At 42.6% G+C, this 144179-nt stretch overlaps 3 protein-coding genes across 8 annotated transcripts; 1 reads left to right on the forward strand and 2 right to left on the reverse strand.

The window, feature by feature from the left end:
• The first annotated feature begins 24530 nt into the window (after positions 1-24530).
• Positions 24531-64817, forward strand: LOC110498672 (FH2 domain-containing protein 1-like). The gene is made up of 11 exons (XM_021575316.2): positions 24531-25031; positions 35176-35237; positions 41279-41381; positions 42311-42396; positions 43068-43168; positions 46010-46080; positions 46382-46489; positions 57424-57494; positions 60723-60840; positions 61172-61336; positions 61627-64817. The coding sequence occupies exons 1-11, from the start codon at positions 24531-24533 to the stop codon at positions 63916-63918; spliced, it is 3678 nt and encodes a 1225-aa protein (XP_021430991.2). The 3' UTR covers positions 63919-64817.
• An 11602-nt stretch (positions 64818-76419) lies between these two features.
• Positions 76420-84814, reverse strand: LOC100305151 (serine/threonine/tyrosine interacting protein). 5 transcript variants are annotated; one of them, XM_021573129.2, is made up of 12 exons: positions 84599-84814; positions 84186-84218; positions 83988-84041; positions 83011-83108; positions 82841-82901; positions 81281-81313; positions 79836-79872; positions 78786-78825; positions 78586-78636; positions 78398-78470; positions 78121-78214; positions 76420-76967 (listed from the first exon to the last, which is right to left on the reverse strand). In XM_021573129.2, exons 1-12 carry the CDS (start codon positions 84656-84658, stop codon positions 76894-76896), a joined length of 708 nt encoding a protein of 235 aa, XP_021428804.1. In that variant the 5' UTR covers positions 84659-84814; the 3' UTR covers positions 76420-76893.
• A 20975-nt stretch (positions 84815-105789) lies between these two features.
• Positions 105790-115048, reverse strand: LOC110497480 (fos-related antigen 2). 2 transcript variants are annotated; one of them, XM_021573603.2, is made up of 5 exons: positions 114692-115047; positions 114384-114503; positions 111401-111655; positions 111042-111149; positions 105790-108383 (listed from the first exon to the last, which is right to left on the reverse strand). In XM_021573603.2, exons 3-5 carry the CDS (start codon positions 111638-111640, stop codon positions 107850-107852), a joined length of 882 nt encoding a protein of 293 aa, XP_021429278.1. In that variant the 5' UTR covers positions 111641-111655; positions 114384-114503; positions 114692-115047; the 3' UTR covers positions 105790-107849. The 2 variants fall into 2 exon arrangements, with proteins under 2 accessions (XP_021429278.1, XP_021429277.1); XM_021573602.2 differs by having other exon boundaries at positions 114384-115048.
• Between the last annotated feature and the right edge of the window lie 29131 nt (positions 115049-144179).

Raw genomic sequence — 144179 nt, forward strand, 5'->3', positions numbered from 1 at the left:
CTTCCTGGCGGGCTGCCCCCTGGTGGTAAGGGTAGGTAACAACACATTTGCTGATCGTCAACACAGGGGCCCCTCAGGGGTGCGTTCTCAGTCCCCTCCTGTACTCCCTGTTCACTCATGACTGCACGGCCAGGCATGACTCCAACACCATAATTAAGTTTGCCGATTACACAACAGTGGTAGGCCTGATCACCGACAACGACGGGACTGCCTATAGGGAGGAGGTCAGCGACCTGGCCGTGTGGTGCCAGGTCATCAACCTCTCGCTCAACGTGATCAAGACAAAGGAGATGATTGTGAACTACAGGATAAAGAGGACCGAGCCCACCCCTACTTCTCATCTACCCCCAAGCCATAAGACTCCTGAACACCTAATCAAATGGCTACCCAGACTATTTGCATTGCCCCCCCACCCCCCCCCCCCCACTATTTTTTAACTGCATTGTTGATTAGGGGCTCATATTCTGCGCATTTGACTAATACAATTTGATTTGAATTGAATTTGGGGCAGTGCGGGAAAGGTTTGTTTAATAAGTTACCATTTCCCGAACTAACTCCAAAATATAGACATCATACCAGTCATCAATTAATAATTTCCTCATATCAGTCTCATTCTGAACATCGTAGACTCCGTAAATCTGCACAAACCCAGGTCTCACTAATAATTCCGTACCACACAAATTGATTTGATTATTTATTTACTAACAAGCTAAATGACAATAGAATACACACACCCACGGTATATGTTATTAATTAGAACTTAATATAATGACAACAGGTCCCTAGCGGACCAACACAATATGTAACGTGTTACACAAAATTGAGATTTAGAGAGAGCAAGAGCAAGAGATGTCACAATTCCCTTTCTCTTAGTTGTATGTTTCCTTGTATTCGTTCTGGAAGCGTGGTCTTCTCTTCTGGCCGTGTAGATCAGGTATTCCCAAACTGGGGTATGCGCATTGCCGTCGGGAGTAAGCCAAATAAAAATGTGATTCACATTTGTTCATTTTTTTTCTTCACATTTTCCAACAGTCCATTTATATTTTCCAACAGGGCTATACATTTATTTGGGTGAGGTTTTTTCTCTCACCTGAGTAGCCTCGTTTCACTGCCAAAAATAAAATAAACCATCTAGTCTTCGGTGAAATAACAACACAATGTCAAATACAGGTAGCCTGGTCAAATAATTAACATCCAATCACATTAACTGTAACTCTCTCATGGGAATACCACTAATGTAGCCAAACTTAGCTGCTGCTCATGTTGTTATTCTGTACTGATGGCGCAAAAGCAATGACAGGGAGATGTAGTGGAGTGGTAACGCGCGTGCAAGCAGTTGCTCCCGACATCACATGGGTACGCTGCAGCATCCACGAGAGGCTCTTGCTGCCAAGGGAATGCATGACAGCTTGAAAGACGTTTTGTATACAGCAGTGAAAATGGTTAACTTTGTTAAACCTTTTACGGCTAGGGGTTCCGCTAGCGGAATGTTTCGACAACATCCATTGAAATGGCAGAGCGCGGAATTCAAAGAAAATTATTAGAAATATTTAACTTTCATACATTCACAAGGGCAATATACCAAATTAAAGCTTAGGCGTGACACAAAACTCAGAAATAACGATATAATTCATGCCTTACCTTTGAAGATCTTCTTCTGTTGGCACTCCAATATGTCCCATAAACATCATAAATGTTCCTTTTGTTCGATAAATTCCGTCATTATATCTCCAAAATGTCAATTTATTTGGCACGTTTGATTCAGAAAAACACTGGTTCCTTCTTGACTACAAAAGTTACCTGGCAACTTGACTACAAAAGTTACCTGTAATCTTGATCCAAACATTTCAAACAACTTTCCTAATACATCTTCAGGTATTCTTTTTTACATAAATAATCAATCAAATTTAAGACGGGATAAACTTTGTTCAATACCAGATGAAAACAAAGTGGAGCGAGCTTTCAGGTCGTGCGCCCCAACCACAACAGTACACTAGACTCGACCCTCGTTCTGAACAGCCATACTTCTTCATTACTCAAAAGAAAAACATCAACCAATTTCTGAAGACTGTTGACATTTAGTGGAAGCGATAGGAACTGCAAGCAAGTGCCCTAGAAATCTAGATCCACATAGAAAACTGATTGAAAACACTGTCACTGATCCTGGATGGTTTGTCCTCTGGGTTTTCGCCTGCCAAATAAATTCTGTTATACTCACAGACATAATTTTAACAGTTTTAGAAACGTTAGAGTGTTTTCTATCCAATTGATATGCATATCCTAGCTTCTGGGCCTGAGTAGCAGGCAGTTTACTTTGGGTATGCTTTTCATCCAAAATCCCAAATGCTGCCCACTATCCTAAAAAAGGATAGGGGCAGTGCATTTTCTGCACTATGCAATGATATGGGCAGCGACCATGTAATGCTTTTTCAACATACAGAAGTGCTCTGGTTATCAAGGGGCATAGTATTGACACGTTTTTTTAAATTGAGAGACAAGTTTAAAGTTTTCTCACTCGACTGGCCTATCTGGGTAATGTTTTTTCTTGCCTGAATGATCTGAATCTAGGATTACAGGGACTCTCCGCAACTATATTCAATGTGCTGGACAAAATTGAGGCTATGATTAAGAAGTTGGAGCTCTTCTCTGTCTGCATTAACAAGGACAACACACAGGTCTTTCCATCATTGTATGATTTTTTGTGTGCAAATGAACTCAAGCTTACGGACAATGTCAAATGTGATATAGCTAAGCACCTGAGTGAGTTGGGTGCGCAATTACGCAGGTACTTTCCCGAAACAGATGACACAAACAACTGGATTCGTTATCCCTTTCATGCCCTGCCTCCAGTCCACTTACCGATATCTGAACAAGAGAGTCTCTTCGAAATAGCAACTAGCGGTTCTGTGAAAATATAATTTAATCAGAAGCCACTGCCAGATTTCTGGATTGGGCTGCGCTCAGAGTACCCTGCCTTGGCAAATCGCGCTGTTAAGACACTGATGCCCTTTGCAACCACGTACCTATGTAAAAGTGGATTCTTGGCCCTCACTAGCATGAAAACTAAATACAGGCACAGACTCTGTGTGGAAAATAATTTAAGACTGAGACGCCAATACAACCCAACATTGCAGAGTTATGTCACAATTTTCGATGAACAAATTAGGTTTTATATGTAAGATGGTTAAATAAAGAGCAAAATTATTGATTATTATTATATTATTATTTTGTCCTATAAGAGCTCTTTGCCACTTCCCACATGCCGGGTTGTGACAAAAACTCACACTCATTCTTATGTTTAAGCTTACACTGATGCCAAAAAACAACATTTGAGAGTGCGCTAACCCTGGTGCTAGAGGGGGTACGCAGCTGGAGGTTGAATGTTTGAAGGGGTACGGGACTATAAAAAGTTTGGGAACCATTGGTGTAGATCACATATGTCAGAGTCAAGGCCCGCGGGCCACATCCGGCCCGCAAGAAGGTTTTTTACGGCCCCTGGGATGATCTTGATTTATTATTAGAACCGGCCCGCAGCAAGCCGGCAGCCCGCAGATCTTTTACACGCACCAATACTACATTTCCCACAATGCAAAGGTGACGCACCGAGCAGTAGGCTGCTTCATTTCAATATTTATTGGCACAGCAGTCGTCAGCATCACAGTAAAATTAACTTTCAGATACCCATCAAAAATGGCAAAACGGAAGGTGGAAACTGAGAACCGGGGGTTTCAAACAAGGTGGGAGTCGGAGTATATGTTCACGAAGGTAGCTGGAAAACCTGTGTGTCTTCTGTGTGGAGAAAGTGTGGCGGTACTGAAAGAGTATAATCTGAGACGACATTATGAAACGAAACACGCGGACAAAAACAAGAATATGGACATGGAACAAAGGCTACAAAAGGCCAGTTTTATTTTGGCAGAAGAGATCGCTAAATCAGCCCGGCCATTTACGGAGGGGGATTTCATCAAAAACTGCATGATTAAAGTTTGTGACGAAGTTTGCCCAGAAAAAAGGCAACTCTTTTTAAATGTGAGTCTGAGCAGAAACACCATTGCCGAGAGAGTAGACCAGTTGTCCATCAATCTAAAAGAGCAGCTTGTGAAAAAGGGAAAAGATTTTATTGCATATTCCTTGGCTGTGGATGAGAGCACCGACATTTCTGACATTGCCCAGTTGTCAATTTTCATCCGCGGAGTGGACTCCAACCTAAGCGTGACAGAGGAGTTTTTGGCTTTACGTCCTATGCATGGCACAACTACGGGGCATGATTTGTATGAAGAGGTGTCAAGATGTGTAAATGAGATGGAGCTGCCTTGGGAAAAACTCGTGGGTTTGACAACCGACGGAGCACCTGCGATGTGTGGACACAGGAGCGGACTGGTGGCGAAGATACGGGAAAAGATGCAAGAGGAAAACGCGACAGGTGAGCTGACAGCTTATCATTGTATCATACACCAGGAAGCGTTGTGCGGTAAAGCCTTGAAAATGGAGCATGTAATGAGCATCATCACGCGCACAGTTAACTTTATCAGAGCCAAAGGTTTGAATCACCGCCAGTTCAAGGCATTTCTGACGGAGTTAGAAACGGAGCATGGTGATTTGCCTTATCACACAGAGGTGCGATGGCTAAGCCAGGGAAAGGTGCTTCAAAGATGTTTCGAGCTTCGTGAGGAGATTTGTCTGTTCTTGGACAGCAAAGGGAAAGACACAACACAACTCCGAGACGAAATGTTTCTGTGTGAAATGGCTTTTCTGTGTGACATTACGAGTCATCTGAATGCAATAAACTTGCAGCTGCAGGGTCGGGATCGTGTCATCTCTGATATGTACAGTACAGTGAAGGCATTTAAAACCAAACTGACTCTGTGGGAGACGCAGATGCGGAAAGAAAATTTGAGCCACTTTCCCAGCTGCCAGACCATGAAAGAGAAGCTCTCTACCAGTGCGTTCCCGAGCACACAGTTGGCTGATAAAATAGGTATGCTTGCCGCTGACTTTCGACGCCGATTTGCTGACTTTGAAGCACAAAAAAGCAGGTTGGAACTGCTCGGTAACCCATTTGCTGTTGACGTGGAAAGCTCACCACCAAACCTCCAAATGGAGTTGATTGACCTCCAATGCAATGATGCACTGAGGGCAAAATATGCGGCAGTGGGTGCTGCGGAGTTCGCCCGTTTCCTCCCCGGCACAATGCCCCAGCTGCGCATCCAGGCTGCTCAAACGTTGTCTATGTTTGGCAGCACATACCTGTGTGAACAACTGTTTTCTTTGATGAACCTGAACAAAACATCACACAGAAGTCGACTTACTGCTGAACACCTCCACTCAATTCTGAGGATTTCTTCAGCTCAGAGCCTTACCCCGAACATTGATGAACTTGTGGAAAAGATGGGACACCACCAAGTATCACCCTCAACCTCAAACAAGTGAACATTACTGTGCAATCACATATTTAGAGTTTTTACTCAGTTCAAGTTTAAAAGTTAAAATTTAATATTTGTTTTCACTGCATGTTACTTCTCCTTAAACAAAGTGTTGTTTTTGATTAATAGATTTTTGCACTTTATTTTTTTGTATTTCAATCCAATTATATTTTAAAAATATTTCAGTTGAGTGGATGATAGAAAATTGCTATTATTGTTTTTTCTTTGAAGTAAATTTAGCCCACTTTTGCTAAAATAGAAAATATAGTCTACTGATGGTGCCTTGAATACCGGTTTCTTTCATTTAATGTTCATGTTATGGGGATATTTATATAAAGGAAATTTGTCTTTTGTGTCTGTTGAAAATTAAAGATTACTGACAGAGCCATAAGAAAATATTGCTTTATTTATCTGATCATATTGTAATATATTTGTTAGGTTTTCAGTAGGTTCAATTAGGTTCACTAGACTATATGCGTCATTAAAAAATTTTTCAATGAACATTCGAACAGTCCGGCCCTCGTCTTGTAGCTGATTTTTTTATTTGGCCCTCCGTCCATTTGACTTTGACACCCCTGGTGTAGATGATCTCAGCGTGGGGATGAAAGCAGTGTAGACAAACGATGACTTGAAGAGAATAACCGGATGGTCCTGCTTAAATTCACCTTCTTAGATACAGTACTACAGCACAGCTACTCAACCGTAGCCTTGATTGTTAAGATATTCCTTTGTCTTCAACCTCATGTTGCATTGAAGACAAACTAGACCCCAAAGGACTCGTCTGCTGCCTAATGGTTTACAATTGACGTGAGGTGTCATAAAACCCCCACATCCATTCCTCTCCCCTTCTGCAGGGAGAGAGAGAGAGCTCTGTAAGAGCTGATCCACTGTAACCTGATCTCTTGTGTATTCAATGCTTAAGTACTCTAAAAACAGATTTGCCCCAACAAAAAAATGCATCAACCCCTACAAATATATACATTTATTATTAACCCAGCTTTATAATTGTATAAAAGTCCCTTAGATATTCATTTAGAATCCTCTAAATTTAATTAGATCTACATGGACATTTTATTGATCTGCCAGTATTTTTATTTAGCGATTCCGGTAAACTGATGTTTCCTTTTATGTGTCTTACCAATTATTATTGGATTATTCACCATGGCAACAAACAACATCTATTTCTTAGTTAGGTTGGCTTTTGTGGAGATCAGACTGTTTTCATTTTCAGGAATGTTTGTGCGTTTTTGACCAAATGTAAGTCAGAACCTTGCCCTGACCATGAGCCTGCCTGCTGTCCTGTACCTTGCCCCACCACACTGGATTATTGATCCCTGCCTGCCCTGACCCTGAGCCTACCTGTAGTTCTGTACCTTTTGGACTCTGATCTGGATTACTGACCTCTGCCTGCCCTTGACCTGTTGTTTTGCCTGCCCCCTGTTCTAGTAATACACTTGTGTTACTTCGACACTGTCTGCATCTATGTCTTCCATGAAACGTGATACATCCACCCATGATGGGCTATTAGCAGGACAATAGGAAAGGAGGGTAGGATGAGCATTGTATTTAAATACATATGTATTTTCAAGTAGTAAAAAAAAACAATTCTAGTAAAAAAAATTGTATTTCTACCACGGTAGATGCTGTGTTTTTGGTTGATGGACAATATTAAAAACAGTCAAATGCATTCCTGAAGTCAATTGCTTTAGCTGACATGTTGTGGTTTATTCATTGTTTAATTAAGGGTCCTTTCTCTTCTCTGTGCTGGAGTTTTTTTAAGAATACAAAAGAAGCCTTCCTCCCTTGATGGGCTATCAGCAGGATAATAGACTCTTGCCGAGTTTTGCCCCAACAAAAAAATGCATCAACCCCTACAAATATATACATTTATTATTAACCCAGCATTATAATTGTATAAAAGTCTTTAAATGTATTCATGGGTGTTTGCGAGGCATGTCACTTCTCTCTTTTGCATAGCCCACCACATCTGGATGGATGATAACGAATTACTATGGAAATAAATATCACCAATAACAGAAATTTTGGAATAAAGTAGGCTAATGAAGGCAACAGATTGTTGCTTACTGAAACTCCCAAAGTCATCCATTTGTTATAATAGGATTTGAGGCATTAACCTACCTGTGTGTGGTCAACTATTTCAGCACCGTTTTGTGCTGCTCTGAGACAAGCATGGGGACTGGTCTTGATAAATCAATGATATTTTTATTTTCACTGAATCTCCGTTTTGGTATTGGTTAGCCTACAATTAGGGTGTGGAAATGTAAGGATTAATTTTCTCTTCACTCGCAGTCACTTAGTAGCTTAGGTCTACTCCTGACCGGTCACGTTGTACAGCATCATATTTTCCTAATATTAAAAACAGTCAAATGCATTCCTGAATTCAATCGCTTTAGCCAACACGTTGAGGTTTATTCATTGTTTAAATATTCAAGGCTCCCTTTGTTATTTCATTTTATAAAAAATGCTTGAATGTATTTAAAACATGGATGACTTCTGTGCTGTGTGATGACATGCACAAATGAATGAATGATTGATTGATATACTGTATCAAGGCCTGTATGCCAATAAGTAAGTTACGCTAACATAGCTACAGTAAACAGGACTCTAAGGTCACAGTTCCATGTCATTTTTTGGTCATTTAACTTCTCAAAGATACCCTCTGGTGGCTAACTAGCATTAATGGCAACAATGGCTGACACTTAAATAACATGAATTCTGTGGCACCCCGCAAGCTGTGCTGCAGTGTGACACAACTTTTAAAGGAAGAACCACTGTAGTGCACTATATAGGGAATAGGGTCTGCACTCAAAACATTTCAAACCTCGACTCGTCAGGGACAGTGACACATTTTGCTCTGAATAACACATATTGCATGACAGGTGGATTCAGTGAGGTATGAAAGTGGATAGACCAGAGTAGACAAGTCTACGAGCAGAGTAGACTAACAGCAGTATCGGGATCACCCTAGACAGGAGATGCATGCAATCTGTCATCTCCTGCCATGTGTAAATTATGTACTTGGTGTCTCTCCTGCTGTTGTACAGCGTGTACTGGAAGCATCTGTCCCTGTTTGCCACACACACCCATAAGGCGTAATTTCATATCATTTTCATTAAAAGAGATTATTTGGCTGAGAGTCTCTTTTGTCTGGGTTTCTGGGTAACTGTGTGTGTTTGTGTGCGTCTGTGTACGTAAATGCCTGCGTGTTTTTAATCTCACACAGTTGACATATCCACCTGCTCGTCCCATCGTTTACTCTGCAGAGATCTCTCCTCTCGCTCACACTCCCCCCCCCCCTTACTGTTGCTATGTGCGTGTGTGTATGCGTGCATGTGTGTCACTCACATCCCCATCTGATGTGTAAACAGACTGAGTCAGGGAAGGGGTACGCCAGGAAGCCGGTATGCTGTACTAAGCTGAATAAACCCTGAACTGCCTTATTTTTCTAGCAAGTTTGGTTTGAAAGATAATATAAATAAACAGTGTAGAGATGACTAGACAACCCAGGTAGAGGACTGTTTCTATGATATAATGTGCTGATTTTACTATGGTATCTTGAAAAAGAGACTTAACAGAAAACACCGATCCTTGTATGACGCATTCATACCATTCATTTTCATACAGTATATTCATTTTCAAAAAAAATTCCAAGATGGCGTAGCAGTCAGATGTCCTTCGTCCTCGTCTTGTCCCGTGTATATATATTTTATATGTTTTTATATTTTTCTTCGCATATCTTTTTATATCTTTTTTTCTAAAAACTCAACTTCAAAACACTCTCCTAAACCCGCCACACCAAATGTGGTGCGGATCTGTTTTTTTTTCAAAAGTATCATTCACCTCGTATCCGAAATCCACAACAGAAGTTAGCCAGCTCACTAGCTAACGTTAGTATTCAGCTAACCACGGCTAGCGGTCATCAGCTATCCTTTAGCTCGGAAAGCTATCGCCAGTTTTGTACAACGCGACTCAGACCAGAGGATACCTGACCTATTTTCTCTCTATATCCCCGGATTTCTACCTCAAGCTCTGGACATTCACACTTGGATCTTGCAGCTAACTGGCTGCTATCCGAGTGACTATTGGCTAACGTCGATTCCGGACCAAACACCAATTATCCCGGAGCTAGCCAGCTGAAGAGTTCCATCAGCCCCTCCTGGGCTACAATCACCTATCCGGACCCGTTTTACTGCCGATGCGGAGCCCCACCGTGCCTTCACGACTGGAATACCGACGTTATCGTTATCTGCCCGAAGGAGTTATTCAACTGGCCCCTCCATCGAGAAGTAACCTGAACGCCCATCTGCTAACTGCTTCCCGCTAATCGTTAGCTGTCTTGAGCATATCGGCTGCTATCTGAACAGGTCTATCGAACAATCTTCTTGGACCACTATAACTATAACTATTTTGACAATTGGATTGGTCCCCTCTACCACATCTACCGACGGAAACGCACAGGGTGGCTAAAAACAGACCTCCATCTTCTGCTAGCTTGCTACTCATGGCTCGGCTAGCTGTCTGAATCGCCGTGACCCCAACCAACCTCACTACTCACTGGACCCTTATGATCAGTCGACTATGCATGCCTCTCCTTAATGTCAATATGCCTTGTCCATTGCTGTTCTGGTTAGTGTTTATTGGCTTATTTCACTGTAGAGCCTCTAGCCCTGCTCATTATACCTTATCCAACATTTCAGTTCCACCACCCACACATATGATGACATCACCTGGTTTCAATTATGTTTCTAGAGACAATATCTCTTTCATCATCACTCAATGCCTAGGTTTACCTCCACTGTATTCACATCCTACCATACCTTTGTATGTACAGTACATTATACCTTGAAGCTATTTTATCGCCCCCAGAAACCTGCTCCTTTTACTCTCTGTTCAGGACGTCTTAGACGTCCAATTCTCAAAGCTTTTAGCTGTACCCTTATCCTACTCTTCCTCTGTTCCTCTGGAGATGTAGAGGTGAATCCAGGCCCTGCAGTGCCTAGCTCCACTCCTATTCCCTAGGCGCTCTCTTTTGATGACTTCTGTAACCGTAAAAGCCTTGGTTTCATGCATGTTAACATTAGAAGCTTCCTCCCTAAGTTTGTTTTATTCACTGCTTCTGCCAACCCAGATGTCTTAGCCGTGTCTGAATCCTGGCTTAGGAGACCACCAATAACTCTGAAATCTCCATCCCTAACTACAACATTTTCAGACAAGATAGACCGGCCAAAGGGGGCGGTGTTGCAATCTACTGCAGAGATAGCCTGCAGAGTTCTGTCCTACTAACCAGGTCTCTACCCAAACAATTTGAACTTCTACTTTTAAAAATCCACCTCTCTAATAACAAGTATCTCACAGTTTCCGCCTGCTATAGACCACCCTCTGCCCCCAGCTGTGCTCTGGATACCAATTGTGAACTGATTGCCCCCCACCTATCTTCAGAGCTCGTGCTGCTAGGTGACCTAAACTGTGACATGCTTAGCACCCTGGTCATCCTACAATGTAAGCTTGAAGCCCTCAAATTATCAATGAACCAACCAGGTACAATCCCAAAGCCGTAAACACGGGCACCCTCATAGATATCATCCTAACCAACTTCCCCTCTAAATTCAACTCTGCTATTTTCAACCAAGATCTCAGCGATCACTGCCTCATTGCCTGCAATCGTAATGGGTCAGCGGTCAAACGACCCCCACTCATCACTGTCAAACGCTCCCTGAAACACTTCAGCGAGTAGGCCTTTCTAATCGACCTGGCCCAGGTATCCTGGAAGGATATTGACCTCATCCCATCAGTAGAAGATGCCTGGTTATTCTTTAAAAATGTCTTCCTCACCATCTTAAATAAGCATGTCCCATTCAAGAAATGTAGAACCAGGAACAGATACAGCCCTTGGTTCTCTCCAGACCTGACTGCCCTTAACCAACACAAAAACATCCTGTGGTGTTCTGCATTAGGATCGAACAGCCCCCGTGAAATGCAACTTTTCAGGGAAGTTAGAAACCAATATACACAGGCAGTTAGAAAAGCCAAGGATAGCTTTTTTCAAGCAGAAATTTGCTTCCTGCAACACAGGTTCTGGGACATTGTGAAGTCCATGGAGAATAAGAACACCTCCTCCCAGGAAACTCTGTCACCACCGATAAACCCACTATAATTGAGAATTTCAATAAGCATTTTTCTACGGCTGGCCATGCTTTCCACCTGGCTACCCCTACCCCGATACCCCCATCGATAAGAAACAATACTGTGTAGCCGTATTCATTGACTTGGCCAAAGCTTTCGACTCTGTCAAACACCACATCCTCATCGTCAGATTCAACAGCCTTGGTTTCTCAAATGATTGCCTCGCCTGGTTCACCAACTACTTCTCCGACAGAGTTCAATGTGTCAAATCTGAGGGCCTGTTGTCTTGGCCTCTGGCAGTCTCTATGAGGCTCCACAGGGTTCAATTCTTGGGCCGACTCTCTTCTCTGTATACATCAATGATGTCGCTCTTGCTGCTGCTGAGTCTCTGATCCACCTCTACGCAGACGACACCATTCTGTATACTTCTGGCCCTTCTTTGGACACAACCCTCCAGATGAGCTTCAATGCCACACAACTCTCCTTCCGTGGCCTCCAACTGCTCTTAAATACAAGTAAAACTAAATACATGCTCTTCAACCAATCACTGCCTGCACCTGCCCGCCCGTCCAGCATCACTACTCTGGACGGTTCTGACTTAGAATATGTGGACAACTACAAATACCTAGGTGTCTGGTTAGACTGTAAACTCTCCTCCCAGACTCACATAAAACATCTCCAATCGAAAGTTAAATCTAGAATTGGCTTCCTATTTCGCAACAAAGCATCCTTCACCCATGCTGCCAAACATACCATCTTAAAACGGACCATCTTACCGATCCTCGACTTCGGCGATGTCATTTACAAAATAGCCTCCAACACCCTACTCAACAAATTGGATGCAGTCTATCACAGTGCCATTCATGTTGTCACCAAAGCCCCATATACTACCCACCACTGCGTCCTGTAGGCTCTCGTTGGCTGGCCCTCGCTTCATACTCGTCGCCAAACCTACTGGCTCCAGGTCATCTACAAGACCCTGCTAGGTAAAGTCCCGCCTTATCTCTGCTCGCTGGTCACCATAGCAGCACCCACCCGTAGCACGCGTTCCAGCAGGTATATCTCACTTGTCACCCCCAAAGCCAATTCCTCCTTTGGCCGCCTCTCCTTCCAGTTCTCTGCTGCCATTGACTGGAACGAACTACAAAAATCTCTGAAACTCGAAACACTTATCTTCCTCACTAGCTTTAAGCACCAGCTCACAGATCACTGCACCTGTACATAGCCCATATATAAATAGCCCAAACAACTACCTCTTCCTCTACTGTATTTATTATTTATTTATTTATTTATTTTGCTTCTTTGCACCCCAGTATTTCTACTTTAAAAACTCATCTACTGTCAAATCTACCATTCCAGTGTTTTAATTGCTATATTGTATTTACTTCGCCACCATGGCCTATTTATTGCGTTTTACCTCCCTTATCTTACCTCATTTGCTCACATTTTATATTGACTTATTTTTGTACTGTATTATTGTCTGTATGTTTATTTTACTCCATGTGTAACTCTGTGTTGTTATATATGTCGAACTGCTTTGCTTTATCTTGGCCAGGTCACAGTTGTAAATGAGAACTTGTTCTCATCTTGCCTACCCGGTTAAGTTAAGGTGAAAAAAAATAAATTAAATGCCATGATGATGGACAGTGAAAAGAGCCAGATTTGGACAAGATTCACTGTCACATGGTCAACAGGCAGTCTTACTGAGGTTAACACTAGTAAAATAAGGCTTAGAGATATGAAGAAGACACAAAAGAAGGCCATGGGCAATATGACTACCTTACACTTGTAGACAAGTCAAGATCGAGACCCTTTTGAGGGATCTAAAACATATAAGTTCAAAAGCAAGGGATCCATTCCCCCACTGAGCTCTCCGCAAAGCTGTTCTCCTCTAATAAGCGTCTCCGCTTCGATGATGGCGGATGCAGGATTGGCTTAATCCCTCTCTGCTCCCACTGTGCGAGTGAAAATCCCCAGCACTGCGGGGGTTAACTAGCACTCAGACTGTGTGTGTGTCTGTGTGTGTGACTGCGTGTGTACTGGGGTTAACAAGCACTCAAACAGCCATAGGAAGTAACCTCTCTTGGGGACGCCGGATTACAACTCGCCCTTCGATCTGGAGGAGAAATTTTCTCCTCAGCCCTCAATATTGGAGTAGTGAATGAGAAGATGGTGGTGGGCTAGGTGGAAAGTAATATGCCACATGGTCTAGGTAAAGAATGTCACCCTACAGTTGGGGGACGACACACACATACACATACACATATCCAATATCATATCTCTGCCACCCCCTTTCCCCCTATTGTGTAGAATCTGGCCACAGTATCCTTAGGGCTAAAAATCTAGCTTCAACAATCCACACTACCCGTCCTTTAAAGATAAACTTTAGAGAGCTTTTTTGCGTCCACCTTAAAACCCTTTCTCTCTGTGCCGGGGCACATAATCCCCAGTGGTTAATAAGGCTGGGTGGGGCAGCCCTGTCACTGATAAAGACTGATGGGAGTGGGAACACTGTAGGGCTAAACAGTCTGTCTGGGCTCGCTCACTCTTAGTACAGCAGGTGGGATGTATTGTAGCTAGACACTCTTTCCAACTATGTCTGTCGCCTCGGTCAGTGGTGGAAAAAGTACTCAATTGTCATACTTGAGTAAAAGTACAAAGTAAAAGTAAATGCTATACATCAAATTCCTTATTAAGCAAACCAGACGGCATGATTTTTGAATAATTTTTAATTACAGGGGCACACTCCAACACTCAGACCTCATTTACAAACACAGTATTTGTGTTTAGTGAGTCTACCAGATCAGAGGCAGTGTTACGACTCCGACCGAAGGTGGCTCCCCTTCCCGTTCGGGTGGCACTCGGCGGTCGTCGTCGCCGGCCTACTAGCTGCCACTGATTCTTTTCTCCCCCTCCTTATGTGTTTATTGATTACACCTGTTTTGAGTTTGTTGTAATTAGTTGGGCTTTATTAGTCAGCCGGCCCACCCGTTTCTTAATTATTGTAACCTTTGTGTTTGGTGTAGACGAACGTGTTGGTTTATGTTCGTGGAGTTTGCTGGACTGTTTTCGTCCCCCGTGTCTTGAGCACCCAGTGTTTCGTGGGGTGGCCGTTGTTCACCGTGTGTGCATTAAAAGAGCAGTATATTGAACTCTCTGTTTTCCTGCGCCTGACTTCACACTCCCGACACCCAGAACGTTACAGGCAGTAAGGATGACAAAGCGTTAAATTGATAGGTGCCATAGTTCTGTCCTTCTAAATGTAACAAGTACTTTGGGTGTTAGGGAAAATGTAATGGTTAAAAAGTAAATATTTTTCTTTAGGAATGTAGTGGAGTAAAAGTAAATGTAGTCAAAAATATAAATAGTAAAGTAAAGGAGAAATACCCCCAAAAACGACTTTAAAGTATTTTTACTTAAGTACTTTATACCACTGCCCTCAGGGCATTTTACAGAGTTACACATAGTTTAATGTCTCTTTCGAAGGGAGCAGACAATCTTGTTGTTGTCTTTTTGGGGTCCTGTCTTCTCTTTTGTCTCTCGATGCCCCAAACTAGCACTGCTGTTTTAAACTGTTGTTGACAGTTAACGTTATTTGAACATCTGTGGGAATGCTCTGACTTTAAAATTGTCTGAGATATCTGCCATATACAGTAAGAACACCTTCCTAATATTGAATTCATGTCCTTAGCTGGATGCTTAGAGTTATGCATTAACATGGACTGTTTGGTTTTGTCAATTGGCTTCCATTATACAGTACATGTCCGGTTGGAAGGTGAACTGTCGAGGCACAGATCTGGGGAAGGGTACCAAAAAATGTCTGCATCATTGAAGGTCCCCAAGAACACAGTAGCCTCCATCATTCTTAAATGGAAGAAGTTTGGAACCACCAAGACGGTTCCTAGAGCTGGCCTCCCGGCCAAACTGAGCAATCGGGGGAGTAGGCCTTGGTCAGGGAGGTGACCAAAAACCACAGAGTTCCCCTGTGGAGATGGGATAACCTTCCAGAAGAACAACCATCTCTGCAGCACTCTACCAATCAGGCCTTGTCCAGACGGAAGCCACTCCTCAGTATACATTTATATGCAGATGATACAGTCTTGTACTCAGCTGGCCCCTTCACGGATTTTGTGTTAAATGCTCTACAACAAAGCTTTCTTAGTGTCCAACAAGCTTTCTCTGACCTTAATCGTGTTCTGAACACTTCCAACACAAAGGTCATGTGGTTTGGTAAGAAGAATGCCCCTCTCCCCACAGGTGTGATTACTACCTCTGAGGGTTTAGAGTTTGAGGTAGTAACCTCATACAATTACTTGGGAGTATGGCTAGCCTGTACACTGTCATTCTCTCAGCACATATCAAAACTGCAGGCTAAAGTTACATCTGGACCTGGTTTCCTCTATCGTAATTGCCCCTCTTTCACCACAGCTGCCAAACTAACCCTGATTCAGAGAACCATCCTATAAATGACGGAGAATTTATAGATCGACAGGTAAGCGTGCTCACGAGCGGCTAGATGTACTTTACCCAGTGGTGTAAAGTACTTAAGTAAAGATACTTTTGAGTACTACTATACTGTTTATATTTTTGACCATTTTTACTTTTACTCCACTACATTACTAAATGAATGCTCAAGCAGGACAGAAGAATAGCACCTATCAATATAACGCTTTGTCATCCCTACTGCTTCTGATCTGGCGGACTCAGGAAACACAAATACTGTGTTTGTAAATTATGTCTGAGTGTTGGAGTGTGCCCCTGTAATTAAAAATAATTCTAAAATCGTTAATCCTTAATATAAGGAATTTGATGTATAGCATTTACTTTGTACTTTTGCTGTGTATGACAATTGAGTACTTTTCTACCACTGTACTTCAGTTCAATTAAAACCAGATACTTTCAGACTTTTACTCAAGTGGTAACGTTCACTTTTACTTTAGTCATTTTCTGTTAAGGTGTCTTTACTTTTACTCAAGTATGACAATTGAGTCCTTTATCCACCACTGTCTTTACGATTCAGCCATCAGATTTTCCACCAATGCTCCTTATAGGACACATCACTGCACTCTATACTCCTCAGTAAACTGGTAATCTCTGTATACCTGTCGCAAGACCCACTGGTTGATGCTTATTTATAAAACCCTCTTAGGCCTCACTCCCCACTATCTGAGATATCTACTGCAGCCCTCATCTTCCACATATAACATCCGTTCTGCCAGACACATTCTGTTAAAGGTCCCCAAAGCACACACATCCCTGGATCGCTCCTCTTTTCAGTTCGCTGCAGCTAGTGACTGGAACGAGCTGCAACAAACACTCAAACTGGATAGTTTTATCTCGATCTCTTCATTCAAAGACTCAAACATGGACACTCTTACTGAAAGTTGTGGCTGCTTTGCGTGATGTATTGTTGTCTCTACCTTCTTGCCCTTTGTGCTGTTGTCTGTGCCCAATAATGTTTGTACCATGTTTTGTGCTGCTACCATGTTGTGCTGCTGCTATGTTATGTTGCTACCATGCTGTGTTGTCAGGTGTTGCTGTCTTGCTATGTTGTTGTCTTAGGTCTCTCTTTATGTAGTGTTGTCTGTCTTGTCGTGATGTGTGTTTTGTCCTATATATATTTTTATTTTATTTAATCCCAGCCCCCGTCCCAGCAGCAGGCCTTTTGCCTTTTGGGAGGCCATCATTGTAAATAATAATTTGTTCTTAGCTGACTTGCCTAGTTAAATAAAGGTTAAATAAATAAATAAAAACATTTAAAAGGCACATGACAGCCTTCTTGTAGTTTGCCAAAAGGCATCTAAAGGACTCTCAGACCATGAGAAACAAGATGATCTTCTCTAATGAAACCAAGATTGAACTCTTTGGCCTAAATGCCAAGTCAGGATCGAGGGAAAGATGAATGGAACAAAGTATAGAGAGATCCTGCTCCAGAGTGCTCAGGACCCTAAGCACACAGCCAAGACAATGCAGGAGTGGATTCTGGACAAGTCTCATTGACAGCCCTCCCTTTGTTTTTACACTGATGCTACTCGCTGTTTTATTGTCTATGCATAGTCACTTTAACCCTACCTACTTGTACAAATTACTTTGACTAACCTGTACACATTGACTCGGTAGTGGTACCCCCCTCGTTATCTTTTTTATTTTTTTTCTTTACTTTAATTTCTTTAATAAATATTTTCTTAACTCTATTTCATGAACTGCTTTGTTGATTAAGGGCTTATAAGTAAGCATTTCACGTAAAGGTTGTATTCGGCACATGTGGCAAATAACATTTGTTTTGATTTTGATTTGATTTTCAATAGCCGCGCAGCGACACACCCCTCCAAACTGACACAGCTTAAGAGGATCTGCAGAGAACAATGGGAGAAACTCCCCAAATACATGTGTGCCAAGCTTGTAGCGTCATACCCAAGAGGACTCGAGGCTGTAATCGCTGCCAAAGGTGTTTCAGTCTGAATACTTATGTAAAAGTATTTATTTTTGTATAAATGTGCAAATAAATCTAAAAAACTGTTTTTGCTTTGTTATTATGGTGTCTTGTGTGTAGATTGATGAGGGGGAAAACGATTTCATCCATTTTAGAATAAGGCTGTAACGTAACAAAATGTGGAAAAGTCAAGGTTCTGAATACTTTCCAAATGCACTGTATGAATATGCAGCATATTCAGATGTGTGTTAATAATATAGTAGCCAAGGTCCTCCCTGAAGCCTTGGGCCTCCATTGAGCTCAGAATCTGTAGTGTGTTTGTGTGTGTGTGTGTGTCAAATCAAATCATCAAATCACATTTTATTTGTCATATGCTTTTTAAACAACAGGTGTAGACTAACGGTGAAATGCTTACTTACGGGCCCTTCCCAACAATGCAGAAAGGAAAAAATATATAAATAATATAAAAATAATAACAAGAGAAATAAATACACAATGAATAACTTGGTTATATACACGGGGTACCAGTACCGAGTCGATGTGCGGGGGTATGAGATAATTGAAGTAGATACACTATATATAGGAAAGTATGTGGACATCAAATTAGTGGATTCGGCTATTGTTGACAGGTGTATACAATCGAGCACACAGCCATGCAATCTCCATAGACAAACATTGGCAGTAGAATGGCTTTACTGAAGAGTTCAGTAACTTCACCGTCATAGGATGCCACCTTTCCAACATGTCAGTTTGTCAAATTTGTGCCCTGCTAAAATTGCCCCGGTCAACTGTAAGTGCTGTTATTGTGAAGTGGAAATGTCGAGGAGAAACAACGGCCCAGCCGCGAAGTGGTAGGCCATACAAGCTCACAGAACGGGACAGTCGAGTGCTGAAGCGCGTAGCACATAAAAATTGTCTGGACTGGTGTAAAGCTCGCCGCTATTGGACTCTGGAGCAGTGGAAACGCATTCTCTGGAGTGATTAATCATGCTTCACCATTTGGCAGTCCGACAGACAAATCTGCCCGAATGCATAGTACCAGCTGCAAAGTTTGGTGGAGGAGTAATATTGATCTGGGGCTGTTTTTCATGGTTCAGGTTAGACCCCTTAGTTCCAGTGAAGGGAAATCTTAAAGCTACAACATTCAATGACAGTTTAGACGATTCTATGCTTCCAACTTTGTGGCAATAGTTTGGGGAAGGCCCTTTCCTGTTTCAATAAATAAAATCTGCTAAACACGTGTATGTGACCAATAAAATGTGATTTGATTTGGTCATTTAGTGTATGTACATATGGGTATGGATAAAGTGACTAGGCAACAGGATAGATAATACACAGTAACAGCAGCATCTGTGATGAGTCAAAAGAGAGTGCAAAAAGGATCAATGCAGATAGTTCAGGTAGCTATTTAGCAGTGTTATGGCTTGGGGGTAGAAGCTGTTCAGTGTCCTCTTGGTTCCAGATTTGGTCCATCGGTACCACTTGGATTGCTGGTGTCTGACCATTTTCCTCTGACACCGCCTTGTATAGAGGTCCTGGGTGGCAGGGAGCTCAGCCCCAGTGAAACAAAGTCCAGGGAGATGTGAGACCAGGGACGGTGAGAGACAGGCAGAGGTTGGAGGAGACCAGCCAGAGCTCGCCAAGGAGTTGTTCTGTGCACAGACTGTGTAAGCGTTGACGAATGCGGAGATGTCAGGAACCATGATAGGCCACCAAAAGCGTTGTTGCACAAAGGCCAGGGTCCGACGGGAGCCTGTGTGGCAGGCAAGCCTGGAGGAGTGGGTCAACTCCAGGACCGAGGAGCATGCCACATCAGGAACCAACATCTGTTTATCTGCCCCCCCCCCCTGCACCTCACAAACCTGCTTCCCTATTCCCCAGATGAGTGCTGTCGCCAGGCACGAGGTAGGAAGGATCGTTTCAGGTTCCGGGATAGTAGCCGTGTCCCAGGAAACATTGGAGCTGTACCCTGGACGTAGGCTGGGGCCATTATCAGGTTTCAGGTGTTACCCAGTTGCAGACAGTGTCAAAGTAACAAAAGTTTATTTCTAGTACAGGGGCAGGCTAACGACAGGTCAAGGGCAGGCAGAGGTCAGTAATCCAGAAAGGGTGCAACACGTTCAGAACGGCAGGCAGTCTCAGGGGCAGGGCAGGCAGGGGTCAATAATTCAGAGAGGTGTGGCAAGGTACAGAACGGCAGGCAGGCTCAGGGTCAGGGCAGGCAGAAAGGTCAAAACCAGGAAAGACTAGAAAACAAGAACAAGAACAGACAGGAGCAAGGGGATGGACGCTGATAGGTTTCATTAAACAAAACGAACTAGCAACAGAGAACACAGGTATAAATGCCCTGGGGATTATGGGGAAAATGGGCAACACCTGGATGGGGGTGGAGACAAGCACAAAGACAGGTAAAATAGATCAGGGTGTGGCACTTGGTGGACACCAAGGAACATGAAGCTCTCAACCTGCTCCACTACAACCCCGTCGACGTGGATGGGGGCATGCTCGGACCTCCGTTTCCTGTAGTCCACGATCAGCTACTTTGTCTTGCTGATGTTGCTGGAGAGGTTGTTGTCCTGGCACCACACTATCAGGTCTCTGACCTCCTCCCTTTATTACAGACTGGGAGAAGTTGAAAATGTCAGTGAAGACACTTGCCAGCTGGTCAGTGCTTGCTCTGAGTATGCGTCCTAGTAATCCTTCTGGCCCTGCGGCCTTGTGAATGTTAACCTGTTTAAAGACCTTTGCACATAGGCTACGGAGAGCGTGATCACACATTTGTCCAAAACTATAGTGTTCATCCCGTTTATTCTCCAGTGATTGCCTGTTTGCCATTAGAACAAAGGGTATAGGCGATTTGTCCACCTTCCTTCGTAGTCTACAGAGCCGTCCCCTCCTTCTTCCAGTATTGGAGATTTGGGCCTGGTCTGACATAATCAATATACACTACCATTCAAAAGTTTGGGGTCACTTAGAAATTTCCTTGTTTTTTAAAGAAAAGCAAATTTTTTGGCTATTAATATAACATCAAATTGATCAGAAATACAGTGTAGAAATGGTTAAATGGGTAAATGACTATTGTAGCCGGAAATGGGCGAATTTTATGGAATATCTGTCATTTCTCAGAACAAGAATAGACTGATGAGTGTCAGAAAAAAAGTCCTTTGTTTCTGGCAATTTTGAGCCTGTAATCCAACCCACAAATGCTGATGCTCCAGATAATCAACTTGCCAAGAAGGCCAGTTTTAGTGCTTATTTAATCAGAACAACAGTTTTCAGCTGTGCTAACATAATTGCAAAAGGGTTTTCTAATGATCAATTAGCCTTTTAAAATGATCAACTTGGATTAGCTACCACAACGTGCCATTGGAACACAGGACTGATGGTTGCTGATAATGGGCCTCTTTACGCCTATGTAGATATTCCCTAAAAAATCTGCCGTTTCCAGCTACAATAGTCATTTACAACATTAACAATGTTTACACTGTATTTCTGATCAATTTGATGTTATTTAAATGGACCAAAAAAATGCATTTCTTTCAAAAACAAGGACATTTCTAAGTGACCCCAAACATTTGAACGCTAGTGTATATTTCACTTCCGACTCGTTGAAGTACAAGTCCTCATCCAAATCGAGGTTAGTGATAGCTGTTCTGATGTCCAGAAGCTATTGTCTGTCATAGGAAACGATAGTGGAAACATTATGTACAAAAACAGATCATCGCAAAAAAATACACAAAATAGCACAATTGGTCAGGAACCGGTCAAACCGCCACTATTCCCGCCAGTGTGTGTGTGTGTGTGCGTGCATGTGTCTGCGTGTGTGACTTTGCAGCAAATACAGTATGACAACCACCGGATAGGCGAGTTTTCCAGAGAAGGCGGCTGTAGCAGCTTTAACATCCTGTTTTCCCAATAGCATCTCCTAGCATAACCTAGCCTACCTAATCACCACATATCCTTTTAGAAGATGACTCACCATGGGGTCAAGTGCTCCTCACAGACCTCATGAATAAGACATGAGTGACGCGGCGGCCCAGCCAGGGACCGAGGACAGGACAGTTGACGTTGCACTGTGAGCAGGCAACACGAGGCCGGCCGTGACGTCAGCCGTATGAATTAGTAAAGGACCCGTGGGATCCGGTGGACAGGGCGCTAACGGATGCAGCGCCGTTGCCATGACATGGCAAGATCCAGGAAACAGCAGGCCTTTGGTTAAAATAGACTTTAGGGTTTGTCACGTTCTGACTTTAGTTCCTTTGTTTTGTTTTTGATTTAGTATGGTCAGGGCGTGAGTTGGGTGGGCAGTCTATGTTTGTTTTTCTATGTTGGTTTTTGTGTTCGGCCTAGTATGGTTCTCAATCAGAGGCAGGTGTCGTTAGTTGTCTCTGATTGAGAATCATACTTAGGTAGCCTGGGTTTCACTTTTGGTTTGTGGGTGTTTGTTTCCGTGTGAGTGTTTGGGCCACACGGTACTGTTTCGGTTTTTGTTTTGCTCACATTGTTTATTGTTTTGTATTTCAGTGTTCAGTTCGTTTCAATTAAAAATCATCATGAACACTTACCACGCTGCGCTGTGGTCCGATCCTTCTTCCACCTCTGAATGTCGTTACAGGGTTAGCGTAAACGCCTTAAATCCCTGACCCAGGGTCAGTTTGAGTTTGTTTCAGCTCAAATGGTTAATGTTAGGGTTGGAGTAGGACAATCTGTTCTTAAATCAGTGCTTAAGGGCAGACTGGAGCACCTCTTCCCTTTTACCGATGTTTCCACTGTACCATTATTATGCCTCATATCCAGTTCCTTGTTTTGTCAGGTCAGCTATCCATTTACTTGTTTGGACATGAGTGGCTATCACATGACCAAGGCCATGTCAGCTTAGGTTTTGAGTGATGTGTTCTGAAAGAGAGTTAGTTACCATCACAGAACTATGGGCATTGATTTGAAAGGGGAGGAAGACCCTATTTGCCTTCCTTATGGTCGTGGTCTTTTATCAAACAGACAAAGGGATTAGGATGAGAGAAATTGATTGAGTCTTATGTCCTACTATCCGCATTCCCGGAGGCTACTCCTTTCATTCTTATTATCAGACAAAACCTGAAAGTACTGTACAACAGAAGGAATTGTTAAAGCGGAACTTAAAGAGATGGCTCACCCAAATTACAAAATGATATATTGATTTCCTTACCCTGCAAGCAGAAAAGAGAGCAATCAATGCTTTGGTTTAGTTAACCTTGCCACTTTCTCCAAACTATTTAGCATGTTTCTCCAAGAACCAATGCATCCTGAATTGAAATTGACTGTGTAGCTCAATAAAGTAACTTTAAGATGATTTAGGTATGAAACACAAAACAACATTTTAGCAATCAAACATTGCATTGAATATGATCATGGTGCCAGGACTGGTTCAATTACTTCCTTTCAGGAATAATGCATCATATTCAGGTTTGGTAGAAACTAAGGCCCTATAAGGGGATTTGTTCAGGTTTGAGGTAACTTTCTCTCAAAGTTGCCCTTTATGTTTTATGCTGCTCTTCTGGCAACAGCTGTCTTTGTGATATCAGGTGCTTTGTATTTAGAAATGTGGGTTATTATGCGAGCGGCAATGGAATATTACTCATTTCATACAAAGGTGTAAGATGATGTCACTCATGAAGTAGATTCGTAGTCCACTCCCACTCATAAAGGTAGGTAAGTAGAACTACCTATCATCCAATCTATGATATTTAATTCCTACATGAGAAAACTTCCACAGAGAAATGGACTGGAAACTTTTGTACAAATGAAAAGAAATCTAATTCAATGGTTTTATACTATACTATAACTATATTCAAATCCACAAAGGGAAAATGTAAAGAAATGGCATATTCGCTAAACTGTGGAAAACGAAATACACTCCTGGCAAATCCATGTTGTCTGCACTTGTGCTTTGGAAAATCTTCCAGTAACCACTGGCGTAAGCATGTGTAGACTAGTGTCACCGGACATTTTGACTTCAAGGACTTCAAAAGAACAATGGAGTCTGTCATATCCCTATTGTGGTTTCCCCTCGACCGGGGGCTTCCCCCTTCTCTCTTTTGATGTGTCGCACCCCTCAATTTCCCCAAATTTAGATTGTCCTGGGGACAACACGCATGACTGCCCCCAAATAATCCTCTCTTGTGTTGTTTTTGTACCTCCCTATAGCTCCATGGCGGTTCCCCCAACTACGACCTCCACAGAATGCTCCAGAACCCTATCAAGGCCCAGTTTGGAGTGATGGTATGCGGGCAGCAAGATGGAGACAGACGGAATCAGAGAGCATGCTAACATCGCCGTGACTAGACTAGCCGTGACTTAGTAGTTTATCAGTGTATCATTTCTTCGACATACCTGAATAACTTGAGTAACTTGAGTTGAAGTTGCATGAAAGGTTGTTAGTTGATTGGGCTACTTCAAACTCTTGAGAGCGAAATTGAGGGCATAGAGAATTTGACGCAGTGGCCTTTCAGGACTAGGCCCCACCCCAGCCCCACGCTAGTGTGATGCATGTTATGAGCAGCTCGTCGCTGACCAATGAGACAGAGAACTGCAGCAGCGAGTGCAGCAGCAGCGCCACCAGCACCACCTCCCCAATGTTGGGCCACATCCCCTCCGCTTCTACTCTCCCCTCTCCCTTCCCCAATGAACACCCCCTGCACCCTACCACACTACCCCACCACTACACCCCACCGCCACCACCACCCCTGCCCCCGAACACACCTCCTCCTCCTCCCCCACCACCAACCTCCCTCTCCAGCCACGGTGTGTGGAAGAAGCGGCAGGTGCGGAGCTTTTTCTGGAAGCCCATCCCAGAGGAGAAGGTGCGGGGGCAGCCCAACATCTGGACCATGGCGGTGCGCTGCCAGCAGCAGTACCAGATCGATGTGCGCTCCGTGGAGGAGCTGTTCGGCCAGCCGGAGGAAGTGCAGGGCCGAGGGTGTGTGCCCGCCACCAGTGGATCCTCCTCAGCCCGCATCACCCGGTCCAGGTCCTTCAAGGAGAACAAGGACAAGGTGAGTCTGACTGGGTGGATTGTGAATGGTGGATTAGAATACACCCTGACCTGTTTTTGTTTTACTGGTGGAATTACAGGACAGAAGAGTGCTGGTAGGTCCCCTTCACTAGAAAAAGATGTTAGCAGTATACTGTGCTTAACAAAGAGTTTTTGGTTTGCGCTAACATGACTAAGATTGACTGGTTGGTATGGCAGTTTACTCTGTATTAAAAACAATAAAACGAAACAGAAATTGACAACAACAAGAACAGTGTAGACAGACAGTATATACTGTACCTGAACCTGAACTCAAAGGTTATTCTTGGAAGTCACTGTAATCACAGAACACAAGCTAACACAACCACTTCTCAGCACAGCACAATCAGCCTCGTCTCGAGGGATGGAAATAACACTACCAATACAAAAGCCAATTGTAATGGCATGCGTATCTGGAAACAGGAAACACGTCGATGGTGAGCGTAGGGTAAATCATTGTATACCCCTGAAAAAGGCTCTGGACAAACTGTAAATCTATGCCCACATGAGGCTTAGTGAAGCTTATGTCACAGTTTGACAGTCTTTTTTTTTTACCTTTATTTAACTAGGCAAGTCAGTTCTTAAAATTCTTATTTTCAATGACGGCCTAGGAACTGCCTGTTCCAGGGCAGAACGACAGATTGTCAGCTTTGTCAGCTCGGGGGTTTGAACTTACTAGTCCAACACTCTAACCACTAGGCTACCCTGCCGCCCCTGAGCAACCTGGAGGGAATACTGGCTGTTATTTCACAACCCCTATTCCTCAAGGGACTCCAAATATAACAACATGCTACGCACTTCTCCTGAGAGCCCTGTGATTGTACGTAGGATATACAGTGCCTTCAGAAAGTAATCACACCCCTTGACTTTTTCCACATTTTGTTGTTACAGCCTGAATGTATTAAATTGAGGTTGTCACTGACCTACACACAATACCCCATAATGTCCAATTGGATTTACATTTTTAGAAATGTTTAAACATTTATAAAAAATGACAAGCTGAAATATCTTGAGTCAATAAGTATTCAACCCCTTTGTTATGGCAAGCCTAAATAAATTCAGGAGTAGAAATGTGCTTAACAAGTCACATAATAAGTTGCATGGACTCACTCTGTGTGCAATATTAGTGTTTAACATGATTTTTGAATGACTACCTCATCTCTGTACCCCAAACATGTAATTAATTATCTGTAAGGTCCCTTAGTCAAGTATTGAATTTCAAACGCAGATTCAACCACAGAGATCATGGAGGGTTTCCAAATGCCTTGCAAAAAAATACACCTATTGGTAGATGGATAAAAATGGTGTATCAATACACCCAGTCACTACAAAGATACAGACGTCCTTCCTGACTCAGTTGCCAGAGAGGAAGCAAACCGCTCTGGGATTTCACCACGGTGACTTTAAAACAGTTAAAGAGTTTAATGGCTGAGATAGAAGAAAACTGAGGATGGATCATCAACATTGTAGTTACTCCACAATTGTCAGCGATTGGGTGCAGAGATGTAGCGGAGTCAGGTGCAGAACACCATCCGAACAAGGAGAATGGGTGACTTCGGCGGAGGTCGTGACAACAATACTACATCAAATCATGCTTTATTTATACAGCACATTTCAGACGTGGAATGCAACATAATGTGCTTTACAGGGAAAAAACAAATAACAAACAATGAAATTAAATGCTGAAATATTTACTACACAATATCATAAAAAACTAAAGAATTTGTAACGGTTTTCTTTATGAGAAGGAGAGTCGGACCAAAATGCAGCGTGTAGATTGCAATCCATGTTTTAATGAACAAACGTAAAACACGAATCAATGCAAACACTACAAAATAAAGAACGTGATGAACGTAACGAAAACCTAAAACAGCCTATCTGGTGAAAAACACATAGACAGGAACAATCACCCACAAACACACAGTGAAACCCAGGCTACCTAAATATGGTTCCCAATCAGAGACAATGACGAACACCTGCCTCTGACTGAGAACCATATCAGGCTGAACATAGAAATAGACAAACAAGACATGAAACATAGAATGCCCACTCAGATCACACCCTGACCAATCAAAACATAGAAAATACAAAGTAAACTATGGTCAGGGCGTGACAGTACCCCCCCCCCCAAGGTGCGGACTCCGGCCGCAAAACCTGAACCTATAGGGGAGGGTCTGGGTGGGCATCTGTCCGCGGTGGCGGCTCTGGCGCTGGACGTGGACCCCACTCCATGACAGTTTTAATCCCCCTCCTAAACGTCCCTAAATAGGTTACCCACCACAATGATAACATGGGACAGAGGGACAGCTCGGGACAGAGGTAACTCGGGACAGATGGGTAGCTCAGCACTGAGAGGAAGCTCAGCACTGAGAAGAAGCTCAGCACTGAGAAGAAGCCCAGGCAGGTAGTAGAAACTACCAGAACCTGGCTGGCTGGCGGTTTCAGCAGATCCTGGTCGACTAGCAGATCTGGGAGAATCTGGTCGACTGGCGGATCTGGGAGAATCTGGTCGACTGGCGGATCTGGGAGAATCTGGTCGACTGGCGGATCTGGGAGAATCTGGTCGACTGGCGGATCTGGGAGAATCTGGACGACTGGCAGATCTGGGAGAGTCTGGACGACTGGCAGATCTGGAAGAGTCTGGACGACTGGCAGATCTGGAAGAGTCTGGTCGACTGGCAGATCTGGAAGAGTCTGGTCGACTGGCAGCTCTGGCTGCTCCATGCTGACTGGCTGCTCCATGATGACTGGCAGCTCTGGCTGCTCCATGCTAACTGGCTGCTCCATGCTGACTGGCAGCTCTGGCTGCTCCATGCTGACTGGCTGCTCCATGCTGACTGGCAGCTCTGGCTGCTCCATGCTGACTGGCTGCTCCATGCTGACTGGCAGCTCTGGCTGCTCCATGCTGACTGGCTGCTCTGGCTGCTCCATGCTGACTGGCTGCTCCATGCTGACTGGCTGCTCCATGCTGACTGGCGGCCCTGGCTGCTCCATGCTGACTGGCGGCCCTGGCTGCTCCATGCTGACTGGCGGCCCTGGCTGCTCCATACTGACTGGCGGCCCTGGCTGCTCCATGCTAACTGGCAGCTCTGGCGGCTCCTTGCAGACTGGCAGCTCTGGCGGCTCCTTGCAGACTGGCAGCTCTGGCGGCTCCTTGCAGACTGGCAGCTTTGGCGGCATCCTGCAGACAGGCAGCTCTGGCAGCTCCTTGCAGACTGGCAGCTCCTTGCAGACTGGCAGCTCCTTGCAGACTGGCAGCTCTATGCTAACTGGCAGCTCTATGCAAACTGGCAGCTCTATGCAAACTGGCAGCTCTATGCAAACTGGCAGCTCTATGCAAACTGGCAGCTCTTTGCAAACTGGCAGCTCTTTGCAAACTGGCAGTTCTGAACAGGCGGGAGACTCCGGCAGCGCCGTAGAGAAGGAAGGCTCTAACAGCGCTAAACAGGCGGGAGACTCCGACAGCGCTGGAGAGGAGGAGGGCTCCGACAGCGCTGGACAGGCGAGGCGCACTGTAGGCCTGATGCGTGGTGCTGGCACTGGTGGTACTGGGCCGAGGACACGCACAGGAAGCCTGGTGCGGGGAGCTGCTACCGGAGGGCTGGGGTGTGGAGGTGGTACTGGAAAAACCGGACCGTGCAGGCGCACTGGAGCTCTTGAGCACCGAGCCTGCCCAACCTTACCTGGTTGAATGCTCACGGTCGCCCTGCCAGTGCGGCGAGGTGGAATAGCCCGCACTGGACTATGCAGGCGAACCGGAGACACCGAGCGCAAGGCTGGTGCCATGTAAACCGGCCCAAGGAGACGCACTGGGGACCAGCTGCGTAGAGCCGGCTTCATGGCATTAGGCTCGACGCTCAATCTAGCCCGGCAGACACGCGGAGCTGGAATATACCGCACCCGGCTATGCACCCGCACTGGAGACACCGTGCGCACCACTGCATAACACGGTGCCTGTCCGGTCTCTCTAGCCCCCCGGTAAGCACAGGGAGTCTGCCCAGGTCTCCTACCTGGCATAGCCATACTCCCTGTTAGCCCCCCCCCCAAGAAATTTTTGGGGCTGCCTCTCAGGCTTCCATCCGCGTCGCCGTGCTGCCTTCTCATACCAGCGCCTCTCTGCTTTCACCGCCTCCATTCTACGATAACCTTCCTCGCACTGCTCCAGCGAATCCCAGGCGGGCTCCGGCACTCTCCCTGGGTCGGCCGCCCACCTGTCGATCTCCTCCCAAGAAGTATACTCCATACTGTACTCCTCCTTGGGCTGTTCCTGTTGTTTCTTCTCCCGCTGCACCTTAGTGCGGCTACACTCCCCTGGTTTAGCCCAGGGTCCTCTCCCGTCGAGGATTTCCTCCCATGTCCAGAAATCCTTATTGCGCATCTCCTCGCGCTGCTCCTGCCTGTTGACACGCTGCTTGGTCCTTTTGTGGTGGGTGATTCTGTAACGGTTTTCTTTATGAGAAGGAGAGTCGGACCAAAATGCAGCGTGTAGATTGCGATCCATGTTTTAATGAACAAACGTAAAACACGAATCAATGCAAACACTACAAAATAAAGAACGTGATGAACGTAACGAAAACCTAAAACAGCCTATCTGGTGAAAAACACATAGACAGGAACAATCACCCACAAACACACAGTGAAACCCAGGCTACCTAAATATGGTTCCCAATCAGAGACAATGACGAACACCTGCCTCTGACTGAGAACCATATCAGGCTGAACATAGAAATAGACAAACAAGACATGAAACATAGAATGCCCACTCAGATCACACCCTGACCAATCAAAACATAGAAAATACAAAGTAAACTATGGTCAGGGCGTGACAGAATTACAGAAGCCGAACAACTAAAAAGCACCCTAAGGAAAAGCAAAGCTAAAAAGGTGTGTTTTAAGATCTGTGTTTTAAATATGTGTACAGTTTCGGCCCCCTTAAGGTTCTCTGGCAGGCTATTCCAGAGGATGGGGGCATAATAACTAAAGGCTGCCTCTACATACTTCTTGGTCCTAGGCTTCGGATAGCTATAATACCAAAGTACATGAGGAACCTAATTGACAGAGTGAAAGGAAGGAAACCTGTACGTAATAACAAATATTCAAATATTCTAAAACATGTAATGCATGTAAGGCACTAAAGTAATGCTGCAAAAAATCTGGAAAAGCAATTAACTTTCTGATTTCCATCAGACACTGGGAGACGAGATTCCCCTTTCAGCAGGACAATAACCTAAAATACAAGACCAAATCTACACTGGAGTTGCTTACCAAGAAGACAGTGCATGTTCCTGAGTTTTGATTAAAATCTACTTGAAAATCTATGGCAAGACCTGAAAAAGGTTGTCTAGCAATGATCAACAACCAATTTGACAGAGCTTGAAGAATTTTGAAAAGAATAATGGAGAAATTTTGCAAAATCCAGGTGTGGAAAGCTCTTAGAGACCAACCTAGAAAGATTCACTACAAAGATTCACAGCTGTAATCGCTGCCAAAGGTGCTTCTACAAAGTATTGATGCAGAGGTGTGAATAAATTTGATATTTATGTATTTAATTTCCAATCCATTTGCAAAAATATTTTAAAACATGTTTTCACTTTTTTTATGGGGTGTTGTGTGTAGATGGCTGAGAGATTATTATAATTGTTTTTATTTTTATAAATGTTGAATTCAGGCTGTAACGCAAAAAAATGTGGAATAAGTCAAGGGGTATGAATGCGTTCTGAAGGCACTGTGGATACAGAAACAATAGCATCACAAATGCCAGCATTTGTGGTGCTGTACCTTAAAGGGATACTTTGCGATTGAAGCCCATTATATACATGCAATGAAGTCCATTACATACATGCACTTTCTCAGAACTCGTGGATACCATTTTTATGTCTCAGTGTCCAGTATGAAGGAAGTTAAAGGTAGTTTCGCAAGCCAATGCAAACTAGCATTAACGCAATAACTGGAAGTCATAGGCATTATGAAGGTATTTCTATGACATATTTTATTGTTTTATGCAGTTCCTTTGTCAGGGACCATGTGCAAATAAAACATACATCTCTGAGACTGCAATCTAATGCATTGTACTAGCTCATTGTGGCAGCATTGTACAGCAAATGTTCATCACCAGACCCTGGGCAGGTGTACAATAAAAAACATTCATCGGAATTCTTCTGGCTGGCATCTGTCACCATCTGTGGCACCAGTTACTAACCAAACCTCAATGTTGCACAACTGTCCGTGATTGGGAGTCCCATAGGACGGTGCACAATTGGCCCAGCGCCATCTGGGTTTGGCCGGTGTAGGCCGTCATTGTAAATAAGAATTTATTCTTAACTGACTTGCCTAGTTAAATAACAAAAATGTTAATACAAAATCAATTCCTAAAAGGAAGTATGCCCTATTTTGCTTTTAACACAATCGCTCTGCCGTATGCTAGTGTAAATAGTGATGATGGCTTGATAAAAAACATATTTTGATTTGTTTTTCACCCTTTTTTCAACTTTTCTTCCCAATGCACTTTTTCGGCATCATGATGTCCCAATAAATCATCTCTATTTTTGCATTTAAACCTCAGTTTTGGATTTGTCCACTTTTTCGAAAGTGTGCGGGTCTCCATCTCTCCTATTCTTATTTTGAAATCTTTTCAAATACTTGAGGCAGTCGAATGTAGCTCTTATAGAGTTTCAACTAAAAGGCAACTATTTTCTTTGATATTCAAATACAGGCCTCAGAAAAACAAATAATATTTGAAAAATATATATTTATTTGAAGGCTGTCAAATATTTGATGAAGAACCGAAAACGCTCACCCCATTGCTATGCAATTAAAATGCAATGACCGAAGTATTAAGTCACATGCTAATAAAATGTTTCTCCAAAAGTAACTACAGTTTTATTACACAGGTACAGTTTAATGTTAAGTGTTACTGAGAATGCTAACAGTAACGAAATATGGCTATTAAGTGTCGAAAGGAAACTAAATATCCAAAAAGCTGCCGTCTTGAATCAACTATAGCCAAGGTAAGTCTAAAATCATGTTATATTCAGGGGACCCCTGCACTATATTTGATTATATTTGATTTTTTTTTTTCGTTTTTGGACATAAAAGGCTGTAAAATCACCCGGAAATCAGCTCAAAGTGATTTTAATGTAGGAAATCGGTTCCCAAGTATTCCCACGAATAAATTATAAATTTAGAGGCATACGTGATCGTATCTCAATGTAATCAAGGTTTGGAATGATTCTATTTTTGTCAAATACTACAGTTGAAGTCGGATGTTTACATACACTAAGGTTGGAGTCATGAAAACTAGTTTTTCAACCACTCCAACAATTTTTGTTAACAAACTATAGTTTTGGCAAGTCGGTTCGAACATCTACTTTGTGCATGACGCAAGTAATTTTTCCAACAATTGTTTACAGACAGATTAGTTCACTTGTAATTCACTGGATCACAAATCCAGTGGGTCAGAAGTTTACATACACTAAGTTGACTGTGCCTTTAAGCAGCTTGGAAAGTTCCAGAAAATGAGGTCATGGCTTTAGAAGCTTCTGATAGGCTAATTGACTATTTGAATCAATTGGAGGTGTACCTGTGGATGTATTTCAAGGTCTACCTTCAAACTCAGTGCCTCTTTGCTTGACATCATGGGAAAATCAAAAGAAATCAGCCCAAATATTGTAGACCTCCACAAGTCTGGTTCATCCTTGGGAGCAATTGCCTGAAGGTACCACATTCATCTGTATAAACAATAGTACGCAAGTATAAACACCATGGGACCACGCAGCCATCATACCGCTCAGGAAGGAGACACGTTCTGTCTCCTAGAGATGAACGTACTTTGGTGCGAAAAGTGCAAATCAATCCCAGAACAACAGCAAAGGACCTTGTGAAGATGCTGGAGGATAACAGGTACAAAAGTATCTATATCCACAGTAAAACGAGTCCTATATCGACATAACCTGAAAGGCCACTCAGCAAGGAAGAAACCACTGCTCCAAAACCACCATTAAAAGCCAGACTACAGTTTAAACATGGGGACAAAGATTACGCACCAGGAGGGACTGGTGCACTTCACAAAATAGATGGCATCATGAGAAGGGAAAATGATGTGGCTATATTGAAGCAACATCTCATGACATCAGTCAAGTTAATGCTTGGATGCAAATGGGTCTTCCAAATGGACAATGACCCCAAGCATACTTCCAAATTTGTGGCAAAATAGCTCAAGGACAATAAGGTCAAGGTTTTGGAGTGGCGATCACATAGCCCTGACCTCAACCCTATAGAAAATTTGTTGGCAGAACTGAAAAAGCATGTGCGAGCTAAGGAGGCTTACAAACCTGACTTCGTTACACCAGCTCTTTCCGGAGGAATGGGCCAAAATTCACCCAACTTATTGTGGGAATCTTGTGGAAGTCAACCCGAAACGTTTGACCCAAGTTAAACAATTTATAGGCAACGCTATCAAATACTAATTGCGTATATGTAAACTTCTGACCCACTAGAAATGTGATGAAAGAAATAAAATCAGAAAAAATCATTCTCTCTACTATTATTCTGACATTTCACATTCTTAAAATAAAATGGTGACCCTAAATGACCTAAGACGGTGAATTGTTACTAGGATTTTTACTAGGATTAAATGGCAGGAATTGTGAAAAACTGAGTTTACATACACCTTAGCCAAATAAATTTAATCTTCCTACTTCAGCTTTATATCAGTTTGGGATTCGTGCAGTCAAAATGTGCAGTGTACAAATTATTTATAAATATGTTCCGGTCTCACGACCATCTGCTCAAGGAAATATTGTCTCACGGCTGAATGTAATTGGGGAACCCTGGAATAGTATGTTTGAAACAAGAATACTTCCCCTCCGATGGAAAAATAGTTTTGAAGTTGCTTTTGCCTATCATCCAAATTGCTGTTTGCAATGATTGCAATGGCTTTTAATTTTTCTGTTGTATTTTCAGGTATCATACAATTTATTGCAGCTTTCAACTGTTTCAGTGGCACCTATTGTTCACCTAATACCTTTTTTGCACTATTGGTTAGAGCCTGTAAGTAAGCATTTCACTCTAAGGTCTATTACACCTGTTGTATTCGGCACACGTGACAAATAAACTTTGATTTGATGTTGAAAGAGTCATACTTATCTGTACAAAATATAATTTATTTTTGTTTGACTTGATTATGTACACCTGAGGCAATGGACATTCAGGAGAACGGACATTTACAGAATGCTCAGATATACATCTATTGTGTGGATCAAATATGACTGTCAGATAAATTGGAAGAGAATAGGAAATTGTGTTCTATTCATTCTATTTTTTATCTTCAAAATGTAGTTCCAGATACAACCCAGATACAAGGCGAGCCAATCTAATAGTTTCGGAAAAGTAGTCACTTCCTGAGATCTATATAAAAAAACGTACCGGTAGTTGCTTAAAAAATAGTACTTTTTTATCATCTTCACCCCCTATTGTTTTAACTATAGTTATCCCAGGTCTGGAAGAGTTGCAGAGTTAATTGAAAATAATACCATTGTTGGTTAGTTGTTATTTTTTTCATTAACTAGGCAATTTGCTCTTGATCCATATGCTCTATCCACTTGAAACTTGTGGACAATATGGACACAGATATAAACCATTATTATACATAAATACAGTTTTTAAAAGTTATTCAAGTGCAAAATTACTACCGTACACCGTTCAAAGGTGCTTATGTTTTGTGTCTTGCCCATTCACCCTCTGAATGGCACACATACCCAATCCATCAATAACTTTTCTCCTTTTCTTCATCTACACTGATTTAACAAGTGACATCAATAAGGGATCATATTGTTCACCTGGAATCACCTGGTCAGTCTATGTAATGGAAAGAGCATGTGTTTTGTGTACTCATTGTAGATAGTCACCTGTTACGTACCAACATTATTGATCCCGGTAACATTGGTAAATTACCTTTGCAACCCTAATCTCGCATCACAATCATTCCCACATGATCCAAAATCATTCCCACATGATCCCACATGATCATGATTCCCACATGATCCAATCATTCCCACATGATCCATCACAATCATTCCCACATGATCCACATGTACCGAATCGTGTTCTTCTCTTTCTACTGTTCTCAGATCAGCATTCTGGACTCCAAGCGGGGCATGAACGTGGGCATTTTCCTCAGGCAGTTCAAGAAGTAAGTCTTCCTCCGGTTTTGTTAGATTAGCTTACATAAAGCGGGGATAAAATTCCACCGATCGGCCTGAGGGAGAGAAACGAGACGCCTTGTGTGAAACACGACACCGTTGTGTAACTTGTTTTAAGTGGTAGCCTCCTTAGTCCGGCACGCTAGAGGATAAGGTCACGTGTGTGTGCATGTCGTAATTATGGTGTTTGCTGTATTTACATTTTAGTCATTAAGTGGGTTAATTTGGGTTAAGTGCCTTGCTCAAGGCACATCAGCAGATTTTTCACCTAGTCAGCTTGGGGATTCAAACCAGCAACGTTTTGATTCCTGGCCTATCTCTCTAACCGCTAGGCTACCTGCCGCCCCTTTAGAGTTGTCAATCTGTTAGGGTAGTGGTTCTTAACCCTGGTCCTGAGGATCCAAAGGCGTGCACTTTTTTTTTTGCCACAGCACTACACACCTGATTCAAATCATCAAAGCTTGATGATGAGTTGATTTTGCTTAGGCAAAAAACTAAATTTGCACCCCTTTGGGTCCCCAGGACCAGGATTGACAACCACTGGTTTAGGGTATTTCAATAGAGGGGCGAGGCAAATTACAGTACAACTAGTTTGTACTGTCTGTGCCTGTTGCGTTTGTTGTTCACAGCATGACATACAGTGCCTTGCAAAAGTATTCATCCCCCTTGGCATTTTTCCTATTTTGTTGCATTACAACCTGTAATTTAAATGGATTTTTATTTGGATTTCATGTAATGGACATACATAAAATAGTCCAAATTGGTGAAGTGAAATGTAAAAAAGGGGCACCACCAAGCAGGCGACACCATGAAGACCAAGGAGCTCTCCAAACAGGTCAGGGACAAAGTTGTGGAGAAGTACAGATCAGGGTTGGGTTATAAAAAAATATCTGAAACTTTGAACATCCAACGTCGCACCATTAAATCCATTATTAAAACATTTAAAGAATATGGCACCACAACAAACCTGCGAAGAGAGGGCCGCCCACCAAAACTCACAGACCAGGCAAGGAGGGCATTAATCAGAGAGGCAACAAAGAGACCAAAGATAACCCTGAAGGAGCTGCAAGCTCCACAGCGGAGATTGGAGTATCTGTCCATAGGACCACTTTAAGCCGTACACTCCACAGAGCTGGCCTTTACGGAAGAGTGGCCAGAAAAAAAGCCATTGCTTAAAGTAAACAATAAGCAATCATGTTTGGTGTTCGCCAAAAGGCATGTGAGAGACTCCCCAAACATATGGAAGAAGGTACTATGGTCAGACTAAAATAAATAAAAAATGGCCATCAAGGAAAACGCATCACCCCGAGAATACCATCTCAACAGTGAAGCTTGGTGGTGGCACCATCATGCTGTGGGGATGTTTTTCCATGCTTTTTCCATGCTTTATGCAGTAGCAGTTTTAATGAAAAACCCCTAGAATTGGTTTTCTAATCAAAGTATTTCTCTATCCAGCCCGACTGGGCATTTACTGTATTATTCAGTGTGTGTGTGACTGGCAGTGCTCTCCTCAGCTCAGACACACAGTTAATAAGTATGGCGTGGAAACATGACGGCCTGCAGAAGAAGTACAGTCTGGTCTTACCGCATCGCTGTCTGTGCATGTCCTTCCAAGGCTCCTGCAAAGTTGTTTTATGTAAAAAAATATATAATTTCTTTGGACAAATTCCTACATATTAGGAATATTAGTATTGGCACTGAAGATATCTGCGCAGAAAGAGCAATGCACGGCATACAATACACACTCACATATACACACGGACACATACATACATGCAGGCGCGCGCACACACACACACACACACACAAAGTACAGAGAGGGTTTTAGGAACATCACAAAACTGACCCTCAGATTATCTGGGTTGATAGTCTAGGAGAAAACGTCCACATTGTTCAAATCAAATCACCAATCAAATTTTATTGGTCACATACACATGGTTAGCAGATGTTATTGTGAGTGTAGTGAAATGCTTGTGCTTCTAGATCCGACAGTGCAGCAGTATCTAACAGGTAATATCTAACAATTCCACAACAAAACCTAATACACACAATCTAGTAAAGAAATGGGATGAGAATATATACAGTAAGTATAGAATATATGGATGAGCAGTGACAGAGCGGCTAAGATGCAATAGACAGTAGAGAATAGATAGTGAAGGACACAGTATACAGTATACAGTGGGGCAAAAAAGTATTTAATCAGCCACCAATTGTGCAAGTTCTCCCACTTAAAAAGATGAGAGAGGCCTGTAATTTTCATCATAATTTTCATCATACTTCAACTATGACAGACAAAATGAGAAAAAAAAATCTGAAAATCACATTGTAGGATTTTTTATGAATTTATTTGCAAATTATGGTGGAAAATAAGTATTTGGTCATCTACAAACAAGCAAGATTTCTGGCTCTCACAGACCTGTAACTTCTTCTTTAAGAGGCTCCTCTGTCCTCCACTGGTTACCTGTATTAATGGCACCTGTTTGAACTTGTTATCAGTATAAAATACACCTGTCCACAACCTCAAACAGTCACACTCCAAACTCCACGATGGCCAAGACCAAAGACCTGTCAAAGGACACCAGAAACAAAATTGTAGACCTGCACCAGGCTGGGAAGACTGAATCTGCAATAGGTAAGCAGCTTGTTTTGAAGAAATCAACTGTGGGAGCAATTATTAGGAAATGGAAGACATACAAGACCACTGATAATCTCCACGCAAGATCTCACCCCGTGGGGTGAAGATGATCACAAGAACGCCTAGCACCTAGTGAATGACCTGCAGAGAGCTGGGACCAAAGTAACAAAGCCTACCATCAGTAACACACTATGCCGCCAGGGACTCAAATCCTGCAGTGCCAGACGTGTCCCCCTCCTTAAACCAGTACATGTCCAGGCCCGTCTGAAGTTTGCTAGAGAGCATTTGGATGATCCAGAAGAAGATTGGGAGAATGTCATATGGTCAGATGAAACCAAAATATAACTTTTTGGTAAAAACTCAACTCGTCGTGTTTGGAGGACAAAGAATGCTGAGTTGCATCCAAAGAACACCATACCTACTGTGAAGCATGGGGGTGGAAACATCATGCTTTGGGGCTGTTTTTCTGCAAAGGGACCAGGACGACTGATCCGTGTAAAGGAAGAATGAATTTGGCCATGTATCGTGAGATTGAGTGAAAACCTTCCATCAGCAAGGGCATTGAAGATGAAACGTGGCTGGGTCTTTCAGCATGACAATGATCCCAAACACACCACCCGGGTAATGAAGGAGTGTTTTCGTAAGAAGCATTTCAAGGTCCTGGAGTGGCCTAGCCAGTCTCCAGATCTCAACCCCATAGAAAATCTTTGGAGGGAGTTGAAAGTCCGTGTTGCCCAGCAACAGCCCCAAAACATCATTGCTCTAGAGGAGATCTGCATGGAGGAATGGGCCAAAATACCAGCAACAGTGTGTGAAAACCTTGTGAAGACTTACAGAAATCGTTTGACCTCTGTCATTGCCAACAAAGGGTATATAACAAAGTATTGAGAAACTTTTGTTATTGACCAAATACTAATTTTCCACCACAATTTGCAAAAAAATTCATAAAAAATCCTACAATATGATTTTCTGGATTTTTTTTCTTCACATTTTGTCTGTCATAGATGAAGTGTACCTATGATGAAAATTACTGGCCTCTCTCATATTTTTAAGTGGGAGAACTTGCACAATTGGTGGCTGACTAAATACTTTTTTGCCCCACTGTACATATGAGATAAGTAATGCAAGATATGTAAACATTCTTCAAGTGGCATTATTAAAGTGACTAGTTTTCCATTTATTAAAGTAGCCAATGATATCAAGTCTGTAGGCAGGCAGCCGCCTCTCTGTGCTAGTGGTGGCTGTTTAACAATCTGATGGCCTTGAGATAGAAGCTGTTCTTCAATCTCTCTGTCCCAGCTTTGATGCACCTGTACTGACCTCACCTTCTGGATCGAAGCGGGGTGAACAGGCAGTGGCTCGGGTGGTTATTGTCCTTGATGATCTTTTTTTCCTGTGACATCGGGTGTTGTAGGTGTCCTGGAGGGTAGGTAGTTACCCTATGAAGAGCCCTATGGTTGTGAGCGTTGCATTTAAAATATATATATATATATATATATATATATTTCACCTTTATTTAACCAGGTAGGCCAGTTGAGAACAAGTTCTCATTAACAACTGCGACCTGGCCAAGATAAAGCAAAGCAGTGCGACACAAACAACAACACAGAGTTTTACACATGGAATAAACAAACGTACAGTCAATAACAATAGAAAAAAAGTCCATATACAGTGTGTGCAAATGGCGTGAGGAGGTAAGGCAATAAATAAGCCATAGTAGCGAAGTAATTACAATTTAGCAAATTAACACTGGAGTGATAGATGTGCAGATGATGATGTGCAAGTAGAAATACTGGTGTGCAAAAGAGCAAAAAAGTAAATTAAAACAATATGGGGATGAGGTAGGTAGATTGGATGGGCTGTGTACAGCTACAGCGATCGGTTAGCTTCTCAGATAGCTGATGTTTAAAGTTAGTGATGGAGATATAAGTCTCCAACTTCAGCGATTTTTGTAATTCATTCCAGTCAGCAGAGAACTGGAAGGAAAGGAGACCAAAGCAGATGTTGGCTTTGGGGATGACCAGTGAGATATACCTGCGTGCTACCGAACCAGGCGGTTGCCGTACCAGGCGGTGATACAGCCCGACAGGATGGCGATAGCTTTGGCTAGCAATATGTCCTACTGTATCTATTACATAAGCAGTCTGGAGTGGCTAATGCTAACTCACTGTGAGTGGTAGACTGGGAGAGAGTTGTAGCTCGGGATTTGCATGCCAGCACAGAGCATGTGCTGTATACACTCAGCTTGTACAACACATTTGACACAATGGGTGTGATTGAACTGATATTTTTGTGATACTACTGGAGAGTTTGTCTGCACAGTTGTGCAGAGAAACTCTCCCTTATATCACAACGGTTTTACATCAGTTTACATCAGAGTGTGTACGGGGCCAGAGGGCTGATCTCATAGGACATTTTGCATGGCTCCCCCTGTAATTTTCATAGCATTTGACTCTTATCACAAGAGCACCTATCAACACTACCTTGTCCACATTGGATTTGGACACTTTCGCTTATGTAACACAGTCGCTAGTGCAGTACAGTATATCGCCATTTTCTTTGCAAGTGGCTAGCATTGCCTCCAGCCATTCTCAGCTAGCATGTTGCTAACAGTAACTCTAACTACTTACAGTATATTATTTGTTATTCATGTCGATGGGAACCTTGAATGCAGAAAATAGGCAGATTGATAATGCTAACTAAGCTAACTAGACATTTGAAACATACATTCTCCCTCTTTCAGTTAATCTCCAATGAGAATATCATATTATCAGTGATTCTCCCGAATTTGAAATGACACAAATTTCCACAGAATTCATTTTTACTGAATTAGCGGCATGTTGTTGCAGTTGCACTGGCTCCCACCGCATCTCCCTGAACCCCTTTCAATTAATGGATTCTCCAGTCCCATGGCTCATAAATCCATATCAGGCCTGGGCATTAGGCTCACTCATCGGAGTGCCTGTGTGAGGAATGACTGGATTTAATGCTATGTGCAAACAGAGAGTGAGAGCCTGTGTGGTTTACCAATGAACTGAACTGACTGTTTCGGTACCACTTAAGCCATTGGGTATAAGGCTTTATAACTTGTTTTGTATGAGCCTTTAGGATGTTCTATTATAAGGTGTATAATATGTTATGTTTCTTTGACCAACGGGTATAATGCTTATAACTTGTTATGAGCGCGTAAGAGCCTCTTAGAACAAGGCTTATAGTGTGTTAAGTCTCATTGCACCAAATTGTCAACTGGCTCAAAATGGCTTTTATTCAGTCAGGATCCTTATGAGATGTTCATAAGATACTATAATACTGTACATGCTTATAACAAATCTTGCCATGCATTATAACCACATTATAATGCACTATAACGGTTATCACTGTGTCCATCTCATCCAGGTCCAATCACTCCATCGTCGAGGACATTCGCCAGGGAGATGGCAAGCTGTACGGAGCTGAACTCCTCAAAGACCTGCTCAAACTCCTGCCCGAGTCTGAAGAGGTGTGTGTGTGTGTGTGTGTGTGTGTGTGTGTGTGTGTGTGTGTGTGTGTGTGTGTGTGTGTGTGTGTGTGTGTGTGTGTGTGTGTGTGTGTGTGTGTGTGTGTGTGTGTGTGTGTATATATATAATATATGCCATTTAAAATACACTTTAATCTCTTTTAAAGGAGAAAGAGTGAGAGAGAGAGAGAGAGAGGGACAAACACACACACACACTCACACACAATGTACCAGCCAAGCAAGGCACCAATGCACCACAGATACTAGCACAGCCCAGCTTCCATAGGCTTCCTCTATGTCTATGATATAATTAAGCAATAAGGCACGAGGGGGTTGTGGTATATGGCCAATATATCATGGCTAAGGGCTGTTCTTAGGCAAGACGCATCATGGAGTGCCTGGACACAGCCCTTAGCCGTGGTATATTGGCAATATACCACAAACCCCCGTGGTGCCTTATTACTGATCTAAACTGGTTACCAATGTAATTATAGCAGTAAAAACACATGTTTTGGTATACCCGTGGTATACGGTCTGATATACCACAGTTATCAGTCAATCAGCATTCAGGGCTCTAACCACCCAGTTTATAAATACCTTTAAATCATTCTCAAATGGATGGAGCACGATCATTCAATCATTTAATTCAATGACAAACATTTTCTAAGTTACTTTGTACATCACCTTTTTAAGGTACATTTGTGTTGTTGAGGTTAGTTTCTTATGGATTGCACTTATTGGAGCACAAAATAATATTAATAATATTATTACACTTTCATCAAAAGTGACTTACAGTTAGTCATGTGTGCATACATTTGTACATGGGTGGCCCCAGTGGAAATCAAAACCCATGATCCCGACTTTGCAAGCGCCATGCTTTACCAACTGAGCCACACAGGAACATGTTTGTATGTTTATTGTCGTATCCACAGGTAAAGAAACTGAGGGCGTTCAAAGGGGACTCCAGCAAACTGACCCTGGCAGACTCCTTCATGTACCTGTTGATCCAGGTGCCTCGGTAAGCTGCACTCATTGGTATTACAGCTCAGAAACGGATTGGCAATAGGACAGTTTGGACAAATGCTGGTCCATCTTTAGCCTTTTTTTGATGCAGAAGGATCCTTATTTACCTAATAAAGAGGGCCTCAACAAAATAAATGGGCCGGTGTGGGGGCCTCGAGGAAAAAATTTGTGTTAGAAATGCCCGAGACAATTTCTGAACTCACTCCGTCCCTGTTACTGCATGAATCAATCAAATCTTGATTCACTTATCAATCAAATCCGCCATGAGTCTACCTACCTTGCTAGTATTTTTCAGGTACCCACAACTGTTCATTCTGCAATTTAATTTGCTCAAAGGAAAATGCATGGTTATATGCTATAGCATAAATTATGCAGGTTTGAGAAATTGACTGAGTACTTACTTCAATTAAATTAAAAGGGTGTGTAGTATATGGTACTGTACATAAGGTCTATTCTATTTTGCTTCAAGGGCTAAGCTACTGCTGTTTTTCTCCCTGGTAGTTAATTGATCAAGGCCAAGTGTAAATCAGTACCAGATTAGAAGAATGAAAACCAGCAGTGCTTTGGCCCATGAGACTGAGGGCCTGGAGTTGTATAGCAAATTGCACTATTCTGTGCCCTGTGCCAGTGAATCTGACACCCCCTGTTCTCTGTCGCCCCTGCCAGGTTTGAGTTGCGCATCGAAGCCATGGTCCTGCGTGAGGAGTTCTTTCAGTCCTGCGCTGTGATGAGCCATGAGATCGATGTCATCCGCGTGGCCACCAAAGGTAATGATGATGACACACCACTGCCCCACCATCGGCCACTGGCGCTGCCACACATCGTCGACTGGTGACCCAGAGTCACTTCTCTGAGGTGTGACAAGGACCCAGTGTGTATGTGCGGGTGCGTGCATGTTATATGAGCTGGTGCTGTATTTGGACAGATTTAAAAAGTAGATGAGTGATAGCAGCAGGTAAGGGTTGGAACTGGTTCAGGGAACAGAACAGAAAACCGGAAAATAACAAAATTAACAAAAACCTAAACCAACGAAAAAAAGTGCTCTATACTGTTCCTGTCACGTTCGTCATAAGGAGTAGACCAAGATGCAGCATGGTATGTTTCCAACCTTTATTTTGGAACTGAAAACGTCAAAGAACAAAAGAACAAAACGAACAAACGAAACGTGAAGCTAGACTAATGCTCACAGGCAACAATACATAGACAAGATCCCACAAAGCACAATGGGAAATGGCTACCTAAAAATGATCCCCAATCAGAGAGAACGATAAACAGCTGCCTCTGATTGGGAACCATATCAGGCCAACATAGATATACAATTCCCCTAGATAACCCACCCTAAATCACACCCGACCCAACCACAAAAATCGCAACAAAGCTCCTATGCAAAGCCCTCATTCTGTCACTCAGAAACGTATTCCAGAGTCTGCCTGCCAGCTGGAAATCTTTGCCAGTGGGTGTGCGTGTGTGTGTAGGCTACATGCCCCTCCCCTCTGAAGCATAGGTTACTGTAGCCTACTGACGACATTACAAGCGTAATTCAGAAATTAGGCAGAGATGTTAAATTAGAGAAGAATGGATAGACTTTTTCAATGCTTGTTAAGGATACTATAGTTATCAGGTTTCACATTGGATTGATTAGATACAAAAAGTAAGACGCATTTTTAATTCTAGCTAACGTTTGCTCAGGTCCAACTTTAAACCAACTTGGAAGTACAAAGACATTCAAAGTTCCTCCATAGAAGCCGCTCCGTAGGTATAATTCTGTGGACCTAATACAGATAATGCATAACATAAGGTGCCCAGCGCTTCAAGGCAAGCTTCCGCCATCCTCTCTCGTTCTCTCCTCACCCTCAAAATGTCAGTTGCGTCTCGCACCCTACACTGTGACTGGCAGCACAGTGTGTGTGTTTGTCTTTCATTATGATTAAACCATGCTATTATGACAAAATTCTATTTGCTCTTTTAACGACTTTCTTATACAGTTTAAATTGCTTACCTGCTCCACAGCAAGTTTCTCTATCCACACTGATTGGTGAAGTAATTTAATGTCGAGCTAAATGTAAAGAAAAATATTATAGAGTTTTACAAAGGAACAGAAAGAAAAGATATAAACCAGTACTTTTTGGGGGTTCATACCGGTTCATAACTTTATTTTTCTGGTCAGAACAGTGGAACGGAACAAAATAAATAATGGTTCTGTTCAGAAGTAATCGTCTGAAAAATAATTTTGATCCCAAACCCTGGTTCATGCAGAGGATGTTTTCAGGTTAATGACATAAATGGGGGTTCATGTCTGCAATGAACAGACATGTAAATACAGAGATACAGAGATAGAAAGATACTGAGCTACATACTGTATTTACAGATATATAGAGACATGGATGGATGCACCTGGAGAATTGTTCAGGGGTAGGGATAGTAAACCAAATTTGGTTAATGGTTAATGATTGCAAAGGACAAAACAGACTGTGCTGATGGTGCAGCGGTGTGTCAGTGTTATTATGCTGCAGGGTTTCCATTAAGCTCTGCGTCTTAAACCATTCATATGATCCACAGTCAACTTGTTTTTATCATTTGGCCTCTGAAATATGCAAGTCGTTGACATTTATTGCAGTACAGTTGGGCCTATGCATGATTTGTTGGTATGCAGCTACTGTAGCTAATACATTCAAATGAGCTTGGTAGTGCCTAAAGAGCAGCACCAATTTAGCAAATTATTTGCCCTGATACATTTAGTAAGCTAAACATGTCTTGAGAGTGCAGGCTGCTGTATCATTTGCATTGTGAGGCCTTTTAGGGCATGACGCAGGGTTTTTGAATGATTCATAAAACGGCTTGACACAGATTTTCACCTCTCAGTGAATTTGGGGCTTTACAACACAGGTAGAAGGGACTGAGCCCTGATCTCCAGTGCAGAGTCTTATGTGACACGTGTCGGGAGTGTTATCCTCTCAACCACAGCTCTGCACATTGATGCAACGTTGGAAAAGTTGGTATGAGCCGTCGTTATTTTGTGGGTGTTTTTTGTGTTTACTCCATCTCATCATGAATAGCTTTTGATCTAGGATGTGCAGATACATATGTGATGCATTTTGTTATGCTGTTGTCCATTCGCTATTTAAACAAAGGTCAAGTCACAGACAAGCTACTTCCTGATTGTGATTACTCGTGAAACCAGACTCTTGGTGTGGGCTGATGAGCTGTATTGTACAGTATTTGAAATATCAATAGGCCTACAGTCATGCTGGAATTATGACATCATCTCCATACAGTTATATACCTCAGTTGAAAACTAGCTTGAGTTGTAGTGGAAGTTAATTCCAAACAGAGATGGTGTTTGAATGGGGGGCAGAGCTGGGTTGAAATACTTGTAAAGGATTTCCAAATACTTTGAGCATTTGCTTGAGTCTGCCTGGAGTGCCAGATGGGCGGGGTTTGCAGTTTTGGAACTGTTTTATTAGTTAGCCAGGCAAGGTCAACTAGGCACAGGTAAAGTATTTGAATCGATTTTTGAAGTATCTGAAACCCAGATCTGATGGAGGTTGCTGCTGAATGCTCTGTGAGCTATGGGTTTGTATTGACCCCTCTCTCCTCTCTCTCTGTAGAGCTGATGACTTGTGAGGAACTACACGCCATCCTCCACCTGGTCCTGCAGGCTGGAAACATCATGAACGCTGTAAATCAACGATGCCATTATGTCTCACTCCCTCCCCCCACCCCACCCCTTTCTATTTATCTATCCTCACTCTCTCTTCCTCTCTTTCTCTCTCTCCTCAATCACTCACTCTTTCACTCAGTCGGTCTCTCTCTCTCTGTCCATCAATCTGTGACATCTGTCTCGTTCTCCCCCCCCCCCCCCCCCCCCCCCCATCTCTCCTCTCTCCCTCACTCCTTATCTGTCTGATATGACGATGGCTAAGGTGGGATAATGGCTTTTATTTCACCACTGCCTGTTTATCCTCCTCCCTGTCCCGCAGGGTGGCTACGCGGGCAATGCCGTGGGCTTCAAGCTGTCATCGCTCCTCTCGCTGGCCGACACCAAGGCCAACAAACCTGGCATGAACCTGCTGCATTTTGTGGCTTTGGTGAGTCTGAGAGAGAGATGGGAAGAGACACTGAAGGAGACACACAGGAGGAAACACACAGACTTGCACACACACCACAGGATATTGATGGCACCTTAATTGGGTAGGACGAACTCATAGTAATGGCTGGAATGAAATGAAACGGTATCGAACTCATCAACATGATAAACATGGTTTCCATGTGTTTGATACCATTCCATTCACTCCATTCCAGCCATTATTATAAGCCGTCCTCCCCTCAGCAGCCTCCTGTAAAACACACACACACACACACACACACACACACACACACACACACTGGAGGAGACAGACACACTGGAGGAGACAGACACACTAGAGGAGACAGACACACTAGAGGAGACAGACACACTAGAGGAGACAAACTGACATGCACACACACACACACACACACACACACACACTGGAGGAGACAGACACACTAGAGGAGACAGACACACTAGAGGAGACAGACACACTAGAGGAGACAAACTGACATGCACACACACACACACACACACACACACACACACACACACACACACAGGAGAAGACACACATACACACTGTAGGGGAGACCCTGGACGAGACACACAGAGAGGCAGATTAGTGGAGAATCCCTTTGTAAAGCAAGCAGTGTGCAGGAATATCTTCAGGTTTCTTCTGCTGGTCATGCTCACTTTAAAATGAAATGTCACCGATTGGGACTATGAGTCAGTGTTCTGATCCGTGGATCCTTTTGGCATTCTCACAGAGTACAGACACTCCCCACTGGGCACAAACTGGTTGAATCAATGTTGTTTCAACGTAATTTGTCCACATATTGAGACATGGAATCTAGGTGGAAAATACATTGGATTTGCAAAAAGTCATCAACTGTTGTTTTGAGGGTACATTTTAAACCACAGGATTTTCAACATAGTCATAACTTTTATCAAATTCAACCTTGTTCAATTTGTACATTTGAAACAACATCAGATCTTCAACCTTATATCCACTATCAGAAAAAAAACTACAAGCTGATCACCTGATCTATCTACAGCTATGCTTTTGGTCTCTCGTCCAGGATTTTAACCTCTTAGTGATCCCTTCACGCGCCAATCCCTTTAGCGGGATCGATTTGACAACATCCAGTGAAATTGCAGAGCGCCAAATTCAAATTACAGGAATATCAATATTCAACATTCACGAAAATATAAGTGTAATACATCAAAATAAAGCTTAACTTCTTGTTAATCCAGCCGCTGTGTCAGATTTCAAAAAGGCTTTACGGCGAAAGCAGACCATGCGATTATCACATGAAAATAATTTTTCAACCAGGCAGGTGCGACACAAAAGTCAGAAATAATGATGTAATAAATGCCTTACCTTTGAAGATCTTCTTCTTTTTGCAATCCCAAATGTCTCAGAGACACAACGAATGATCGTTTTGTTTGATAAATTCCTTCTTTATATCCCCAAAATGTCAATTTATTTGGCTCGTTTGATTCAGAAATACACCAGTTCCAACTCGCCCAACATGACTACAAAGTATCTAATAAGTTACCTGTAAACTTGGTCCAACACATTTCAAACAACGTTCCTAATCCAACTTCAGGTATCCTAAAATGTAAATAATCGATAAAATTTAAGATGGGATAAACTGTTTCTAATACCGGATAAAAACAACGTGAAGCGAGTTCCTGTTCACGAGCACCTAAATAGTAGGGAACTTCAGAGTGACACATGGAATGAATAGCACTACTTCTTCATTTCTCAAAAGAAAAACATCGACCAATTTCTAAAGACTATTGACATCTAGTGGAAGCCATAAGAACTGCAGCCAGGTTCCTCATAAATAGGGTTTTCCATTGTAAACTATTGTGAAATCCTATGACTGTAATTTGTTTTCTTCCCTGGATGGTTTGTCCTCGGGGTTTAGCCTGCCAAATCAGTTCTGTTATATTCAGACATTATTCTAACAGTTTTAGAAACGTTAGAGTTTTCTATCCAAATCTACCAATTATATGCATATCCTAGCTTCTGGGTCTGAGTAAGAGGCAGTTTACTTTGGCACGATTTTCATCCGGAAAAGTTAAGCTCTACTTAACTTTAGAATATGTCACTGACTAATACCAATTTGTTATTGTGAGAATGATTATTGAGCGATCTCTTAATAACTAAATAGATTCACTGTTGTTATCACAGTAATTTCAAGAAATGGGTTTAACAGAACAAATTTAAGCATACTTTATATGCCATATATCATCAATGATACTATTTAGGCCTATATTTAGCCTTTTATTATTAATATTATAAATATTATTATTGTTATAGAATTTGCAAAGTCATCTACAAAACTTTATTTAAAGTGTGTTTAAAGTTTGATTTGATTCACGTCTCCATTTCAGCCAAACATCTAACTTAAAAGAATAGAACTAAATTAAATTAAATAAAACAGTAAATGCATTTTAAATAAAGTTTGATTTGATTTTGTCATGATCTTTAACTTATATTTTTGATTGAGATGGAACAGTTATTTCAACATATCAATTGTTAACTTGTTGATAAACTGGAATTAAAGTCAGACGAAGTCAATGGTACAAAATATACAATTCACAATTCAATATCACTTTTGCAATGCACTTTTTCCTATTAACTTGTCCACAAGTTAACAAATTATATGTTGGATTCACATCTCCAACTAAACCAAAAATATAATTTCAAGAATAGGATTAAATTTGTGCCTCAGATTAAACTATCTAAGCATTAGATACAGCTCCTTTAAATGTTGATATTTGTATTACAAATATAACTTTTGTAATACAGTTAATAGCCTAAAGTTAGACTATTTTACAAACTAATGTGACAGTATTTATTCAACCTTAAAATTAGTAACACATCCAGAGCCACTTATTGTGGTTCCTGTAACTATAAAGATCTTCTTCTGTAATCATAGAAAGCATGCATGTTCAAGATAGTATGCAAAGGTTGCAGGTCTGTGGAGATCTTCACAGTTGTTATAATAATCTGTGCAGAATATTAAACAGCATTGATTACTTGTACTTTTAATGTAATCTCAACTACAATACAGGTAATTCAGGGTTCACAGTGAAGCACACTGAAACTAGAGGCCATGAGTAAAGAATGGCTGAGTTATTGATAAATTAGATTTATGTGTCCATTTAAATAATTTGTAAATCCACTCCACAATGGCCTATCAACTTGAAACCGTTTAAGTTCGTCAGAGACATTACCATGATGAACCATGTCTGGCATTGATATCCTAAAAAATAAGGAAACTATTAACAATTTACTTTTGTTACGCTAATGCTTAAAATAAGTATAAAGAATCTTCTCATGGACTAAAAGTCAGATTCACTACAAATTTGGTTTTTGGTCATAATAGTCCCTACGTTGATGCATTCAAAGATGTCCACACTATACCAGTAGGTGCATATTAGCACATGCACTAATATGCTACAATTTGCTGAATGTACACACCAAATGTGGAATATAGGCCTATTGTACATGTCTTAATTTAGTTCAAAATCTAAGGGATTGGCCAAAACATGGCTAAGTTATTGACAAATAAAACAATGTAAATCGACTCCACAGTGGCTTATCAACTTGAAACGTATCATTGCTATCATGGCCATCCCTAAAATGAACCATACTGAATGTGGTATTGATATTTCAAAAAACAAGGAAACTATTAAAACTTCTTAGGGCTAGGCCCTTTTTTTTTCTCAATTTCCGCCTGAATGACGTGCCCAAAGTAAACTGTCTGCTGCTCAGGCCCTGAAGCCAGGATATGCATATAATTGGTACCATTGGAAATAAAACACTTTAAAGTTTGTAGAAATGATCAAATAATGTAGGAGAATATAACACAATAGATATGGTAGGAGAAAATCCAAAGAAAAACCAACTGGAATTTTTTGTTATTGTTGAGAGACCATCCTCTTAGAATGGCAAGTATAAGTTCATATTGAAAATTAGCTCCCTGGATGCAATTCCTATGGCTTCCACAGGAATGTCAGCAGTCTATGTCAGCAGTCTATGTTCAAGGTTTTAGGCTTGTAACTTCAAAAACGAATAAGAAATATCAGTTTTAGTACAGGGATACAGTCTTGGAAATTCGTGTTTGTGCGCCATGAAGACAGGACACACCTGCTAAAATGAGTTTCCTATTGAACATACGTCTTTTTGTAAGCAATATTATAGTTTGATTACATTTTAGGGTATCTGAGAAGTAAATAGAAACTTATTTTGACTGGTTGAAACAAAGTTTAGGGGTAGATTTTCGGATTCCTTTCTCTGCATGTTGAACGAGTGGATTACTCAAATCGATGGCGCCAACTAAACAGATTTTTTGGGATATAAAAAAAATGTTTATCTAACAAAATGACAATACATGTTATAGCTGGGACCCTTTGGATGAAAAATCAGAGGAAGATTTTCAAAAAGTAAGTGAATATTTAATCGCTATTTGTGAATTTATGAAACCTGTGCCGGTGGAAATATATTTTGATGTGGGGCGCCGTCCTCAAACGATCGCATGGCATGTTTTCGCTGTAATAGCTACTGTAAATCGGACAGTGCAGTTAGATTAACAAGAATTTTATCTTTCAACCGATAGAAGACACTTATATGTACCTAAATGTTTCAAATCCATACTTTTTATGATTATTTATTAGAATTGCACGCCCTCCAGTTTAACCGGAAGTTGTCCCGCTAGCTGGATGCCTAGCCCTAAAAGATTTTAACAACTCATTCTTTGCATGTGTAACACTAATGCTCAAAATCATCTGCATTTACCTTATCCTCATGAAAAATGTCAGAATCACTTCAGATGTTGTATTTAGACTCATTACATCAGTCTTTAATGGTTTTTGAGACCTTTGTGCCTATAGATGCATGTTAGCACATATGCTAATGCTACAAATATGCTAATGCTACAAATACTTTGGAAACATTTTATTAAAAAAAATATTTTTTGCATTATCCTATTTGCTATAGTACACCTATAGGTACAATGGAGCCATATTTGAATGCAGCAACACGTTTTTAAGTCAGATTGACTCAATATTTGGTATATAGACTCCATGAATTAGCCTCTAATGAATTTTAGATTTATAAGGTGCTGCATTCAAAGTCGGCCACGGTACACCACTAGATTGCACCATATCACACCAGGGCTATAAGAACTGAACCGATGGACATGGGGCCATGAAATGTGTCATGTAGATCTTATATGAATATAAAGTCACTGCAACCTTAGATGGGTGCACCAGACGAATTGATGGCACTATAGATGTCATTGGCACTAGTGGCACCATAGGGATACTAGAGTAATTACTATTGATCAAATGGACTTTGTCTCATGCAAATGAGTGTTAGGTTTAAATTATGCAGGCGAACAATGTGATGTAATTGTGATAAGTATATCTGTATAATCACACATAGTTGCCCTTTTATGTAGTCTGAACTTGAAAAGTGGCTATTTTATTTGGGTCCTGCCGCTTGCGCAGTCAGCGTATTACATCTGTGAGAGTGTATTGAAGTATTTTGGAATGCTAATGTGGAGTGTACCAACTGAGATTTAAATAATTTACAAAAACAGATTGAATTTTTTTTATTTAACCTTTATTTAACTAGGCAAGTCAGTTAATAACAAATGCTTATTTACAATCACGGCCTACCCCGGACGACACCGGGCCAATTGTGCACCGCCCTATGGGACTCCCAATCACGTCTGGACATCCTGGAATCAAACCAAGGACTGTAGTGACACCTCTTGCACTGAGATGCAGCGCCTTAGACTGCTGCTCCTCTCTGGAGCCCCAGAATTCAAAGATGACCACAATATACCAATAAACACAAATCTAAACCATTAGTCAAATTGACCCCAGAATTGGTTTATAAACTCAATACATTAAGTAAGGACTTTAAGAATGATTACCTGCTGGATTCAAAGGTAACCAACTTACAGCACGAGACAAAACTTCACTTTTGGTATTGAAAGATAAACATGGTAATGCTTTCACGGATTGCACGTAAATGAATAAAGTCACATGATATAGTGCTTGCTTTGCTATCCAACTGATCTCGTGTCCTTTCTGTCATCCTGTAAACCCTGTTGCTCACAGCTATATATTGGTTTTGCTATTAGATTAAGCACAGTGAGAACACATTAAGTTGTTGTACACTGAGTATACAAAACATTAAGGACACCTGCTCTTTCAATGTCACAGACTGACCAGGTGAATCCAGGTGAAAGCTATGATCCCTTATTGAAGGTATTCCTAAAGTTTGTTTGTAAGGGAACACCCCCCTGAAATGTACAAAAATGAATGGGAACATATTGGTACCGTACGAAACATATACACGGTGTCCAATACCACTCAATTGGACGTTGTTTCATTCAAAGTTGATTGCAAATGCCATATGGCAAATGCCAAGTGTAACTGCAAAAATCCAATAGATGGCGAATGCGCTCCACTGTAATTTTTCATATTGCAAATGTGACACAAGGCAAGACCCAAGTGTAAAAATTTGAACATTTTGTCAAAACTTATCGCCCCCTTAAAAAAGTGCTTTCTGGACCGTTTTACGAAATTCTTTTGATTTTTTGTTGTCAATTAAACATGTACAGTATAAGAACTGTATGAACATACTTTTGTCAAAGTTTATTATCATAATTTTTTTTTTTTACTTGTCCATAAGGCATACAGTGGGGAGAACAAGTATTTGATATACTGCCGATTTTGCAGGTTTCCCTACTTACAAAGCATGTAGAGGTCTGTAATTTTTATCATAGGTGCACTTCAACTGTGAGAGACAGAATCTAAAACAAAAATCCAGAAAATCACATTGTATGATTTCTAAGTAATTCATTTGCATTTTATTGCATGACATAAGTATTTGATCATCTACCAGCCAGTAAAAATTCCGGCTCTCACAGACCTGTTAGTTTTTCTTTAAGAAGCCCTCCTGTTCTCCACTCATTACCTGTATTAAAGACACCTGTCCACACACTCAATCAAACAGACTCCAACCTCTCCACAATGGCCAAGACTCAAACAGACTCCAACCTCTCCACAATGGCCAAGACCAGAGAGCTGTGTGAGGACATCAGGAATAAAATTGTAGACCTGCACAAGCTTTTTGGTCTAAACTCCACTCGCCGTGTTTGGAGGAAGAAGAAGGATGAGTACAACCCCAAGAACACCATCCCAACCGTGAAGCATGGAGGTGGAAACATCATTCTTTGGGCATGCTTTTCTGCACCGTATTGAGGGGAGGATGGATGGGGCCATGTATCGCGAGATCTTGGCCAACAACCTCCTTCCCTCAGTAAGAGCATTGAAGATGGGTCGTGGCTGGGTCTTCCAGCATGACAATGACCCGAAACACACAGCGAGGGCAACTAAGGAGTGGCTCCGTAAGAAGCCTCTCAAGGTCCTGGAGTGGCCTAGCTAGTCTCCAGACCTGAACCCAGTAGAACATCTTTGGAGGGAGCTGGAAGTCCATATTGCCCAGCGACAGCCCCGAAACCTGAAGGATCTGGAGAAGGTCTGTAATGAAGGAGTGGGCCAAAATCCCTGCTGCTGTGTGGGCAAACCTGGTCAAGAACTACAGGAAACGTATGATCTCCGTAATTGCAAACAAAGGTTTCTGTACCAAATATTAAGTTCTGCTTTTCTGATGTATCAAATACTTAGGTCATGCAATAAAATGCAAATGAATTACTTAAAAATCATACAATGTGATTTTCTGTATTTTTGTTTTAGATTCCGTCTCTCACAGTTGAAGTGTACCTATGTTACAAATGACAGACCTGCTTTGTAAGTAGAAACATTTGCAAAATCGGCAGTGTATCAAATACTTGTTCTCCCCACTGTATGTTTTGTCCATTTGCTAATATGATTTCATAGGAAGTCAGTCAAAAGTCACTTTAAAAAATTTTGGGGGGCGAAATGCCATAAGAAATCTCCAAATGCAATAATGAAAGATTTGAAAGTGCCAAATCAGGATGTTATGTCCATTTGCCATGTACGATCAATGGCAGTTGGTTTACAAACCCAAAAGTCAGTGAACCATGTCCAAAAGGCATTTATACTGCCAAAATTATATATAGCACTATGTTAAGCCATGAATCAACCTAGATGGTCTATTTGTCATGTATGATGAGGGAGAAGTGGGACTGTTGTTTTTTAACGATTTTTTAAAACATTTCCAAAATGACAAGGGGCACGGGTGGGGGGTGCTCCCTACCCAACCATGGACCCCTTGCTACCCCGTAATGGCATTAAAAACCATTTTAAAAATGTGCGCCTGGTAACCCGTTCCAATCACCAGGTGCACGGCTGTGCATTTGCAATATGTTTCAATGTGCATTTACCATCACAAATTTGACATGCTCAAAAATTCTGCGGAAATGCAAAATTGACTGACCTGATGAACTCGGGATGGCCGGGCAGTGATAGTGGTTCCTCTCCATCGCTCGTTGTGTTGATTGAATCATGTCCATTTGGTGATGTTTTTTCACTGTTGAATCATATTGCAAATGCCCTGTGCATTTGCAATATGTTTCAATGGGCATTTACCATCACTAATTTGACATGCTCAAAAAAACTGCAGGAATGCGAAATTGACTGGCCCGATGAACTCGGGATGGCCAGGCAGTGATTTTGGTGATTCTTAAGTGATTCTTAAGTGATTCTTAAGAACTGACCGATTTACACAGGGTTGAATGCACTATTTATCACAAACTGCTGGTTGGAGATGGAAAAACACTTTTAGGGTGATTTTAACCACTTCCGGTTGCTCCAGGAAGCTTAGAATCAACACAGGTAGACCTCATAGGGCCTGATGGATTGTCATCGAAGACAGGTTCATAAGACATTCATAACCCACATAGGCTTCAGGTTGAATTTAGGGGTGCAGGCAATATATTCCTATGGTGAGAGAAGTTATTGAAAACTGTTTGATGTAAAGACCTTCTTTTAACTGTTAAGGGTTAATGCCACATGGTCACGGTTAGGCTTGCACAGATCGGGAGGACCTCAGGAATGTTCCTGAGGTCTAATTGTGGTTCTAAACCTAACTGTTCTCCCGCTGTCACCCAAAGGCACCAGCAATTTAGGGACAGGCTTCATTATGGGCCTACTTTTTTCATGGTCGCTGAGCTCAGACCGAGCAAGCTACGGTCTAGTGGGGCATCTCGTTGAACTCGGCACAGCCGAGAGATTATGATAATGACATTGCAGGCTCTGAGTGTCTTTAAGCACCGCACTTTGTCACTCCATCCTTGCTGTGTGTGTGTGTGTGTGTGTGTGTGTGTGTGTGTGTGTGTGTGTGTGTGTGTGTGTGAGAGAGAGAGAGAGAGAGAGAGAGAGAGAGAGAGAGAGAGAGAGAGAGCTTTTCTTTGACATCTGTTGGGAGAAATTACTGACTTACAGTTCATGAGGGTTACCTAATCACACATATGAAGTTTTGAAAAGATCTGACTTTTCTAACCCTTCGAAACAGCACCTATGACACCATTTTAAGGCACTTCCGGTTTACACAGGAAGCACATATCCTCCTTGGGGTAGGCACTTATAGAATTTTGAGTTTTTAAGTCTTTATGTTCAGAACTGGCTTATTTACAGAGGGTTGAATGAGTGTGTGTTATTTCAGAAAATCACAGAAATCTCACAGAACTCCGAAACACACTTCAAAAAGATTCGTCTGAACACGCTGCAACTGGATCTGTAACTTTAAAAAAAATAAACCTTTTTTTGAACATCACCAATTGTACATTGTACGATTTTTCTTAAATTACAATAGATAAATGGCTGGTTCTTTTTTTCCTGACACCGTAGGTTCATTTACTTTGACGTGAAGCAATGAAATTATTGCTCTATTTTCGTTTTTGACATTTAATCCCAGAAAAATGGCCATAACTCAAAAAACGTTGAGGCCTCGACGCCATCTTGTTTAGGGCCAACTGCCCATTATGCCAAACCTATGCTCACCAAGTTTCGTCTACCAAGTCTTTTCCGTTTAGGACAAAAGGCCACGTCGTGATTGGTGATGTTTTGTACATTTGCAATATGATTCCATTTGCACTCTTGTGGGATTTACCTTGACAGCGGAAAAATGACCAAAATTTGATAAAACGAAAACCGAATGTCCGAGAGACTTCGTTTGATGACTTCCTGGAAGATCCGGCCCTGCTGCACGGCCCGCCGCAGTCCGCAAATTTTAGAAACGTTAGTAAGGGACTGTACATTTGCAATGTGGACTTTCTTACCATATGGTGAATGTCAAAATGTTCCATTAAGGTATGTTATACTCAGTGTATGGACACAAAACATCTGACATTGTATTCTCATTTGATAACACATTTAGATGACAACTAAACCAAACATCAGACATTGTTTTTTCATTGGAATTTGGTTTTGCTTTTAGAAGGTTGAAAGCATAGTGACACATTGGGAATTTAACAAACTTCTGGCTGTCTTTTGAGTGGGTCAATAAAGGTTTCTCATTGATCAACGTCTCAACCGAATATTACCAACATTTCCACGTTTAAATGACGTGGTGTGCCCAGTGGGTCAGAATTCAGTAGTTTATTTGAATTAGGTTGTTAGAATTTGAAATGTGTGAATACGTCTTTTTTGACACAGAAAAAGGAGAGGCTTTCCACAGATGCCTTTTAGACGGCAGAGAAGTTGTCACCCGTAAATATTCCATGACATCGATGTTTGAGTAAACAGAGACTAAATGAAAGAAATGTTGAATATTGCAGGATGGCAGATGTTAAGGAGTTGAGTTCCACCATCTGTATGTATTTTCAAGCTTTTTTCAAGCTTTCAGATTGGAAATTACAAGCGGGATATGGGTGTACATAAAACATAATAAAGCATTATACAAGGCTAATCGTAATTCCTTTTCTATCTACTCAGGAGGCACAGAAGAAGGACGAGAAGCTGCTGAAGTTCCCTGAGAAACTTCAGGACATCCAGAGCGCTTCCAGGTAAATAGTCCTTCATTATGCGGTCTTCATGATGTCGGAAACAAACTGGGAATAAGTCGTTTGAACAGTCCTCCAACTCATAATTTCCATAAATTCAAGACACTCGGGTGTCAAATATGTGCCGCAACTACAACGTCACCTTTTCAGGAAATTATTTAGAAGACAGCATTTTCAGCAGTTAAATGCAACAACAATACATTATTTATCAAAATCAATCAAAAAAAGAAACATCCTCTCACTGTCAAGTGCGTTTATTTTCAGCAAACTTAACATGTGTAAATATTTGTATGAACATAACAAGATTCAGGAACTGAGACATAAACTGAACAAGTTCCACAGACATGTGACTAACAGAACTAGAATAATGTGTCCTTGAACAAAGGGGAGGGCTCAAAATCAAAGTAACAGTCAGTTGCTGGTGTGGCCACCGGCTGCATTAAGTACTGCTCCTCACGGACTGCACCAGATTTGACAGTTCTTGCTGTGAGATGTTACCCCACTCTTCCACCAAGGCACCTGCAAGTTCCCTGATATTTCTTGGGGGAATGGCCCTAGCCCTCACCCTCCGATCCAACAGGTCCCAGACGTGCTCAATGGGATTGAGATCCGGGCCCTTCACTGGCCATGGCAGAACATTGACATTCCTGTCTTGCAGGAAATCAAACACAGAACGAGCAGTATGGCTGGTGGCATTGTCATGCTGGAGGGTCATGTCAGGATGAGCCTGCAGGAAGGGTACCACATGAGGTAGGAGGATGTCTTCCCTGTAACGCACAGCATTGAGATTGCCTGCAATGACAACAAGCTCAGTCCGATGATGCTGTGACACACCACCCCAGACCATGAACAACACTCCACCTCCAAAACGATCCCGCTCCAGATTACAGGTCTCAGTGTAACACTCATTCCTTCGAAGATAAACGCAAATCCGACCATCACCCCTGGTGAGACGAAACCGTGACTCGTCAGTGAAGAGCACTTTTTGCCAGTCCTGTCTGGTCCAGCGACGGTGGTTTTGTGCCCATAAGCGACGTTGTTGCCGGTGAGGTCTGGTGAGGACCTGCCTTACAACAAGCCTACAAACCCTCGGTCCAGCCCCTCTCTCACCTGGTGTAACTCGGGAAGTTGTTGTTGCCATCCTGTACCTGTCCCGCAGGTGTGATGTTCAGATGTACCGATCCTGTGCAGGTGTTGTTACATGTGGTCTGCCACTGCGAGGACGATCAGCTGTCCGTCTCCCTGTAGCGCTGTCTTAGGCGTCTCACAGTACGGACATTACAATGTATTGCCCTGGCCACATCTGCAGTCCTCATGCCTCCTTGCATCATGCCTAAGGCACGTTCACACAGATGAGCAGGGACACTGGGCATCTTTCTTTTGGTGTTTTTCAGAGTCAGTAGAAAGGCCTTTTTAGTGTCCTAAGTTTATTTATTTTATTTTATTTTTTTGCTGAATTTATTTATACTGTTTTTGAACACTGTAATTTGATTTTGACCATAATAACTGTAGTTTATGGTTAACATACCTAGTTAGCCGTTAGCCAATTGGCATTTTCAATGACTTCAAAGTACGTGAATACATACAACTTAATGCTCAGAGTTTGTAAGTTTTGTTTCAAAACACTCTGACGTCAAGGACACAGCATTTGCACTGCTTTCCTTTGACAGGAGTTTTAGAACTAGTTCACCTAGAAGACGCCCAGTCAATTTCACACCCATTATCTATGAATGCCCTATACTGTATAAGGACTTTGAATGGGCTCTTTTCACAATCAATATCACTAACTCAGTTCCTGGGATGCTATGTGTAGCCTATAGGTTCTTGCTTCAGCCACTGTTCTTAGAGAGCATTAGCACGATTATTTCCCTCCATTAGACCTATCTGTATATGTTGCCTTTATATGACTACTACTGGAGGATGGTTTGTGCTTAAAGCTGCAGTCTGGTAACATTTCTGCTGCCCCACCCACAACATTTCTGCTGCCCCAGCCACATCCCTTAGCCGTTTACCTGCAGAGAGCTGGGACCAAAGTAACAAAGCCTACCATCAGTAACACACTACACCGCCAGGGACTCAAATCCTGCAGTGCCAGACGTGTCCCCCTGCTTAAGCCAGTACATGTCCAGGCCCGTCTGAAGTTTGCTAGAGAGCATTTGGATGATCCACAAGAAGATTGGGAGAATGTCATATGGTCAGATGAAACCAAAATATATTTTTTCCGTAAAAACTCAACTCGTCGTGTTTGGAGGACAAAGAATGCTGAGTTGCATCCAAAGAACACCATACCTACTGTGAAGCATGGGGGTGGAAACATCATGCTTTGGGGCCGTTTTTCTGCAAAGGGACCAGGACGACTGATCCGTGTAAAGGAAAGAATGAATGGGGCCATGTATCGTGAGATTTTGAGTGAAAACCTCCTTCCATCATCAAGGGCATTGAAGATGAAACGTGGCTGGGTCTTTCAGCATGACAATGATCCCAAACACACCGCCCGGGCAACGAAGGAGTGGCGTCGTAAGAAGCATTTCAAGGTCCTGGAGTGGCCTAGCCAATCTCCAGATCTCAACCCCATAGAAAATCTTTGGAGGGAGTTGAAAGTCCGTGTTGCCCAGCAACAGCCCCAAAACATCACTGCTCTAGAGGAGATCTGCATGGAGGAATGGGCCAAAATACCAGCAACAGTGTGTGAAAACCTTGTGAAGACATACAGAAAACGTGTCACCCCTGTCATTGCCAACAAAGGGTATATAAACAAAGTATTGAGATAAACTTTTGTTATTGACCAAATTCTTATTTTCCACCATAATTTGCAAATAAATTCATTAAAAATCCTACAATGTGATTTTGTGGATTTTTTTTCTCATTTTGTCTGACATAGTTGAAGTGTACCTATGATGAAAATTACAGGCCTCTCTCATCTTTTTAAGTGGGAGAACTTGCACAATTGGTGGCTGACTAAATACTTTTTTGCCCCACTGTGTGTGTGTGTGTGTGTGTGTGTGTGTGTGTGTGTGTGTGTGTGTGTGTGTGTGTGTGTGTGTGTGTGTGTGTGTGTGTGTGTGTGTGTATATATATAATATATGCCATTTAAAATACACTTTAATCTATTTTATGGGTGGTCACAGCAGGAATCAAACACACAACCCTGATGTTGCGAGTGCCACGCTCTACCAACTGAGCCACACAATGTATTTTAACAGCCTTTGGATGATTTGCATATCCCCGCAGAATATCAGTGGAAAACATTGAGTTGGAGTTCTCGTCTCTCTACGTCAGGACCAGATCCCTGGAGGAGAAGGTCCAGAGTGACCCAGAGCTCCTGGAGCAGCTGAATCCCTTCCTGCAGGTGGCAGCACATTTAGTCAGAATCTAATTTAGGAATTCTGCCCTGTGAATGCTGATTACGGTGCATGAGGGCGGCACACAGTGAAGGCATCCTTAGCCAGTTGTGGTATATAAGGGGATCCTAGGGTGACTGTAAAAAAGAAATGTATATCACTATGGTCTCAATTGGAAGAACACCCTATAAGCATAAGAAAATATTGCTAATATCCTAAATCCCTGATATACGGTATCACCAAGCCCCCTGTTTTTGGTATATTTTGATGGTAATAATATGTTATAATTCTTTTATATCTTATCTGTGTCTGTCATCCATTGTCTGCCATCCCCAACAGTGCTCCACAAGGACACTCCTGGACCTGAAGAGGTGTAGGCTGGACCTGCGGAAGGAGGGTAAATCGCTTATTGACTTCTTCTGTGAAGACAAGGACACCTTCATGCTGGATGAGTGCTTCCGCATCTTACAGGACTTCTGTCTCAAGTTCAAAAAGGCTGTCAAGGTGAGGTCTTTTCTTTAAATATTTCAATTTAAAATCTTAAGTCTCTACTAAGTAGTTTCAGATAAGTAATGTAACACATTCTCTATCTAACCTACAAATGCACACTTACATTAACCTGCACTGCATTTCCTGAAGTAACAAAACTAATAAACTCTTCAAAAGGACATACTGATGTAGATGTATGTAAACATATAACAAAATGTGGAAAAAGTCAAGGGGTCTGAATACTTTCCGAAGACACTGTACACAATATGTTATTTATTAGCCCGTCCTTTCGCTGTCTCCGTCAGGATAACCGGGAGCGGGAGCATAAAGAGGCGGCCAGGCAGCGGCGTCTCAGAGAGCTGGAGGAGAAGCGCTTTGCCTGGAATGCCGACCAGCAGCAGGCTGCTGGCGCAGGTAATGGCGGCTTCGGCCGCAGCAGCAGCGAGAACGACATGGATATGCTCACCAAGGAGGGCCTCCTGGACTTCCTCCAGCAGCGTCCCGCCAGCCCCCACAGCCCCCTGGGTCGTTCAGCCAGCGCCCGTCGCCACCGCCACACCGTGGCCGCCATGGCCGACCGCGAGCTTAACGAATACCTGGAGCTGTTCGGCAGTGACACGGCACTACCAGCTGACTATGCCAACAAGTTCAACAGCCTGCCGCGCTCCGGCCGCACCCTCCATCGGAGAACCGCCCCCTGTCTTGTGTCCCAGGATGACAACCACAAGCTGGGGAATGGGCAGCAGGTGCTGGCCACGTCACACCGGGCTGAGACGGAGCCCATCAGCCCCTTGGCCATGTACTCTTTCACAGGCTTTAATGCCAACGAGGAACCGTATAACAATAATAACAATTACACGACCGTGTCCGAGGGGAGCTATCTGCCTCGCTCATGTCAGAACCGTAACGTCTTTCAGAAGACGCCCAACCCCGGAGCGAGCGTCACGGCACACATGAACGTCAGCGTGGAGAGGCACACTCTAGTCCTGGGAATTCAACAGTTTGACCTCCCCAGTCCGAACAATAACACAAATCAAATGCACTTCGTTGACCACAAAGACTTGGTGGTAGCGGACTTGGAAATGAAGACGGAATCTCCAAAGACACTCCTTTTGAATACCCCTCCTCCTTGTCCAAAGAGTTTGGAAAGAGGACCAGAGCCTGTGGCGTGGGGAGGTAAAATGCCGTCCTCTCAGTTTGTGGTTGGCTCGCTTCAGAAGGAGGAAGAGGAGGAAAGCAGCATCGTCTCCTCAACCACCTGTGATATGCCCCTCCCTCTTGACCCCTCTGTATCCAATAAGAAACCGGTGTTCTACATCTTAGACTGCACAGAAACGGACTGCTCCGTAGCGCTTGACTACTCTGACATCGAAAGCTCGCCTCTAATGAGGGAAGGATTGGTTCCTGATGTAAAAAACACTGACTGCAACAACATCCAGGGGAACCTTCGAGACCCCAGCTCACTATCCTCCAACTCCAACTTTGATTCCACATCCAAAAACGATCAGTCCGTCTCTGCCTCCACAAATGAGCTGTCGGTGTCAAAGTCCACAGACGAACGTGCCCCATCCGTTGGCTCACTCGTCACCACGGAAGAGGGGGACACAGATAGCTGGGACACGGCAGAGGCTAGGCAGGTGGGCGAGAAAGCTGTACAGACATATAGCCATAAACCAACAAACACCAAGACCAAGAATGTGTCAAAAGTTTCCAAAAACAGCAAAGTGGGTTGCGGCGTCAGGATATTGAACACCACTGAGAACCACGGCATGCGGAAGGTGGTGCCCATCACCAAGCTAAGCCGGACTGGCCATAATGCCAGGCGGGTGGAGAGACGCGCCGGGGGCCATGAGGGTGCCAGGCAGCCGCTCATCGACAAGAGCACCCCAGCCAGGGAGAGGGGTGAGAAGACCGGTTGGCCCGCCCGCCACTCCAGCTTGCCCCCAGAGACCAAATCCCAGGGGAATGCTGGCTTCTCTGGCTGGGCACGTGACCTCAACCTGCGAAAGCCCTCCTTCCGCAAGCCCAGCGCCAAGCCGCTGAGGAACCTGTCCAAGGCACCGCCGGAGGAGAAGATGTGCCGCTCCACCATGAGAGCCCTGGCTGCTCAGGCCCAAGGTCAGGTTAGGACACCCTCTGAGGCTGGCGCTCCCGAGACACCTACTCACAGCTCCAAAACCCCATCAGCCACCCTGCCTGGCTGGGCACGCAACACTGTGGCCTCCTCCTCTCGGACCACCAAGAAGGAACTCGCTCCAACCCTCTCCAACCCCCCGACCCCCTCCAGGAGCCCCTCTCTCCTGTCCCGGAGCAGCTCCCAGAGTCAAGCACCCGCTCGGCCTCAAGCCGCTGCCACAACCACACCTCCTGCCAAAGGGGGGCAGCATTCACCCCGGGGGGAGGAGAAGGAAAAGGCCCAAGGGGGTGGTCTGCAGAGGGTGCAGAGCGTCAGGGCATCAAGCCGGGCGAGCACTCAGCGTAGCGACACCCCCCCATCGCCGCCCACCCGTGGGCGCTCACGCAAGAGCAGCAGCTTCTCCGAAAAATCTGTCCAATCCACTACGTCATGTAGGACCATCAAGCCCACCTGGAAGTAGAACTCAAATATAGTGGAACTTGATTGGAGCAAGAGAGGAAGAAATGTACTATGGTTTTCCCCACATACTGTAGACTGACATTTTGTGTCCTCTTTCATTAGCTACTCTAAGACATCCCACCTCATCCATATCAAGTCATTATACAGGGCTTCGTCAACACGTATTGTATGAACTGCAAAAATATATAATGCACTGTATAAGATTATTTCTTCATGAGCCCACGTTTGTTTTTGAGCATTCTTCACGGGGAGACAGAACTGACAAATGGCAAAATCCCCCTTTTTTCCTTCTTTGCCTGCGTTGTGGTCTTAAACTCTATTTAATAAGGTATGTCAAAAAAGAAGAAGAATTATTATGCTTTAGTTTTACAACCCATTTTAAGATGGTGTTTACATGGTATTTACTTAAAAACGATGTGGTAGTAACAATGGATATTTTCTGGTACTCACCTCAAAGAATTCAACACTATTGGTAATTTACTGTTACCAAATGGCACATAGCGACACGTGTGTCAACGCATCTCGTGTGATTACTATGCAATTATTAGATAATTACCATTTAAACAAGTACTTTCTAGGTAACTACCTGGTAAACAATGACTGTAAAATGAAGTGTTACTGAAAACCCACTACTGAACATGCTTGAATGCTGCTAATTAGCTTTGACAATTTGGGGACTGTGTTAGTGTCTTCATTCAGGGTATGAGCTTTGTAAGACGCTGCCTTTCTGCTGTTGTGATTGTGACTTTGATTTCCGTGGTTCTCTACATTCCTTTATACTGATTTAGTCTGAGTCTGATCCAATAGGGTTCATTTGGAATTGGCAAAAAAGAGCTGGTCCAATCAGTGTCTTCCCAGATACTATGTGCGGGACAATAATGAGGGGGGGGGGGGGGGGGGGGGGGGGGGGGGGGGACGGAATAAGAAACAAAGAAACAACTGTTTTCGTTTTCCGTTTGCACTAATGAATATGACCCTGGCTCAGTGTCATTGTACTCCTCAGCAGCTGGCCACTGAGTTCCTTTCCCGCTCCACTGAAGTTATACCGCGGTTATACTTGACATTGCAAAAATAGTATATAGTAAAAAAAATCCAAAATAAAAGGCCACAGAAGAAATGCCCATTTAATCCAACCGGGTATCCGGGTTTCCGGGGTTAAGATAAATAGACATTATTGTTGATGTGCTGCATCGTCTTGGACAAAATTATATGTGTAGTCAGACATTAGGAAACTGAACTATATTTGAATTCTAATGTCAATGAAGTTGAAGAATTTTGTTTTTCACTTGTTTTGGATATCTGGTTGTCAGTGTTTGATTGAATCAGGTATCCTATTGTGTACTGAGTCAAGTACATTAACTATTACTATTAGCAAGTACAGAAAGTTATTGAGTCATTATCCTCTGTTTATGATACTCCAGTTAGTCCTTTGGTATGATTCCACTGTAAAGTTTTACCTTTACCTCTTAGAATACAGTACATGCCAAGGGTGTACTTTGTCATGCAATGCATTTTCATGTACTTGTGGTACTTTTGACATTTGTATGTATGTATCAATAACGAGCAATGTTTCTAAATGCTCTTGATAAAACACCTCCATTCAAGCATGGAGTAGAAGTGCACACAAAGGAAATATTTTTCCTGCTTTATGCTATAGCTAGACCAACACTAACGCTATGAAAAACAACATTGAACATGTAGCTCTTCAGACTGAAGCAACACCCAACATGGTGTTGTTTGTCTCTGCGTTTTGTCACAATAATCGTCTTTGTAATCCTCAACTTTTTTACTGTGAATGTTGTCATCTCCTGATTTTTGTATTACTTGACATTGTGTAATTGTGTTCCTTGACTGCCATCGGTCGTGATCAAAGTAATACTGTAGATTCTTCAGCCCTGCAATTGCTCCTCACTACACTGGTCCCATATCAGTTTGTGCTGTCTTGTTGACTTCTATGGTCATTGGCAAGCCAGCACAAACAGATCTGGAACCAGGCCAGCTTGTCACACCAGTTGCCTTTCAAACAGCGTTGTGCCATTGACATAAACAACAACAACTAGAGTGCATTAACTTGAAGCTTGATGTTGCCGTCCCATAATCAGTGTCTCCTAAATTGTAAATAAGAGTAGAAATCCTCCCTTACCTTCCATTGCACCTACCAAAATAGCTATTAGACTGGATAATACAAATCACGGGCTTAGCCAATTAGCTGTCCACTCTGTGTACATAGTGTAAAGACATACTATTTTTGATTATACGTAGAGCTCGCAAAATGTTTACACGTAGAAAATTCTATATGGAGGCTTGGAAGTAGTGAAGGTGAAAGGATTCTGTTGACAAGAGGAAATGGTTAACCAGACTTTTTCCTTTCTTGAAATTGTCACAATGAACAGCATCGTTGTTCACAGACCACACATTGAGGCACTCAATTCAACTTGTCTTGAGGCCCGTAGGGGCCCATAGGGCTCTGATCAAAAGTAGTGCACTATATAGGAATAGGGTGCCATTTGGGACGCCGGCCTACGACATGGCTAATGACTAAAGAGCGAGACACAATGCTCCTCTCTCTCCCTCTCTTTTCCCATCTACAGTCACAGTCAAACTGTATGATAGATCTCTTGTCCACCAGACTTAACACAATGTCCAGTCTTTTACAAGGATGGTCTTTTACAAGAGCGGCCTCCCACATCTTATCGCACAATGCCTCCTGCTGCTGGGCTCATTTTAAGAGGGGCATGTCGACAATGGGTGGTCTTGCGTCAGAGCCACTAAATACGGTGGGACTTCAATACGGAATGTCTACCATTGCATCCACCCACCACTCTGCCGCCACTTCCTTGTTATGTGATGGTAACCATGACATCCCGGTCCAGCAGCTCAGTCAGGACGCTGTGGGACTGAACACTAGAAGTGGTCCGTCTGACTAATAGCCTTAGCCTTTCTAAACTTAGGCCCGACTCCTAATCATGACAGAGCAGGGGCCTGGGAACCCAAAACGGTGTTGAAACATTTGTCCAATGTTGCCCAACCCAAACCGAATGGTGGCGATTAAGATTTTCCCGTTGATTGATTGATGTTGGTGGTTTTTCAAGCCAACTCGAGAAGTTGCACGCACACAATACAGTGACTTCATCCACAGTAGGCTACAGTTCATGTTCACCTTCAAATGTTGACCTTAAATCACAGTGTGAGCTATTGGCATGGATTCCTAGGTGATGGTGCTTGTGTGTTGGAACTGAAAGCAAGGAGGAATGTTTTCTAGCCTGATCCCAGATCTGTTTGTGCTTTATAGCCAACAATATGATTGTTGTCATGGCCTGACAGCACAAACCATTCCGGGACCAGGCTTGGTGTTTTTTACTGTTTTAATGTGATTCTTTATGGGGATCAGACTACGCATATCTTAACTGGAGTTCCCACCACTTTATATAGCTGCTCCACTTAATTGCCTTGGTTCTGCTTTGCCGCCTTCTTCTCCAAGTAACTGTCTTCGATGTTAATAAACTCAAACTTCTACCTGGAGAAAAGACTAATCACTAGACTACACAGGGCTGAATATTATAATGTTATTCTACAGCACTGATCATTTTTTAAAGTTATGATGTGAAACAAAATCAATAAAATCACCTGATGCTGTGTCACTTTGAAGCCGTGAAGCTTTTTTCTCTGTCCTTCTCAGCCTTTTTCCACCAGGAATGGACATTGTTGTGAATCTGAAACTCTACATGGATCATATTGGTTTTTTGTATGCATTCTACAAGGGGCTGTTCTAAGCAGACATACTGAGGACTGTGCTACAGTGTGCTAGACATTTAACCCCCTTTCTCTCATCTGTTTTATTAATTAAAGGGAGAGTAACCAATCATGACGTGGAACATGGCCAGCTGGGCCATGTTCAGTTGCCAAACATTCTCGAATGTTGCAGATTGAAATGCCATGCATATGTGATTCCTTATTCTACATGTTAGAGAGGCATGTTTGTTCTACATAGCCTATTTCTATCTGAACGTTCCAAAACGTTGCGTCCTGCTAATTGCGTCCCTGGTCTTTACGACATGAAAATGCTGGCAAACGTTTTGGGAGAACTATCCCTTTAAGTAGTCTATTAACACCCCCTGAATTCACAGCTCTGTAACATATCAGTGGTAAAAAAATATAATGGAAAAGCAACAAAAAAATGATATATAAGGGTACGGATAGGGTACAAATTGTTCCCTGGGGTAAAAAAATATCAAAATACACATAATGTACATTTAGAGGTACACATAATCTCACATGGTACTGATGGGTACATGTGCAGATAACCTTGTATAATGGTACATTTTTGTACCCTATATTTTGAATATAAAATATACAATCATCCCACTCTACTGTGAGGCTATTTTTCTGTTGTTTTCAAAAATACAAATGTACTGTATTTTGTGTTTTGTTTTTTGGCTAATAGAGTACAAAGAGAGACAGCTTTGCCTTCCTGGTTATTCCCATCAACTGAGTGATCAATGGGTCTGGGGCGATAACTCTATCAAAGGCTTTAGATAAGTAATCAAAAATGAGAGCTCAGTAAGCATGTAACTTAGGACATGTCCAAAATAAGTGGGCCAACGTCCCCTCACCCTGCTTGCACCTCTCACACAGTGGTGAGGTGTCCAGGAATATTTTATGCAGTTTTGAGTAACGTAACCTGTGTATCACCTTAAACTGAACAGGGTTGTGTCTGGCATTTACGGAACTGTGGTTTATATTCCTGAGAGCTTCTACCCAGTCCTCATCTGAGATTTCTGAACCAAGTTCCTGCTCCCAAGCCCTTTTAACAGTGTCTGTAGATACCTCTATGTGGGTCTGCAGCACATCATAAAGTCTAGAGACCGACCCTTTTGAATGAGGTTTGACAAGGATAAAGCTATCTAATGTAGGATTATTTGGCTAAATGCCATACTGTGGGATACAGTGGGGCAAAAAAGTATTTAGTTAGCCACCAATTGTACAAGTTCTCCCACTTAAAAAGATAAGAGAGGCCTGTAATTTTCATCATAGGTACACTTCAACTATGACAGACAAAATGAGAAAAATATACCCTTTGTTATATACCCTTTGTTGGCAATGACAGAGGTCAAACGTTTTCTGTAAGTCTTAACAAGGTTTTCACACATTGTTGCTGATATTTTGGCCAATTCCTCAATGCAGATGGTTTCATCTGACCATATGACATTCTCCCAATCTTCTTCTGGATCATCCAAATGCTCTCTAGCAAACTTCAGACGGGCCTGGACAGGTACTGGCTTAAGCAGGGGGACACGTCTGGCATTCAGATCTAGGATGTGTTATTTTAGTCTTCCCTTTATTTTTTTGAGCAGTGTATTTGATACACTGCCGATTTTGCAGGTTTTCCTACTTACAAAGCATGTAGAGGTCTGTAATCATAGGTACACTTAACTGTGGGAGATGGAATCTAAAACAAAAATCCAGAAAATTACATTGTATGATTTTTAAGTAATTAATTTGCATTTTATTGCATGACATAAGTATTTGATCACCTACCAACCAGTAAGAATTCCGTCTCTCACAGACCTGTTAGTTTTTCTTTAAGAAGCCCTCCTGTTCTGCACTCATTACCTGTATTAACTGCACCTATTTGAACTCGTTACCTGTATAAAAGAAACCTGTCCACACACTCAATCAAACCGACTGGTAAATTGGCTAAATGTCCTAACCGACTTTCCAAAACTATAGTAACAAGAAATTTGTGTAGTGGTTGAAAAACTAGTTTTAATGACTCCAACCTAAGTGTATGTAAACAGTCGACTTCAACTGTATGTACAGTGCCTTGCGAAAGTATTCGGCCCCCTTGAACTTTGCAACCTTTTGCCACATTTCAGGCTTCAAACATAAAGATATAAAACTGTATTTTTTTGTGAAGAATCAACAACAAGTGGGACACAATCATGAAGTGGAACGACATTTATTGGATATTTCAAACTTTTTTAACAAATCAAAAACTGAAGAATTGGGCGTGCAAAATTATTCAGCCCCTTTACTTTCAGTGCAGCAAACTCTCTCCAGAAGTTCAGTGAGGATCTCTGAATGATCCAATGTTGACCTAAATGACTAATGATGATAAATACAATCCACCTGTGTGTAATCAAGTCTCTGTATAAATGCACCTGCACTGTGATAGTCTCAGAGGTCCGTTAAAAGCGCTGAGAGCATCATGAAGAACAAGGAACACACCAGGCAGGTCCGAGATACTGTTGTGAAGACGTTTAAAGCCGGATTTGGATACAAAAATATTTCCCAAGCTTTAAACATCCCAAGGAGCACTGTGCAAGCGATAATATTGAAATGGAAGGAGTATCAGACCACTGCAAATCTACCAAGACCTGGCCGTCCCTCTAAACTTTCAGCTCATACAAGGAGAAGACTGATCAGAGATGCAGCCAAGAGGCCCATGATCACTCTGGATGAACTGCAGAGATCTACAGCTGAGGTGGGAGACTCTGTCCATAGGACAACAATCAGTCGTATATTGCACAAATCTGGCCTTTATGGAAGAGTGGCAAGAAGAAAGCCATTTCTTAAAGATATCCATAAAAAGTGTTGTTTAAAGTTTGCCACAAGCCATCTGGGAGACACACCAAACATGTGGAAGAAGGTGCTCTGGTCAGATGAAACCAAAATGGAACTTTTTGGCAACAATGCAAAATGTTATGTTTGGCGTAAAAGCAACACAGCTGAACACACCATCCCCACTGTCAAACATGATGGTGGCAGCATCATGGTTTGGGCCTGCTTTTCTTCAGCAGGGACAGGGACGATGGTTAAAATTGATGGGAAGATGGATGGAGCCAAATACAGGACCATTCTGGAAGAAAACCTGATGGAGTCTGCAAAAGCCTTGAGACTGGGACGGAGATTTGTCTTCCAACAAGACAATGATCCAAAACATAAAGCAAAATCTACAATGGAATGGTTCAAAAATAAACATATCCAGGTGTTAGAATGGCCAAGTCAAAGTCCAGACCTGAATCCAATCGAGAATCTGTGGAAAGAACTGAAAACTGCTGTTCACAAATGCTCTCCATCCAACCTCACTGAGCTCGGGCTGTTTTGCAAGGAGGAATGGGAAAAAATGTCAGTCTCTCGATGTGCAAAACTGATAGAGACATACCCCAAGCGATTACAGCTGTAATCGCAGCAAAAGGTGGCGCTACAAAGTATTAACTTAAGGGGGCTGAATAATTTTGCACGCCCAATTTTTCAGTTTTTGATTTGTTAAAAAAGTTTGAAATATCCAATAAATGTCGTTCCACTTCATGATTGTGTCCGACTTGTTGTTGATTCTTCACAAAAAAATACAGTTTTATATCTTTATGTTTGAAACCTGAAATGTGGCAAAACATACACTTAGATTGGAGTCATTAAAACTCATTTTTCAACCACTCCTCAAATGTCTTGTTAATAAACTATAGTTTTGGCAAGTCGGTTCGGACATCTACTTTGTGCATGACACAATCATTTTTCCAACAATTGTTTACAGTCAGATTATTTCACTTATAATTCACTGTATCACAATTCCAGTGGGTCAGAAGTTTACATACACTAAGTTGACTGTGCCTTTAAACAACTTCAAGTCAAGTTGACTTCAAGTCAACTTCAAATACACTCAATTAGTATTTGGTAGCATTGCCTTTAAATTGTTTAACTTGGGTCAAACATTTCGGGTAGCCTTCCACAAGCTTCCCACAATAAGTTGGGTGAATTTCGGCCCATTCCTCCTGACAGAGCTGGTGTAACTTAGTCAGGTTAAGCAGCCAACAAGTGCTCAGCATATGTGGGAACTCCCTCAAGATCGTTGGAAAAGTATTCCAGGTGAAGCTGGTTGAGAGAAAGCTTTGCACACTCTTGGCAATCATCAAGGCAAAGGGTGGCTATTTGAAGAATCTCAAATATAAAATATATTTTGATTTGTTTAATATATGTGTTATTTCATTACATATGTGTTATTTCATAGTTTTGAAGTCTTCACTATTATTCTACAATATAAAAATAGTAAAAATAAAGAAAAACCTTTCAATGAGTAGGAGTTCTAAAACTTTTGACCGGTAGTGTATATTTCGCCCCCTCCCAGTCCTTTCTCCACACAACTTCATCTAAAATTGTTTAATGAGTTTCCTGTAAACAATATATATTATATTCCTTCTATTTTAGCCAGGTAAATACTAATTGTCTTTTATTATCTGCTAAGCCATTACAATTATAACTGGCTATACTTATTTCACCATTTACAATAATGCAATACAAGTTTCAATTCTATTTATCATAATATATGTTTGTAAACTTTCAATTAAAAAGTAACATAATGATTGAGTGTCCATATAGCTGTACCATGGTTTTTGCACTGCCACTGAATAAATCTCCAATTGTTCTCCACTATTACACCCTCTAAAACCTCCCCCCATCCCAAGTTGGATTGTCATTCCAGTGACTGGCAGACCACCCGTCCACCTGTATCCTAGGGCGTTTGAGAGGTGGGGACCCATCCTTTAAAAAGTGCCACCTACAGAACAGAAGCAGTTTAACTGCCAAAAGCGTTTCCAAAAGCACTCACCTCAATTCTATTGTATAGTTATTTAAAAAATGTCTATATATTAAAACTCTTGCATATCTCCATTTATTTCTACAATTAATGAACAATATGTGTAATAATGTTGGCAGTCCATACAAAGGATTGTTACCTATAACCAGGATTGACTTTGTATTTGACAAAGTATTGTGGCACAAAATATTACCTGGGTCATCAAGGTTCTCGTTAGCAGCTTGTATATTATGCTCACCCAACTTGGGGCTTTGGCTTTGTTGGACCAACCCTGCCAGGCAGGCTCAGACTCGGGGGGGCAGTGTTGCTTTAGTGGGTCTCTGAACGCATTTATCGTTCCATCTTGGCTGCATATAGGCTATTTGCAGTAGACCTATGAAACAGATAAGGACTTCTCCTTAGTGTGTGGATCGCCCAGGAGGGTGTATAGGGTTGGGGAGCGTTCCATCATGATTGGACACTAAATAAATCATTTATACTGTATTTATAATCTATTTTAAATGTATATCCCATGTATGCACAACATTGAAAGCGCTCTGTCACAACTCCTGCTCACAGACACACACAAATCGGCTCTGGCTTTTGCAACCAATTTTACTCACTTACCTCCACAAATTCCAAAACACAAAAAACACACACCCCACCTTCCATCACAATACACTCACACATATCCACATAATGGATTGTCTTGGCAAAGGAGAAATGCTCACTAACAGGTATGTAAACAAACTGATTTTTTTTGAGGAAAACGTTTTTCATGCGTATAGTATAGAACATTTCTGGGATCTTTTATTTCAGCTCATGAAACCAACACTTTACATGTTGTGTTTATATTTTTGTTCAGCAAATACAGTTGAAGTCGGAAGTTTACATACACCTTAGCCAAATACATTTAAACTCAAGTTTTTCACAATTCCTGACATTTAATCCTAGTAAAAATTCCCTATTTTAGGTCAGTTAGGATCACCACTTTATTTTAAGAATGTGAAATGTCAGAATAATAGTAGAGAGAACTATTTATTTCAGCTTATATTTTTGTAGTTCTGTTTCACCAGACCAGAGGACATTTCTCCAAAAAGTACGATCTTTGTCCCCATGTGCAGTTGCAAACCGTAGCCTGGCTTGTTATGGCGGTTTTGGAGCAGTGGCTTCTTCCTTGCTGAGCGGCCTTTCAGGTTATGTCGATATAGGACTTGTTTAACTGTGGATATAGATACTTTTGTACTGGTTTCCACCAACATCTTCACAATGTCCTTTGCTGGTGTTCTGGGATTGATGTGCACTTTTTGCACCAAAGTACGTTCATCTCTAGGAGACAGAACACGTCTCCTTCTTGAGCGGTATGACAGCTGCGTGGTCCCATGGTGTTCATACATGCATACTATTGTTGGTATGTGGTACCTTCAGGCATTTAGAAAATTGCTCCCAAGGATGAACCAGACTTCTGGAGGTCTACAAAAAAATTCCTGAGGTCTTGGCTGATTTCTTTTGATTTTCCCTTGATGTCAAGCAAAGAGGCACCGAGTTTGAAGGTAGGCCTTGAAATACATCCACAGGTACACCTCCAATTGACTCAAATTATGTCAATTAGCCTAACAGAAGCTTCTAAAGCCATGACATAATTTTCTGACATTTTCCAAGCTGTTTAAAGGCACAGTCAACTTAGTGTATTTAAACTTCTGACCCACTGGAATTGTGATTAAGTGAAATAATCTGACTGTAAACAGGACTAAATGTCAAATTGTGAATAACTGAGTTTACATGTATTTGACTAAGGTGTATGTAAACTTCCGACTTCAACTGTATACATATGTGATTCTTCCATTCGTCCCCCCCCCCAAATTTAGTTTTGGAAAATATTTTCTTAACTCCATTCCCTGAACGGCATTGTTGGTTAAGGGCTTGTATAAAGTAAGCATTTCATGGTAAGGACTACAGTCATGGCCAAAAGTTTTGAGAATGACAAATATTAATTTCCACAAAGTTTCTTGCTTCAGTGTCTTTAGATATTTTGGTCAGATGTTACTATGGAATACTGAAGTATAATTACAAGCATTTCATACGTGGCAAAGGCTTTTATTGACAATTACATGAAGTTGATGCAAAGAGTCAACATTTGCAGTGTTGACACTTCTTTTTCAAGACCTCTGCAATCCACCCTGGCATGCTGTCAATTCACTTCTGGGCCACATCCTGACTGATGGCAGCCCATTCTTGCATAATCAATGCTTGGAGTTCATCAGAATTTGTGGGTTTTTGTTTGTCTACCCGCCTCTTGAGGATTGACCACAAATTCTCAATGTGATTAAGGTCTGGGGTAGTTTCCTGGCCATGGACCCAAAATATCTATGTTTTGTTCCTCGAGCCACTTAGTTGTCACTTTTGCCTTATGGCAAGGTGCTCCATCATGCTGGAAAGGGCATTGTTCGTCACCAAACTGTTCCTGGATGGTTGGGAGAAGTTGCTCTCGGTGGATGTGTTGGTACCATTCTTTATTCATGGCTGTGTTCTTAGGAAAAATTGTGAGTGAGCCCACTCCCTTGGCTGAGAATCAACCCCACACATTAATGGTCTCAGGATGCTTTACTGTTGGCATGACACGGGACTGATGGTAGAGCTCACCTTGTCTTCTCCGGACAAGCTTTTTTCCGGATGCCCCAAACAATCGGAAAGGGGATTCATCAGAGAAAATGACTTTACCCCAGTCCTCAGCAGTCCAATCCCTGTACCCTTTGCAGAATATCAGTCTGGCTTCTTTGCTGCCCTTCTTGACACCAGACCATCCTCCGAAAGTCTTCACCTCACTGTGCGTGCAGATGCACTCACACCTGCCTGCTGCCAATCCTGAGCAAGCTCTGTGTTGGCGGTGCCCCGATCCCGCTGCTGAATCAACATTAGAAGGCGGTCCTGGCGCTTGCTGGACTTTCTTGGGTGTCCTGAAGCCTTATCACAACAGTTGAACCGCTCTCCTTGAAGTTCTTGATGATCCGATAAATGGTTGATTTAAGTGCAATCTTACTGGCAGCATAATCCTTGCCTGTGAAGCCCTTTTTGTGCAAAGCAATGATGACGGCATGTGTTTCCTTGCAGTTAACCATGGTTGACAGAGGAAGAACAATGAATCCAAGCACCACCCTCCTTTTGAAGCTTCCAGCCTGTTATTCAAACTCAATCAGCATGACAGAGTGATCTCCAGCCTTGTCCTCATCAACACTCACACCTGTGTTAACGAGAGAATCACTGACATGTCAGCTGGTCGTCTTGTGGCAGGGCTGAAATGCAGTGGGAATGTTTTTTGGGGATTCAGTTCATTTGCATGGCGAAGAGGGACTTTGCAATTCATCTGATCACTCTTCATAACATTCTGGAGTATATGCAAATTGCCATCATACAAACTGAGGCAGCAGACTTTGTGAAAATTAATATTTGTGTCATTCTCAAAACCGTTGGCGACGACTGTACACCGGTTGTATTCGGCGCATGTGACAAATACAATTTGATTTGACATGGGTTGTATTAGTTACTGGTTATTTCAGCCCTCAGGAAGTTTGTAATCAAGAGGGAATTCTGTCCCATAAACTACATAGCTACAGTACATTTGGTATCAGATATCAAAGAATTGCCATGTATATTTGTGTGGGGTAAATTAAATGTTATTGTAGTGAAAGCTTATTTATTCAACCTTATTTTCAGTAGTCTTAACTGCAGACATTTGTATTTTATCATTTAATTATAAGAATACATTCTATGTAAAATGCAAATAAATACTTTTTAAACATTAGACTGGTTGTTACTTTGTCTATTGCTCGAAATACAAAAACCTGACTTATACTACTTGGGTGCATTGACTTTTACGTAAACTTCCATAATAGTGTTAAGTTGATAATCTAGAAATGACAGTACAACAGGCATGTTAGCCGTCTGTTTATTGAGCAGTGGGTCGTTAATTCTCTGGCAAGCTTTTTTCTCTCCCTTTCATTTAAATAACATCACATTTTAAGCCTGATCTCTGTCCAACACTCCCAAATGTGGGCCTCCATCTCTCCATAGGGCATTGACTTTCTATTACTGTCCCTTACGCCAACTGCCACCTTCTGGCGAGAAATAACAAATCAAGTATCAAAAGTGCATTATTGCAATACTGTCCCGCTGAAAATGCAAAATGCTTTAAATAGTATAAAACTGCAAAAAACAGTGCATACAGCAAAAAATAATAATCACTTATGAAACTGTACCCCCCTCCCTTTGGTCTCAGACGTCAGGAAGCGAACCCAATCCCCCACCTTTAGAAAAGTTGAAATATTTACATTTTTAATCCCAATAAAAATGTTTTTAAAAAAAGAGTGCACTGTATGCAAAGACACTGCTATCTGCATAATAAACCTATCCGTTCTGTGCAGCAGTGACCTGCATTCCCCCGAAGTCCTCGTCTTCTTCCAGGCTTCGTTTCAGGCTGCCTGAGAAGTACAGACATTCAAAGGGTCAAACAACCAGAAATAAAGAAAGGGAAAGATAGCAGTGACTGGTGGTGAACTTAAAAGGGATACTTCGGTACAATATGCTACCTTACATTTTTTTCAAACTGCACGCAGAGTCATAAAAATGGTATCTGTGAGTTTGTCTGAATCTGGGTAAGTAGGAAATTACCGAAGTATCCCTTTAATAAACTTTGTGTAAACACCTGAATTTCATGGGAAAGAATCGCTTATCTTTGGGCACTTATGAGAGCATCAATTCAGCTCAGTTGCTGATCAACTTCTTTCAATGCATATTGCAATACAGGGATAAAAGTTGAGCCTACAAGTCGACTGCATAAACCACATGATTGGCGGTCATGCCGTTTTGATTTAAGTCGCTTCAAGAGTCTGCAGTTGCTCCTCATCCACTGCACCCTGCAGCTATTGTGGAAAGCACAATTGTCCCCCAATCATTAATTAGGGTGTTTAGCTTGACCTACGTGAACCTGAATAAGAATAATTTGCCACGATTTATAAGCTGTAGTGCCCCCATATACTCTACTGGCAGACCGCGGTCGGACTTCAACCCGATATCATATAAACACTCATAAGGCATGGAAAATGTGTAGAATTGCAGGAAATTAACTTTAAAATTAATAATTCTATCTCCGCCAACAGGGCTGTGAACAGTTTGGGTCACATGGGTTTCGAGTGGGGGTTTGCCACCTAGGAAAGGTGTGTGACAGGAACTTCTCAAATAGTACTTGAGTACCCCTGCTATAGTGGATCCAAACAAATGTGATATTTGAGAGACCTCTTACCACAATATGATATTTAGTTTGTGAGTGTTCTTAATGTGTTGTTGGACGATATAGGGTGGTAGAATGTCACAATAAACTCTTCTCTAACTAAAACCTCTATTGAACAACGGTGGGTATTTTGACGCTGCCCTGTTGCTATGAGCTTTGCGGTTGGAAAACCACTAAATGTGTTGTCTGTACATAAGAACCTCCGCCGACTGCAATCGAGGACTTTCTAGGCTGTTGGTAAGTCATCTTAAAATGCACTCACGGTGACACAGACGTGTATGGTAAGCGTGGAATGAGCCCAGGTTCCTGTAACTGTAACATGAATGGAAGATGCACACACTGACCTGGCATTCCAGCATGCAGGGAGAACGATCTGCCCAGCTGTATTGGTGACATCATCTTGATAGTTAGTTTAGCTGAGTAGATCGCTTCATATTCCTGGAATACACATCATCAAGAGATGGAGCGCTGCATTACAAACCATTCAGACAGAATTTTAAGCAGACATCCATCTGACACATTTGTAAAGTTGAAAACCATACAAGACATGCCTCATGTAATCTCAGTGATCAGAGCTGTTTGAAAGATTATGAGTTCACGACTTGATACACAGGACCCTACCTGTAATTGATGCACAAAGCCCACGTTAGGGTTGATGCAGAATCTCCTCTCCTGAACGTGGCTGAAAGCATCCCTGTAGAAGAACCAGCACATTTCAGAAGGACATGTTACTAGATATTTGGTCACAATGCATCTGGACAGTGTCTCTGCAATAAATGAAACCTGCTTGGTTTGTTGAACGGTCTTACCTGTACTTTATGCCAAATGTCTCCATAAGGTATGCAATAACTAAGGCAGCGCTGAAAGGACAAGACAATAATTGTGATTGAGAGTAATACTTGTCTAACAGGAAGATCAAGCAAGATCAATACTCAAGCAGGCAAGAAGAGTATTTTCAAACACTAAGGATCTATTAAAAATCGAATCTTTAACATGAGATGTGACAAACCTTCTTGATATCCCTGCGTTTCCATGAACTAGTACCTTTCCTATGTGAACAAGACAAGGACAGAGTCAATATACACTACTGTTCAAAAGTTTGGGTCACTTATAAATCCCCTTGTTTTTGAAAGGCACATTGTTTGTCCATTAAAACATCAAATTGATCAGAAATAGTGTAGACATGGTTAATGTTGTTATTGACTATTGTAGCTGGAAACAGCTGATTTATGGCATATCTACATAGGCCCAATATCAGCAACCATCACTTCTGTGTTCCAATGGCATGTGTTAGCTAATCCAAGTTTATAATTTTAAAAGGCTAATGTTGATCATTAGGAAACCCCGTTGCAATTATGTTAGCACTGCTGAAAACTGTAGTTCTGAATTAAGGAGGAATAAAACTGGCCTTCTTTAGACTAGTTGAATATCTGGAGCATCAGCATTTGTGGGTTCGATTACAGGCTCAAAATGGCTAGAAACAAATAACTTTTCTGAAACTCATCAGTCTATTCTTGTTCTGAGAAATGAAGGCTATTCCATGCAAGAAATGGCCAAGAAACTGAAGATCTGGTACAACACTGTGTACTACTCCCTTCCCAGAACAGCGCAAACTGTCCCTAACCAGAATAGAAAGAGTGGGAGTCCCCAATGCACAATTGAGCAAGAGGACAAGTACATTAGAGCGCCTAGTTTGAGAAACAGATGCCTCACAAGTCCTAAAACTGGCAGATACTCCATAAAAATAAACCGTTTCCAGCTACACCAATTATTTACAACATTAACAATGTCTACCTTGTAATTCTGATAAATTTGAAGTTATTTTAAACAGACAAAAAAAGTTGCATTTCTAAGTGACCCCAAACTTTTGAACAGTAGTGTATATTGTAAAGAGTTCACAAGTACTGTATAGTACTGCAAATTCCAACAATTCTCAAGGTGCAGGGTACAAGAAATGTAACATTGAAGTAAAAGTACCCGCACACTGTTGTACGCACACAGTTTATTGCAACTAAATTCTAAAGACAAGATACTATTCAATTAAATAAATGTTTATTACCTCCACTGGCTAAACAGTCATCAATAAATTCTTTAATCTGTGGAGAGAGGAAAATATATACATTTTAACATGACAGGGCAAATCAAATCAAATTGTAGTCACATGTGCCGAATACAACACCTTGTAGTGAAATGCTTACTTATAAGCCCTAAACAAACAAATTAACTGCATTGTTGGTTAAGTAAAAAAAATGAAAAATAACAGGAACAAATAATTAAAGAGCAGTGGTAAAATAACAATAGCGAGGCTATATACAGGGGTACAGGTACAGATTCAATGCGCCGGTAGTCAAGGTAATTGAGGTAACATGTACATGTCGGTAGTTAAAGTGACTATGCATAGATTATAAATAGAGTAGCAGCAGCGTAGGTGGGCAATGCAAATAGTCTGGGTAGCCATTTGATCAGTTGTTCAGGAGTCTTATGGGTTGGGGGAAGAAGCCTTTTGGACGTAGACTTGGCACTCCGGTACCGCTTGCCATGCGGTAGCAGAGAGAACAGTCTATGACTAGGGTGGCTGGATTCTGACAATTTTCAGGGCCTTCCTCGGACACCGCCTGGTATAGAGGCCGAGCAGGCCATACCTGTCAGTGATGCAACCACTCTTAATGGTGCAGCTGTAGAACATTGAGGATCTGAGGACCCATGCCACATATTTTCAGTCTCCCGAGCAGGAATAGGCTTTGTCGTGCCCTCGATTGTCTTGGTGTGTTTGGACCACGATGGTTTGTTGGTGTACTGGACACCAAGGAACTTGAAGCTCTCAACCTGCACCACTTCAGCCCCGTCGATGAGAATGGGGGCATGCCCAGTCCTCTTTTTCCTGTAGTCCACAATCATCTGCTTTGTCTTGATCACGTTGAGAGGTTGTTGTCCTGGCACCACTCGGCCAGTTCTCTAACCTCCTCCCTATAGGCTGTCTCATTGTTGACGGTGATCAGGCCTACTACAGTTGTGTCATCGGCAAACTTAATGATGGTGGTGGAGTCGTGCCTGGCCATGCAGTCATGAGTGAACAGGGAGTACAGGAGGAGAATGAGCACGCACCCCTGAGGGGCCCCCATGTTGAGGATCAGCGTGGTAAATGTGTTGTTACCTACCCTTACCACCCGGGGGTGGCCCGTCAGGATCCAGTTGCAGAGGGAGGTGTTTAGTCCCAGGGTCCTTAGCTTAGTGATGAGCATTGAAGGCACTATGGTGTGGAACGCTGAGCTGTAGTCAATGAATAGCATTCTCACAGGTGTTCCTTTTGTCCAGATGGGAAAGGGCAGTGTGGAGTGCAATAGAGATTACATAATTTATGGATCTGTTGGGGCGGTATGCAAATTGGAGTGGGTCTAGGGTTTCTGGGATAATGGTGTCTATGTGAGCGATGACTGACCTTTCAAAGCACTTCATGGTTACAGACGTGAGTGCTATGGGTCGGTAGTAATTTAGGCAGGTTACCTTAGTGTTCTTGGGCACAGGGACTATGGTGGTCTGCTTGAAAAAAGTTGGTATTACAGACAGGGAGAGATTAAAAATGTCAATGAAGACCCTTGCCAGTTGGTCAGCGCATGCTCGGAGTACACGTCCTGGTAATCCATCAGTAAGATTCGATCTTATTCCAGTATTGACGGTTCTTCTGAGGGCATTGTGGGATTTCTTATAAGCTTCCCGGGTTAGCTTCCCGGGTTAGACTCGTTGAAAGCGGCAGCTCTACCCAACAGCTCAGTGCGGATGTTGCTTGTAATCCATGGCTTCTGGTTGGGGTATGTACAGTTGAAGTCGAAAGTTTACATATACCTTAGCCAAATACATTTAAACTCAGTTTTTCACAATTGCTGACATTTAATCCTAGTTAAAAATCCATCTTAGGTCAGTTAGGATCTAAGAATGTGTAATGTCAGAATAATAGTGGAGAGAATTATTTATTTCCGCTTTTATTTCTGTCATCACTTTCCCAGTGGGTCAGAAGTTTACATACACTCAATTAGTATTTAGTAGCATTGCCTTTAAATTGTTTAACTTGGGTCAAACGTTTTGGGTAGCCTTCAACAAGCTTCCCACAATAAGTTGGGTGAATTTTGGCCCATTCCTCCTGACAGAGCTGGTGTAAATGAGTCAGTTTTCTAGGCCTCCTTGCTCACACACGCTTTTTCAGTTCTGCACACACATTTTCTATAGGCTTGTGGTCAGGGCTTTGTGATGGCCACTCCAATACCTTGACTTTGTTGTTCTTAAGCCATTTTTCCACTTAAGCCTGCTTCAATATACCCACATAATTTTACTTCCTCATGATAACATCTATTTTGTGACGTACACCAGTCCCTTCTGCAGCAAGGTACCCCCACAACATGATGCAGGACAAATTTTACTGTGGATATAGATACTGGAGGAAACCGGTACAAAAGTATCTCCACAAGGTCCTTTGCTGTTGTTCTGGTATAGATTTGTACTTTTCGACACCAAAGTACATTCATCTCTAGGAGACAGAACATGTCCCCTTCCTGAGCGGTATGACGGCTGCGTGGTCTAAAGCCATTACATAGTTTTCTGGAATTTTCCAAACTGTTTAAAGGCACAGTCAACTTATTGCATGTAAACTTCTGATCCACTGGAATTGTGATACAGTGAAGTATAAGTGAAATAATCTGTCTAAACAATTATTGGAAAAAATACTTGTGTCATGCACAAAGTAGACTTGCCAAAACTATAGTTTGCTAACAAGAAATTTGTGGAGTGGTTGAAAAATGAGTTTTAATGACTCCAACCTAAGTATATGTAAACTTCCGACTTCAATTGTACGTACAGTCACTGTGGGGACGACGTCATCGATGCACTTATTGATGAAGCCAGTGACTGATGTGGTGTACTCCTCAATGCCATCAGAAGAATCCCGGAACATAGTCCAGTCTGTGCTAGCAAAACAGTCCTGTAGCTTAGCACCTGCTTCAGCTGACCACTTTTTTTATTGACCGACTGAAATACTATGTAACATTATCCACCACATATGCTGAAACTCACCATAGGGAAATATCTAATTATGTTTTCCACAGGATTGTCAGCAATATCTAAAACGAGGTATCTGAAAACAGAAGAAAGCAGGCCACATTAATTAGCTGATAAATTAAGTGAGAGATGTCATTGGCTGAGTTATAAACACTACAAGTACCTGTTCTCAGTTTGTCGCTTACCTAAATTTATGTGGGAAGTTGGGCTTTATAAAATTGGCCTCGATATCTTGGCGGACACACACCATGTGCGTTATCCCCTGTCTTTCAAGGACAGAAAGCTAAAAGAGAACAAAAGAGATAGGTTAACTTTTTGAGATTCTACAATATGTTGTTATTTTATAGTCCAGGGCACGGTTTCCCAAAATCATCTCTCTAGGAGCTGATCCGTCATTAATATTGTGGAATAATCATAATTTCAAGGTAAGATTTGAATGGAGAAGGTTGATTAGAGAGCAGCCCTGCCTTTCTTTCGATCCTATCAGTATCAACACATGCTCCAACAACACACGTAATTTGTTATTCGGCGCATTGTAGGATCATTAAAACACTTGTAAGCATAAGTTCCATCACTATCGGAAAACCGTGCTGAGGACCTTCAATGTTTCGATGACCAACGTAGAGGGCCGGTGTGGGTTCTGGCTTTTCATCTAGCCAAGCAGAAACACACCTGCTTCTAGTAATTAACTAAACCCAGTCTATAGTCAAGACTTTGACAGGTTGAATCAGGGGTGTAACCATTACGCCAATTCTGTTGCAAAACGTTGTCTATTGTAAATTAGCGTTACTTATGGCGGAGTGGACTAAGACACTGCATCTCAGTGCAAGAGGCGTCACTGCAGTACCTGGTTCGAATTTAGGCTGCATCACATCCGGCCATGATTGGGAGTCCCATAGGGCGGCGCACAATTGGCCCAGCATCGTCCGGGTTTGGCTGGGGTAGGCCGTCATTGTAAATAAGAATTTGTTCTTAACTGACTTGTCTAGCTAAAAAAGGTTAAATAAAAATACTTTGGTAGTTTCCTCCCAGTTTCATTCCGTTTGGTTCTTAAACAGTAAACAGTTTCCGCTTGACTAGTCTGGAACAAATGCCTGCACCCACACCTGCCCTCAGCAGATAAGAACAGCCAACCCAGCAGATTTACAGGATACCAAATTACCTTGCTTTTCATAGCAGCTGAGTATGGACCTAAAAACAGGCCTGGTAGAATTTCCTAAAACAGATGAACAGGTTTTAGGTACATCATTATGAGATTACATGATTTAGCTACTATAGCTAATCACTCAGCAGCAGTCACTTTTGGTGCCCCTTACAATAATTCAATTTTGGGGACAAAAGGGCAACAAGCAAACGGTACCTGCATCTCTCTTCTCATTGGATACGCCCAGTCCTGTGGAATAGATAAGAAAAACAATGGAATATGTTAACTGACTGGTTAGCTAGTTCTCTAGCCGGTCAGTAGTCATCTGCCACAAGATACCCCTACCTGGATGTGTTATTGTAGCGAGCATAAGCTACACTTGCCAATGGGACAGCCAGCTGAACTCTTTCGACTGGCGATATGTGGTTAGCTAGTTAGCAAACTAGCAAACAAACATTTGAAAAATGCTTCATTCATGATTACATTTAGCTAAAAGTCCAATTTAGCGAGTGCGATTACATGTTATTAGAGTAATTTGTTCATGTTATGGGCTGTTTTTGAGTATGCTCGCAAGTTAGCTAAATTGTTCATGATTTGCTAGCTGCGTTAGCTTGCGTGCTAGCGCTTACCATTAGGTCATCCTTTGACGCAGGAAGGGACGGGAAGTGAAGTTTATTATCCTCGTCCATGTTGCAGTGACCTCAGGCGGACGTGGCCTAGGCCTGTCACACGGTTTTCGTGGTTTGCTAAGTGAATAATTGCAGGAGTTTGTTTTGAGGTTGCGTATTCATGTCCACCATGCTGCTCCCTCGGAGGAGTCACGTGACCAAAGTTACGTAGATGTCGTTCGTCACTAGTTACCACATCCACAAAGTCATTAACCACGCCCATTTCTACCAAATATCTTCTTAAAATGTGATTTTAAACCTATCGTTCAACCTAACCACGCGGCTAACATTATGCCAAAACATAAACTTAAATTAAGACTAAAACTGGTTGTTTTCATGGTAACTAGTGGAAACCATTCTTCTTCTCAGGTGATGTTTTAGGGCAAACGGTGTATTTCCTCACACTACTGGATGCTGGAAATTAAAAAAGCTTTGGTGCTATATGGTTCATTGGGACATCCCTACCCCCACTGAATTTGAAATTTAAAAAGGTTAAGATTAGGGTCAGGGTTAGGACTATGGTTAATGTTAGGGTAGGGATGTCCCAAGGATCCCGGATGACCAATAAAAAAAGGGATATCCAAAACGTAAAATGGAATTCACTAAAAACTAAATACAAAGCAAAAACGTAAAACCCTTAGTCCCTCAAAACACACTCAGAGCCCTACTTAGGCCTGTTTGTCCATTCCATATTTTCCATTTTACTTTGACCTGTCCTGTTATTAGGGCATGTTGTTTGTTAACATGTCAGCACTTTTTTTATTTGATGGGAGCCATTTAGTTTAGGCTATTTGATCAGAGAAACCTGCATGATGTAAAAACTGTCTCTCATTTCATTGTCATAGATTTTATCTACAGCCTGTAGGCTACAGAAAAGGCCACATACTCTTTCTACAGATATATACTATATCTGCTACATGATTTATGTTAGATTATTTTTTTGAATGTTGGGGGAGCGCCGCGTCACTGCAACAGCGCCCCGGAGAGGCGATAAATATTTTGCAAAGTGGGCACTGCTTATCACAGGGTGGCATCAGTGCTCACCTAAAAAGCCCCTATGCCAGTGGTTGAGATAATTTGTAATTGTTTTGGGGCAGAGTTATGTGAAGTTGTATGTGTTGTTGGAGGTGAGTCTTGGTCAGTTGAGGTCAGAAAATTCTGACTCCATAGGGGGCCTCCTAATCTACTTCTGCAGTTTATCGCCTTAGCAATAAATGCCAAAATATCTACTTCCTTCATAACAATGGAGCCAGAGAAGGCAGACGTTTTACGTGCCCCCAACCGATTGTATTTTTTGTTTGTTTATTTGCGTTGTTTGTAACTTATTTTTTTACTTATTTTGTACATAATGTTGCCGCTACAGTCTCTTATGACCGAAAATAACTTCTGGATATCAGGACCGTGATTACTCACCACGGACTGGCAGAATCCTTTTTTCTTTTCATGAGTCTGATGAGCCCGACGTGAACGATATACTGCTTTCTTGGGAACAGGCGCAGATACCCGTGATTTACGTGAAGAGGAGGTGGAGAAAAAGGGTCCAGAGGGCGGGCTGCCTTCTGATAATTCGTAGGCAATCGAATAAACCCCCACTTCTTTCCATTCTGCGAGCAACCATGCAATCTTTGGACAATGAAATAGATGACCTACTCAGAAGATTAAACTACCAACGGGACATTCAAAACTGTAATATCTTATGCTTCTCGGAGTCGTGGCTGAATGATGACACTATCAACATACAGCTGGCTGGTTATACGCTACACCGGTAGGATAAAACAGCGGCTTCTGGTAAGACAAAGGGTGGCACACTATGTATTTTGTAAATAACAGCTGGTGCACGATATCTAAGGAAGTCTCGAGCTATTGCTCACCTGAGGTAGAGTATCTCATGATAAGCTGTAGACCACACTATCTACCGAGAGAGTTTTCATCTGCATTTTTCACAACTGTTTACATACCACCACAGTCAGAGGCTGGCACTATATTCCACCATAAGCAAACAAGAAAACGCTCACCTAGAGGCGACGCTCCTATTTGCCGGGGACTTTAATGCAGGGAAACCAAATTTCTATCAGCATGTTAAATGTGCAACCAGAGGGAAAAAAAACTCTGGACCACCTTCACTCCACACACAGAGATGCATGTAAAGCTCTCCCTCAACCTTAATTTGGCAAATCTGAAAATAATTATATCCTCCTGATTCCTGCTTACAAGCAAAAATGAAAGCAGGACGCACCAGTGACTAGATCAATAAAATAAAATGGTCAGATGAAGCAGATGCTAAGGTACAGGACTGTTTTGCTAGCACAGACTGGAATATGTTCCGGGATTCCTCCGATGGCATTGAGGAGTACACCACATAAGTCATTGGCTTCATCAATAAGTGCATCGATGACGTCGTCCCCACAGTGACCGTACGTACATACCCCAACCTGAAGCCATGGATTACAGGCAACAGTCGCACTGAGCTAAATGGTAGAACTGACACTTTCAAGGAGCTCCTTGAAACTTATAAGAAATCCTGCTATACCCTCCAACGAATGCCCTCCTCCATCCAACAGGCAAAGCGTCAATACAGGACTAAGTTTGAAGCGTACGACATCGGCTCTGACCCACTCCAATTTGCCTACCGCCCCAACAGATCCCCAAATGATGCAATCTCTATTGCACTCCACACTGCCCTTTCCCACCTGGACAAAAAGAACACCAATGTGAGAAAGCTATTCATTGACTACAGCTCAGCGTTCAACACCATTGTGCCTTCAAACTCCTTGAAACTTATAAGAAATCCTGCTATACCCTCCAACGAATGCCCTCCTCCATCCAACAGGCAAAGCGTCAATACAGGACTAAGTTTGAATCGTACGACATCGGCTCTGACCCACTCCAATTTGCCTACCGCCCCAACAGATCCCCAAATGATGCAATCTCTATTGCACTCCACACTGCCCTTTCCCACCTGGACAAAAAGAACACCAATGTGAGAAAGCTATTCATTGACTACAGCTCAGCGTTCAACACCATTGTGCCTTCAAAGCTCATCAATAAGCTAATGACCCGGGGACTAAACACCTCCCTCTGCAACTGGATCCTGGACTTCCTGACGGGCCGCCCTATATGGTAAGGAGAGATCATCTGCCATGCTGATCCTCAACACAGGGGCCCCTCAGGGGTGCGTGTTCAGTCTCCTCCTTTACTCCCTGTTCACTCATGACTGCATGGCCAGGTATGACTCCAACACCATCATTAAGTTTGCCGATGACACAACAGTAGTAGGCCTGATCACCGACAACAATGAGACAGCCTATAGGGAGGATGTCAAAGACCTGGCCGAGTGGTGCCAGGACAACAACCTCTCCCTCAACATGATCAAGACAAAGCAGATGATTGTGGACTACAGGAAAAAGAGGACCGGGTACGCCCCCATTCTCATCGACGGGCTGAAGTGGAGCAGTTTGAGAGCTTCAAGTTCCTTGGTGTCCACTTCACCAACAAACTATCATGGTCCAAACACACCAAGACAATGGAGGGCATGACAAAGCCTATTCCCGCTCAGGAGACTGAAAAGTTTTCAGTTTTACAGCTGCACCATTGAGAGCATGGTTGCATCACTGCCTGGTATGGCAACTGCTCGGCCTCGGACCGCAAGGCACTACAGAGGGTAGTGCGTATGGCCCAGTACATTGCTGGGGCCAAGCTTTCTACCATCCAGGACCTCTATACCATGCGGTGTCAGAGGAAGGCTCTGAAAATTGTCAGAATCCAGCCACCCTAGTCATAGACTGTTCTCTCTGCTACCGCAGGGCAAGCAGTACCGGAGCGCCATGTCTAAGTCCAAAAGGCTTCTTCCCCCAACCCATGACTCCTGAACCATAAAACTCTGACAAGAAAACAATGAAAACCTTAACACGACTACATGCATTGCCATTATTTTAGTTTCCATCCACCAATGGTTGAATTTGGTACTTTTTCTTTGTACATGCACCAAGCCTCCAAGTGGCTGACAACTGTATGGTCTCAGCGAGATTACATACCCCCATAGCTGGTATAATATCAAAGATAAGGACCATGATTTTTATTGCAAAAAGTTATCGGAACCTGCAAAACTTATTAAGGTTAAAAAAGGGTTCTATAGAACCGTCGACAGGATTGTCGAGTGAGGGTATGTAATCTTGCTGAGACCATACGGTTGGTTGTCAGCCACTTGGAGGCTTGGTGCATGTACAAAGAAAAAGTACCAAATTCAACCATTGGTGGATGGAAACTAAAATAATGGCAATGCATGTAGTCGTGTTAAGGTTTTCATTGTTTTCTTGTCAGAGTTTTATGGTTTTGCATATGACATATTTAACACATATTGCAGGTTACAGAAGACTCCTGTTGTACTATGAATCGCCACTCATCCCTGTTAGATCTTGATGTGTTGGCTCTCTATGTATGTACACGTTAGTATAAAAACGTAGAATAGCATCTGTTTCATCTGCTCTTCCGAAGTGGTTCAGAGTGCACACTTTTCGTTTTTTAATATATAAATATCATTGTGGATTTTTTTTGTTTTTTTGGGGACTTACGCCGAAAATTGTGTGATGGTGAAGGGCTACGTAAAGGACAGGGCGCAGTTTGCTTCTGAGAATCCCCGTCTAACAGTCGCTTCCCAATCACTTATGTCCAGTAGCCTTCAGAAATATCCATTAGGCGGGATTCACAGACTATCTTTTTATCTGTCCTGGCCGATAAATATTCGGGGCCATTGGCCTGTGGGCTTGAAGCTAAAGCTGTGCTAACATGGTGTTAAAGTATATGCTCCACTAGACTCGCTCCGCGTTTGTGTCCCTAACTAGAGAAAGTACGGAATGAGTTTGCAGGGCTGTGGTGGGCATTTTTTCGGGAGATATCATGTATTTAACACCCTGTATATTTGGTTTAGAGAACAAAGGCAGTGAATTCAAACAACAGGAGGGGATGTCGAGACATTTTGTCTACAACCGGTGTGGGGGCACCGGGCGCTAATTAGAAATATCAATGTTTAATCCCGGGGGTCGGCAGATATCTGGACATGCTGCATGCATGATAGTGCAAACCTTGGTTTCAAACGATCCCCTACAGAGAGAAAGGGCCTTGAGTGCAGATGCCTGGGCATTGTTGAACACACACCCCTCCCCTTTGTTTTTGAAACACACACTCCTGCTGGCCCGTCACACGCACACTCACGCATGCACCCTGATTTTCCGTGTCTTTTTTCTTCTCGACAGACCGGGGTGATGATGTAAAATACATTTTCCTAACGTTAAAGGGTGAGATACTGTTTTAAATTCCTTTTATTTAATTCCAAAATATTTAGTACAAACTTTTTTAAGACGTTAGAATTAATTACCCAATTTTACTAATATTTAAACAATGTATTTATGTAAAAACATTGGAGGCCTACAGTTGTAAATCATTACAAACTTTAATAACCAGTAATGTTTATAACATACCATTGTAGGAAAGACTATAAAATAATACATTGTTTTTTTTTAAGACATTGCATTTCTCTGCGACAGACCAGGGCGTGAGAGAAAAGACAGTTTCCCCTTTTGTTAAAGGGTGAGATACATTTTTAAAACCAATTATTTAATTCAAAATATTTAGTACATACATTTTAACACGTTATAATGCAAATGTTTTACTATTTCTTACAGATAAAGGGGCTGGTTAGCCCTGACCATTATCAGTTTCCAATTCACCATTGCAAAGAAGCTTGCCCGCTCCATCAAAGCTTTCACAAACGTTTTCACTCTAGGGAAAGATCCTCCTTTTGGCTTGTGAGTCCTGTGTTTGTCTCAACGATAACCTCGGCCATCGCCGTAATTGTGCACGATTTTGGAAAAGACTGTCCAGCTTATTCATAAGTGTTCTGAATATATGATAATCACGCAATTTAAAACTTAACACAGGCATAAACAAGTTTACATCCTTGCATGCTTTGGAAAATACATATGAACTGACAGATTTCGTCGCATTTGCACTATCAAATTGTTCACATGCTCAAATTGTCACTTTGGAGTCAGGGGTATACACCATTGAAGCGATTCTTAGGGCCATCAGATCACTTCGTCCACAGACCAGTTCTTCCAGCGCATATCCGGGTAAACTTGAAGCGCTCAAGGCCTGTTCAATTTGATACAGCGCGAGTCTTATCTTAAGCCATTCTCTCATCCTTAGCGCTGGAGAAAAACTCCCGGGTTCTGCCCGATAATGGGGTTTGGGGCCGCTGTCTGTGAATATCTTAACCATAGATTCCTCAGGTTGGAATATGTAAGACATATGTCCCTCACTCGTATCCAAAACTCCTTTAAAACATTCTGGGGTCTCACGCAAAACATCCTCCAGGCTTTTGTCATTGGGTTTATGATATGAGCCGCATAGCACCCCGAGAATTGGCCTAGGAGACATATTTTTATGCTTATTATTCTGGGTTTTATTTAAAAAATCTTGTTTAGGTTCTAATCTCCCTGGTGTACATGCACCGAACATCCATAGGCTGGAACCACCTGGACGCTCTGTGCATGTACATATAAAGAGAACTGAATAGGAAACTCAACAGTGTGTTAGGCTGAGAAACATTATTTAGATGGCTGTTTTATTGTTGTTGAAAGCTTGAAATGTACACAATGCCAAGGGACCTTGTTTCTAACACACACACACACACACACACACACACACACACACACACACACACACACACATTCCTGCTTCATAGATAGCAACCCTAAGGGCAATAAAACAAGGGTGTGGGGCCATACTCTTTCAAACCCCCCCAGTTCAACCAGGTACCTAGACATCAATCAGCATGACAACTTCAAAGGAATAGATGCAATATAGATATAAAATAACACACCCTCTAACACGTGACAACAGGAACAGGATGTCCTGGCCGGATGCCCATATTTGGACATGTACGCGTCATCTGGACACAGGGCCATAAATCAAAAATGTTGACCCATGCCGTCTACTTTATTCTCTCTCCCAACTACACTCCAAACGTTTTCATATTGGTCTCCTCCGCCCCAACTACATAGAAGATAAGTGTGTGTGTAATATGAGTGTGACAGATTTCTTAAGGTAATAGTTTTAATCGCAGTAGATGCTATGTGACTGAACAACATGGCAAGGCATGGCACAAGTAGCAGAGAGACACAAGCATTAGAAAATGTTAAGATGAAGATTCCGCCCATGATCTACTGCATATACATTCACAGGGTAGGTACATATCAAGAGTTGCTTTAGGTGAAGAGAGAGAGAAGAGGACCACTGCCTTTAAAATGAGTCTCTTTCAAGAAAGGAGAAGAGTTCAGCCTCTGAAATGAGTCCTTCCGTCGATTAGGACCCCTTCCATGGAGCTAAGAAGTAAAAACAGTCTGTGCTGTATGTTTGAGTATCTGTGTGTGCAGATATGACTTGAGATCTGAAATCCTGCAAGGAGCTCAATACAATTCCATCATTTTCAGACAGTTTGAATTAAAGCTGGAATGTTTTTCTGTGTTGTCCTGAGGCCCAGTCCACAAGCAGAGACCGGCTGTATGTCCATGAAGAGTGACCAGTCTATGATGCTGCCAATAGAATTCAGACAGAAAGCTTTTCCTACAAAACAAGGGTAAATTCCCATGCATATCTTTTTGTTGTTGTGGAGGGTGACATTTTTTATACTTTTTACGAGTTTGCGGTCTATCAAAAAGCCAGTGAAGTTCAGGGATGGAGAACATTACCTCTACATAATAACATGAAATGTAACAAAGTTATTACAATTGAAATGACGCATAGAAATCATAGAACATGGTCAGAGGAAAAATACACTATTGCGAAATCCAAAAGAGAATGACTAGACATTTAAAAGGCATGATATTCTTTGATTCGTGGTTTAACTAATGTTCATGTTATGTTTTTGACAAGGCCCAGCATGAGAGATCGGACTCACCTGTACCTATGTATGTGTCCATGAAGACTGCCTATAGAATTCAGACAGAAAGCCTTTCCTACAAACCAAGGGTACCTTCCCATGCATTATTTTTTTGTTGGGTGACATTTTATTCAAATCAAATCAAATGTATTTATATAGCCCTTCTTACATCAGCTGATATCTCAAAGTGCTGTACAGAAACCTGGCACAAAATCCCAAACAGCAAGCAATGCAGGTGTAGAAGCACGGTGGCTAGGAAAAACTCCCTAGAAAGGCCAAAACCTAGGAAGAAACCTAGAGAGGAACCAGGCTATGAGGGGTGGCCAGTCCTCTTCTGGCTGTGCTGGGTGGAGATTATAACAGAACATGGCCAAGATGTTCAAATGTTCATAAATGACCAGCATGGTCAAATAATAATAATCACAGTAGTTGTCGAGGGTGCAGCAAGTCAGCACCTCAGGAGTAAATGTCAGTTGGCTTTTCATAGCTGATCATTCAAAGTATCTCTACCTCTCCTGCTGTCTCTAGAGAGTTGAAAACAGCAGGTCTGGGACAGGTAGCACATCCGGTGAACAGGTCAGGGTTCCATAGCCGCAGGCAGAACAGTTGAAACTGGAACAGCAGCACGGCCAGGTGGACTGGGAACAGAAAGGAGTCATCATGCCAGGTAGTCAGCATGACTGAGGCATGGTCCTAGGGCTCAGGTCCTCCGAGAGAAAGAAAGAGAGAATTAGGGAGAGCATACTTAAATTCACACAGGACACCGGATAAGACAGGAGAAGTACTCCAGATATATCAGACTGACCCTAGCCCCCCGACACACAAACTACTGCAGCATAAATACTGGAGGCTGAGACAGGAGGGGTCAGGAGACACTGTGGCCCCATCCGCTGATACCCCAGGACAGGGCCAAACAGGAAGGATATAACCCCACCCACTTTGCCAAAGCACAGCCCCCACACCACAAGAGGGATAACTTCAACCACTAACTTACCATCGAGACAAGGCCGAGTATAGCCCACAAAGATCTCCGTCACGGCACAACCCAAGGGGGGGCGCCAACCCAGACAGGAAGATCACATCAGTGACTCAACCCAGTTTACAAATGACTTTACAAATGTTTCTCTCTACAGTACTCTACGGCAGGGTTTCCCAAACTCGGTCCTGTGGCTCTCCCTGGGTGCACGTTTTTGTTTTTGCCCTAGCCCTAGCTAGATAAAGATTTTTTTTAATCAGCTGTGTTGTGCTAGGGCAAAAACAAAAAAGGGGGCAGGAACAAGTTTGGGAAACCCAGCTTTATGGGACAAAGTTCTTAAAGTAACTGCCCAGTAAAAAAACGCATTTTTAAAAGTTCACATTCATGTAACTCATACCCAAATAATGTTGTTGGATCATATTTGTGGCCAAGGCATGAATTTGAGAAACTTGTAAACAGACTTGTAAACTATTTGAAGATGCAATGGTCTTGAGAATGAGATGGCTAATCAGCGGTCTACTCGCATTAATATTTTGAATGACTGGTATACGTCCATATCATTCTGTTGTTGGGTTATGCCCACCCCATTCTAACACAGACAAGCCTTTCTTTAACATAATTGAAATGTTATGCATTGTTGGGAAGGGCTCGCAAGTAAACATTTAACTGTTAGTCTACACCTGTTGTTTACAAAGCATGTGACAAATACAATTGTATTACATTTTTTTGTAAGGAAAACTATTTCAATCATATTGAATGTAATTAATTATAGGTCATATTTCATAGAAATCTGGAAACACTGGGCAGTTACTTCCTTTTTCCTTCTCTCCATATGGTGTTGAGCAATCTCAGTGAATTCCATCACATTCTTCGCAGTGATCTGCACCACTTTTTCACACTCTGTGCGCACCTGGTCCGGCAGCCCTTTCATGCACTGTTCCAGAAATAGATGTTTCATCTCATTCTTATCTGTCTCAGCATTCCAGGCCTGTCTCCACAGGATCCTGGCTTTTTTCATATAAACCGGCACAGTTTCATCCTCTTCTAGGGTCAATGATTTCATCAACTGAGGCCTGGGTTGAGTGGGGTATTTCCTCCTGATGGCAGTCCACATCCCATTGCGGTATTGATCAAATGGAGTCTTTATGGCAAACATCCCTCTCATCCCTGCATCATTCATGAGTTCACAACATTCCTGGTCCCCCATGCATCTATTCATGACAGCCACCATGTCTCCTACTGTCAGTTCATCCGCTGCAGTCAGGCTCTCAAAGGCCTTCACCCACCTACATTCAGACTCTTCTGGTAGCGGCAGGGCTTCTACTAGAGTCTGCAAGTCCCTGTGAGCCCAAGGTTTGTATACTGTTTGTCCACCAGGTAGTTGTATTAGTGGCATCATGTTAGCACCACCCTGTTTGGTCTTACTCCTGGTGTGGTGTGCGGGAGCGGACTGTTGATCCCATAGGCCCCCCTCAAATACGCCACAGATGAATCTTTGGTCAAGCTCACATTGTGGGGGCCCAACCCGGGGTGTGTCTTCACCATCTTCATATTCCTCTGTTCCTTGGCTGTGCGTACCCAGCCTGATGAAATGTACACCTGGCCCTGATGTCGGTGTGCATTGATTCAGCTTAGTCTGTTCCTTACGCCTTATTTCAATCCGTTCCATGTCTTTCAGGGTCCGTTCCAGTATTTTCACTGCTCCCTCCTCCTTTCTGAGTTTGTCTTGGAGTTCATTCCATACTCTCCTCCGCTCCTCTTCTTCCTCTTGGGTATTTGTCAGGCTTGTCTCAGTCCATCTGATTCCATTATCAGAGGATCCACTTTCACTCCTGCTGTCTATGCTCATATTTCCTCCTTCCATCTGTACTTTACTTAGTTCAGCCACTCCTCTGCTCAGCTCTCTGGCAGCTTCCACCAGAGCCTGTATTTCTTCTTTTCTTCCCTCTGACGCCAGGCACCATTCTTGTCCACTGCTGCCATCATCTGGTCTTTTGTGGTAGTTTACTGTGGCTGAGCGATCCAGTACAGGTGCCATTATTCGTGGACTATCATAGGGTGGTGGCGCTTTAGGGAGTTCCGGGTATAGTCTACCTCCCTGTGGTTTTGGTGGGTTTTCATCCGTGCACATTTTCTTGAGTTTTTCCAGCATAGCCAGTCCTATGCGTTCCTTCAATTTATCCTTCTCCATGTCTTCCTTGATTTTACCCTTACTCGGCTCTCCTCCCTGTTTCCACTTGGAACAGGTTTTGTATGTTTTACGCTTCAGTGCTTCCATCATTCTACCAGGCTCCCCTTCGCCTGGGAGCCCGTTGGACGCGGCAATACTGCCCTCTTCTATCCATCGTCTGTATAATTTTTCTCCTTTCTTTCTCCAATCTTTTCTCTCTTTTCCTCCATTGGTCTCTAATGCTGATTTCAATGTTTTCAACACCTTCTCTGCCTCCTGATTAGCCATTGTCTAATGTATTTCAATTACTTGTTTTAATTTGAATACAATATAAATTATCAGGTTCAATTGTGTGCTGCCTTAGAATGTGTCCCAATCTAGCCACTGTCTAGTAAACACCGTGCACTTCTCCTTTACCGTTTCAAAACATAACCTAGGTCTCACACCTGTTATTTACCCGAAGGTCATTGGTATTAGTATTTCGACTTAATACCTAATGTACTACAATCATACGGTTCGACTCTCTCAAACCTTCAAACATACACGGTTGAATCACTCAAACCTGCAAACATACATCAGTTCGAATCACTCAAACCTGCAAACATACATCAGTTCGAATCACTCAAACCTGCAAACATACACGGTTGAATCACTCAAACCTTACAAACATACGTCAGTTCGAAGCACTCAATTTAAATAATAAAAATGCACAGTTATTTATCCTCCCTTACTCTTATGCAATATAACCAGGTACTATAACCCTTATAAGGATTTATAAACCTTTCATTCAAAGTTGATACCAGCTACAACTGAAATATCTAATGTACTACATATGCTTCAGCAACCATCCAATGTAACACAGGTCTTTTTAATTTGTTGGCCTGCAAATTCTATCTGTAGATCATTCACTCTGATACAGCGTGCCCACTCCAGTGTTACTGCACTCACTCTAAATTTACCCAAAGTAAATATCCATTTATACTAGAAACATTTCCTCATGCACACCAGTACACAGCATTCATTGTTACATTGCGATCCTGCTCACACACACTAGTGAATTCCTTTAACCAATCCGATTCACCTTCATTCAAACAACTGGGTACACGTTACACCAACCGACCCATTTAGTACAGTACATTCGCTGTTATACCATAAGAGCGATCGATCAGTTCAAAATTGCATTTACCACTATGCATTCCCCATGATCCTTTACCAATATAAATTAATAGAATTTGGTTACTTACATCAAACAGGTGTCTCACAAAACTACATTTGGATAACTCCAATGTGCAGAACTTTCGTTTTTCACAACAGGTTTCTGATTACCTTTTTTAGTTGACCGGTCAGGATTTGTGAGACACACCGTCCGACGATAGTACCGGCCAATCGGCTGGCACACGAATGTCCAGCGAAATCCTTCACCAGATCACGTTAGGGGGTCACCAATTGTTAGAGTCGCGTCAATTTGAATCTGGTATCAGGATAAATATGACAATGAGTCACCAATTGTATACTATGTATTTTTTATTAGCTAAGCAATAAGTGGTAAATGCAATTTTCTGTCCCACCTCGCAGGGCAAACAGAGAACTGACTTGTTCTTGACAAAGATATTATAAATATACCCTGACAGAAATAGTTCCTGCTTCCGAGCCGGCCTGTCAGAGTAGAGACTGGGCGTGGTTTAAACTCACCCAGCCTATCGTTGATTGTTGGCGCAGAGGCTGGTCCCAGCCCCCTAAGCGCTTCAGTTGATAGATGTAACTGTTGCTGTGAAGAATATCTATGCGCTCATGCTCGATACCGTTATCTCGCACCTGGCTCCTGTTATCTAACAAAAGACCGTTTGTTCTCGCAACACTACGTTCTGAATGTGCCCCCCCAACTCATTGCACAGTTCCTGTCTTCATGTTATTCTATATTTGTCCATCATGAGAAAGGCCCATGGCCCTGAAACTGTTAACAATGTTTCAAGTCAGCTATGTTGCAAAACACATACATACATCCACACAAGCCAACAGCAAATAATATTCAATCACATATATGGTAACGGGCTATAGTGCATAACACAGAATCCTCATATTACTGATTTGTCTATAAATGTTGTTTTCTCCATCGGATGCCTGTAAGCTCACATTGGATCCAAACACAGCACACAGAACACTCTGTCTAAGGGAAACAGAAAGGTGACACAGGGAAGCTATCAGCCATACAGCGCATTCACAAGGTATTCAGCCCCATTCCCTATTTTCACATTTTGTTACGTTACAACCTTATTCTAAAATGTATTAAATTATTTTTAACCTCATTAAATCAACATAATTAAAAAGCAAAAACAGGTTTTTAGACATTTTAATTGTCAGGGAGGTGACCAAGAACCCAAATTGTCACTCTGACAGAGCTCCACAGTTCCTCTGTGAAGATGGGAGCACCTTCCAAAAGGACAACCATTCTCTGCAGCACTCCACCAATCAGACCTTCATGGTAGATTGGCCAGATGGAAGCCACTCCTCAGTAAAAGGCACATGACAGCCCGCATGGAGTCTGCCAAAAGGCGCCTAAAGGACTGAGAAACAAGATTCTCTGGTCTGATGAAACCAAGATTTAACTGAATGCCAAGTGTCATGTCTGATGGAAACCTGGCACCATCCCTACGGTGAAGCACAGTGGTGGCAGCATCATGCTGTGGGGGATATTTTTCAGCGGCAGAGACAGGGAGACAGGATCGAGGGAAAGATGAACGGAGCAAAGTACAGAGAGACCCTTGATGAAAACCTGCTCTAGATCTCTCAGGACCTAAGACTGGGCCGAAGGTTCACCTTCCAACAGGACAATGACCGTAAGCACACAGCCAAGACAATGCAGGAGTGGCTTCGGGACAAGTCTCTGAATGTGCTTGAACATCTCTGGAGAGACCTAAAATAGCTGTGCAGCAACAATCCCCATCCAACCTGACAGAGCTTGAGAGGATCTGGAGAGAAGAATGAGAGAAACTCTGCAAATACTGGTGTTCCAAGCTTGTAGCATCATACCCCAAAATAATTGAGGCTGTAATTGCTGCCAAAAGGTAACTTCAACAAAGTACTGAGTAAAGGGTCTGAATACTTCTGTAAATGTGATATCAGTTTTTTTACATGCATTTGCAAAAATGTCTAAAAACCTGTTTTTAATTTGTGATTTTAGGGTATTGTGTGTAGATTGATGAGGGGGTAAAAAAACAATTTAATACATTTTAGAATAAGGCTGTAATGTAACAAAATGTGATAAAGGTCGAGGGGTCTGAGTACTTTCCAAATGCACTGTATCCAGATCACCCAGGGATATATGAGGTCTGTGTAGAGAAGGGCTAACTGGGCACTGTTACTGGGAGGCAGAGTGGAGTGGGACAGAGACTATTTTAGGGGTGGTATAAAGGAAATAGCGGGACAGGAGAGGAGGTTAACTGAATGCTTAGAAATTATGAGTCCTAGATTCTGCAATGCTCTAAGTACATATACTCTGCCTGCCGCAACTGTAAGCAGACTACCATACACTTCAATTCTGTTGGAGGGGGCAGGTATCTGGACTGGGCAGTTGACACTCTGCCCTTCTACACCATCTCCTCTGACACACTAACCCAACTGTACACATTCTACTCCACTTTCACTTTCACTCCTCTCTTTTCCTGCAAAATCAATTCTACAGGCAGTTGGGTGAGTGGCGGTGTGTTTTACCCTGCTCTGTTGGCTGTCCAGATGTTCTGTCTCACTTTATCCACTAGAGATCAGTGTATACTGTGAAATTGATACAAACTTTTGAAAAGATAAGGATAATGGCACCAACCACTTACCTGTACATTTTTATAATTAATGGCCATGTGTTGACAACGGCGACAAGTGTAGTTTAATGCTCGTCACTGCAGGCATGTTCTGATTTATTTATTTCACCTTTATTTAAACCAGGTAGGCAAGTTGAGAACCAGTTCTCATTTACAATTGCGACCTGGCCAAGATAAAGCAAAGCAAAGCAGTTCGACACATACAACAACACAGAGTTACACATGGAGTAAAACAAACATACAGCCAATAATACAGTAGAAAAAGAAGTCTATATACAATGTGAGCAAGTGAGGTGAGATAAGAGAGGTGAAGGCAAAAGGCCATGGTGGCGAAGTCAATAAAATATAGCAAGTAAAACACTGGAATGGTTGATTTGCAGTGGAAGAATGTGCAAAGTAGAGATATAAATAATGGGGTGCAAAGGAGCAAAATACATAAATACAGTAGGGAAAGAGGTAGTTGTTTGGGCTAAATTATAGATGGGCTATGTACAGGTGCAGTAATCTGTGAGCTGCTCTGACAGCTGGTGCTTAAAGCTAGTGAGGGAGATCAGCGTTTCCAGACATTTTTGTAGTTCGTTCCAGTCTACAATCCATCCAGCAGAGATCAGCAGAGATCTGGAAGGAGAGGCGGCCAAAGGAAGAATTGGTTTTGGGGGTGACCAGAGAGATATACCTGCTGGAGCGCGTGCTACAGGTGGGTGCTGCCATGGTGACCAGCGAGCTGAGATAAGGGTGGACTTTACCTAGCAGGGTCTTGTAGATGACTTGGAGCCAGTGGGTTTGGCGACGAGTATGAAGCGAGGACCAGCCAATGAGAGCGTACAGGTCGCAGTGGTGGGTAGTATATGGGGCTTTGGTGACAAAACAGATGGCACTGTGATAGACTGCATCCGATTTATTGAGTAGGGTATTGGAGGCTATTTTGTAAATGACATCGCCGAAGTCGAGGGTTGGAAGGATGGTCAGTTTTACAAGGGTATGTTTGGCAGCATGAGTGAAGGATGCTTTGTTGCAGAATAGGAAGCCAATTCTGGATTTAACTTTGGATTGTAGATGTTTGATGTGAGTCTGGAAGGAGAGTTTACAGTCTAACCAGACACCTAGGTATTTGTAGTTGTTCACATATTCTAAGTCAGAGCCGTCCAGAGTAGTGATGTTGGACAGGAGGGCAGGTGCAGGCAGCAATCGGTTGAAGGGCACGCATTTAGCTTTACTTGTATTTAAGCGTAATTGGAGGCCACGGAAGGAGAGTTGTAATGGCATTGAAGCTCGTAAGGAGGGTTGTTAACACAACGAAGGGCCAGAAGTGTACAGAATGATCTCGTCTGCGTAGAGGTGGATCAGAGAATCACCAGCAGCAAGAGCAAAATCATTGATGTATACAGAGAAGAGAGTCGGTCCAAGAATTGAACCCTGTGGCACCCTCAGAGACTGCCAGAGGCCCGGACAACAGACCCTCTGATTTGACACACTGAACCCTATCAGAGAAGTAGTTGGTGAACCAGGCGAGGCAATCATTTGAGAAACCAAGGCAGTCGAGTCTGCCGATGAGGATGTGGTGATTGAAAGAGTCGAAAGCCTTGGCCAGGTCAATGAAAACGGCTGCACAGTATTGTTTCTTATGGATGGCGGTAAAGATATCGTTTAGGACCTTGAGCGTGGCTGAGGTGCACCCATGACCAGCCCTGAAACCAGATTGCATAACGGAGAAGGTATGGTGGAATTCGAAATGGTCGGTAATCTGTTTGTTGATTTGGCTTTCGAAGACCTTAGAAAGGCAAGGTAGGAGAGATATAGGTCTGTAGCAGTTTGGGTCAAGAGTGTCCCCCCTTTGAAGAGGGGGATGACAGCAGCTGCTTTCCAATCTTTGGGAATCTCAGACGACACGAAAGAGAGGTTGAACAGGCTAGTAATAGGGGTGGCAACAATTTCAGCAGATAATTTTAGAAAGAAAAGGGTCCAGATTATGTAGCCCGGCTGATTTTTATGGGTCCAGATTTTGAAGCTCTTTCAGAACACCAGCTGACTGGATTTGGGAGAAGGAGAAATGGGGAAGGCTTGGGCGAGTAGCTGTGGGGGGTGCAGTGCTGTTGACCGGGTTAGGGGTAGCCAGGTGGAAAGCATGGCCAGCCGTAGAAAAATGCTTATTGAAATTCTCAATTATAATTTATCGGTGGTGACAGTGTTTCATATCTTCAGTGCAGTGGGCAGCTGGGAGAAGGTGTTCTTATTCTCCCTCTTTACAGTGTCCCAGAACTTTTTTGAGTTTGTGTTGCAGGAAGCACATTTCTGCTTGAAAAAGCTAGCCTTGGCTTTTCTAACTGCCTGTGTATATTGGTTTCTAGCTTCCCTGAAAAGTTGCATATCACAGGGGCTGTTCGATGCTAATGCAGAACGCCATAGGATGTTTTTGTGTTGGTTAAGGGCAGTCAGGTCTGGTTCCTGGTTCTAAATTTCTTGAATGGGGCATGCTTATTTAATATGGTGAGGAAGGCATTTTTGAAAAAATAACCAGGCATCCTCTACTGACGGGATGAGATCAATATCCTTCCAGGATACCCCGGCCAGGTCGATTAGAAAGGCCTGCTCGCTGAAGTGTTTCAGGGAGCATTTGACAGTAATGAGTGGAGGTCGTTTGACCACTGACCCATTACGGATGCAGGCAATGAGGTAGTGATCGCTGAGATCTTGGTTGAAAACAGCAGAGGTGTATTTAGAGGGCAAGTTGGTTAGAAATATCTATGAGGGTGCCTGTGTTTACAGCTTTGGGGTGGTACCTGATAGGTTCATTGATAATTTGTGTGAGATTGAGGGTATCAAGCTTAGATTGTAGGACAGCTGGGGTGTTAAGCATGTTCCAGACTAGGTCGCCTAGCAGCACGAGCTCTGAAGATAGATGGGGGGCAATCAGTTCACATACAGTGGGGAGAACAAGTATTTGATACACTGCCGATTTTGCAGGTTTTCCTACTTACAAAGCATGTAGTCTGTCATTTTTATCACAGGTACACTTCAACTGTGAGAGACGGAATCTAAAACAAAAATCCAGAAAATCACATTGTATGATTTTTAAGTAATTGATTTGCATTTTATTGTATGACATAAGTATTTGATACATCAGAAAAGCAGAACTTAATATTTGGTACAGAAACCTTTGTTTGCAATTACAGAGATCGTATGTTTCCTGTAGTTCTTGACCAGGTTTGCACACACTGCAGCAGAGATTTTGGCCCACTCCTCCATACAGACCTTCTCCAGAGCCTTCAGGTTTCGGGGCTGTCGCTGGGCAATACGGATGCTTCAGCTCCCTCCAAAGATGTTCTATTGGGTTCAGGTCTGGAGACTGGCTAGGCCACTCCAGGACCTTGAGATGCTTCTTACGGAGCCACTCCTTAGTTGCCCTGGCTGTGTGTTTTGGGTCATTGTCATGCTGGAAGACACAGCCACGACCCATCTTCAATGCTCTTACTGAGGGAAGGAGGTTGTTTGCCAAGATCTCGCGATACATGGCCCCATCCATCCTCCCCTCAATACGGTGCAGTCCTGTCCCCTTTGCAGAAAAGCATCCCCAAAGAATGATGTTTCCACCTCCATGCTTCACAGTTGGGATGGTGTTCTTGGGGTTGTACTCATCCTTCTTCTTCCTCCAAACACGGCAAGTGGAGTTTAGACCAAAAAGCTCTATTTTTGTCTCATCAGACCATCCAGATGGTCATTGGCAAACTTCAGATGGGCCTGGACATGCGCTGGCTTGAGCAGGGGGACCTTGCGTGCGCTGCAGGATTTTAATCCATGACGGCGTAGTGTGTTACTAATGGTTTTCTTTGAGACTGTGGTCCCAGCTCTCTTCAGGTAATTGACCAGGTCCTGCCGTGTAGTTCTGTGCTGATCCCTCACCTTCCTCATGATCATTGATGCCCCACGAGGTGAGATATTGCATGGAGCCCCAGACCGAGGGTGATTGACCGTCATCTTGAACTTCTTCCATTTTCTAATAATTGCGCCAACAGTCGTTTCCTTCTCACCAAGCTGCTTGCCTATTGTCCTGTAGCCCATCCCAGCCTTATGCAGGTCTACAATTTTACCCCTGATGTCCTTACACAGCTCTCTGGTCTTGGCCATTGTGGAGCGGTTGGAGTCTGTTTGATTGAGTGTGTGGACAGGTGTCTTTTATACAGGTAACGAATTCAAACAGGTGCAGTTAATACAGGAAATGAGTGGAGAACAGGAGGGCTTCTTAAAGAAAAACTAACAGGTCTGTGAGAGTCAGAATTCTTAGCAGGCGGCAATGGTGAGAGACTTGTTTTTAGAGAGTAGTTTTTAAAGTTAGAAGTTAAAATTGTTTGGGTACTGACCTGGATAGTAGGACAGAACTATGCAGGCTATCTTTGCAGTAGATTGCAACACCGCCCCCTTTGGCCGTTCTATCTTGTCTGAAAATGTTGTAGTTAGGGATGAAAATTTCTGAATTTTTGGTGGTCTTCCTAAGCCAGGATTCAGACACGGCTAGAACATCCGGGTTGGCAGAGTGTGCTAAAGCAGTGAATAAAACAAACTTAGGGAGGATGCTTCTAATGTTAACATGCATGAAACCAAGGCTATTACGGTTACAGAAGTCATCAAAAGAGAGCACCTGGGGAATAGGAGTGGAGCTAGGCACTGCAGGGCTGGAACAGAGAGTAAAAGGAGGTTTCTGGGGGTGATAAGATAGTTTCAAGGTATAATGTACAGACAAAGGTATGGTAGGATGTGAATACAGTGGAGGTAAACCTAGGTATTGAGTGATGAGAGATTGTCTCTAGAAACATAATTGAAGCCAGGTGACGTCATCGCATGTGTGGGTGGTGGAACTGAAAGGTCGGATAAGGCAGGGCTAGAGGATCTACAGTGAAATAAGCCAATAAACACTAACCAGAACAGCAATGGACAAGGCATATTGACATTAAGGAGAGGCATGCTTAGTCGAGTGATCATAAGGGTCCAGTGAGTAGTGAGGTTGGTTGGGGTCACGGCAATTCAGACAGCAAGCCTGGCCATCGGTAGCAAGTTGGCTTAGGATGGAGGTCTGTTTTTAGCCACCTTATGCATTTCCGTCGGTAGATTAGTGGGGTTCCGTGTGGTAGAGGGGATCAATCCAATTGGCGATATAGTTATAGTGACCCAAGAAAAATTGCCCGATAGACCTATTCAGATTGCAGCCGATAAGACAGCTAACGATTAGCGGGCCGCAGATGGGTGTTCAGGTAACGTCACGACGGAGGGGCCAGTTGGATAGCTCCCTCGGGCAGATAACGTCAGTAGTCCAGTCGTGAAGGCTCCGTATCGGCAGTAAAACGGGTCCGGATAGGTGATTGTAGCCCAGGAGTGGCTGATGGATCTCTTCAGCTAGCTAGCTCCGGAATATTGATGTTTGCTCCGGGATCGACGTAAGCCAAGTCACACGGATAGCAGCCATCTAGCTGCGAGATCCAGGTGTAAATGTCCAGAGCTTGCGGTTGAAATCCGGGGATATGGAGAGAAAAATATCTCCGGTATGTTCTGGGTTGCATTGTACAAAACTGCCGATAGATTTGAGCGAAAGGATAGCTGATGACCACAAACCATGGTTAGCGGAATACTAACTTTAGCCAGTAAACTGGCTAGCTTCTATTGTGGATTTCAGATAAAAATATATTTTTTTAAATTGGTGAGGTGGGTTGCAGGAGAGTGTTTTTGGAAAAGAAAATAAGATATGCGAAGATATATGGGACAAGACGAGGACTGACTGAAACTGACTGCTTAGAACGACCTACCAAGATGTGTGCATGTGTAACACTGACTTCCACCCCACCGTGAATCCTCCTGTATTGACATTTTCGCCATCTTTTATGGCAGTGTTATGTTCTGCTATTGCATGACAGGTGGTTTACTCTACTCATACTCCACTTAAGGGCTCGATTCAATCCGGATCGAGGAAGATCTGTGGTATAGCACGATTGAAATGTAAAAAGGTAGCCTAATGTCCGATTGAGCCGAGATATACAGCGTTTACCATGAATGCAGTCTCCATTAATGCGGGAACATTGTCTTTAAAATGTCCATCCTGCTATACCCTGGATCTTTTGCAATACAGATTGAATCAAGCCCTAATTTAGAGGTACGCCGCCTTTCAAATCAAATGTGCCTAATGTTCAGAGATACAAAAATGACACTGCATTGCCCATAGACACTGAAGACCTAAATGATGAACAATAGCAGCTTTCAAGAATCCCTTGTTGAAAATGCTTTTTATTATTGAATTACGAAATTAACAAACATTGCGACACATTGCTGTTTTGTTTGTTTTGATTAATTTTAAACAATTAAAGCATTTGGAAAAATAAGAAATAGATTTCAAAAACAGAAGACATACCGCAGATGACATGTACAGTAGAATATCTAAAGTTGATGGCTTTCCTACGTGTTTTTAGGGGGTTCAAAAGACTTGAACAGACAAGAAACTGACAATTACGTTCTTTTTTTTCTTGGTCTGCAATTTATCCCAATGCATGATAGGAGTTGTCCAAATGCCATCATGTGATACTATGACCATCCAAACAAAGATCAATAAGTGATGTGACTAGTCCACAACAGCAGCAATGCTTTTTACGTCTTATTTGCTGCACCCAGCACAACAAATGTTTCAGTCCGTCTTCTGTCCTGTGATCACCACAATGGTCATTACCCCACTGGCCATGTAAAGAATTTTTGAAGTAAACAATACATCTGAAATATTGCAATTCTATCCATTTCAGTGCTTGGTATCCTTAACCCTCTGTCCCATAAAACACAAACGAGTGTTTTTTCACCATTATCCTCAAGACATTCCTCTTCCACCTCAGGCCAGCTGTAAAGAAAATCTCATTTGTCCCATCAGTCAAAAGGAATTGGGAAGTGCATTGTTTTTGCTATGGGTCTGAAATGGCCACAATGGCCAGTGAACAGGTTACAATGTGCTTGTTGATAATAGGGTCACCTGCACACATATTGGTGTTGCCCCTTAAGAACATTAATGATGAAATTACAAAATTATGTAGCCAGTGTTACTATTACCATGTTTTCACACCACAGTAGCATCTGAAAAGTTCAACCAGACCACTCCTTTAGTACAGATGTCTTTTCTTGGTTTCGAAACCTACCCTATTGCAAGGGAATATTGAGATCACTGGGCAATATCCAATCCCCTTTTTCTGACAAAGCCAGAGTTTGTTACAGGCGAGAGGAAAAAAAGAATGCTGATACAAAACAAATGGCTAATTTTCAATCAAGCTCTAGAGTGTCTGGTTGAACTTGCCATCAGTAGTGGGGGTATAAGGAGTTGCTCACAATAACCTCATTGGTCAAACTGTCTTGGTGAATGACATTTTAGAAGTAGAAGGGAACACGGTTTCAATTTCTCCTCAGATATCACTTCAGCATTTAAACCCCAATGCCTCCCATGCTGCTCCTTAAAATAAATTGTATTCAACCACCACACAGAAGAGAAATCCCTCACAATGTAAATCGCACAAACTTGTAATAAATGCATATAGTTCAGGTACGTTACTGAGGAAAACATCAATATGATGGCCATCGATACTATGATCAATGTTAGGAGTAGACTGGTGACAAACAAGGCATTGAGTAAAAATTGGCTCTTTTCCTATGAGACACTGTGGCTTTACAGCTCACCCTATGAACCATTTTTGCTGTTCTACAGCCAGATCAGAAGACATCAGAACGCAAGGACACATTTAGAAAATATTAGCACACGCCATAAATACAAGTAGATATAGAAATAGTCAGATGTTTATGAACACTGTCTTTTGAAATCTCTCCATTGTCTCTGTATCCCTCCTTCAAACAGGAGGGATGTCAAGGAAATTATTTCTCATTTAGTGATTTATTGATAAATTGATCGTAGGAGAGTGCAACTGTCACCAGATGGCTTTACTTAATGTTGATCTAAAAATATATGTCTTGCTTTCCACTGTTTTCGCCTCATATGAATGGCTTTGCTGGCATTTCTCACCTCCATGTCATCTGTTTATTGCTCAACAAGCAAATTGAGGTGCTGGAGTTGAAATGAAGGGATGACACTGGCTGGTACAGGTGCACACATTTGGGTATACATTTTATTTGATTTAAATCACACTGACGCGTATGAGAAAAACAAGCGGCTTAGCCCTTGAGGGTTCCTGGTGGCAAGAACACAGCTCACGGCTGGCTTGGTCCAGGTATGAGTGTGCTTTGTCTGCCAAGAAGGGGGCGCTGCTCGCCCTCCCCCACAAACTCACCATAACTGTCCCTGCTCAGAGGGCCAGGAGGGTGGGCGAGTTGAGGGAGTCCGAAGACTGATCCCCGCTGCTGCTGCTGCGCAGGTGAGCCTTCGAGCAGGACTCAGAGGATGGCGAGGGGCTCTCGGGCTCCAGCATGCTGGGGTAGGTGAATATGAGGCTGGGGGCGCTGGGTGTGGATGCTGGGGTGGAGGCTGCCACCACCGGGGTGTTGAGGCTGTCACTATCGCAGAAGATCCCACTACCTCCCCCAAGACAGATAGGCTTAATGACAGAGCGCTGGGACCTGCCTTCCACGTCGTCTTCTTGAGGTTCTTGCTTCACCACAACGGGGTTGATGGGGCCTCGGGGACCCAGACTGTTGCGCATGGTCAGAGGGAGAGGGGCACACTGCTGCTGGTGGTGGCCCCTCTGTTGGCGATCGTTGGGGGGCAGCTTGCACATGGGGTTGTGGGCCACCAGCATGAACTCCAACTTGTCCTTCTCCTTCTGCAGTGTCTCGATCTCTTTCTGTAGATCAGACTTCTCTTCCTCCAGTTCCTCAGTCTCCTGTAAACCACAGCAACAAAAAACAGCTGATAAGGACACTTTTTTTTTATCTTCAGTATCTGAAGGGTTCATATTCAGCTCAATTACAATTCTGGTGTATGGATTAGACAGCAAAGCCCCAACCACTGTTTAAGGTTCACATTGGTAAGTTTCTACATCACCTAATGCTACCACAAGAGGTCGCCATTTCCCCAAAAGAACCCAAAGCACATTGTACAGTGCCTTCAGAAAGTATTCATAACCCTTTACTTACTCCACATTCTGTTTTACAGTCTGAATTAAAAATGGATTAGATGCAATACCCCATAATGACAAAGTGAAAATATGCTTTAGAATTTTTAGCACATTTATTGAAAATTAAATACAGAAATCTCATTTACAAAGGTATTCACACCCCTGAGTAAATACTTACAGCGGTGAGTCTTTATGGGCAATTTCAGAGCTTTCCACACCTTGATTGTGCACCATTTTCCCATTATTCTTTTCAAATGTATCATTGCTAGACAACCATGTTCAGGTCTTGCCATAGATTTAAGTAGATTTAAGTCCAAACTCAGACACAGGAACATTCACTGTCTTCTTGATAAGCAACTCCCGTGTAGATTTAGCCTTGTGTTTTAGGCTATTGTCCTGCTGTAAGGTGAAGTCGTCTCCCAGTGTCTGGTGGAAAGCAGACTGACCTAGATTTTCCTCTAGGATTTTGCCTGTGCTTAGTTCCATTATGTACATTTTTAATCCTGAAACTCAGTCCTTAACGATTAAAAGCATACCCATAACATGACGCAACCACCACTATGCGTGAAAATATTGAGTGATACTCAGTAATGTGTTGGATTTGCATCAAACATAACACGTATTCAGAACAAAAAGTGAATTGCTTTGCCATATTTTTTTTTGCTCATTTTTTTTCTTTAGTGCCTTGTTGCAAACAGGATACATGTTTTAGAATATTTTTATTCTGTACAGGCTTCCTTCTTTTCACACTGTCAATTAGGTTAGTATTGTGGAGTAACTATAATCTTGTTGATCAATCCTCAGTTTTTTCCTATCATAGCCATTCAACTCAGTATCTGGCCTCATGGTGAAATTACTGAACGGTTTACTTCCTCTCCGGCAACTGAGTTAGGAAGGACGGCTGTATCTTTGTAATCACATGGTGAATTGATACACCATCCAAAGTGTAATTAATAACTTCATCATGCTCAAAGGGATATTCAATGTCTGCCTTTATTTATTTTGAACCATCTACCGATAGGTGCCCTTTGTGAGGCATTGAAAAACCTCCCTGGTTTTTGAGGTTGAATCTGTGTTTGAAATTCACTGATCAACTGAGGGACCTTACAGATGTTCATTTGGGTACAGAGATAGAGGTCATTCAAAAATCATGTTAACACTATTGTATTATTGTGAGTCCATGACACTTACACATTCTTACTCCTGAACTTATTTACATAATTCCACTGACATTATGGGGTATTGTGTGTACTGAAGGCCAGTGACAATCTCAGTTTAATCCATTTTAAATTCAGGCTGTAAGACAACATTTGGAAAAAGTCTAGGGGTATGAATACTTTCTGAAGGTACTATAAGTTTGCTAAGGAAAAGAGTTGAGATACAGCAAAAGGGCAATCAATACACATCTTGGTGGTGTGACCGTTATCCTGATACTAAAAGTAATTCCTATTACAACTTTGTCCCCCCCCAAAAAAACACATTTATGTTTAAGGTTGTTGTTCTCAGATGGAGTTCCGTGATGTAACACGCAAAACACAGCGCGTTTCCTCTAGCGTAATGTGTCATTAATGTGTCACGGACCCAGCAGACAAAGACAGACCCTTTGAAGCCTGTAGTCACCAGATCGGGAGGGCAGAAAACAGATAAGTCACAGGCCTGTCTGAGAACTTTGTTTCCTACTTTCTCATATCTTTGTGTTGGAGACAAACTAGCAGACCCCCCCACCCCAAAAAAATAGGAGCAATAGAACAAGATAGATAAGTTTGCTGACATAGCTGGAATATGACACTTCCTTATTTGGTAATTCAACTAAGAGTTGTGTGTGGTGGAGGGAAGGCGTTTTTGCTGGAAGCAGTTGGAGGGTGTAGCCATGGATTCGTCAAAATTGCATGGGATAGTAAGAGATGAAACTCCCACTTTATAAAACATCTCCCATTCATAATGACAGCTGCCTGCAGCACATTCCTTTCCTGTTTCTTTTGTAATTGAGCTAATGAGTCTAATTGGTGCTGTCTGCTTAGCTAGGAGGGTTAGGGCCCAGCCCTGTCCATGTCTACAGCTGTCTGCACCCAGACAAAAACCCTTACATCCACTGTCAGCACGACTTAGTGCTAATAGCTAAAGTCCTCCGAGAGACCTAGACAAACCAGTGTCGCAAGGTTCTGGTTTGAGGTCGACGCATAAATACGTGCAACACTGTTTGAGAAGTGTTAGTGAACTGAGCTGAACATGAAACTGTTCTGCACAAGGGAATATGTTTTTCCCCCCTTTGGTGCCTCGTTTGTACTGCAAGTGCACAACATATGAAGAATTGTAGCAACTAAGTTAACAAATAGAGAGTCTCTGGAATTTAAACTGACAGGGGCGTATGTATGTGCATGTGTGTACGCGTAGGAGAGTGTGTTGTGCAGTTGTCTAACTAACCCCTTGGAGCATCTCGGTGAGCTCTCGTCTGCGATTGCGGCACTTGGCGGCTGCCAATTTGTTCCTCTCGCGCCTCACCCTCCTCTTCTCCTCTTCCTCAGGGGTAAGCTGAGGGCAAAAAGAACACTGAGTTGTCATTAACACTTAAGCTGAACAGAACAAACAAGTAGAGAAGATTTGGGTTTACAACTATAAGCCATCATCGTCAAAATCGCCAAATTCCTCACATCTTGGTACTTTGAAAGTAGAACTCTGTTTTACAATATTAGAAGATATTTTAAAATGTTGTTTGCCGCCACAAGATGCTCTCCACACATGTAACTTTTGAACACAAGCATCTGTACACTTGTGGTCCTCACCTGCTCATCTCTCCTTCGTCGTACGCGGGTGTCCCCGACAGAGCGTATGACACCCGGGCGGGCGAGGGCAGTGTGACCCAGGAGCCCGGGGCTGTTGGAGAGGTGGTGGCTGTAGGGGTGGGAGCGTGAGTAAGGGTTGGACATGGAGGTGATCACTGTGGGCTGCACCATCCACTGCAGGTCCTGGCTGGTCGTTATGGCGTTTATCGTGGGGATGAAGGCACTGCTAGAGCCAGGCATGTCGGCCCGGTATTTCTAGATACAGGTAAGGTAGCAAAGAGAAAGGGAGGTTGGGAGAGGGAGAAAGAGGGCAGATCAGGAGAGAAATGGTGAGTGGATGATTAAGATGACAATTGATCCTTTGCTTACTATTGCAACCTCTGACATTTTCACAGGAAGCCCAATTCAACCACTGCCAAAATCAAACTGTTTCTAATACAGACTGTTTAATTTCAGACTTCCCCTTGCTAATCAGGAAACTCTTGGGTATGTTGTGGTGGACTGCTATAACAATTGCTTCATGTGAAGCTGGTAAAATTATATTTGTAGTGTAGCTAGCCACTGAATGGCTCTGAATTCCCTGCCAGCATGCAATTGGAGCCAACTAGTGCTCTCAAATCATATCCTCATGTCGACAGCAGATGGGAGTTATATTTCATAACATTGCTAACTTAGCTAGCTAACATACACCTTAAGAAAACAATATATATTAAGTGGCTGGCTAGCTAACTAGCATTAGCAACATTTGGAGGTCAATGAGACTGCGTGCTAGCTAACCAGCTGGGCTAGCAAATAATGTAACAAAAGTATAATTTCAGATTTTAAAAATACTCCATGAACTGGCTCTGAATTTCAGGAATCACAGTTGCTCCTCCTGCAGCACTGTTAAATTATTCAGCCATTTAAACACTTACAAAAAAAAAAAAAAAAAATGTTTATCAACATAGCCTTCACAGGCTTTCATACCATTTAAAAGTGAGCTTGTCCTTGTCCAGGTGGTGGACTTGACTATCCATTGGAGTCCATTGGTTGCCCAAAATTCTGGGGCAGGGCCTAGCAAGTAAGTTGTGTCAACTCTAGGGGAAGACCCATCATTGTATTGGAGTAACATACCAACATGGTGACTATTTCACAGATCTCAATTTCCATTCATTTTTTTCCCCCCACTTGTTACAGCAGAGAAACACACCACTTGACATGTAGGCTATTTGACTCTGCTATCAATTTCCAAGCCCTGTAGCTTAACCACCTTGAACACACAGGTCACCCACTCTTAATCATACTCACAAATCCTCTACATTGAAGCCTACTGTAGTAGTGAATCACTGACTCCACACACAAACACTGTCTAGATTTGCCTGTTTAACCCCCAGAGTGGCAGTCAGTGACACATTCAGTGAATCATGGCGGGAAAGCCCGTAGTGCTGCTACTGCCTCCATCTTACTATGGCTATAGGAGACAAGGGCTTAGTTACGTCAATCAGCAAGTCATCTGGTGAGCAACATGGTATGGAATTGTACATCTCTGGAAAAAAATACAATCCATGGAGAAAGGACAAAGGTGTGATGACTAGTTTATTCCCGTCAGAAAATGTGATAGTTGTTTTGCATTGGCACTGATATCACTGGATAGGCCCATCTCTTTCCATATACAAGTGTAACCTATCTAATAAAATAGATTAGATAAGACATCAAGGTTACTCGGGTATCTGAAGACTATAACGCTCATAAGACAGTGACACATTTGACCAACATTGTGAGTTGCAGCACAGAAGTGACCATCTATGAGGCAAAATATAGTAGAGGCCTACTAAATAAAGCATACTCTTAAGCCCTCATGAGGCACCTTTATGGTGATAGAGTTAAAGGCAAGGATATGACACCAGTGAGCGTGTCCATTGCACAGACAATGAAAGCTCTTACAATGTTCGATGATTAATTCATCCATTATGTTGTGATGAGTCATGTTGGGGATATGTAACGCATGTGCGTAAAACGGTCAGTTCCAGTAAGGCAGAAGCAGTATTATATTAGGCTAGAGAGAAAAACCAGGTCCCCCACCAATACATTCCAGAAGTGAGGCAACAGTGAAAATTCCATTGCATTCATAAATCCCAGGGGCAGATAACGAACCAGAAGGTAAAGCTATAAATTGAGTAATCTAATGGTTGATTACAATAAATTGAGGTGCCTGTTGCCCCACGGAGAGGTCATACATTTCTGGTAAATGAAAATATGTCAAGGAAGGCGATTCTAAAATCAAGTTTGCACAGACAATAGGTGAATCGAACGTGGGTAAACTAATTAAAATGCATGAAAAGCACCATTGTTTGGAAACATTTCAGGTGCGGGGTCCAAATAAAACAGCCAACACGTTTCATGGCACCGAGATTTGTCTCCAATAAGCTATCACGTCAGTCCTAGTGCCCCGGAAAACGTTCCCCGCTTTCCCGGATTCTGGTCCTCAATAACATACTGGGACTTGACCACTGCTGTAAGAGAAAAAAAAAACTTAACAGAATACTTGTCCTCCGCCCCCAAAAAACTAAAAGGATTCCAGGAACTTTTGCCTGCATAATACTAAACCCTTCCAGGGTAGAGAAAGCACCAACGGCAATGCTTGACTATCTCGAAGATGATGTAACCCATCATGTCATTTGAAGTATAGGCTCATTTCAAAAGACCAACTTAAACTATGACCAGTCCAGCTATTGTGCTTCCGCACGTCAACTGGTTCCATTTGGCAGAAGCAGACACCGTCATCATGACAAAATCCCAAAATTGGCACCCGTCTTCAGCGTGATAGCCTTGACAATACTGTAGCTACGCATCAAGTTAGGCTACCAATCGAAGAGTGTCAGTGGGTAGAAACTCAGACAACTGCAGTGACATTTAGATACAATGAAACTCAAATTAAGCTAATGATAGTTGTGAATATCAATATTTTCATTTGAGAGAAGAGAAAATACATAGTGTTGGTTACCTGGTAGCTTGAGGTAGAGATTGGACTGCCGATCGTGCTGCTGCCGCTCGTGAATGACTCTGGCCGGGCCGGAGAAGTGCTGCTGCCGCGGGACGAGGTGTCGTAGTTCACGGAGTAGTCCTGGTACATGATCCAGGAAAGAGGACGATTTCAGTAGATGATATGAGCTCCGACGCTCTCAAAAAAAACGAACAGTTGACTTGAACAGTCTTTAAAACACTGAGAACCCCCACAAAATTGTCAAAATAGCCTGGCTATTAGTGCAATAAATCCAGTCTCTTCGAAATTAAATAACTTAAGGTAATTACCAAGAAGTAAAGCCGATTTTGTTTTTGTCCACTCCAAAATAATTATCTCCTTGAGAATAACTTCAGCTATTGTTCTTTCCTCCACTGCTAGCCTATTCGGGTGTGCTACAAGAGCCAACTTCAAGAAAAAAAAGTCAGCAGGACACCTACTTTCGCTGTCAAAACAGAGTTGACGGAGAATAGACCCGTTTTGCGTGTGAGTCACAGACAGAAGCTTTGTTTGCTTTCCACCTCAGCCTACGCTATATAATCCCTTCCCCAAGACACATTTATTTCAGCTATCCCTTGGAACAGTTCTGTATTTCTTTCTATATCCCTTCACCGAACTTCCTAAGATGACTCACTCTAATGGCAATATGAACAAATGCAACCGCTTATCTACGCTAACGGCTCCCACGTCACAGTCCCTGGGCGTAGACACTTCACTTGGGAAGGGGTTATCACAGCTAAGATTGTAAAATCAGCACACAGTATCGTAAATCAGTTTTATTGTTTATACATGACATAGGGGATTTAAAGGGGATTTAAAGGGGATTTATTATGTTTATGCTAAATGTTTATGCACATGTATATAAAATCCGTTGGAGGTGAGATACACCGTTTGTCTGATTTGGTACGGTCCATTGACGCATGTTTCCTGAAATGGGCAGTTGCGTCAGTGGACACGCGTGTGGGTTTCCTTGGTAAAGACACGTCAGAGACTGGAAGGGATTACCTCCCCTCCCTCAACGCACTTTCTCATCTCTTGCTCTAGGGAAAGGGTCTCTGGGCCGCACAGAGCAGGTCTATGCAGTTAATCACCGCATGTTATATCTTTATCTTGCAGTCCTTGTGGATTTTCATTTCATAACTATTCAAAGTGTTTGAAGCTTTTGATTTTTACCAAAGAGAGAGAAAGAGAGAGGGAGAACGCAATCGAGAGAGATGATATCCCTTTAAAAAAAAATCAGTAACGGGGAAATAATAAAGGAAACGCTACCACTTTCTCGACATTCTTTCCCCCGTCTCGAGTCCTCATAGCACATCGAACTATTTGGACCAGTGACATTTCAGAAAATACATCTTGCAAAGGCATATTGCTTATGTGGTTCATGCAGGTTATTTTGCTGTAAGGACATCTGGAAACAAAACACAACACAAAAAAATGCTATGGAATTATCATAGAGTGCAGCTGTGGATAATGTGTTACACAAAAATGTGTTTCATAGCTACAGCAAAGGATGCGACATGAAATGTGGGGTAATTCAGACGCAGTTCCATGAGGGCATAGAGCCCAGAATACGCCACGTAGAAAAGGCCTGCTAAATGCCATATTAACTGCAATCCAATGTTATATGGTTCCTATGTTAATCGTTAAAACCACAACTACAAATAACACCACTAAAATAGTGTTTGTTACATGCATCCTTGCCAAGAAAGCTATTTAAGAGAGATGCCTACACTCAACAAACTACCGTTAAATTAGGTCTACACTTGTTTAGGAAACGTTCAAAACGAAAGACCAATGACACAAAAGGAACAACAAAATATTGGGAGTTACCTCAAATGACCTTTGAATTAATTGAGTCGCCCTTGACCTATAGCCATCATCTGTTCAAGACAGTTTCCAGAGTGGTCCAATATGAAAAGCCAGGCTAACGGGAAATAGTTGAAAGGTAAAAGCTACAATGAGACCAAAGGTGATATAAAAACTTAAATGTAGGCTTGGGGTAGTGCCAGATAGAACCTAGGCTATTGATCATTGCGCCCCATCGTCCACATTTGGTAGCCTATGGATCAGGTGTGCAAACAGCCTTTGGGGTTTACTCCCTCTCTACATAAACAATGTGTTATATAATCCATAACATGAATTATAGTGTGTGATGTGCAAGTTTCAGCATAGGTAATGAAATAACACATTTTCAATCTATTGCATCAGATTCTTATGACTAATTTAGTCTGCAAACTGACCTACATGGCAATGATGTTTAGAACAATAAAGCGCATTGGCCCTTTCCGGATTTTGAGTCTTTCTGCTGCAGAGTTCCAGTCAGGCATGTGAGGGGGTCATCTATATTCATCACCAACAATGTGAGGAATGCTTGGTATGAGAATGGCAAATTGCAGGAATCAAAAGCAGGTACAGTGGGGCAAAAAAGTATTTAGTCAGCCACCAATTGTGCAAGTTCTCCGACTTAAAAAGATGAGAGAGGCCTGTAATTTTCATCATTCATTTTGTCTGTCAACTATGACAGACAAAATTAAAACAAGAACAAGGTCTGTCATAGTTGACAGACAAAATGAAAAAAAGAAATCCAGAAAATCACATTGTAGGATTTTTAATGAATTCATTTGCAAATTATGGTGGAAAATAAGTATTTGGTCACCTACAAACAAGCAAGATTTCTGGCTCTCACAGACCTGTAACAACTTCTTTAAGAGGCTCCTCTGTCCTCCACTCGTTACCTGTATTAATGGATGGCACCTGTTTAAACTTGTTATCAGTATAAAAGACACCTGTCCACAACCTTAAACAGTCACACTCCAAACTCCACTATGGCCAAGACAAAAGAGCTGTCAAAGGACACCTTGTAAGACATACAAGACCACTGATAATCTCCCTCGATCTGGGGCTCCACGCAAGACCCCCCCCCCCCCCCCCTCCCCACCACACTGGGGGACCTAGTGAATGATCTGCAGAGAGCTGGGACCAAAGTAACAAAGCCTACCATCAGTAACACACTACGCCGCCAGGGACTCAAATCCTGCAGTGCCAGACGTGTCCCCCTGCTTAAGCCAGTACATGTCCAGGCCCGTCTGAAGTTTGCTAGAGAGCATTTGGATGATCCAGAAGAAGATTGGGAGAATGTCATACGGTCAGATGAAACCAAAATATAATTTTTTGATAAAAACTGAACTCATCATGTTTGGAGGACAAAGAATGCTGAGTTGCATCCAAAGAACACCATACCTACTGTGAAGCATGGGGGTGGAAACATCATGCTTTGGGGCTGTTTTTCTGCAAAGGGACCAGGACGACTGAGGAAAGGAAAGAATGAATGGGGCCATGTATCGTGAGATTTTGAGTGAAAACCTCCTTCCATCAGCAAGAGCATTGAAGATGAAACGTGGCTGGGTCTTTCAGCATGACAATGATCCCAAACACACCGCCCGGGCAACGAAGGAGTGGCTTCGTAAGAAGCATTTCAAGTTCCTGGAGTGGCCTAGCCAGTATCCAGATCTCAACCCCATAGAAAATCTTTGGTGGGAGTTGAAAGTCCGTGTTGCCCAGCAACAGCCCCAAAACATCACTGCTCTAGAGGAGATCTGCATGGAGGAATGGGCCAAAATACCAGCAACAGTGTGTGAAAACCTTGTGAAGACTTACAGAAAACGTTTGACCTCTGTCATTGCCAACAAAGGGTATATAACAAAGTATTGAGATATTATTGACCAAATACTTATTTTCCACCATAATTTGCAAATAAATTTATTAAAAATCCTACAATGTGATTTTCTGGATTTTTTTTCCTCGTTTTGTCCGTCATAGTTGAATTGGACCTATGATGAAAATTACAGGCCTCTCTTATCTTTTTAAGTGGGAGAACTTGCACAATTGATGGCTGACTAAATACTTTTTTGCCCCACTGTATTTGGATCATCCACAAAAATACACATTTCATGGAAATTGGTGCGATTATGGTTGTTAATACAGTTGAAGTCGAAAGTTTACATACACCTTAGCCAAATATATTCAAACTCAGTCTTTCAAAATTTCTGACATTTAATCCTAGTAAAAATTCAATTTTAGGTCAGTTAGGATCACCAGTTGATTTTAAGCATGTGAAATGTCAGAATAATAGTAGAGAGAATGATTTATTTCAGCTTTTATTTCTTTCATCACTTTCCCAGTGGGTCAGAAGTTTACATACACTCAATTAGTATTTTGTAGCATTACCTTTAAATTGTTTAAATTTGGGTCAAACATTTTGGGTAGCCTTCCACAAGCTTCCCACAATCAGTTGGGTGAATTTTGGCCCATTCCTCCTGACAGAGCTGGTGTAACTGAGTCAGGTTGGTCGGCCTCCTTGCCGCACACACTTTTTCAGTTCTGCCCAAAATGTTCTACAGGATTGAGGTCAGGGCCTTCTGATGGCCACTCCAATACGTTGACTTTGTTGTCCTTTAGCCATTTTCCACAACTTTGGAAGTATGCTTTGGGTCATTGTCAATTTGGAAGACCCATTTGTGACCGAGCTTTAACTTCCTGACTGATGTCTTGAGATGTTGCTTCAATATATCCACATAATTTTCCTACCTCATGAAGCCATCTATTTAGTGAAGTGCACCAGTCCCTCCTGCAGCAAAGCACCCCCACAACATCATGCTGCCACCCCCGTGCTTCACGGTTGGGATGGTGTTCTTCAGCTTGCAAGCATCCCCCTTTTTCCTCCAAACATAACAATGGTCATTATGGCCAAACAGTTCTATTTTTGTTTCATCAGACCAGAGGACATTTCTCCAAAAAGTCCGATCTTTGTCCCTATGTGCAGTTGCAAACCGCAGTCAGGCTTTTTTATGGCGGTTTTGTATTAGTGGCTTCTTCCTTGCTGAGCGGCCTTTCAGGTTATGTCAAAATTGGACTAATTTTACTGTGGATAGGATATAGATACTTTTGTACCCGTTTCCTCCAGCATCTTCACAAGGTCCTTTGCTGTTGTTCTGGGATTGATGTGCACTTTTCGCACCAAAGTACGTTCATTTCTAGGAGACAGTATGTGTCTCCTTCCTGAGCGGTATTGACGGCTGTGTGGTCCCATGGTGTTTATACTTTACACTATTGTTTATACTATTTTTTGTACAGATGAACGTGGTACCTTCAGATGTTTGGAAATTGCTCCCAAGGATGAACCAGACATGTGGAGGTCTGCAAAACATTTTTGAGGTCTTGGCTGATATCTTTTGATTTCCGCATGATGTCAAGCGAAGAGGCACTGAGTTTGAAGGTAGGCCTTGAAATACATCCACAGGTAGACCTCCAATTGAATCAAATGATGTCAATTTGCCTATCAGAAGCTTCCAAAGCCATGCCATACATTTCTGGAATTGTAACGATTCTCGTCCTCCTCTTCTGAGGAGGAGTAAGAAGATGGATCGGAGGACCAATGCGCAGCGTGGTATATGTTCATGACGATATTTATTCAACTCAGAACACTAAAACAAAAATAACAACGAGAATGATACGAAACAGTCCTGTCTGGTGACATACACAAAGACAGAAAATAAACACCCACGAAACACTGGTGGAAAAAGGCTACGTAAGTATGATTCTCAATCAGAGACAACTAACGACACCTGCCTCTGAGAACCATCCAAGGCCAAACTCAAAACACAACATAGAAAACGGAACATAGACAACCCACCCAACTCACGCCCAGACCATACTAAAACAAAGACAAATCAAAGGAACTAAGGTCAGAACGTGACAGGAATTTTCCAAGCAGTTCAACCTCTTGGATTTAGGGGGCGCTATTTTAATTTTTGGATGAAAAACGTTCCCGTTTTAAACAAGATATTTTGTCACGAAAAGATGTTCGACTATGCATATAATTGACAGCTTTGGAAAGAAGACACTCTGACATTTCCAAAACTGCAAAGATATTGTCTGTGAGTGCCACAGAACTGATGTTACAGGCGAAACCCAGATAAAAATCCAACCAGGAAGTGCCGCATTTTTTGAAACCGCCTCATGCCAATGAATCCTTATATGGCTGTGAATGAGCTACGAATGAGCTTACGTTTTCCACGTTTTCCCCAAGGTGTCTACAGCATTGTGACGTCTTTTTAGGCATTCCCTTGAAGAATGGCTGTAAGGGACCATATATGGCATGTGGTCACATGGTGTCTCCCGCAGAAAACCTTGCGTAAAATACTGAGGTAGCCATTTTTCCAATCGCTTCTTATGAGAAACCAATTGCCTCGACGGATATATTATCGAATATATATGTTAAAAACACCTTGAGGATGGATCCTAAACAACGTTTGACGTGTTTCTGTCGATATTATGGAGCAAATTTTGAAAAAAGTTTAGCGTTATAGTTGTAGCATTTTCCGGTCGATTTCTCAGCCATGCATGATGAAGAAACAGGAGCTATTTCGCCTACAAAAATAATCTTTTTGGAAAAAAGGAACATTTGCTATCTAACTGGGAGTCTCCCGAGTGAAAATATCCAAAGTTCTTCAAAGGTAAATTATTTAATTTGATTGCTTTTCTTATTTCCGAGCAAATGTTGCCTGCTGCCAGCAGAGCGTAGCATAGCATTATGCCATGATAAACTTACACAAATGCTTGTCTAGCGTTGGCTGTAACGCATATTTTGAAAATCTGAGATGACAGTGTTGTTAACAAAAGGCTAAGCTTGTGTTTGAATATATTTATTTAATTTCATTTGCGATTTTCATGAATAGGAAAAGTTTCTTATGTCCGTTGCGTTATGCTAATGCATTTGAGGCTATGATTACGCTCCCGGATACGGGTTTGCTCGTCGCAAGAGGTTAAAGGCGCAGTCAACTGTATGTAAACTCCTGACCCACTTGAATTGTGATACAGTGAATTATAGGTGAAATAATCTGTCTGTAAACAATTGATGGAAAAATTACTTGTCATGCACAAAGTAGATGTCCTAACCAACTTGCCAAAACTATAGTTTGTTAACAAACCAAATAGGAGACATAAAAAGGATCTCTAAGGTTAGGGCATGACAGAACCCACCCCAAAGGTGCCGATTCCGGACGCAAAACCTGAACCTATAGGGGAGGGTCTGCGTGGGCATCTATCCGCGGTGGCGGCTCAGGTGCGGGACGCAGACCCCGCTCCACAACTGGCTCACCCCACTTTGGTGGCAACTCTGGTGTGGGGACCCTCGTCGCCGACCCCGGACTGGGCACCCTCGTTGCGGGCCCCGGACTAGGCACCGTCTCTTGAGGCCCCGGACTGGGCACCGTCTCTGGAGGCCCCGGACTGGGCACCGTCTCTGGAGGCCCCGTACTGGGCACCGTCGCTGGAGGCTCCGGACTGAAGGACGTCGCTGGTGGCTTCGTGCCATGACTCCTCACTGGAGGCTTCGTGCCGTGGATCATCACTGGAGGCTTCTTGCCGTGGATCATCACTGGAGGCTGCACCCCCTTTGCACCCCCTTTTGCCCTCAGAATAGCGTCAATTCGTCAGGGCATGGACTCTACATGGTGTCGAAAGCATTCCACAGGGATGCTGGCCCATGTTGACTCCAATGCTTCACAGAGTTGTCAAGTTGACTGGATGTCCTTTAGGAGGTTGACGATTTTTTATACACACAGGAAACTGTTGAGCGTGAAAAACTCAACAGCGTTGCCGTTCTTGACAAACGCAAACCAGTGTGCCTGGCACCTACTACCATACTATGTTCAAAGTCACAAATATTTTGTCTTGCACATTCACCCTCTGAATGGCAGACATACACAATCCATGCCTCAATTAAGAGTATAAATCATTCTTTAACCTGCCTCCTCCCCTTCATCTCATCGGAATTCACCTGGTCAGTCTATGTCATGAAAAGAGCAGGTGTTCCTAATATTTTGTACACTCAGTTTTACTGTATGTGCGCAGGAAAATAGAGCATGCTGCAGACAGCATAGAGAATAAAAATATATGTTTAGAATTGATAATTGATCGCATGGTGCAAGAACGAATGCAAATAATGTCACGAATCCCGCTTCCTGAGTCTGTGTTTGCCTGTGTTTCTGTCCTGGAGTGTGTTTCCGGTGTCCTGGAACGCACCCTGTCTGGTTGCCGGGCGAATTAGCTTGTTGGGAGATCGATGTTCACCCGCACCTGTATCCCATCAGTAATCTGCACACCTGTCCTGATCATCACCTCTCCCCTTCAAAAGCTCTGACCTGACATCCATTCCCTGCCGGATCGTTAGCCATGAACAGTATGTTGTGCCAGAGTATCAGCCTCAAGTTGGATAGAATTTGTTTTGTTGTTTGTTACGTATTGCTTGCCTTGAACTTACCTCTGTTTGTTCTGTCTTCAGTTACTCACCCGGATCATTTACCCCATTCCCGCCTGGTCGTCAGAGGATTCCGCTTCCCCATTGGATCCACCTATTTACTCCCATCAACTCACCACCGCTACACCACCTGGATATATCTACCCATTCACTTGTAAATAAATACTCACCTTCTTCCTACTCTCCTTGTCCTGGTCTGCTTCTGGGTTCGATTTTGAAGAAATGTGACAGAACGATCCGGCCAAGAATGAACCCAGCGGACCTGGTTTCCGTTTGCCATGCCATTACCCAGCAGGGGAAGACATTGGGACAACACAAGACGGCGCTACAGGAGATAGCGGTTGCAATCCAGAACTTATCTGCTAGCTTGACACAGATCCAGGATCAGCTCAGTTTGCTGGCGAGTCATTCACCACCTGTTTCACCCATCTCACCTGTCGTGCCTGATGCGGTTTCCTTCCGTGAACCCAAGGTACCGACGCCTGATAAATATGAAGGGGATTTGGGAGGATGCCGTTCGTTTCTTATGCAGTGTGGGTTAGTGTTTGATCTGCAGCCCCATTCCCATTCTGACAAGGCTAGGATAGCCTTTGTTATTGAACTGCTGCGTGGAAGAGCTCTGGAATGGGCTTCAGCCGTTTGGGAACGACAGGGGACCTGCATGGCTTCATACCAGGAATTCACGGGAGAGATGAGAATGCTTTTTGACCATCCAGTCCGAGGTAAGGACGCAGCTAAACGTTTGTTCACTCTTCGCCAAGGATCTCGCAGTGTGGCCGACTTTATGATCGAGTTCAGGACATTGTCTGTGGAGAGTGGTTGGAATGAGGAGTCACTACAAGCGGCTTTTTACCAGGGGTTGTCGGAGCAACTCAAGGACGAGCTGATATCCTATCCAGAGCCTAGTGACCTAGACAGCTTGGTCACTTTATCTATTCGGGTAGATAATAGAGTCCGAGAGAGCAGGGATAAGCAGTGGGTCCATCCAATCAATCAGCAACTCGGTTACCATTCGGTTCAGGAAGTGAACCAGAACGTATTGATCGTTATTCCCCACACGGGATTAGTGGAGAGGTCTTGCCACCAGATCCTGAACCAATGCAAGTGGGGCGACACGGGCTAACTAAGGAGGAGCGCCAACGTAGACGTGAGACCAACAGCTGTCTCTACTGTGGTAGCTCAGGACATTACATCTCCACTTGTCCACAGCGCTCGTTAAACTGCCCGGCTCGCTAGTTTTGGGAGGAATTTTAGCGAGCCAGATTCAACCTCTCAAGAATCCTGTCAGACCCCGTTTTCCTGCGACCCTTATGAATAAGGATCAGAGCTTAGAGATGAACGCTTTTATCGATTCAGGTGCCGATGGCAGCTTTATTGATGCCGACTTGGTGGAACAGCTGGGGCTTTCTAAGGAGCAATTACCGGAAGCCATTGAAGCAACCACTCTGAACGGCAGTAGTCTGGCACGGATCACTATGAGGACTGAACCGGTTAAGATGTTGTTGTCGGGGAATCATTCAGAGTTTCTCCTTCTTCATTCTGTCCTCGCCCCATGTTCCTCTGGTTCTTGGTTACCCCTGGCTGAAGGAACACAATCCCTCGTTTGATTGGGTGACGGGTAAGGTAACTAGTTGGAGCATTGATTGTCATGCTAACTGTCTTAGGACTGCCTGTTCTCCTGCCATTTCCAGTCAGGTCAGTGACTCTGTTCCTCCTGATTTGTCCCTGGTTCCAGAAACATATCACGAGTTGGGTGAAGTATTCAGTAAACAGAAGGCTCAGTCCCTTCCTCCCCACTGACCTTATGACTGTGTGATTAATCTGTTTCCTGGAGCCTCCTTTCCCAAGGGGTTATACAGCATCTCTCGACCTGAACGTGAGGCCTTGGAGACCTACATCAAGGAGTCTCTAGCTGCAAGTCTCATTCGGCCCTCGTCATCACCTCTGGGAGCAGGATTTATTTTTGTGAGCAAGAAGGATGGCTCTCTTCGACCGTGTATTGATTATCGGGGTTTGAATGATATTACGGTCAAGAACAAGTATCCCCTGCCCTTGATGAGCTCGGCTTTCGATTCTTTACAGGGTGCTACGGTTTTTACGAAGCTTGATTTACGTAATGCTTATCATTTGGTTCGGATCAAAGAGGGGGACGAGTGGTTGACTGGGTTCAATACTCCGATGGGACATTTCGAGTACCAGGTGATGCCGTTTGGACTGACCAACGCTCCTGCTGTGTTCCAAAGTATGGTGAATGACGTTCTGAGAGATATGATTGGTATTTTTGTGTTTGTTTACCTGGATGATATCCTCATCTTCTCGAAGGAGCTTTCTAGCCACGTTCAGCATGTCAAGCAGGTCCAGCAGCGGTTATTGGAGAACCGTCTGTTTGTGAAGGCTGAGAAGTGCGATTTTCACACCCACACGACGTCCTTCCTCGGGTACATCATCTCCAGGGGAGAGATCAAGATGGACCAAGAGAAGGTTCGGGCGGTTCGGGATTGGGTCCAGCCCGGTACGAGATTGCATCTCCAGAGATTCCTGGGGTTTGCGAATTTTTATCGGAGGTTTATCCGTGATTACAGCCGGGTGGCCGCCCCTTTAACTGCTCTGACGTCTTGCACCAGAAAGTTCTGTTGGTCTCCTGAGGCAGACCGAGCATTTCTAGATTTGAAGAGCCGATTCACCAACGCCTCGATTCTCACTCAACCTGACACTTCCCGTCAGTTCGTTGTGGAGGTGGATGCGTCTGATGTGGGGGTGGGCGCCATCCTGTCCCAGCGTAGCTCCACTGACTGTAAACTCCATCCCTGCGCCTTCTACTCTTGTCGTCTTTCTCCAGCTGAAAGAAACTACGATGTGGGTAACCGGGAGCTTCTCGCTGTGAAGCTTGCCTTGGAGGAGTGGCGTCACTGGTTGGAGGGAGCGGAGCAACCGTTTGTGGTCTGGACTGACCACAAGAATCTGGCTTACGTGCAATCGGCTAAACGTCTCAACTCCCGTCAGGCCAGGTGGGCTTTGTTTTTTGGACGCTTCAATTTTTCCCTGACGTTCCGACCTGGGTCGAAGAACGGGAAGGCGGACGCTCTGTCCCGGATGTTCTCCAAGACGGAGGAGAGTGGGGCCAAGACTGAGACGATTCTTCCCCAGAACGTTGTCGTGGGAGCCGTTACATGGAGGCTTGAGGAGGAGGTGATGGCGGCTCTTCGGACACAGCCCGGGCCCGATAACGGTCCACCCGGTTGGTTGTTCGTGCCTGAGTCGGTTCGTTCAGCTGTCCTTCAGTGGTCCCACGCCAGCAAGATGGCTTGTACCCCTGGTGTTGGTCGGACTATGGCGTTACTGCACAGACGATTTTGGTGGCCTGCCATGGGAGAAGATACCCGGAGGTTTGTTGCCGCTTGTCCTGTTTGTGCGCAGAATAAGAGTACCAATCGGGCCAGCTCTGGGCTTCTTCACCCCCTACCTATTCCTCGGCGACCTTGGTCGCATCTGGCCCTGGATTTTGTCACGGGGTTGCCCTCTTCTGTTGGTAACACGGTTATTCTGACCATTGTGGATAGATTCAGCAAGTTTGCCCACTTTGTTCCCCTCTCCAAGCTGCCTTCTGCCACTGAGACATCCGAGATCCTGGTTAGGGAGGTGTTCATGGTCCACGGGTTGCCCTGTGACATTGTTTCTGACCGTGGTCCTCAGTTTACCTCTGCTGTCTGGAAATCCTTCTGTTTGGCCATTGGAGCTACAGTCAGTCTCACTTCTGGATTTCACCCACAATCTAATGGTCAGGCGGAGAGAGCCAACCAGAAGATGGAGTCCACGCTGCGTTGTCTTGTCTCCTCTGATCCCACCTCTTGGTCATCTCAATTACCCTGGGTCGAGTATGCCCATAATACCCTTCCTTCATCTGCCACTGGGATGTCCCCCTTCCAATGCCTGTACGGTTACCAACCTCCCTTGTTTCCTTCTCAGGAGAGGGATCTTTCGGTCCCTTCTGTCCAGGCCCACATTCGTCGTTGCCACCGGACCTGGCATCGGGCCAGGAAGGTCCTCCTTAGAGTTTCTGACCGGTATCAGATCCAGGCGAATCGTCGCCGTATTCCTGCTCCCGCTTATACTATCGGAGATAAGGTGTGGTTGGCTACACGGGATCTTCCTCTACGGACTGAGTCGAGGAAACTGTCACCAAAGTTCATTGGTCCGTTCGTGGTGGAGAGAATCATTAACCCTGCTGTGGTCCGACTCAAATTGCCGGCAACGCTTCGAGTACACCCTACCTTTCATGTCTCCTGCCTCAAGCCGGTTCACCTCAGTCCTCTGTTGCCCCCTCCTCCTCGTCCTCCTCCTCCTCGGATGATCGGAGGTGGTCCTGTCTACACGGTGTGCCGCATCATGGACTCCAGACGGCGGGGTTGAGGGTTCCAATATCTCGTGGATTGGGAAGGATATGGTCCAGAGGAGAGGATTTGGATTCCTCTGCGTCAGATCCTTGATGACGACCTGCTTCGTGACTTCTACCGCCTGCACCCTGGCGCTCCAGGTAGTCCGCCCGGTGGCGTTCGTCGGAGGGGGGGTACTGTCACGAATCCCGCTTCCTGAGTCTGTTTGCCTGTGTTTCTGTCCTGGAGTGTGTTTCCGGTGTCCTGGAACGCACCCTGTCTGGTTGCCGGGCGAATTAGCTTGTTGGGAGATCGATGTTCACCCACACCTGTATCCCATCAGTAATCTGCACACCTGTCCTGATCATCACCTCTCCCCTTCAAAAGCTCTGACCTGACATCCATTCCCTGCCGGATCGTTAGCCATGAACAGTATGTTGTGCCAGAGTATCAGCCTCAAGTTGGATAGAATTTGTTTTGTTTGTTACGTATTGCTTGCCTTGAACTTACCTCTGTTTGTTCTGTCTTCAGTTACTCACCCGGATCATTTACCCCATTCTCGCCTGGTCGTCAGAGGATTCCGCTTCCCCATTGGATCCACCTATTTACTCCCATCAACTCACCACCACTACCCGCTACACCACCTGGATATATCTACCCATTCACTTGTAAATAAATACTCACCTTCTTCCTACTCTCCTTGTCCTGGTCTGCTTCTGGGTTCGATTTTGAAGAATTGTGACAAATAATTGTTTATTGAATGTTATGATGGACACAGCTTTGTAGAACCAAAACACACACAGCCTCTGCTTAACAAACTCTAACTCGAGAACAAATTGTTTGGGGGTCTGCCTGGGTGCTGCAGTTCAAACGATATCATGCTTATCACCCCTCACAGCAGTCAAGCAATGCATTCCGCCAAGAGACGTTCACAATCTAATCCGGTTACAATTAGACATTGTTTCAAATGTATCAATACATAATTTTGCAATCAACAAATGTACATACTCATTGATTAATAATATGTACATTACTTATATAGTTTAAGAAGATTTATTCATGAAAGTAATTATACATTGTTACCTAATTGTTTTACATGGGCTCTCTACAGCCTTATCAACAATGTAGGACAAGGCCGTGCAACACATAGGTAGTTACAAACAGTACAGGAATGAAATCATCAACATTTAATCATCTTTACTAATGCTGCAGACATGTGCTTTCAAGCAGTATCCAAATTCATCAGATGTAGTGATCACAATATAATAGCCATATCTAGGAAAACCAAAGTTCCAAAGGATGGACCTAATAAGTTTTGTTGTGATTCTTATGTTGATGATGTAAAGAATATGTGCTGGTCTGTGGTGTGTAATGAGGAGCAACCAGACCTTGCACTTGACACAATTATGAAATTGCTTATTCCAGTTACTAATAAGACACACCATTAAGGAAATGACTGTAAAAACTGTTAAATCCCCTTGGATTGATGAGTAATTGAAAAATTGAGAGGGATAAGGCAAAAGGTACAGCAAATAAGTCTGGCAGCACAACGTACTGCATATTGAGAAATCATGTGACTGAACTGAATAAAAAGAAGAAACTGTGCTGTGAATCACAGATAAATGATATAAAGAACAAAAGTAAAAAGCTTTGGAGCACCTTAAATGAAACTTTGGGTAAAAAGGCTACTCAGCTCCATTCATGGCTCATTCACCACAAAACCCACTGATGTTGCAAACTTAGGCATGCCATGACAACAACAAACACTGACACTACACATCCAAGTATATCTGACCAAATTATGAATTCCGTAAAGTGAGTCTGGAAGAAGTGAAAAAATGTATGTTGTCCAGACAACAATGACAAGCCACTGGGGTCTGACAACTTCAATGGAAAATTACTAAGGATAATAGCGAATTATATTACCACTCCTATTTGCCATATTTTCAGTCAAAGTCTACTAGTATGTGTGTGCCCTCAGACCTGGAGGGAAGCAAAAGTAATTCCGCTACCCAAGAATAGTAAAGCTCCCTTTTTTTAAGTGTTTGACCAGATACAATGCTATTTCACAGTAAACAATTGACAACATAATTTCAGAATGATTGTAGGGAAGGACACTCAACAAGCACAGCACTTACACAAATGACTGATGATTGGCTGAGAGAAATTGATGATAAAAAGATTGTGGGGGCTGTTTTGTTAGACTTCAGTGCGGCTTTTGACATTATCGATCATAGTCTGCTGCTGGAAAAAAATTGTGTTATGGCTTTACACCCTCTGCTATATTGTGGATAAAGAGTTACCCGTCTTACAGAACACAAAAAGTGTTTTTTAATGGAAGCCTCTCCAACTTAATCCAGGTAGAATTCCCAGGGCAGCTGTCTAGGCCCCTTACTTTTAAAAATTGTTTTTAAAGCCAGTGTGTCATGTATGCGGATGACTCACTTCTATACACGTCAGCTACTATAGTGACTGAAATGATTGCAACATTTAACAAAGAGCTGCAGTTCGTTTTAGAATGGGTGGCAAGGAATATGTTAGTCCTAAATATTTCAAAAACTATTTGGGAGAAATCATTCACTAAACGCTAAACCTCAACTAAATCTTGTGGTGAATAATGTGGAAATTGAGCAAGTTGATGTGACTAAACTGCTTGGCGTAACACTGGAGTGTCATGGTCATGGTCAAAACATATTGATACAACAGTAGCTAAGATGGGGACAAGTCTGTCCATAATAAAGCGCTGCTCTGCCTATTTAACAACACTTTCAACAAGGCAGATCCTACAGGGCATAGTTTAGTCACACCTGGACTACTGGTCAGTCGTGTGGTAAGGTGTCACAAAGAGGGACTTAGGAAAATTACAATTGGCTTAGAACAGGGCAGCAGAGTTAACATTAATGATATGCATGTCTGTCTTTGTTTGTTGGTTTGGCAATGCCACTGTCAGCCAGAATATGCTGAGAAGGATTATCACCACACCAAGCAGGGTACTTGGAGTCAAACAGACAGGCCTGGATGAGATCTTTAAGGTCAGGACCCTCCGCAAGGCTCACAAAATAATTTTAGACCCAAGCCACCCCCTGTACCCGGACTTTAAACTTACTCCCCTCTTGGCGCGGGTACACAGGGCACCCCTCAGCAGGAACAACAGAACTAGACAATCATTTGTTCCAGATGTGATATCCCTCCTAAATAGCTCGGGCTAATGTTCCTATCGATTCAGTAAGGCCAGTAGGCTTTAAAAAAAAATGTTTTATTGGTATGTAACTGTTCTGAAAGTTGTATTGTCAATTGTGTTATGTATTTAAAACACCACTGTGTACATGACACTGCAACAAAATTTCCCCACGGGGACAATAAAGTCAGTAAGTAAGTCTCTCATGGCTCAAAGTGGAGAAGAGATTGACTTCATCACTACTTCTAGTTTAAGTGTTGACAAGTGGAGTGCACCGAGCTGTCTGTTCAAAATACTAGCACACACCTCGGACACCCATGCGTATTCCACAAGACATGCCACTAGAGGTCTCTTCACAATCCCCAAGTCCAGAACAGACTATGACTATTACTACATGGCATTCTATTTCACATCAGGTAACTGATGCCAGCAGTAAAATCAGATAAAAAAACCCAGATAAAAAACATCTTATGGAACAGCGGGGACTGTGAAGACACACACAAACACAGGTACACGCTAGCACACGCACTCTACACACACGTACATTGTAATATTGTTTTATGGTGGTTTGTATTGGAGATACAGTATGGAAGACATATTTCAAATACACTCCCATGCATTTAACTCAGGTATCTGAAAATATTTGAAATACATTTTTGAAAATACTGTAGAATACTTTCCAAGTGTATTTCCAAATACCTTAAAATATTCAATTACTTGTCTTTCAAAGAAAATATATCTGAATACTTGATTTGAATGTATGTGAAAGTAATTGAGATATTTGAAATAGTATTTGTCTGATTGAATGATATAAATAGTATGCTTTTTGGTGTACTAATGTTTTCACTTGTGCGAAGACAAATCTGAAAGATTAGGAACGTAAGGTAACGTGTAATGATGAAAGTGTTAAGATAAAAGTGAGATGGCTGGAAAGGCGGGGAGAAGAACTGTGTGATTAACCAGACTATAAACTGAAGTGGGCTCAGTTCCATTTGTTTAAAAGTTAGCCAAGGATATGAACTGATATTCAAAGTATGAGAAAATGTTTATATCGGCTATCAAATCATTTAATGAATGTATGGGAATTGGATGACAAAACTCATTTGTTTTCTTTCTCTGTATCACCTCCGCGACAGTATTTTTTAAACAGGTTTAATTAACACTCTAACCTGGATAATACCTCATGTGATCAGACTAGCTAATCTGATCACTCCAAATGCTGTCTATGCGTGCACACGCTAAAGTGCTGACTCGGAGGGCAATGGGGTAAAGGATCAGGCAGGGAACTAGGCAGTGTGAGCTGTTATTGCAGTCATATGCACGTGGTGTATGTACAACTATTTTTGATGTCAGCATGACAATCATATATATATATTTTACATATAAAAATTCAAAAGCCTAGTTGTACTACCATTATTATTATTGTTATTGTTATTATTATACTATACATTAGCTGACATGTTATCCAGGTGACTGAAAATATAGTGGTTTGTCTATAAGATTTTCTAACCACCACCTGAATTTAAGCAAGAACATATAATTTTGTTACAACCTATTTTAAATGGCAAAATGTAAGAGCCAAATATGCACCCCTTTGTTGGTGACATCTACCATGGTCTTCATAATGTTACTACATTTCATGTAATATTTTGAAGAACCAGTACTCAAGATGACAACCCATTCACGTCATGAACCTTGCACAGATTTGTATTGTATTTTAATCCAGATTGGTAGACACAGCTGATCCATATTAGCAACCTATCTTTCTGCAATTGTGTTTGCCGGTTACCATGGTGACTAATGTCAAGTAGTAAGAAACAGAGGAGCACACCAGCACAATAGAGCATTCCTGACCATAGTGGAATGTGTGATACCGAGGATAATTTATTTTATCCAAGTGCAGTTTTAATCCTCTGGTCTCTATTCTGACAGCCGTCATTATGATGTGAACTAATTAGAGGGTCAGAGCAAGAAAATCAGAAAGCCTATATGGTGTTTTGGACACGTCAAGCCAAGAGCTTCCAGGGCTTCACAGTGATTGATAACCCCAACTATGATCTATTTCTATGACTCGATCATAAACTTCTTCTTTACATCCTTGTCAGATCACTGATCTGTTCAAGGAGGTATGGGCAGGCTTTGATACAATTTTAAACAGGTGGTGATCTCAGGAATCCAACCTTTAAAGGTTGCTTATGGATGAGGCGCTAGTAGGTAGGCCTACCTCTTTGCTTATTTTAAACAGTATTCGAGTATTCGTAGTAGTCAACAAACCTTGCATTCATAATGCCGCAGTCTCATTTATAATTTCAATATGTCATAAAGTATCCAATTGGACACTAGTGCTGTAGAAAAAAGAATAGTCTTATGTGAAAACCTCTGAGGAATAGCACTGGCTAAAATGCCAACTTGCCATTATGTAGCAACCACCAAATGGTTCTTTGTTTGTTTGCTGAGGGCGGAAAAATCGAGCTGGTGACCTGAGAGGTGACTCAATGTTGTTAAGGAACGCTACGGTTCAACACTACTCCTTTGTATGTTGACAACCATTCAAAGTCCATTGCATAGTGGACTAAAGGTGATTCTCGATATTCGTTGCTAAATGCTATACAATTCTGCAATGGAATCATAACCTTTACCCTAGCCATTCTAGTGGCAAAAACAAGCTGCAACAACACCATGTGCAACAAGAGATGACTGTGAGTGAAGGTACCATATGTGACCTGTTTCAGGAAACTAGGCTTATGTCGCAGGTGACTACTTCACAGGAAAGCCGTTTGAACATAAACTTTTTTTAAATCAAAATGCGTTTTTTGGCAGAAATGCATTCTCGAACATGTGAACTTTCATGTGCCTTAATAACAAACTTGTATGCCAAATGTAAATATGAATACAATTGTTGAATTACGAGCCTCATTGGTTTAGCCACAGAAAAAGACAGCAACTTTCCCGCTAGCCATGATTGGCTAAGATAATGAGTGGGCTAGACATGCCGAAAGATGAGTTTGGATTGGTCTGCCATATGCTGTAGCACACTTCTGTCCATTTGTTTCAGAGGACGGATGGCTCTCGACCTTCGCCTCTCCCGAGTCCGTACGGGAGTTGCAGCGATGGGACAAGACTGTAACTACTGTTGGATACCACAAAATTGTGGAGAAAAAGGGGTAAATTTTTTAAAATATTTAATAATAATAATTGTTTCCAGTGGCACAGTTACATTCACCAACGCTCTGGACAACATGAAAACAGCCTAACCAGCTCTGCTAGGGTGAGTAAAATGGTCAGAGTTTGGGTGGGGGCTAAAGTTTGTGTGAACGATGCTGAATGGGTGTAGACAAAGAAGAGTCTAGTAGGTACCAAAACATTCAAAGGCCATTTTCTCAAAAGTGAAGTTACAAGTTTATCAACTTTCAAAGCAGAATTACTTTCTCAGTGTTCCTCAAATGCAGTGTATGATATACCATTTTGTAGCTTTGTGCTTCTGCTTTTATCCAATGTAAAAAACAGAATCTCCAATTTTTCTACATAGGACAGAATCAAGGCGTTCTTATGTTGATATCCTCAATCACGTTACACGTGAACAAACTTAACAGTAATAAGTGAGTTTTTCTTTACCATAAGTTTACAACCAGAGGGTATCAGTTCTTCCTGCTACAATGGAAGGAAGTACGCCACAAAACAAAGAAGAATGAAACACTGCTCAGGCAAGGCGAAAAACAGAAGAGGGGAAATGTTGGAGTGTGTGGTCGAAGAAGCGAACAAATAGCCTGGACTTGGAGAGGAAAATAACTTATTTTTTTACCTTTATTTAACTAGGCAAGTCAGTTAAGAACAAATTCTTATTTTCAATGACGGCCGAGGAACAGTGGGTTAACTGCCTGTTCAGGGACAGAAAGACAGATTTGTACCTTGTTAGCTCGGGGATTTGAACTTGCAACTTTTCGGTTACTAGTCCAATGCTCTAACCACTAGGCTACCCTGCCACCCCTTTGGTGGTTGGGGGACTTCTGAACAGGCAATGGAGGAGTCAACCCCTCCATCTGCAGCTATGGATAAACAGGACCCTCGTACGTCCATCACCTTACCGGACATTTCGCCAACTTGTTTTGCAGACTGGAAAAAGGCCCAATAAAAACAATGACAAAGTAACCTGTTAGTTGGCCACCTGACAAGTAGTGCCGTAGGTCAGGTTTTTATTTTGGTAGTTCTCGGCCTTGTTTTCACCCCTCACTGCTCCAAAACAGGTCAAATCGAATTGTGTTTTCAGTAGTGCTTTTCAAGGGAACCACAACACAATGGGGAAGTTTATCTCTGTCCGTCAACAATGTTGTCCAGTGCATACAAAAATGTCGGCCTGAGCGGGAAGGCCTGTCAGCTTGGAATGTTAATGGCTTTTTTTGGGGTCGGAGAGCAAGTCGTGCTCCCATTAACTACACTTTTTTGTTTTATTTATTTTTATTTCACCTTTATTTAACCAGGTAGGCTAGTTGGGAACAAGTTCTCATTTGCAACTGCGACCTGGCCAAGATAAAGCATAGCAGTGTGAACAGACAACAACACAGAGTTACACATGGAGTGAACAATTAACAAGTCAATAACACAGTAGAAAAAAAGAGTCTATATACATTGTGTGCAAAAGGCATGAGGAGGTAGGCGAATAATTACAATTTTGCAGATTAACACTGGAGTGATAAATGATCAGATGGTCATGTACAGGTAGAGATATTGGTGTGCAAAAGAGCAGAAAAGTAAATAAATATAAACAGTATGGGGATGAGGTAGGTAAAATTGGGTGGGCTATTTACCGATAGACTATGTACAGCTGCAGCGATCGGTTAGCTGCTCAGATAGCAGATGTTTGAATTTGGTGAGGGAGATAAAAGTCTCCAACTTCAGCGATTTTTGCAATTCATTCCAGTCACAGGCAGCAGAGAACTGGAATGAAAGGCGGCCAAATGAGGTGTTGGCTTTAGGGATGATCAGTGAGATACACCTGCTGGAGTGCGTGCTACGGGTGGGTGTTGCCATCGTGACCAGTGATAAGGCGGAGCTTTGCCTAGCATGGACTTGTAGATGACCTGGAGCCAGTGGGTCTGGTGACGAATATGTAGCGAGGGCCAGCCGACTAGAGCATACAGGTCGCAGTGGTGGGTGGTATAAGGTGCTTTAGTAACAAAACGGATGGCTCTGTGATAAACTGCATCCAGTTTGCTGAGTATGATCCTCACTAACTGATCCTTTCTTATGATGACTCCTAAATACAGTGATAAAGTGTAATTGCTTACCTCAAAGATGATCTAGAGGATCTAAGAAGAAATGTAGGTTGTCAGACTAGATATGAGAAGAATTTGAGGTTGTCAACAATGGCCATCTAGAAGGCAGGTGTGCCACAGCACAGCAAACATTGAGAAGCAGGGGGAAAAAAGGAAGCGAGATAGAGAAAATGATAGCATCAAAGGGAAAGAAATAGAGAGCGACACACAGGCAGAATATCTCTTTTGTCACTGTGCACACTCAAATGAGCATCGTCCTGTCTGAATACTCTCTTTACAGACACATTAACGAAGGAAAATCAGGAATCCATAAATTGTGCTTATATCCCTGAATTCCCATGGAATGCTTGAGCAAGATTACCACACAATAGACTTGAGCTTGTATTTCTTAATCTTGAAGAAAATAATTCATGGTGCTGCGAAGTGTGTGCCAATAAATGCCTCAAGCTCAGCATGTTGCTTCTAATCTGCAAGAATCGTCCCAATAATGTTGTGTTTTATCTATGCTTTTGATCATGTTCCCTCATGCACATTTTAAATGGAAGAAAATGAGCAGGCATCTCTATAATGACTGATGAGTATTCCCACTATAGGGCTTCTCTTCTAGGTGCTAAGGGACAGTCAGCTGGTGAAGACGAAGAGACTGACTTCTCCTGACTGCTCTTGTCGCATGCACAACAGACTCTTTCTCCCTTTTGCCATACGCAAACAACTACAGCACAAATGCAAGGGAAGAGAAAAGAGGAGACAGGAGCAAAAAAGAAGGAAGGAGGGAGGGGTAGGGGGCAGAGTCTTTTCCTGAGGTCTACTCCTCCGGTGAGTCCATTTCTTCTGGCTGGATGGAGGTTTAATGCGAGTGTGGAAAAGTGGAAAATGTAATTAGGCTGCCAAGGGGAGTTTGTGTCACTTGGCACGAGCAACCCCTCTCCCCTTCACTCTTTCATTACTGTGTTTGCTGTAGTCCATCCCGCACCTCACTTTTTACCCACAGTCCTTGGGGACATGACCTACAGGGCTGATGGGGCAGATCGAGGTAAACCGTGTACAGCTGTGCAGTGGCCACATACTGTATAGCTGGCAGAGCATTTTATTGAGCTGCCATCGAGTGTCAGGGTAGTTTCAGGTGCTGTTGTCTCTGGATTGGGTTAACATTTCTTTATGGTTACGCAAAAAAGGGCAAATATTATTTGTAGCTACATACTCACAACAAAATGTAATATTAATGAGCTTAAACGTCAGACATTTGTAGGTGTGTATGAGAGTATGTGTGTGATGGTGTGCCAATTTTATTTAATCTATATAGCCAAAATGGTGCTTACAGTGGGGAGAACAAGTATTTGATACACTGCCGATTTTGCAGATTTTCCTACTTACAAAGCATGTAGAGGTCTGTAATTTATATCATAGGTGCACTTCAACTGTGAGAGATGGAATCTAAAACAAAAATCCAGAAAATCACATTGTATGATTTTTAAGTAATTAATTTGGATTTTATTGCATGAAATAAGTATTTGATACATCAGAAAAGCATAACTTAATATTTGGTACAGAAAACTTTGTTTGCAATAACAGAGATCACACGTTTCCTGTAGTTCTTGACCAGGTTTGCACACAATGCAACAGGGATTTTGGCCCACTCCTCCATTCAGACCTTCTCCAGATTCTTCAGGTTTCGGGGATGTCGCTGGGCAATACAGACTTTCCGCTCCCTCCAAAGATGTTCTATTGGGTTCAGGTCTGGAGACTGGCTAGGCCACTCCAGGACCTTGAGATGCTTCTTACGGAGTCACTCCTTAGTTGCCCTGGCTGTGTGTTTTGGGTCTTTGTCATGTTGGAAGACCCAGCCATGACCCATCTTCAATGCTCTTACTGAGGGAAGGAGGTTGTTGGCCAAGATCTTGCGATACATGGCCCCATCCATCCTCCCCTCAATACTGTGCAGTCATCCTGTCCCCTTTGCAGAAAAGCACCCCCAAAGCATGATGTTTCCACCTCCATGCTTCACGGTTGGGATGGTGTTCTTGGGGTTGTACTCATCCTTCTTCTTCCTCCAAACACGGCGAGTGGAGTTTAGACCAAAAAGCTCTATTTTTGTCTCATCAGTCCACTTGACCTTCTCCCTTTCCTCCTCTGGATCATCCAGATGGTCATTGGCAAACGTCAGACGGGCCTGGACATGCGCTGGCTTGAGCAGGGGGACCTTGCGTGCGCTGCAGGATTTTAATCCATGACGGCGTAGTGTGTTACTAATGGTTTTCTTTGAGACTGTGGTCCCAGCTCTCTTCAGGTAATTGACCAGGTCCTGCCGTGTAGTTCTAGGCTAATCCCTCACCTTCCTCATGATCATTGATGCCCCACGATGTGAGATATTGCATGGAGCCCCAGACCGAGGGTGATTGACCGTCATCTTGAACTTCTTCCATTTTCTAATAATTGCGCCAACAGTTGTTGCCTTCTCACCAAGCTGCTTGCCTATTGTCCTGTAGCCCATCCCAGCCCTGTGCAGGTCTACAATTTTATCCCTGATGTCCTTACACAGCTCTCTGGTCTTGGCCATTGTGGAGCGGTTGGAGTTTGTTTGATTGAGTGTGTGGACAGGTGTCTTTTATGCAGGTAACGAGTTCAAACAGGTGCAGTTAATACAGGTAATGAGTGGAACAGGAGGGCTTCTTAAAGAAAAACTAACAAGTCTGTGAGAGCTGGAATTCTTACTGGTTGGTAGGTGATCAAATACTTATGTCATGCAATAAAATGCTAATTAATTACTTAAAAATCATACAATGTGATTTTCTGGATTTTTGTTTTAGATTCCGACTCTCACAGTTGAGGTGTACCTATGATAAAAAATTACAGACCTCTACATGCTTTGTAAGTAGGAAAACCTACAAAATCGGCAGTGTATCAAATACTTGTTCTCCCCACTGTATCTATAGAACAGTGCTAATCTTTATAGCTAAAAAAGTTATAATCGGCATAACACAATATTTAGTAATAAGCCTGTTACTGTAAATAGCGAGAATTCAATAGTAAAAAAAACAACGAAATTCATTTGGAGCACATTTCACTCAAACATGAATTCGAAAACCTGAAAAAATGTAAAAAATGCAGTTCTAATTTCGTGTTCATCTATAATTGACATATCACATGCTTACAGTAGGCTATTTCACATTCATTTAGGCTCAGGTAAAGTTTTCCAAGTTGCATGGACACTAGTCCACACACTATGAGAAGTTACCAACATGCACGTATTTACATCTATTTATTTCCTGCTTGTCCAAGTCCCGGCTGTCACTCCACCTGACAGGTCTATCAGTGTACAAGGCAGATTGGGATGTGTCCCTCAGTCAGTGTGACAGGCTGAACCGGCAGCATCCCAACCCAGAGTGACAGCTCCTCAGGTAGACTTGCCAGTGGAAAAGAGAGGGAAGAGAGAGATGGAGAAGGAGGGGAGAAAGAGCAGAGGAAAAGTGGTAGAGTGCAAAGAAAGAGAGACAGATGGGCCACAAAACTGTAAAAGGGAAGAGAAAGGTCAACCCATGAGAAACCCATGAAGGTCAACTTCAAGTCACTTTTATTTACATTACCTCTAAACTCCACCTAAATCTTCAGTTGAACCTCTCTGCCAAGAAAAACAGTGTCTACGATTGCCAACTAGGCCTATTAGGCAGATCAAGATGAAGCTTTTATGCTGATTTAGCGTGTCAAGCCTTTGCCAAATTCCCGGTTAAATATCAGAGAACCAAAAGCTGCATTCCAGAGACAAACCACCTGAAGGATGTGCTTTGGTAAATCCACAACATGTTTAAATCAAATATTTGTGATTGTACCCTAGAGGAAGATGGAGTATAAAAAAAATATCTGCCCTCATCTCGTCAAAAGCCATCCAACCCATCCAAAACGCCCAAACAACGTGACAAAAATGGAAAACCTACAAGCTCTGGAGCGAGGAGTCCTTTGATCGGCTTAGCCACGCTCTCCTGGCTCCTCATGTTTCGGCTAGGACGAGAGTAATTAGCTATTAACAATCACCTTTTAACGAGATCCCATTTTTATCTATACGAGAGGGAAAAATCTGCTGCTTTGACAGTGAGTGCATTAGAATATCCCTGTGACTTCGGGATAAAAAAAAGAGGCCCGAACCAGTAATTCTCTCAAATCCATGACATCTCTGGGCTATTTTTTAATTTTAGGCAAATCCCCCCCACTCCTTCCCAAATTAGCTAAGCCACTCAGCTCCAAAATCTTAAACATGGCTTGCATCAACAACCCCGCTGCATACCAAACATTGTCTACTGCTGAAGCCCCTATATTAGCTCTCCAGCTTGTTAAAAGTGGGGAGCCTTTGACTTTCTTGGCCTCAGTCTCTGCTTTTGAAAGTTTTTTTTAGTTCTTCGAGTTACTTCTTCTTAGGTGGAACCGGTGTGAGTGATGCTAAAATCTAGCCCTGGGTTATCATCTAGGGAAGGCGCTACAGAGCTTAAGTGATCCTGTTTCACACACCCGTCATTAGCTGAGACTGGCAGATCCATGGCTGCCTTGAAGCTAACCGCAAACAGGATATCAGTCTAATGTTGATAAAGCTAGCTAGCAGTGGCATGTATTCATGGATGCCAAGGGAATCCAGGCTTGCCCAAAAGATTAACCCCAGAATAAGAAAAAATATTTATATTTTGTCTCTCTGTGTTTCATACATTCAGCCTTTTGCAAATTGAAGGAAATGTATCTCACCAGAGAAAGCATCCAAGCGAACAAAACAGCACCCATATCTCTCAGTATGTGTAGCGTATATCTATCTGATGCTGTCTGGTCAGAAAGAGTATGACGAGAGTATGACAAAAATAATAGCCAATCAGCATTGACCCTAACTGAGTGAGCTCAGCTGTGAATGGTCCTGGCACACAAAAAAAAAAGTCTGAAGGGAAGCCAGTTTGGATTTGGCTTCAGTCCAATCCCATCACAAGCCAAATGTCATTATTCACACATTTTTCATTTCTTTTTTACATCTTGTTGTGCTGTTGTCATCCAGTGGCTAGCTAGCTAAAATCATCCCTTTCCTTAATTAGCCATGGGTGGAGATAGGGATTCGGACTTGTGGTTTTACTTAATTCTCCGTACTGGCAAATTATCATCATCAAGGCATTTCTGATCCAACCATAAATTCATGCATTGTGCCCCTGGCCTGAGAGGATGGAAGTTCAACATGTAGCTAGATGTAGTATGCTAATGTTAACTAGCTGGCCTGGCGTATCGTTGCCCATGAAAGGAAGTTAGGCTAGCGAGCAAGTATTTTAGCCATGTAACCTAGTACAACAAAAACTAAACATGTGTACTGCTGTTTAGGCAACATGAAAGAGGAGGATGGCATTGGCGTTTAGGTGTTAGGTGAGTAAACATGTTTTCTTATACTTGCACGCATACACAGAAATCAGTACCATGGACACCCACATAATATTTAGCTTACGTTGATTGGACTAAATCGTTTTTGGTGCATGTAGTTGTCACTGTATTAGATTAAGCACAGGTGATTAGATGATGTTGAAATGTTGAAGTTGGAATGGTGCTGGAATAGTGTAGGCAGCTCCTGTTTTCTTTGTAACTTGAGGTAACTCTGTTTCTAAATCAATAGTTGTTTAGTGATCTGAAAATGTCGGAAACATTACCTCGCTTGACCATGCTGTAGGTCATGTATCTGTTTATTACATGCAATATGTTTGTGGACTTCACCACACAGATGTTGCCCTCCGGTTTTTAATAAAACAAATGTGTGGTTGAATTTATTCTTATTGTCTCGGCCTTAGGCCTATATATCACGGTGTTAAGGCATATGAACGAACAGGTTATAGAGCAAACAACGCAATTATCACAACATATACAGTAGGTTGTGATATTGTTTTCATTTCTGGACTGGCTTCCCCGGTGATTTTACCCACGCACCGCACTACTGCTAGCAAGCCAACTCCCTTGAGTTGGAAACACCTGCTGAGCAAAACATGCCAGGAGCTCGAGGAAGGAGAAATAGTGTGAGGTGGGTGAGGTTTCAGCTTTGGTTGGGAGCCCTCAGCATTAACCTGCAGGGGCCACAAAGGCCAACTGGGCCCTATTGCAATATATAATTAAGTAATCAAAGAACATAAACATTTATTACAATCAGGCAAAGAGGTTGTGGCTTGTTTAACTGTGCACCAAACCGCTTCTCCAAAACCAAAATGGCCGACAATCATTAGCAAAACCATTCCACGGTTCAGCAAAGGTTAAACTGGTTTTCAGGGGTAAAGAGATGCTGAGCGTCATTTTATTCATCTCTCTCCAGAGATCCCCGGGTAATTATTCCTACCTTTAATGATTCCGGCCGACTGCCATTGCAATCTCCTAAATAAGGCTGGATTAGTGGATTTGGAGTATTAGCAGAGTTGGCAGGCAGGAGACCTCTGAGTCAGGAAGTGAGAAACACAGCTTCAAAAGGTACCTTGAGCAGCAACCTTGGTAAGATCATTACGAAGACCGTATCACTATTGAGAGGTTTAAAGTGAGTGAGAGAGGCGAGTTCCATGTGGACTACGTGATATGACACCTGTGCCTTAGTTTAAATTGAAAGAGTTGCTTACGAGCATCTTATAAGGTTTACTTCAAAGTGTTTCACCTTCGAACTTAAAACCAATTTCTGTGAATCGTTGACAATGTTAGCGTCTGTAGATTCCTCACAGCTCACTCCAATTTATACTCATGTACTGAATAATAAAAATACCTTATTTTGAAATATATTTAAAGCTGATAAAAAATTAGGATCAAGAGGATTTGCTAAGCCAAAATCAATTAAAGGAAAACTAAATTAATTTTGAATGTGAAATTAATACAAAAACTGAAATAAAGACTGCAATCGAGAAGCCTTCGTTAGAGAGGCTGTTACCCCATATCCTTCCGTCCTTCCTCTGCACACCCTCCTTCCACTCCTCAAAATAAAGATAGCAGTTCATCCCCAGGCTGATGAGCGAGACCATTTGAAAGCAGTTCGGCAAAGGTTACCGCGTGAAACATGGAACGCAGCAAAAAAAAAGAACAAATCTTGCTTTTAATATTTTGGTATTAATAGACTTAATGCTATTAAATGCCTCAGATACATTCACTGTATAGTTCCCAATTAGACTTGACAGTTGCTGCATTACCAACAATGAATATAGCAAAGGGCTGGCCCCCGGGCCAGGAAAGACCCCTAACAATGACCCCTTAAGATTTAATGATGAAAACATGCACACGCACTCCCACTCTCTCTTTCACCCTTCCTCTCTTACACAGACCATCCCTCCCTCCCTACTCTCCCGGTTAGTCTCACTCTCTCCCACACACCATCCATCCCTCATTCCCTGTTTCTCGCTCCCTTTCTTTCAAACACAGCTACATTTAGCACAGGCCATAATTTAATCACAGTGCATCAGTGGCTTAGTGACAAGCAATAATGAAACAATAAAGAATGTATTTACAGACAGTAGAGGATTTCAGGGTTTTATTGGGAATAGGAGTGATTGAGATGGTGGTGAAAGGATGTAATGTACATAGTACTGAGGAATACTCCTCTCAAGGCAAAGATTAAGACAACTGTAGAATGATAAAGTAATGGTACCACTCGTAAGAATGTATTATATGAATCAAGATGAACCACTGAAGGTTTTTCCAGAAGATGACCGTATCACATCAAGCTCCAGCCAAAGAGTTCAGGGCCCTTTTCCAGTTCTCACAACCAATCAGAAGATCAGAAGTGATGTCTTGTTTGAGGCTGTAGCACCTTGGCTGGGCAAGCCCAACATCTGTCTATTGACAGACTAAGTGGTTCTGAACCACTGACCCTAACCATTTTAGCAACAGCATATTCTTTCTGTAATTTTTAAGAAGGGTAAAAAAACTAAATAAAATGGAAACGCACACAATTCAGGGTAAGCATAAAACACATGGCTCAACATGGAGTTAGAGAGTCCATGTTGACACACACTACACTACACTCCTAGAGTTTCAGTGGCAAAGTCCTCTTCCTGAAATTGAGGAATGAAGCTCTTGAAATATGCTCTGTGGAGTGAGAGAGAAAGATACCAATTAAAAGTAATTTAGACAGACAGATTTACTGGGAGTACTACAGTTCTTATCTGACCATAAAAGCACAGCACCAGTTTGTTCTATCAGCAGGAGAAAGTTTTCTCCTGACATGCTGAGAGTATAATCTAAACACAAAACATCTCAACAATTTCCCACTGTGAAATCAAGACAGAGAGACCGATGACTACTCCTGATTATCTCAATGTTCAATCTTCCTTATAGAAAATGAGAAATTGTGAGGAGCAAGCAAGTAAAACTAAAAGAAAAACCAAGACAAAAAATGCAATGGAATGACAATGTACAATAATTAAGAGCTGTCAAAACCAAACAGTGTGTGCGTGTGTGTTTAAGGGCGAGTTTCACTCCAGGTCAGGAAGCCGAGAATACAAACTCTTCTCAGTTATGAACCAGTAGCTGATAGGTTGGAATCCCAGGCATTTGGAATGTTTGCATATTTTGGGCCCTCCACAGTTCCAAACTAAGACTGAAAACTACTTGTCAGCAAAACAGAGATAAGATACTGACTTTCCTTGGAGACTAGCGATGTAA

The sequence above is a fragment of the Oncorhynchus mykiss genome, chromosome 19 (assembly GCF_013265735.2).
Source record: "Oncorhynchus mykiss isolate Arlee chromosome 19, USDA_OmykA_1.1, whole genome shotgun sequence".
Taxonomy (NCBI): domain Eukaryota; kingdom Metazoa; phylum Chordata; class Actinopteri; order Salmoniformes; family Salmonidae; genus Oncorhynchus; species Oncorhynchus mykiss.

Bases quoted from the DNA above. Each gene is read 5' to 3' on its own strand.
- LOC110498672 (XM_021575316.2), top strand. From the start codon at position 24,531: ATGAGCAGCTCGTCGCTGACCAATGAGACAGAGAACTGCAGCAGCGAG. The intron at 42,397-43,067 runs GTAAGCTGCACT...CGCCCCTGCCAG, and splicing joins CTGTTGATCCAGGTGCCTCG to GTTTGAGTTGCGCATCGAAG. The intron at 57,495-60,722 runs GTAAATAGTCCT...ATATCCCCGCAG, and splicing joins GACATCCAGAGCGCTTCCAG to AATATCAGTGGAAAACATTG.
- LOC100305151 (XM_021573129.2), bottom strand. From the start codon at position 84,658: ATGGACGAGGATAATAAACTTCACTTCCCGTCCCTTCCTGCGTCAAAG. The intron at 84,042-84,185 runs GTACCGTTTGCT...CATCTGTTTTAG, and splicing joins CAATGAGAAGAGAGATGCAG to GAAATTCTACCAGGCCTGTT. The intron at 82,902-83,010 runs GTAAGCGACAAA...TTCTGTTTTCAG, and splicing joins AACTTCCCACATAAATTTAG to ATACCTCGTTTTAGATATTG.
- LOC110497480 (XM_021573602.2), bottom strand. From the start codon at position 114,512: ATGTACCAGGACTACTCCGTGAACTACGACACCTCGTCCCGCGGCAGC. The intron at 111,150-111,400 runs GTGAGGACCACA...TTTTGCCCTCAG, and splicing joins GACGAAGGAGAGATGAGCAG to CTTACCCCTGAGGAAGAGGA. The intron at 108,384-111,041 runs GTTAGTTAGACA...TGTGGTTTACAG, and splicing joins TCACCGAGATGCTCCAAGGG to GAGACTGAGGAACTGGAGGA.